Consider the following 101,941-nt stretch of genomic DNA (forward strand, 5'->3'; position numbering starts at 1 on the left):
GAGAGGAGGCTCAGGGTAGGCACGTGGCCTGTGCTTCCCCGGTCAAGGCAGCCTTTATTGATTGGTTCAGAGATGAGCACTTGATTCAAGTCTATGTAATGAGAAGCAGACTGATTAGAGCTGCTAGCAAAAAGAAGCCCCCTTTCCCACCGGGGGTTAATAAGCTGAAAGGCTGTAAGTCCAGCACCAAGTAGTAACCATCTCGTCACCACGTAGGAAAAGCTAGTCAGGATGAGTTCACACAGAGGACTGCAGAGGCAAGCTACGGGTACAGACATAGTCATGACATCACTTGAGAATCTGGATCAAGCTGTGCCTGAATGCCTTGACTTTCCTGTTACACAATGCATAGGTTCTTCTTCCCACATAAGACAGTAAATTTGAGTTGTATTTCTGGCGCCTGCAGCAGAAAGTTCTGACTGGTTCCTACCTAGGAGAGAGACAGGACCAGGCTCCCACCCCCCACAAGCTGCTAGAGTTAAAATCCAAAATCCTTAGCAAGTCCTGCAAGATCTTCTCTGGTCTGCCCCACCCTACAGAGGTTGAGCATGATGGAATCAGACAGACCTGGAGAGATGTAGTGTCACCATCTCCTGCCACCCTAGCCTAGCGCTGCTTCCTCATCTTACAAGGTGACAGAACCGCCCCATTTGTAGAAGGGCCCCCCATCACCCTCTTCAGCTGTCACCGACGCGTGACCAACACTGATTCATTTCTTCTTCCACGTTATTTTCTTGGAATCTATTAAATGCCAAACATCACAGCATTTCAACTTAGATGCTTCAGTATTTACCTCTAATAGACAAAGACTTTTAAAACAACTCAGAGTTTTTAATAAAATTGCATTAACTTTATAGAGTAATTTGGGAAGGATATTAAGACTTCCATCCATAAATGTGTGGTTCTCTCAATATTTATGTTCTTTTATGTTCTTTAACATAATTTTATAATGTTCTCTGTTAAGGTTTTGTATAACATTAGAGTATTTTTCCTCCTAGGTATATTACAGTTTTGTAGCTGTTTTGAATGGGTTCTGTTTATTCAATTTGTAATCTTATTTTATTTTCTTTTAACATTAACTTTGTTTATATACAATAGAATACATCTTTATTTCCATACAATAAAACACTTGTTTTAAGTGCATGGTTCAGTTAGTTTTGACAAATGTACACACCCATGTAACTACCACCCTAATCACAACATGAAATATTTCTGTCACTCCTAAAAGTGCCCTCAGTCCCTTCTACAGTCAGTCCCCACCCTCAGCACCAAGGCAGCCACTGGAAGATATGCTTTCTGTCAGTATAGATTAGCTTTTCCTGTTCTAGAATGTTCCATACAAATAAAATAATACATAATGGGTCTGGCTTTTTTCACTAGCATAATGTTTTAAGATTCATCCATGTCATATTGCATGTCAGATAAGGATTTTTATTTTACCTAAGCACAATACCATTATGTAACAGATAAATACACCTACAAATCTTAGCAATGATTTCTTAACATCATCTAATACCCAAGTTATGTGCAAATGTCCATGATTGCCTAAAAAAAGTGCCCTGGCTGGTGTAGCTCAGTGGATTGAGTATGGGCCTGTGAACCAAAGGGTCGCCGGTACAACTCCCAGTCAGGGCACATGCCTGGGTTGCAGGCCAGGTCCCCAGTAGGGGACACATGAGAGGCAACCACCCACTGATGCTTCTCTCCTCCTCTTTCTCCTTCCCTTCCCCTCTCTCTAAAAATAAATAAATAAAATGTTAAAAAAAAAAGAACCCAGTGGTCAATCTTGGCATCACCAAAAGTAAGACAACCAGACGGTATGTGCCTCCAGTAAAACGATGTAGTAAGGATGCAACAGCCCTCGCAGTTGTTACCAAAATCCTGTCACAATCATCGTCTTGGCTCTGATCAAGCCTCTACATCTTACCACTAGTTTGTGTAGTAAATAAGGAGATAGAATAACAGGTTAAATAATACCACAAGGAAGCAATTACCTAAGTCTAAAGTGTGGAAAATTTTATAAGACAAATGACCTAGCTTCAACCAATAAATGGCATTAAAAGAAAGGGAAGGAAACATATTAAAAGAGTCTTAAGAAATATGTCAACCAACTGTACTCTGTGAATTTTTGGGATCCTGCTTCAAGCAAATCAACTGTAAAAGGAGAATTTAAAAATTCAAGTTGGTCCGAAGGTTGTGGGTTATTGTTAAGCTGATTAAAAATTCAGTTTGCGCCCTGGCTGGCCTAGCTCAGTGGATTGAGCGCGGGCCTGCGAACCAGGTGATCGCGGTTCGATTCCCAGCCAGGGCAGATGCCTGGATTGCAGACCGGTTCCTTGCAGGCTAACTACCAGCGGGGGACGCACAAAAGGCAACCATACATTGATGTTTCTCTCCCTCTCTCCTTCCCCTCTAAAGATATATAAATAAATAAAATCTTTAAAAAAAAATTCAGTTCGCCCACAGCTGAGTCCCGACCGCTCCGAGTAGCATCAGCTTCTGGGTGCTGCCGGAGGTATATCGTCCCTTTTTGCAGATGACAAAATCGAGGCTCAGAGGAGGCAAATGGCCTATCCAAGGTCACACAAAGTGGGACTCAAATACAGTCTACCTCGCTCGGAAACCCATGAGCCCACCGAAACTGCCCGATGACTTCTGGAAGCAGAGGTGCGCACAAAGGTGGAGAGCAAGGGAGTCAGGGGACAAACCACGGAGCGCGTGGACACTCCGTAGAGGTCAGCAGCATGGGAGGACGATGTTACATTTAAATGAGTTTTGAATAGGAGTTTGCCAAACGAAGGGAGTGGGGGGAGAGAAAAGCAATTCAGATAAAGATGAGGAAAAGACAATGACGTTTTAGGGAATGGCATACTCGTCACCTTGACCAGAGCCCTAGGTGCTTGGGATGAAGGAGGAAGTGATAAACTGGGAAGATCAGCAGGAGGCAGATCACGAAGGACCTCAACCTGTGTCTTCTAAAGGAATTTACCCTCACAGGTAAGGAGACGCCTACAAGTCTCTAAGTAAAGATGTGACAAGGCCCTGGCCAGGTGGCTCAGTTTGTTGGAATGTTGTCCTGCACACCAAAAGGTTGTGGGTTTGATTCCCAGTCAGGGCACATGCTTAGGTTGTGGGTTTGATCCCCATTTGGGGAACATATGGGAGGCAACCAATTCATTTTTCTCTCTCACACTGATCTCTCTCTCTCTCTCTACCTCTACTTCTCTTCCCCTTCTGTTCTCTCTAAAATCAATAAACATATGCTCAGGTGAGGATTTAAAAAAAAGTGACAAGCTCTTGTTGCAAGAGGGTACAGGCCTCTCACAGCTTTGGTCTCCCATCCAACCCCCCTGCAGGCTCACTCGGGAACCAATCCCAGCCTCACATGGACACACAAGGCTGCCATGTCCACAAGCTCAGGCCTAAGTCAACCTCGCAAGGCACTTCTCACTGGCCGTCTAACTCAGGCTGCCTTCCTCACCTTTAGGAGATGAGCGTTTCTTCTGTTTTATGGGGAGAAAAGGTGAGAGCTCTTTCAACCCCTCTGCTCCCACCAGCAATAGCAACTCCATCTTCTATGGACACCCATGTTGTTGTTTTTTAATTTTTTTATTATTACACACATACACTTTTATCACAGAGGAGATGTCCTCCCTGGGTCCATCTCCGATTCCTCCTTCTTGGGACACACTCCTCCCCATTTCCTGGGTGAGCTGGTTCTATCACTTAACCCCTTTCTCCTGTGTTGCTAAGTTCTCCCCTCCACAGACCCTCCCTCTGTGTGTAAAAACAAGCTCAAGTCCCCCGTGTCTTTGGGAGAATCTCTCTCACCGTGGCAACCTCAAACCACTTCCCTATTGCATTCTTACCGTTCACAATTGTTACTTGAAAGCTGTTTATGCTCACTGTCTCCACTTCCTCATTTCCTACTTACTCTTCTACCTACATGAATCTGGCTCCTGCTACTACCATTCCACACAGACTTGCCCTCACCATGGTCACCAATAACCTCCTGATCACTAATCATGCAAGCATATTTTAGTAATTATCAGAAGCTACTGCATACTGCCTCTCTCTGGAATCTTTCTTTTCTTTGGTATCTGGGCCCCCCTCTCCTGTTTCTCTTCTCTGCAGCTCTCTCTCTCTCGCTCGCTCTCTCTCTCTCTCTCTCTGTCTCCTGCAGAGTGTCCTCCCTTTGCTTAACGCAGTATGTGTAGGGTGTTCCCCAAGACTCCACCCACACTCCCCACACTATCTCATCCATGTCCCCCAGCTTTAACCATACACTTTGAAAACCCCTAATCTGTCCCTGTGGCCCAAACCTGCTCCCCCTGCTCCCTAGTTCTGAGTGCCAACCCTAGGACTTTACCTGCATGTCCCTTTAGCACCTTGTGGAGGGCCTCACGGAGAAGGAAGTCTTGACCTTGACTCTCTCCCTTTGTTGCCAGGCCCATCACCACTGCCTGGGTTGCCCTGTGGGACCCTGGCGCTAGCTCCCTGACCTTCCTCTTGTTCATCTTTTATGGCATTGCTAGGGTCACCTTCCTGGTCAGGATATGGCTATCTTACAAAACTCTACCAGCTCCTCTAGGGAAAAGTTCGAACTCCCTCAGCGTGGTGTACAAAGCCCTTCATGATCTTCCTCCTCCACCCTTCTGGCCTTGCCCCTCATCATCACCCAAGCTCAACCTGCTCCCTCATTCCTCCAGATCAGAGGCTGAGCCCTCAGATGTCTGCAGGGAAAGAGTAGAGGTGGGAGTTCCCGTGACCCGTTGTGGAGTAAACCACTCCACAACTTAGTGACTTGAAAGGACAGCCACTTCATGGCCCCTCGTTATCTCAGAGGACTAGTCAGGCAACATGAATAGTTGGTGTCGGAAGACGAAATGTAATAGGGGCTACGGCTGAGCTGGCGGTTGGTTGTCATGTGGGAACGTGAGCATTGCATAGCTCAACTTGGCCTTTCAAGACAAAGTAGAAATATAGATTTTTTAATGAAAGTTCCAAGTCTTTCAATGTTGGCAACTATAGTAATTAAAAAATTTCTAGCCCTCACTTGTTTGGAGTGTCACCTGTAAATGTAAAGGTCACAGGTTTGATTCCTGGTTGGAGTACATGTCTAGGTTGCAGGTTCAGTCCCTGGTCAGGAGCGTATGAGAGGTAACTGATCTATGTCTCTGTCCCTCTCTCTCCTTTCCTTCTCTCTCTGAAATCAATAAGCATGTTCTTGGGTGAGGATTAAAACCATTTTTTTAAAGATTTCATTTATTTATCCTTAGAGGGGAAGAGAAGGAGAGAAGGAGAGAAATATCAATGTATGGTTACCTCTCATGAGTCCCCTGCTGGGAACTGGCCTGCAACCCAGGCATGTGCCCTGACTGGGAATCGAACCGCGATCTTGTGGTTCACAGGCCCGCGCTCAATCCACTAAGCCACACCAGCCAGGGCAAAATCATTTTTTTCTGGAAGTGTTATATATGAGCAAAACTAAATATACCTTTGGTTTAGATGTGGGGTTTTTTGCCAACAATTTTTTGGACTCTGTTCTTTGCCTTTGGCACAGGCTTAAAATTTCTTACTCCTTTTGCTGCCAAACTCTTACATCCCCTATTTATCCTCTAAGATCCAGGTCAAAATTGTCCTCTCTGTGAAGTCTTCCCCAGCACCCTCCCCCTGACCCACACAGCCCATCCTTAAATGGTTTCTTTTCTCCCCTGTGCTAGTGGCCCCTGGTGCACCCCTCTCTCATGGTGGTTAGTGCACTGGCTTGTGATTGTTTACAATCCAGCTTCTCCCAGACGGAGCTTTACTTCCCCAGCACAAGGCCCAACACTTGGCATTCAATAAGCACGAGTGCTTCTTTCTTTCCCCACAACACTGCTAAGTAACCGCCAACTCTGACACATTATACCTTCACCAGTTTCTTTCCTGGCCAGTCCATCCTCTGTCCCCACTGCCATTATCCTAGTTCAGCCTCTCCTCACTTCTGCCCAGAATGACTTCAGGAGCCTACTACTGAGTCTCCCCAAGTCCAGTGTCCTCCACTGGCCCCAGTCCCTACTCCTCAGCAGACTTCCCTAAGCTTGGATCTGACCGTGTCCGCCCCATTATAAGAGTCCTCCTTTATTCCTCAGGACAGAGTCCAACTCATGGACTGTGTTACCAGATCCTTTTTGTACACCTGAATGCTGTACATCTATTTTGGATAGTATATCATGTTTGTATATTTAGGCTTTGTTTCATAGTAACCTCTCATGTTATGGAATTGACTTGTATTAAGCACAAACTGTAAATAAAAAGAAATGGCTAAAAGGGCAAAAATAGCATTAAAATAAAATAAAATAAACCAATTCACCATAGACATATGGGTTCATTTGTGGACTCTAGATTCTATTTAATTGATCTATATGTCTATCCTCATGCCACTACTGTGCTGTCTGATGACTGTAACTTGGTAGTAAGTTTTGAAATTGGAAAGTGTGAGAGAGTTGTAGCACTTGGAGAGGGTTACCTGGGGCTGACAAGGCTTTGGAATAAAATTCTGCCTGGAGACATGTGTGGCAAGCTTGGTTTATCAATTCCAAAATGGAAGGTGATCAGTGGTGAGTCCAGTGTTTGGAAAATGCAGCCTGGTGGAAATAAATGAAGCAGGGGCCTTCTTTGCTGAATGTCCTTTGTTTTACGTGCTTATCAATTCTGCTTTTAAGATCAGTCAAACCAGGCCTCTGAGACTACCCTGAGGGCTGTTGGTCTCACCATGACTCTGAGAGCTGGGAAAGCCTGCGGTGTAACTGGACTCATGCACAACTAGATGGACGGGCTCCACAAGGTAATCAGCTAGGTCTCCATCTCTCTGTCTCGGTTCCTCACTGCCCACTTGGTTCTGTTTGTTGATTTTATTCTCATAAAGGTTTTCCCCAAACAGTAACAGGAGTAGCTCCAGAAAGGCGAATTGACTGGCTCTGCTTTCACCCTGGACCAGCGTGCTGGACAGGCACGCGTCCTATTCCAGTGCCTGAGTTTCTGTGTGAGTTTTAGGATGCACTTGTCGGTTTCTAAAAAAAAAAAAAAAAGCCATTGGGATTCTGACAGAGTTGCATTTAACCTGTACAGCAGTTTAACAATATTGTGTCTGCTGATCCATGAGCATGCAGTGCCTTTCCGTCTATTTAGACTGTCCTTATTTTTATTATAAAATAAGTTTATTGATAACTCTATGTAAGTTACTCCTATATCTTTGAGATACATGGAATCCTTGTATGTAACTGGCATGAACCTCATTATTCAAGGTTTCTTAATCACTTCTGTGAGTCCTTGTTTCTTCTCCCAAAGACCTGCAACAGGCCTATGTGTGCCTCCGGTAAATGGAGAGCTAAACCAGGGCAAAAGCTATACATTCTTATAACCTACAAGCTTTCTACACAAGATACATTTTGAAAAGAGGTTCCTTATAAAGATTTTCCATTGGGATGGGTAGGTCCTCAGTGCTGGTTACCTGTCTATGTTGTGAACAGCCCCACAGCACCACGTGAGTACTGGGATTTGGGAAGCAAACAGCAGCTGTCAGGAAGGGCGTTGGCTTGTTTCTCCTTATGGGTGAAAACAGCAACCATAGCTACTGTGGGTTCCTATTGCTCCTCCTACCTTCTTCAATTATTTAAAGTTTGCAGAGCATACAGTTTGTACTTTTTTTGTTAAATTTTCTCTCAAGACTTCCAGTCAAGGTGGTAAACATGGCTCACCTGCTCGCACAACAACATCAAAATAACAACTAAAATGTAGAACAACCATCACTGAGAACCATCAGAAATCAAATTGAATGGAAGTCTGACAATTATGGAATTAAAGAAACCACATCCATCCAGACTGGGAGGAGGGGTGGAGACGTGGAACAGGCTGGTCCCACATCCACTTGTGGTGGATAAAGATTCAGGAGGGATATCTCAGGAGAGAGGAGTTCCAGCTCCACACCAGACCCTCCAGCCCAGGATTCCAGTGCCAGGAAGATAAGTCCCCAAAACTTCTGCCTGCAAAAGCTGGCAGGGATTGAGTTGATGGAAGAAACTGTTGGAGGCCCAAGCAGTTCCTCTTAAAGAATCCATGCACAGACTTATTCAGACTCACTCCCTCTGAGCTCAGCTCCACGATAGCAGCTCGAAAGGCACCAGTGGCATACAGTGAAGAACTGAAGTGTTTGGCATCAAGATGGGAGCTGGGGGAGAGCTTTTTCCAAGACAGAAAGCTGGGCAGAGGCCATTGTCCCTTTTCTGAGCTCTCCCAAAACAGAGCCACAGACACAGCAGGTCAGTGTCATATATGAGACTCCATCATCCTGGCCAACACTGTTTGCCCTGCCCTGAAGATACCCTGAGACTCTGTACCACCCAACTTACAGGCCCATCTGACCTGTTAACCCTGACTTTTCTGTATGAATGGCTGGTCTTGGCTCGTGCTTCACACCCTCCTAAATCCTATGAAACATGCAATAACCTGCCTCAGTGAGCCCCCAGCCACATTGCCAAGTGGCCACAGGCAGGTCAAAAGCCCCAACCAGCAAGGGTCCACAGCCTGGCTTCACCTGGGAATCTGCAAGCCCAGCACAAGTCTCAGCCATCTCAGATTGCTTTGTACTTCATACAGGGTGATCCTGGGCAGAACACAGGTGGGAGCTGACCTTGGCCTGCACCATTCAGAAACTCTCAAGAGTTTATGCACCCAGTGGACAGCTACAGACCACATTGGAGCACCACTACCCTGCCCCTGAATAGCTGATTCTCCATGGTGGACAGAGGTTGGCGTTCAGTGGTCACAGCCAGTCCTTGCAGCTCCCTCTAATTGACATGCCAAAAGCAATCAAGGCTCAACTACAAGAGGAGGGTGTATTCAGCTCACACAGAGGGTACACCTTGTGTACCCAGCTTGGGAGATAGAGGATACCTGCTACTTTAGGCCACATTACCAAGACAGAGAGTCATAGCAGCTCTACTTAATACATAGAAACAAACACAGGGAGGCTGCCAAAATGAGGAGACAAAGAAACATGGCCCAAATGAAAGAACAGTTCACAACTCCAGAAAAAGAACTAAACAAAAGGGAGAAAAGCAACCTATCAGATGCAGAGTTCAAAACACTGATTATAAGGATGATCAAGCAACTTTATCCTCAACAGCATAAAATAGGTCCAGTCAGAAACAAAGGATACGCTAATTGAAATAAAGAAAAATTTGTAGGGAAACAACAGTAGAGTGAATGAAGCTGAGAATCAAATCAATGATTTGGAACATAAGGAACCAAAAAAAAAAAAAAAAAACCAATCAGAACAACAAGAAGAAAGAGGAATCAGGAAAAAAAAAAGGATAGTATAAGCAGTCTCTTGGACTACTTCCAGCATTCCAATATTCACATCATAGGGGTGCCAGAAGGAGAAGAACAGAGCAAGAAATTGGAAATCTATTTGAAAAAAATAATGGAAGAAAAATCCCTTAATTTGGTGAAAGAAATAGACATGCAAGTCCAGGAAGCACAAAAAGTCCCAAACAAGATGGATACAAAGAGACCCACTCCAAGACACATAATAAGTAAAATGCTTAAGGTTAAAGATAAACAAAGAATCTTAAAAGCAGCAAGAGAAAAGCAATTAGTTACCTACAGGGAAGTTCCCATAAGACTGTCAGCTGATTTCTCCAAAGAAACTTTGCAGGCTAGAAGGGATTGTCAAGAAATATTCAAAGTCATGAATGCAGCCAAGATTGCTCTACCCAGCAAAGCTATCATTTAGAATGGAAGGGCAGATAAAGAACTTTCCAGAAAAGGTAAAACTAAAGGAGTTCATGATCACCAAACCATTATTATATGAAACGTTAAAGGTACTTATTTAAGAAAAAGAATATCGAAACTATGAACAGTAAAAATGGCAATAAATACATATCTATCAACAGTTGAATCTAAAAACAAACTAGCCCTGGCTGGTGTGGCTCAGTGGATTGAGCATAGGCCTGTGAACTGAAAGGTTGCTAGTTCAATTCCCAGGCAGAGCACATGCCTGGGTTATGGGCCAGGTCCCCAGTTCAGGGTGTGTAAGAAGCAACAAGTTGATGTTTCACACATCGATATTTCTCTCCCTCTCTCTCTCCCTCTCTCTCTCCCCCCTCTCTCCCTCCCTCCCCTCTCTCAAAAAATAAATAAATAAAATATTTTTAAAAAAAGAAGAAGAGATCCAGAATCATGGATACAAAGAGTGTTTTGGACTTCCGCCAAGATGGAGGCATAGGTGGAAACACTGTGCCTTCTCCCACAACCAAGTTTGAATACAACAAAGAGGTTTAGTAAACAAAGACACAGCCAAAGAACAGAAAACTGAACTATATGGAAGTCCCACAGCAACGAACCGTTCAACTGAACCGGTAAGAGGGGCAGAGCCAGTAGCGGAGCTGGGTCGGGCAGGAAGGATCCCGCAACCCAGGTGACCCAGGCACGCAGGCAGCCAGGGCAGCATCTCAGACCCAGTGAGGGTGCGGGGCAGGATGACCTCGGTCACACATTCGCACGCAGATAAACCAGCAGAGGTGTGAGCAGTGAGACGGACCCCACAGGCCCCAGCAGCGAACCACTCAGGCCCCAGCAGTGAACCCAGTGAGGGTGAGGGGCAGGCTGATCAAGGTCGCACATTCGCACCAGACTGGACCAGGGGGCCCCTGTGGCGGGAGGAGGTAGAGGGGACCACCATTGATTTCTTTTGACCCCGCCCCCACATACAGCATCACAACCCAGCGACTGAGTGGCCCCGCCCTGGTGAACACCTAGGGCTCCACCCCCTCATACATAACAGGTGTGAACAGACCAAACATTATGACTCAAGAACACCTCAAAACCTCAGAGCCAATAACTCTAAGTGAAAAAGAAATAGCGAACCTCTCAGATGCACAGTTCAAAATACTGGTGATCAGGATGCTCACAGAATTGGTTGATTATAGTCACAAATTAGAGGAACATATGAAGGCTAAACTAATTGAAATGAAGGGAAATGTGCAGGAAACCAATAGTGATGGAAAGGAAACTGGGACTCAAATCAATGGAATGGACCAGAAGGAAGAAAGAAACAACCAAACAGAAAAGAATGAAGAAACAAGAATTCAGTAAAATGAGGAGAGGCTTAGGAACCTCCAGAACATCTTTAAATGTTCCAACATCCAAATTATAGGGGTACCAGAAGGGGAAGAGGAACACCCATGAGTGGAAAACTTATTTGAACAAATAATAAAGGAGAACTTCCCCAGTCTGGCAAAGGACATAGACTTCCAGGAAATCCAGGAAGCCCAGAGAGTCCCAAAGAAGGTGGACCCAAGAAGGAACACACCAAGGCACATCATAATTACATTAGTCAAGATTAAAATGAAGGAGAGAATCCTAGAAGCAGCAAGAGATAAGGGGACAGTCACCTACAAAGGAGTTCCCATCAGACTGTCGGTGGATTTCTCAAAAGACACCTTACAGGCAAGAAGGAGCTGGAAAGAAGTATTCCAAGTCATGAAATCCGAAGACCTACAGCCAAGATTGCTCTATATCCTGCAAAGCTTTCATTTAGAATGGAAGGACAGATAAAGTGCTTCTCAGATAAGGTCAAATTCAAGGAGTTCATCATCACCAAGCCCTTATTATATGAAATGTTAAAGGGACTTACCTAAGAAAAAGAAGTTCACAAATATGAACAGTGAAAGAACAGCAAACTCACAGTTACTAACAACCACACCTAAAACAAAAGCAAACCTAGAGGACAGCTAGATCAGGAGCGGAACCATAGAAATGAAGAACACATGGAGGGTTAGCAACAGGAGAGTGGGAGGAGGAGAAGGAGGGAGAAGGCACAGAAAATAGCATAGACAGTAGGTAGAAAATAGGGGAAAGGGCAAGAATAGTAGGGGAAATATAGAATCTAAAGAACTTGTGACACTTGGACATGAATGAAACGGGGGGAATGGTGGGGGAGAGGTGTGAAGGGTGGAGGGGAGTGAAGTGGGGGAATGGGACAACTGTAATAGAATGATCAATAAAATATAATTAAAAAATAAAGTGAATCTCTCATAGACAGCACAAAATAAATACACTTTCTCTTAAGTGTTTTATTCTTTTTGATGTTACTGCAAATTGAATTGTTTTCTTAATTTCTTTTTTGGATTGTTCATTGCAAATGATATTATAATTTATATTTGGATATTAACCTTGTATCTTCCTGAACTTATTAATTAGTTGCAATTTTTGTTATCATGGAAATACACATGAGCTCTACTCAACAACTTGAAGTGTACAGTACAGTATTATTAACCATAAGCATGCTGTTGTACAGCAAATCTCTAGAACCTTTCCCTCTTGCATGACTGAAACTCTATATCCACTGAATAATAACTCCCCCATTTCCTTCTTTTCCCAGCCCTTGGCAACCACCATCCTAATTTCTGTTTCTATGAATTCACTACTTTCGATATCTTATATTTATCCTTTTGTGACTGGGTGACTTTACTTAGCATATTGTCCTCAAGGTTCACCCATGTTGTAGCATATAATAGAATCTTTTCATTTTATGGCTGAATAATATTCCATTATATGTGTATGCCACATTTTCCTTATTCACTCATCCATCAGTGAACATTCAGGTTGTTGCCATGTCTTGGCTACTGTGTGTAATGCTGCCGTGCACACGGATGTACCAATATCTCTTCAAGATCCCAACTTCAGTTCTTTCGGATAAATACCCAGAAGTCAGGTTGCAAAATCATACTTTTAATTTTTCAAGGAACTTCCATACCATTTCCATCGTGCCTGCACCATTTTACGTTCCACCAACACTGAGCAAGTGTTCTGATTTCATCACATCCTCATCAACACGTTTTGTTTTCTGCTTTAAAAAAAAAATCATGACCATTCTGACAGGTGTGGGATAATTCCTCATTGTGGTTTTCATTTGCATTTCCCTGATGGTTAGTGATATATTTCTAATTTTGTAGTGGATACCTTAAGATTTTCTAAATTAAAGATCATGTCATCAGTGAATAGAAGTAGTTGTACTTCTTACTTCTAATCTGGGTGCCTTTTATTTCATTTTATTGCTTAATTTCCCTGGCCAGAATCTCCAGTACTATGTTAAATAGAAGTGACAAGATTAGACTTCCTTGTCTCATTCCTGACCTTGCAAGAAACTTCACCATCATGTGTGATGTTACCTGTGGGTTTTTCATAGATGCCCTTTATGAGGTAGAGGAGGTTCCCTCAATCTCTAGTTTGTTGAATGTTTTTATCATGAAAGGGCGTTAGATTTTTTTCAAAGATTTGTTTGCATATGTTAAGATTATTATGTGTTTTCCTTTATCCTAAATAATATGTTATATTACATTGATTTATTTCTATTTTTAATATATTTTATTGATTATGCTATTACAGTAGTCCCATTTTTTTCTCCCCTTTATTACCCTCCACCCTGTACCGCCCCTCCCACCACCATTCCTCCACCATTAGTTCATGTGCCTGGGTCGTACATATAAGTTCTACGGCTTCTCCATTTCCCATACTATTCTTAACTTCCCCCTGTCTATTTTGTACCTACAATTTATGCTTCTTATTCCCTGTACCTTTTGCCCCATTCTCACATCTTCCTTCCTGGCTGGTAATGCCCCATGTGATCTTTATTTCTGTGAATCTGTTCCTGTTCTATTTGTTTGCTTAGTTTTTGTTTTTTAGTTTCAATTGTTGACAGTTGTGAGTTTATTGTCACTTTACTGTTAGTATTTTTTGTCTTCTTCTTTTTCTTAGGTAAGTGCCTTTGATATTTTATATAACAGGGGTTTGGTGACGATAAACTCCTTTAACTTGACCTTATCTGAGAAGCACTTTATCTGCCCTTCCATTCTAAATGAAAGCTTTGCTGGATAGAGCAATCTTGGATGTAGGTCCTTGCCTTTCATGACTTGGAATACTTCTTTCCAGCCCCTTCTTGCTTGCAAGGAAGGTTTCTTTTGACAAATGAGCTGATAGTCTTATGGAAACTCCTTTGTAGGTAACTGTCTCCACTTCTCTTGCTGATTTTAAGATTCCCTCCTTATCTTTCATCTTGGGTAATATAATTATGATGTGTCTTTTTGTGTCCTTCCTTGGGTCCAGCTTTTTTGGAACTCTCTGGGCTTCCTGGACTTCCTGGAAGTCTATTTCCTTAGCCAGATTGGGGAAGTTCTCCTTCATTGTGTTTCAAATAAGTTTTAAATTTCTTGCTCTTCCTTGTCTCCTTCTGGCACCACTATGACTTTGATGTTGGATAACGTTTAAAGATGTTCTGGAGGTTCCTATGCCTCTCTTCATTTGAATTCTTGTTTCTTCATTCTGTTCTGGTTGAATGTTTCTTTCTTTCCTCTACTCCAAACCATTGATTTGAGTCCCAATTTCCTTCTTGTCATTGTTGGTTTCCTGTACATTTTCCTTTATTTCACTTTTCATAGCCTTCACTTTTCCCTCTATTTTGTGACCATTCTCAACCATTTCTGTGAGCATCCTGATTACCAGTACTTTGAACTGTGCATCTGGTAGGTTGCTTATCTCTTCATCACTTCGTTGTATTTTTTCTGGAGATTCGATCTGTTCTTCCGTATGGGCCATGTTTTTTTGTTGTTGTTGTTGTTTTTGTCTCAACATGCCTGTTACACAGTTAGGGGCAGAGCCTTAGGTGTTCACCAGAGTGGGACTACCTGTCACTACATTGTGGTGCTTTATGTAGGGGAAGGGTCCAAGGGAAAATGATGCCACTTGCTCAGCTCTGGGCTTGGCTTTCAGTCACTTCCTCCTCTACCCACAAGCAAATTGGGCCCTTCTGGTGCTGATTCTTGGGTAGGTTTGTGTACATTCTAGGACCCTGTGGGTCTCTCCAATGAACTCTCCTGTGAGGCTGGGAGTTTCTATTGCCACCCCAAACCCCACAGGTTTTTGCAGTCAAAGTTTTTGAGGCTTTATTTACCCACACTGGAACCTGGGTTGTGCAATCTGTCTTGCTCATCAGTTGTTCCTCCCAGTTTATTCACATGCAAATGTGGGACCAGGCTCTCCACCAGCCACTGCCTCAGCTACCCCCATCCTCCAGCTGCTGCCTTGCTGCGAGTCCTCTTCACCACAGCTGCCCATCTCTGCCCCTCCTACCGGTCTGGATGAATGTGTCTTCTTTAACTCCTTGGTTGTCGGGCTTCCATACAGTTCAATTATCTGGCAGTTCTGGCTATTTTTTGTTTTTAAATTTTTTGTTGTCCTTATTTTGGTTTTTCAAGGAGGCAAAGTGTATCTACCTATGCTTCCATCTTAGCGGAAAGTCACATTAATTTATTTTTAGATGTTAAACCAATCTTGCGTTCCTGACTTATCTCACTCGGTCATGGTCTATTGTTCCTTTTATAGTTGCTGGATTCTGTTGCTATTATTTGTTGGGATTTTTGCCTCTAAATTCATAAGACATTTATCTATAGTTTTTTTTTCTTGTCATGTCTTTGTGTAATTTTGGTATCAGGGTAATGCTGACCTTATAGAAAGAATTGGCAAATGTTCCCTCCTATTTCTTTGAAGAGTTCATGAAGGACTGACATTCATTATTCTTTAATTATTTGGAAAAATTCAGCAGTGAAGCCATCTGGGCCTGGGCTTTTTTTTTTTTTTTTTTTTTTTTTTTTTTTTTTTTTTTTTTTTCTTTAGAGGGGAAGGAGAGAGGGAGAGAAACATCAATGTATGGTTGCCTTTCATGCGTCCCCTGCTGGGAGTTGGCCTGCAGGGAACTGGCCTGCAACCCAGGCATGTGCCCTGACTGGGAATCGAACTGCGATCCTCTGGTTTGCAGGCCCGCACTCAATCCACTGAGCTATACCAGCCAGGGCTGGCCTGGGCTTTTCTTTGTGGAAGTTTTTTGTTATTACACATTCAATCTCTTTACCTCTTCTAGGTCTATTTAAATATTCTATTTCTTCTTGAAATTTGGTAATTTTTGTCTTTCTAGGGTTTTTTCCATTCCATCTACGTTATATAATTCACTGTCATACAATTGTTCATTGTATTCTTTAAATATAACGGAACACAACAGAAATAATCCTTTTTGTTTCTGTAAGGTTGGTAGTAATGTCCCCCTGGTGTCTAATAAGAAATTGGCTTTAATTAATGGAATCTGAAATAATTTGAACCTAAAATAACTTTGGGGTGGTCAGGGACTATGTTTTGCTTTTTAAAAAATTTTTCTGCCCTGGCCGATGTGGCTCAGTAGATTGAGCACCAGCCTGTAAACCAAAAGGCCATGTGTTCAATTCCTAGACAGGTCACATGCCTGGTTTGCAGGCCAGGTCCCCAGTGTGGGGGTGGGGGACAGGTGTGTGAGAGGCAACCACACATTGATGTTTTCCCCCTCTCTTTCTCCCTCTCTTCCACTCTAAAAATAAATAAAATCTTGAAAAATTTTTCTGACAAGAAAAGCTGTCTGTAAAATAGAACCCAGAAATTAATCAGATTAAACAAAAACTTTACATGTATTCTATCCAGGATAGGCAAATCTAGAGAGACAAAAATTATATTAGTATTTCCAGGGACTTGGGGTGTGGGGAGGGAATAGAAATGACTAATGATACGGGTTTTTTTCCCTTGGGGTGATGGAAATGTTCTGGGATTAGATCATGGTGGTTTATGCACAACTCTGTGAACATATCAAAGACCAAAACCGGTAAACTATACACTTTTAAAGAGGTAAAATTTAGCCCTGCCTGCTGTGGCTCAGTTGATTGGGCATTGTCCGTGAAGTGTAAGGTTACTTATTCCATTTCCGGTCAGGGCACATGCCTAAGTTGTGGGCCTGGGCCTGGAGTTGGGGAGGGGATTGTGAGAAGCAACTGCACACTGATGTTTCTCCCCCTCTCTTTCCCCCTCCTTTCCTGTCTCTAAAAATAAAGAAAATCTTTAAAAAATAAAATAAAATATAAACATGTTTTTATAAGAATTGTGAAATATACTTTAATAATTATGAGAAATTATTAATCATGACTAGTATAGTTTAATAACACTTCATTAATTTTACTTGTTAATTGTCTCAAATGAACATGATTTACAATGAAATTTATGAGATTCCCCATTCAAAAGTCCGCTTTTATTTCTTCAAACTGCAAAAAGATTTTAATTTTTGAGATAGCCAACATACTTTTCTATCATTTGCAGAAGTTAAAAAATAAGCTTAAACTAAAACAGGGATTTCCACCCTTTCGGAGTCTCTGCACCACACTGGAAGAAAATGAGTTGTCTTGGGACACACATTAAATACACAAAAACTAACGAAAACTGATGAGCAAAAAAAAAAGGATCCATGCATTATTTTCTTGACTTCTGCCACCACAGATAAGCAAAAAAAAAAAGTCCTTATACAATAACCCTAATTATGCAGAGGGCCTCTGAATACGCTTTTAAAAGTGTCAAGCAGGTCCCAAGTTTGTGATCACTAATACAGAAAATGTTCATATCAAAGTAATAAAAGGTCATTGATTCTTTTACATTTTTTATTATAAAAGTAAAAGAAAAGAGGGCAACATCAAACTAGTGGGATGTTTGACATTGTGTTATAGAACACAGCCAAGGGGGGGTGTACGATACACTGTTACCAAAAGAACCCCCCACTAGGTTCAGTATGCCCGTCGCCAGAGGAAAGACGTCTCTCAATGCCAGAGATCTGTGAAAAGCAAAGGTTATACAGACTTAGAGTAGTGACTTAGTGTCTTCATTAAAATACTAAAGTCCTTTAGAATACCCACAAACACATACAGTCCTTCCTTTTCCCTCTGCCCTAGTCTGGGGTACCCTATCTCAGGAAAAGGAGTAAAAGTTCATGGTTCAGGCTCCTGGCACCATCAGCTGTGTCGCCGCCACAATCTCCAGTTAATCCAAAGCCATGTGAGCTACAAAGCCTGGCTGGTGTAGCTCAGTGGATTGAGTGCCAGCCTGTGAACCACACGACCGTGGTTTGATTCCCAGTCAGGGCACATGCCTGGGTTGCAGGCCAGTTCCCAGCAGGCAACACATGAGAGGCAACCCTACATTGATATTTCTCTCCTTCTCTCCTTCCTTTCCTCTCTAAAGATAAGTAAATAAAATCTTTAAAAAAATTAAAATTAAAAAAAAAAAACAAAGCCATGTGGCACCTTCTCAGGGCCCACCAGGAAGAGTCCTTTCACCCCTTTTCTTCCAGGCAAAGTCTCTCTTGCTTTCTAAGCCACATGGCAAAAGGGAGCACCCCAAAGCCCTGTGGCTCTGACTCTCACCAAAGCTGTGGGGTCCCCACTCTGCCAAAGCCATGTGGTTCTCCTCGCACATGGCTGCCGTGCCTGGGTTTAAGTCCCCAAGCCAGTCTTCCTTTGCAGCCCCATTTCCAACTCCTCCTACAATCAATTCCACCTGCCAGCACTCCCATATCTTTCCAGCTTTACTGGGCTGCCATCGTGAGTCTGGGCAGGGGTGGCCCCCTGGCATGGAGCCAGTCTTCCCCACGCTCTCACATGGCCGCTGTAACCAGGGGGAGCTGCCTCCAAGTTACATCTGGGGTGAAAGTCACTTCCATCCCCCTGGCTCAAAGCATGGCCACAGCTATTTAACATATATCTATGCAACCAGTTAAAGGTTGTAGCTATGTTAAATGACCATGCCTGAGGTCAGGTACAAAGCTGTTGCTGTACAAAACAGCTCCCAATGTCCCTGCTCCATGTGTCCCATCCCCCAGCTCAGACTTGGAGGGGTGAGGACATCCTATATATATATATTTCTAATATTTCCTGGACACCTTGAGTTCTGGACCCCATTACAAATCCCTGTTTGGGGACCCCCCTCTTGGCTGCATCCTGTTACAATTATATTTGAGAAATGAGAGCATCAATATCTGATTGGATAGAAGTAGTTACAATTCTCAGTGAGTTCTCAGGGTACTCACCAGATATTTTTGGTTCTAATTTCACTCTTAATGTGTTTTCAAAATAGTTGTTCCCAAATATAGGTGCTGCCAAATAGTAAGGACATGAATAAGGTGTGATTGTGCACACATGTGTACAAATACCAGAGCATATGTACGTTTATTTTACATGACATTGCAACACATAATCACAGAAAAACCCCTCATAATGTTTTAAATGAATTTACAATTTTGTGTTGGGCCACACAGCCATAGCCATCCGGGGCTGCATTCAGCCCGTGGGCTGTGGGTTGGACACCCCTGAACTAAAACAACAGAAACAGTACTCATGGCAGTTTCCAAACCTAAACATTCTTGGAACTTTGTTAATATTTCACAGCTACTACATTGTAATATTTTGTATTGTCCTAGCCAACAACATTGTCAATCCTGGCTTTCTCTCGAAAGCTCAAGTGAGACTATTTCAAAAACTCAACTGAGAAAACAGAAGGCATCCCGAGTCTGGCCGCCCCACTGATGCCATCACCATGGGCTGCAGACACAGGAACCACCCTCGGCGTCAGGGTGGAGACGGGAGAAGTGGGGGAATGATGGCAGCCTTGGCATCCGTCTGGGTCTGCAGGGTGCTTCAGAAGACACCCAGGTGACGCTCTTCTTCCTCGGCATTTGAAGCACTTCCTTTAATGTGCAGCCAGAGTAGTAAAGAAAGAATTTCTTTTTCTTTTCTTTTCTTTTCTTTTCTTTTCTTTTCTTTTCTTTTCTTTTCTTTTCTTTTCTTTTCTTTCTTTCCCTTTAGATGGGAAGGGGAAAGGGAGAGAAACATCAATGTATGGTTGCCTTTCATGCGTCCCCTGCTGGGAGTTGACCTGCAGGGAACTGGCCTGCAACCCAGGCATGTGCCCTGACTGGGAATCAAACCGAGATCCTCTGGTTTGCAGGCTTGTGCTCAATCCACTGAGCTGCCCCAGCCAGGGCCTCTTTTTGTTTTCATAATTAAGAATTTTATCTCAAAAGTGATAAATGTTCATTATCTAGTAAATTCTGAAAGATACATAAAGAAAAAGTTAATCATTTCCCCACTAACCGCCCATTTCATTGCCAGTGGGTAACCAATGTCAACAACTTGATGTGTAAAGAATATCATGAATAATATGGGCACTTGGCAGAGAGCCCAAGAAAGTCCTGGGCAATGCACACCTTCAAAAGGGAGATGAACCTAAAAATAAGAATCAAAAAGGCACAGCTAGTGTTCTGCAGTCAGGCCTGAGAAGTCTTGTCAGAGTGATGGAGATGGTCTAACACCAGATTGCGGTAATGGTTTCACACCGCTTAAACTTATTAAAAGTCATTAATTTGTACACATAATATGTGTGAATATAAATTATACCTCCATAAAACCATTAAAAAAATTAGTCAGGGAGTTAGAAGGAAACCAGGTGCTGGGAGCAGAGCCTAGCAGTGAGAGGGGACTCTGCTCTGTGAAGGCCGCCTAGACACCCGCAGCAAGCAGAGTAACGCCCCCCGAAGGACGTCCATACCCAACCCCCAGGGCCTGTGAATACCTTACATGGATGGGAGGACTTTGCAGATGTAAATAAGTTTATTTTTAATAAACCTTTAAAATATATTTTATTGATTACATCATTACAGTTCTTCTATTCCCCCTGCACGCCCCTCCATCCTGCACACCCCCTCCCCCACCCTTCCCCCCCCTTTAGTTTATAACCACATGTCTCAAGTTCTTTAGATTCTATATTTCCCCTACTATTCTTGCCCTTCCCCCTATCTACTTTTTACCTACCATCTATGCTACTTATTTTCTGTACCTTCTCCACCCTTCTCCTCCCACTCCCCTGTTGCTAACCCTCCATGTGTTCTTCATTTCTGTGGTTCTGCTCCTGATCTAGCTGTCCTCTTGGTTTGCTTTTGTTTTAGGTGTGGTTGTTAGTAACTGTGAGTTTGCTGTTCTTTCACTGTTCATATTTGTGCTCTTCTTTTTCTTAGTTAAGTCCCTTTAACATTTCATATAATAAGGGCTTGGTGATGATGAACTCCTTGAATTTGATCTTATCTGAGAAGCACTTTGTCTGCCCTTCCATTCTAAATGAAAGCTTTGCTGGATAGAGCAGTCTTGGATGTAGGTCTTTGGATTTCATGACTTCGAATACTTCTTTCCAGCTCCTTCTTGCCTGTAAGTTCTCTTCTGAGAAATCAGCTGACAGTCTGATGGGAACTCCTTTGTAGGTGACTGTCCCCTTATCTCTTGCTGCTTCTAGGATTCTCTTCTTCATTTTAATCTTGACTAATGTAATTATGATGTGCCTTGGTGTGTTCCTTCTTGGGTCCACCTTCTTTGGGACTCTCTGGGCTTCCTGGATTTCCTGGAAGTCTATTTCCTTTGCCAGACTGGGGAAGTTCTCCTTTATTATTTGTTCAAATAAGTTTTCCACTCATGGGTGTTCCTCTTCCCCTTCTGGTACCCCTATAATCCATATGTTGGAACATTTAAAGATGTCCTGGAGGTTCCTAAGCCTCTCCTCATTTTTTGAATTCTCATTTCTTCATTCTTTTCTGGTTGGATGTTTCGTTCTTCCTTCTGGTCCATTCCATTGATCTGAGTCCCAGTTTCTTTTCCATCACTATTGGTTTCCTGTGCATTTTCCTTCATTTCAATTAGTTTAGCCTTCATATGTTCCTCTTTATCACTTTTTGAGATAAAATTTGTGGCTAAAATCAACCAGTTCTGTGAGCATCCTGATCACCAGTGTCTTCAATTGTGCATCTGAGAGGTTCGCTATTTCCCGGTCACTTAGAATTATCAGCTCTGGAGCTTTGAGTTCTTCTTGAACCTTATTTTGGACTGTTTGTGCCTGGTACCCTGTTACGTATGAGGAGCAGAGCCCTAGGTGTTCACCAGGGCGGGGCCACTCAGTCGCTGGGTTGTGACGCTGTATGTGGGGGCGGGGCCGAAGGAAAGCAATGGCGGCCCCCTCTGCTGCCTCCCGCTGCCACCATGGGCTTCATGGTCTGTCCCACTGTGCTCGAATGTGCAACCATGGTCAGCCCGCTGCTGGGTTCACTGCTGGGAGCTGCACAGTCCGTCTCACTGCTCACTCCCCTGCTGGTTTATCTGCGCATGAATTTGTGACCGCAGCCAGCCCACCACCCTGAGCCCTCACTGGGTCAGCCCAATGCCAGGCTGCCTGGGCACCTGGCTCAGGGGATCTTTCTTGCCTGTCCCCACTTGGCTGCTGGCTCCACCCCTCTTACCGGTCCATTTGAACAGTTCGTTGTCCTCGGATTTCCGTATAGTTCAATTTTCTGTTCTTTGGCTGTGTCTTTGTTCTCCAAACCTTTGTTGTATTCAAACTTGGTTGTGGGAGAAGGCACAGTGTTTCCACCTAGGCCTCCATCTTGGCGGAAGTCTAAATAAGTTTATAGACTTTAGAATGGAGAGAGCATCCTGTCTTTTTTGGTAAGCCCAACCTAATCACATAAGCCTCTTAGGGCACTTTCTCCAGCTGGAAGCAGAAGATGTAACCGAGGGAGAAGTCAGAGGGTGGCTCATTGCTGCCAGCTCTGGGGTGGAGGGGTCTTGTGGAAGCACAGGAGTGAGGCCTCTAGGAGCCCAGGGTGGCCCCCAGTTGACAGCAGCAAGGAAATGGGGACCTCAGTTCTACCTAAAACCGGAAGGTATTAATTTCTGCCCATGATCTGAACAGTGAATTCTTCACAGAGTCTCCCCATCAAAGTCCAGCCAGGTGACACCTTGATGCCTGGTGAATCCCAGAGCAGGGAAACCAATCGGTGAAATCCGGGCTGGCCTGGACTTCTGAACTACAGAACTATGAGACAATGAACTTGTGTTGTTTTAAGTCTCTAGGTATGTTGCAACATGTTAGGGCAGCAATAGAAGACTAATACAATACCTAACTATAAATCTGATGCCAGGCCCACTTCAAACCTTTTAATGGACGACCCTCCATGACCCAACCCCTGACTCATTCATCAGCCAGAGGGCTGCACACCCTGCTGTCTCTCCCCTCCCTTCCTCTCCCTAATATGCCTTTCCTCATTCTCTTGGACTAAGGTCAGACACCACCTGTTCCAGAAAGACTTTCCTGTCTGTGTTACATAGCACACTCTGGATAATTCCATCTCTGTAATGCAATAGTGTAATTATAATAATATAGTGTCTAATTACAATGATACAGTATTACAATGAACCACTCATGTGCATGAATTCCCCCCTAAGGTGAAACTGCCTTGAGCAGGAGCAAGTTTATTCATCTTTGCTTCCTCAATGGATCCTCAAGACATATGATTTACATATGCCATTTGGAAGAAAAAGTTGCAGTAACTAATAATCTTATTAATCTACAAACAGATTAGATCCTTAAGGGCTGTTCACATGTCCATTCATTTGTAAGAAAGTAAGTGGGGGTTAGGCTTGAAACAGGACTGTGTGTTAGTCCTCAAGCCCCAAACAAGCTCCTCTCATCCTCCTTGCAAATAATGGTTTTTATTACAACACTGTTGCCCTTCCTCCACATCTCCACGTCAGTGAGAACTCCTCGCAAATAACCAGGTCTGCACTTGCCTCCTGGTTACTCATCTGGATGCTGTCTGTGTCAGAAGGGCCTTGAGAATGATACTGCCAGAGGCAGGTGACTAGAATGCCTTCACTAAGCTTCCTCAGCCTGTAAGTTTTCCTAACTGATATCAAGCTGGTGGACATGGGAGGCATTTGCCAATCTGTCATCCTCTTCTCTGAATGATTAATGTCAATGACACTTTTTTTGCAGGTTGCATAATTAGATATTTGTTCTTCCAAATGGTTTCTATTAGGGAAAAATGCATCTCAGGTGCACATGATCATTCACCATTTTCTTGTGACTTACAATTATTTATGTCTAATATCACACTTTCTAACTAGTACTAAACTCTGATGAGGGATGGAGATTTAACAATATCTGCCAAACATTCAAACTGAGCTGAAGGTTATAGTTTGAGGAGGTGTTTGCGTACAAGCACTTCATTCCATCTAGCAGAGGTGGCATATGCTGTTTTCAGGTATGGCTTGATTTTTTCCTATAAAGGTTTACAAGTTGAACAAATAGAAAAAATTGTGTGTTTTGACTTGAAATTAAAATTTCATTGTAATATTAAAGCACACATATTTACAGACAAATGCTCCAAGTGTCCACCATTAGCTTCCATAGATTGTTGAGAATAATGATCCGTGAACTGACAAGCATGTAGTTTTCTATACCTTCTCACTGATCTTCTCCCTTCAATAAACAAGTACCTAGATGAGCACTGTCTCAAATCTATCGTGTAAACTAAAGGTGGCTGCAGGTGTTGCTAAATAGTTTCACACTCATGTTCCAGCATCTGCTGAGCCCTCGGTCGGACTTTTCTTCCCCCTAATAGCCACTCATGATGCGCGAACCTCTGACATAGTCCTGACAGCCTGAACCTCTACTTTGTCACCCAAACTATAACTGGTGGAATCATATGATGTCACTAACACCAACCAGGAAACAGTACAAATTTATCACGCTTTATCTACATTTGTAAGTGTCTTCAACATTCAAATGTGTAAATGTTTTCCTGAGATACTCGGAAGCTGAGAAGCATGGTAGAACGCTCTCCTCTAAGAGAAAATCCAGGCTTCTTGTCCCAGCTTCTGCGGTTTCTATATGATCTGCCCCTCATATTCCTCTCTATACAACCCTTCTGTCTGACCCCTCCATTCATTTTCTCCCACTTTTGGTGTTTCTCATCACTCCTTTCCCTACCCAATCAAACCCAACCCATATTCCTGAAGTCCCCAATTTTTTCATGAAGCTATTTCTTCCTCCTCTGAATTTCTAAACAATTTATTAGGAATCAGAAAATGTAATCAGACTTCTGGCCAAGATAGAGGCATAGGTAGACACACTGTGCCTCCTCTCGCAATCAAAAGAAGGACAACAAAAAAAAACAACCAGAACTGACAGAAAATCAAACTGTATGGAAGTCCAACAACCAAGGAGTTAAAGAAGAAACATTCATCCAGACCAGTAGGAGGGGCGGAGACAGGCAGTCAGGTGGAGAGGACTCGTGGCAAGGTGGCAGCTGGTGGGCAAGGTGGCAGCTGGCGGGCAAGGCGGCAGCTGGCGGACCCAGGAAGGTGGCGGATTGTGGACTGGGCAGTCCCACATTCATGTGCAGATAAACCAGAAAGAACAACTGGGGAGCGAGACAGACCTTGCAACCCAGGGTTCCAGCGCCGGGAAATAAAGTCTCAAACCTATGATTGAAAACACCTGCGGGGATTGAGGCGCTAGTGGTAGAAACTCCTAGCCTCACAGGAAAGTTTGTTGGAGAGACCAGCAGGGCCCTAGACCATAAACAAAAGCACCCATCTGGGAATCAGCACCAGAACGGCCCAATTTGATTGTGAATAGCAGAGGAAGTGACTGAAAGCCAAGCCCAGAGCTGAGCAAGCTGCATTGTTTCCTCTCAGACCCCTCCCCAACATACAGTGCCACAACACAGCGAAGTGGGTTGCCCTACCCTGGAAAATACCTAAGGCTCTGCCCCTTACTGTGTACCAGGTGAGATGAGACAAAAAAAAATATGGCCCAAATGAACAGATCAAAGCTCCAGAAAAAATACAAGGAAGCAACAAAGAGATAGACAACCTATCAGATGCACAGTTCAAAACACTGGTAATCAGGATGCTCACAGAATTGGTTGAGTATGGTTGTAAATTAGATGAAAAAATGAAGTGATGCTAAGTAAAATAAAAGAAAATGTACAGGAAACCAACAGTGACGGGAAGGAAACTGGAACTCAAATCAATGGTGTGGACCAGAAGAAAGAAAGAAACATTCAACCAGAAGAGAATGAAGAAACAAGAATTGAAAAACATTCAGGAGAGGGTTAGGAACCTCCAGGACATCTTTAAACATTCCAACATTTGAATCATATGGGTGCCAGAAGGAGAAGAGGAAGAGCAAGAAATTGAAAACTTATTTGAAAAAATAATGGAGAACTTTCCCAATCTGGCAAAGGAAGTAGACTTCCAGGAAGCCCAGGAAGCTCAGAGAGTCCCAAAGAAGGTGGACCCAAGAAGGAACACACCAAGGCACATCATAATTACATTAGCCAAGATGAAAGATAAGGGGAGAATATTAAGAGCAACAAGAGAAAAGGAGACAGTTACCTACAAAGGAGTGCCCATCAGACTGTCAGCTGATTTCTCAAAAGAAACCTTGCAGGCAAGAAGGGGCTAGAAAGAAGTATTCCAAGTCGTGAAAGGCAAGGACCTACATTTAAGATTACTCTATCTAGCAAAGCTTTCAATTAGAATGGAAGGGCAGATAAAGTGCTTCCCAGATAAGGTCAAGTTAAAGGAGTTCATCATCACCAAGCCCTTATTCTATGAAATGTTAAAGAGACTTATCTAAGAAAAAGAAGGCTAAAAATATGAACAGTAAAATGACAACAAACTCACAGTTATTAACAACCACACCTAAAACAAAAACTAAGCAAACAACTAGAACAGGAACAGAATCACAGAAATGGAGATCACATGGAGGGTTATCAGTGGGGGTAGTGGGTCAGGGAGAGAGGGGGAAAAGGTACAGAGAATAAATAACATAGATGGTAGGTAAAAAACAGACAGGGGGTGATTAAGAATAATATAGGAAATGTAGAAGCCAAAGAACTTACATGTATGACACATGGACATGAACTAAAGTGGGGGAATGTGGGTGGGAGGGTGTGTGCAGGGTCGAGGTGAATAAAGGGGGGGAAATGGGACAACTGTAATAGCATAATCAATAAAATATACTTTAAAAGAAAATTTAATCATAAATAAATCAGATGTCTCTATATACATCAAGAAAAGGTTTAATTTTAAGAATTGGAACTCTTCAGATTAAAGATGGTAGGTTAAACACATGTATTTACCTTGGTTGATGCCAGAACCAAAATACAATGGCAGTAAGAAGATTTTTCTAATCCCACAAGCCCACAAGAACAATAAAAAGGGAGAGAAGACCATAAGGGGAAAACTTTTAAAGACAGGTAATAGATGGATACATGGCAACTGACTTACCAGAACTGAGAAAGCAGAATCTTGAGCTGGCAGTGGGAAAAAATGAGAAGTCAACAGATTTTCTTCACAGAAACCACAAAAGACACAGAAGTTGGCACCTTTAGGCAGGAGATTAGAAGAGCCTTCTGTAGAGAATCTAGCCAACCCAGGAAGACAGACACTGACATAAGGAGTTCCCTGATGGCCAACAGGGTCTCCCTAGAGGGAAGGCCACAAGATAGGCCTGTCCACATGTGCAGAGCTGTGTAACAGCCCACATTTAGGTATGAGCAGAAACCCGTGCTCTACCAGGCACTTGAGGAAAACATCTGCACTATGTAAAAGACAGAGGCCAGATGCATGAGTGGATAAATAAAATGTGATACAGCCTTATCCTGGTAACTCAGTTGGTTGGAACGTTGTCCCTTACCCCCCAAAAACTGAGGGTTTGATTCCCAGTCAGGGCACATACCTACGTTGCAGGTTTGATCTTTGGTTGGAGTATATACAGGAAGCAACCAATCAATGTTTCTCTCTCTCTCTCTCTTGCTCATCAATATACATGTCCTCAGCTGAGGATGAAAAAAGAAGAGAATAAAATGTGATACAAATTCTTTTTTAAACGATTTTATTTATCTTTTAGAGAGAGGGGAAGGGAGGGAGAAAAAGAGAGAGAGCGAAACATCAATGTGCAAGAGAAACATTGATCGGTTGCCTCTCTCATACCCCCAACTGGGGAGCTGGCCCACAACCCAGGCATGTGCCCTGATCAGGAATTGAACCTGATCAGGGTTTTCACGCTGACATTTAACCTAAGGAGCCACACCAGCCAGGGCAAAACAGGAAATTTTGACATAATCCCACCATGTGGATGAAACTTGATGACATTACACTAAGTGAAAATAATATTCAGTCACAAGAAAAGAAAAACTGTATGATTCCACTCCTATGAGGCACCTACAATAGTCAAACTCACAGAGACGGACGGTAGAACGGTGGGCGCCAGGGCTGGGGCACAAGGATGGGGAGCTGGTGGGTGACGGGCTCAGGGTCTCAGTTGGGAAGATGAAAGGAGCCCTGTGGACGGAAACACAACCTATGGACGTACTTAACACTCCTGAACTACTTGGAAATGGTGGAGATGGTAATGTTGTGTTATGGGCAGTCCATGTTCACAAAGTCCTAAACAGGCGGAACTGCACTGGATTGCTTAGAGACTTCGACACGCAAGAAAAACTGTCACGAAAAGTCAGGAGGATGCTGATCACCAGTCACAGCGGTCACTACGCCTCCAGAGCAGGGGCCGGCCTGGGGTGGGGCCGGGCCCTAGGAGGCTGGTGATCTTTTATTCCTTGACTTGGGTGATAATTCTTTTAATATGCATTTCTGCAGTAAAAGAGAAAAAACACTTAGGAAATGACTTTCCAGGCTGATGGGGCCCAACACAGCAAATAAGAGATCCAGACCAAGAGTCTCAAATCACTGGGGCCAGGGAAGGTCCCCACCTGCTTCCGGAGAGACGAAATGCTCTCTGAGAGTCACGCCCCAGAATGGAACTGGGTTTCTCGGGGCTGTGAGAGCCAGAGAGAAAGTGGTGCAGGCAAAACACCGTGAACAAATCACTTCCCATCTTGAGTTCTCTATCCAACCTATAAGCAGGGGTGTCCAAACTTTTGGCACCTCTGGGACACACTAGAAGAAGAGTTGTCTTAGGCCACACATTAAATTCTCAACATGTAATCACAAACAAATCCTGTAATGTTTCAAGTGAATTTACGATTTTGTGTTGGGCCACATTCATAGCCATTCTGGGACACATGCAGCCCATCAGCCACAGGTTGGACACTGCAGGTGGGACACTTTGACAGTGTAAAAGTAAAATAAAGACATTTTGTGACATAGCAAAGTCTCAGAAATGTACCTTTACTTATCACGGCACTAGAGAATGACCTGAAGCGAGGGATAAGGCAAGAAAGAAGAAGGAACAGAATCCAGGAGACTCAGGATCCAATTTGAGAGAGACGTGAGGGGGCCCCAGCAGATGGGGAAGGGGATCCTCAAGGAGGCAGCTGTGCAGCGGGCCCGGGAATAACCACTCCCAGGCGCAGGCAGGTCAGAAGGCTACACAGAGGGGTCTCTAAGAACGTTAAGCCAGGGAGAAAAAAGGGGGTGGGGGACTCGGCTTGTTATGTTGTTGTTCCAGAACCTGAGCCAGTCCAGCTGCAACAGAGCTCCTCCAGCCGCCGGACAACATCGTCTCGTTTACTGGAGCAGCCGCCACCCCTGACAGCAACAACAACTGCGATGACAGGAAGCGGCGTTTCCCCTGCCAGCCGCCTCAGCAGTTCCTGGGTGGAGCTCCCCATGAACAGCAGCAATGACAATGGTAAGAATGGCAATGGAGAAAATGAGGGGCTGGAACATGTCCCTTCCTGGTCCTCTATCCACAATGGAGACATGGAAAAGATCCTTTTGGATGCACAACATGAATCAGGACAGAGTAATTCAAGAGGCTGTTCTCCCTGAGACAGCCCTTCCCCACAAGAAGATGAGCAAATTACATTTGATGTGGAAATGCACACCAACAGGGACCATAGCTCTCCATCAGAAGAAGAAGCTGTAGAAGGAGAGAAAGAAGTTGGTACTTTGAAGAAAAGTGTACACTGGGTGTCAGGCTGGTCCAGTAGGCTGAGAACATTCCGGCACTCAAAACGATCTGTTTCTTTAAGCATGAGTAGAAGCGGTACCATGAAGAAAGGGAGTCTTCTCTGCGGAATTTCTTAAGGTGTTCATTCCATCTCTCCTCCTGTCTCGTGTTTTGGCTTTGGGGCCAGGCATCTATAACAGGAAACGACTCGGCTCGCCTTCTGCCAGCCCCTACTGAAGGAAAGAAGCCCCTGGCAAAGTGTGTGACCTGTGAACTGGTGTATTGTCACAGTAGTGTATTTGAACTTGAGACCATTGTAAGCATGACCCAACCTACAACCCTATTTTTACATATCCAAGTTCCAGTAATTCTCAAATCCAGTATTTTATTCAAACTCTGTTGAGGCATTTTACTAACCTCATTCCCTTTTTGGCCTGTAAGACACTTTAGAATTTCCTAACAGAGTTTACTGTTATTTAGAAATTTGTAAGGGCTTTTTTACTGCAAATGCTGCCAGCAGATAATAACTTTGTCAATAATGTCATTGTCTCCTTTTAGTACCACCAGACTGAGACCTGAATCACTCATGGTATAAATTTTACTCTTGCAAGATGACTCCCATCTCTCTCTAAAAACAAGATCAGGTTGGCAAATGATATAAAAGCTCTGTTGTTTTGTTTTTCAAGACAAAGGCAAACTTCCCTAAGCTTGAACTGGTTAGTTATTAAAAAGAAAGCAAGAAAAAAGACACAAGACACAAGAAAAAAAATATCCTGGGGGATAAAAAATTATTTTAAATGAGCTTTGGAGCTGCTCTTGGTCTAAGCTCCTGATGGTGCCTTTTCACTTTTAGGAGGTGATCTATGTAAATACAGCTATGAAAAGGAATAGGGACTAAAGTACATCAGCAGATTTTACTACTAATATGTTGTAATGCTGTCTTTTCTATGGTGAAGATCTCTATTTCTGATAAGGAACGTCTTGGGCCTAGAAATATATGAAATTGCTTTGGGGAGAAAAAAGGAAAAGAAAATCAAACCATTAGAAAATCTAATGTGTTTGAATGTAATAAGATATTTAAACCTCAAGGCAGAGTTTAGGCTTGAATTAATGTTATACATACAATGCAAACATAACAACAAAAACCAGACACAGTATGGGAGAGAGGGAGGAAACCAAAAGTGCAGGAAAATAGTCATAGTAACTACATTGTTCAGCTGTGAACAGTGCGCAGTGATGTGCACTCGGAACATCTATGTGACCAAAACTGTGTATGGTACAGTAACATGGGAGGAATAAAGACAGGAAGTGTATGAAAGATGAAAGAGTTAAAGCTTTGACTTCCAAAATGATAACAGATGAGGCCTTCAACCAAAAAACCAGAAAGTAGCAATATGAGCATGCAACTGAGATATCTGGAGAATAGAAAATAATTAGCGAAAGCAGTTGAATTAGTGCCTCTAGGGAACAGGAAATGATGGGGGAACCCCGGCTTTTCATAATAAGTCTCACAGATCTGAACAGCTACATATGTAACTTTGGAAATCAATCAATAAGTAAATGAACACACCTGACGGAAGAGAATGTTCCCATTTCAGTCTGTGTGCATTTTTAGAAGAAGCACATATAGAGTCCAGCACAAATAATGCCCCTTCTTATTATAAAATCATAAGCATGAAATTCTGTAGCATAACGATGTCACACTCAAAAGCACACTGTATGACATTTTAGGTGAAATGTTCACATTATATCTATAAATTATGACGCCCATATTATTACCCTACCAACCACACTCAAGCAGGTCTTCTGCCAGACATTGTATTTTATTTTTATGCAAAGATGTTTCAATGGATCAAAGGAAGAAGTTGGTTGAAAATAAATATTTCTAGTCACTTGTTTGGCAACCTTCTGGGCAGGGACATATACTTCTCCTCTATAAGTAATTATTTATAAAACTGAGGCAGTTTTAAAATATGACCATCAATTCTTTTTTAATAGCTTAAAGCAATAACCATTTTATTAAGCTTATAATTCTGTGGGTTGGCTGAGCAGTCCTTCTGAGCCATAAAGTCTTTGACACGACTCCCATCAAGAGGTGGGGTCTGTGTCCATTCTCCTTAGTCTGGCTGTGACCGCTTCAATAAAGAGAGCCATGTGAGTGATGCTATGGGACTTCTTAGGATGGGCCATTAAAGACCATGCAATTTTCATCTTGCTCTCTGGAAGTCTGGAACTCCCAAGGAAGAAGTCCAACTGCCTCGCCACGACTATGCTGATAAGGATACCTGTAGACACTATGATTGAGCCTGTTCTTCAACCATCCCAACACAAACTACCACCATATAAGTGAAGAAGCTATCCTGGAAGTGGATTCCCCAGTCCCCACTGTTCTTACCTCAGACAGTAGAGTCACTCCCAGCCGTTCAGGTCATCCGAGCAGATGACCTGGAACAGAATATAGCTTTCCTGATATGCCTTTTCCAAATTCCTGACCCACTGTGAGCAAGATGATGCCTATGGCTATTACAATGCGAAGTTAATCACTGGATGCTAAACTGATGCCTAAATTAACTACTGAATGCTAGTTAATCCTTTGTCTCTTTTAGACACTGACAAAGCAGCAACAGGAAGAGCATTTAAAGAAACAATAGAGAATAAGTAGCTTAGATGGCAGGTAGAAAATAGACAGGGGGGAGGGCAAGAATAGTATGGGAAATGTAGAAGCTAAAGAACTTGTGACACATGGACATGAACTAAAGGGGGGGAATGTGGTTGGGAGGGGTGTGCAGGGTGGAGGGGAATGAAGGGGGGGAATAGGACAACTGTAATGGCATAATCAATACAATATATTTAAATAAATAAATAAAACTCTAAAAAATAAAGAAAGAAACAAACAAACAAAGTGGCTGTTCAGGAAATCCTATAATAGAGAATGGGAGAAGAGCTCCCTAGTCAGGGATAAACACAAGACACTCATATAAACCTATAAGAATAGTGTCAGAATGGCTATAATTCCGGGTGGAACTGAGATTGTGAAACATGCTATAGACAACGAAAAGGGCTTTTATATCTATATTTGGAGCTAGAAGAAGGAAGAAACAGGCCCATTGCTTAGCATAGATGGTGTAACATTAACAGATGACCAAGAGAAAGGAGAACCTCTCCACTTTCATTTGGTTTGTGTTCTACAAAGAGAATGATGCTCAAAATTAAATTGGTCTAAAGGTATAGTTCGGAGGAAACTGAGACCCTGAAGAAGCGAAGAATGATGAGAATACTATCTCAATTAAAATGTTTAAGACCACAAATTGGGATGCAATCCATCCCCAAAGGTGGTGAAAGAAACTGGAGATAGAGTTTTGGAAATACTGTATACAAACTTTGAAAAATCTTAGAAAATAGGAAAAATACTGGGGATAGTAAAATCCCATTCTGACTTTCAATAAATGCTAAAATGGAACTTATAAAACTATTCAACAGTGACTTTGATGTCAGTCACCCTGACAAGGTTCTGGATACTATATTCTTCCGATAACTCGTGAGCACCAAGCAGAGGGAGCAGAGAGAACTACTCAGGCTAAATAAACCTCATTTGCCTTTTTGTAGTATCACAATAAAATGACAATACTGTTAGTGGAAATTTTAGAACTGTATTTGCTTTTTGCTTGATTTCAAGGAAGAAACATAGTCTTCCAGGACATCTTTTTGGATCAGATAAAGAACCCTGAGCCCAGTATAGAAATCTGGTGGGTGTACTGATGTTTGAACACTAATACTAATTAAATGTTGATTTGGGTGATGTCAGCAAAAATGGCAGACAGTAGCTATGAAAACTCACTCCTCCATAAAAGCAATTTTTAAAAGCCAGCAAAAATTGTCAGAATCAACTTTTTTGACAATTGTTTAGTTTTTATTTCATAACCATAAACTTAACTCTGCAAACCAGCTGGACTTGGAAGGGGTAGGGAAAACATGGAACCCAATGAACTGCATGGAGAACAACAAGATTATAGAACATTCCAAGCAGATGGGGGTGAAAGGGTGCCCTCCTGAGCTACAGAAGGAATGCTCAGGTGATTAAGGTAAAATGGAAGTCAAATTTCTGAGAGTTGTCCACAGTCAGTCACGGTGATCTTCTTGCTGCTCTTGTCTTTCCTGGATGCACAGCGCTCCATGGCCGTCCCAGCGTCCGTGCCGTCTTTCCCCGGCCGAAGACCACATGCTTGCCGTCCAGCCAGTGGTCTTGGCAATGCAGATGAAAAACTGGGAACCGTTTGTGTTGGGTCCAGCATTTTCCATGGACAAGATGCCAGGACCTGTGTGCTTCAGGATGAAATTCTCATCATCAAATTTCTCCCCATAGATGGACTTTCTACCTGTGCCGTTGTGGAGTGCGAAGTCACCACTCTGGCACATAAATCCCAGAATAATTCTGTGAAAGCAGGAGCCTTTACAACCAAATCCTTTCTCCCCTGTGCTCAGAGCACGAAAGTTTTCTGCCGTCTTTGGAAATTTGTCTGCAAACAGCTCAAAGGAGACACGACCCAAAGGCCCGCCCTCAGCAGCAATGTTGAAGAACATGATGGGGTTGACCATGGCTGAACCCAGGAAGGTCCCAGGGGGTGGTGGCATCTGTAAGGCCAGAATCAACTTTTTAAAGACTCTATAACTTAACCAAAGGCTTGCAGAACATTGAAGAATGCTTATTCAAGAAAGATGGCTGAAACTTGGTAGGATGAGGCAGCTCTGTGACTTTAACTTGCCCTAGTCCTGTTCCCAACTCTCCAGCTCTGTTGCAAAGCTGAGAAATAGCCCCACATTCCCATTGAAACCTGGCAGCCACTGGAGGGAATAGAATGGAGCCAGAACTCTTTCCAAGTCTTACTCCCCAAAATAGTCATTATTGGCACTGACTTTTGGTTCCTTGAAAGACCCAACATACAAGGCTGTCTGTATTTGGCTTCACCTGGAGCTTGCCAAATGCAAAAAGCCAGCTTCTCGGGTGATTTGTCAAAAGTAGTTATAGGCAAGTGTTTTAATTTTACAGCTGCCTGAGGTACTGAATAGCTTTTAAAGTAAATAACAGGCTAACCAAAAAGCTTAAAAAGAAAAACAGGGAACCCTAGCTGGTGTGGCTCAGTGGATTGAGCGCTGGCTGGTGAACATGCCTGTGTTGTGGGCCAGGTCCCCAGCAGGGGGCACACAAGAGGCAACCACAACTGATGTTTCTCTCCCTCTCTCCCTCCCTTCCTCTCTTTCTAAAAAATAAATATACAAAATCTTTTTTAAAAAAAAATGAGGAGATAAAAGCTCTGACGTGACAATGTGAAGATACCCACTCACTCCCCAGAAAATCAAAGCTGGTGGAAATGAAAAAAAAAGTCTCTGAAAATTGTTCTAATGGTAAATAGCCCATGAAGAAACATTTATTAAATAAAACCTACTAAAACTTGGTAAGAATCACAAGTGTCTGCAGCATTTGAGTCAAATCAATTCCCTTCCCCCTCACTTCCACCACCTTCCCTTTCACCAGCTCAGTTTGAAGGAGACTCCACTCTAGGAAGGTATGGGCAAGAAGATGATGTTTCCTCTCCCCACACCTCCCAGTCAAGCCTTGCTTACCATATCTTGCCAGCATTTTTCATCCCCTTTAACTACAACTTGAAGAAGCTAAATTTCCCATGAGTATGGCAGAGAAGTAGGGGCCCCCTTACCCTGTGAAGCTACTACTCATAGAATGGAGTCTTTGTCCCAGGTGTGACAGTCCCAGAGTACAGGGGCCCCAGCTGCCCTCACCCCAGATTGCCAATAGAACATGCTGGGAGGAGCAAACCAAGAAGACCAGAGGCTGCTGTCCTGCCCAGTGCCCAGAGTAGTTGCTGAGAGATTTTTTCCCAGGCAAAAGCACTCAGTAGATGAGAGACTCCAGGCTCTCCCAAAGGCAGTAACTTTATTTGAAACCTAGTATGAGAATGGTCAACCTTAAGGGCTCTCTTTTTAAAAAGCTCTTCTTAATTAAGAACCACAAAGCTAAACCATAGGTAACTTAATTAACCAGAGAGCATCAGGAAAAGAGACAGCTAAGAACCCTCCTGGGGTCAAAACATACCTCAAAGACCAGCCCAAAATCTACTCCTGTTCACATTTAATTGGATCAGACTGCCGAGCAATATATGCCCCAGGGAACTGTAAAAAGAAGAAGACAAAGAGAAGAAGGAGAGGAGAAGAAGAAGGAGAAGAAGAAGAGCCCCCCAGTAATTAGTGGAGCTTAATAAGTGATGTGTAACACCAAATGAAGCAGACAGCTTAACAGAAATTGGGGAAAGAGAGTCAAAGAGTCTGTTACAACTACTGTCATCCCAAGGTGATGGTGTGCACACCCAAGGTGATGTTCTCTGAGGAGCAACACCAAAGATTTCACACTGAGAGGAAATAGACTTAACTAAAATAGCTTAGTCAAGTCATGAAACAAGCAAACAAACAACAAAAACAGTATCTAGAGAGGAAGAAAGGGAACAGTTGCTACAATATAATACATTACCTAAAATGTCCCATTTTCAATAAAAAGAAGGAACAGATGTAGAGTTTAACAAACACCATGCTTAAAGAAATAAAAGAAGGTATGATGATAATATCTCATCAAATAGAGAATATCAATAAAAAGGTGGAAATTATTTAACAAAAAAAAACAAAACAAAAAGATCCAAAAAGAAACTCTGGAGTTGAAAAGCACATTTACCCAAAGGAAATATTATGGGGGCTCAATGGCATATTTGAACTAATAGAAGAAAGAATCAGTAAACTTGAAGATTAGTAGATATTATGGAATCCAAAAAAAAACAGAGAGAAGATAGAATAAAGAAATATAAACAAAGCCTCAGAGAAATGTGGGACACCTTTAAACACACCAATATAGGAGGACTTCCGCCAAGATGGAGGCATAGGTGGAAACACTGTGCCTTCTCCCACAACCAAGTTTGAATACAATAAAGGTTTGGAGAACAAAGACACAGCCAAAAAACAGAAAATTGAATTATACGGAAGTCGGACAACAACGAACCAAATGAACCGTTCAACGGGACGGTAACCGTTCAACGGGTGCCAGCAGCGGAGCAGGGTGGGGCAGGACAGATCCCCGACCTAGGCGCACAAGTGGCCAGGACCCAGTCAGGGTGTGGGGCAGACTGACTGAGGTCACGCATTCTCACACAGTGAGACGGACCACGCAGGCCCCAGGGGGCAAGGGCTGACAGCGGTGGCACACTCGAGTGCAGTGGGACAAAACGCCTGGACCCGGTAACAGTGGCAGCTGCCGCACCTGTGGGGGTCATGGCAGGAGACGGCAGACGGGATGCCATTGCTCCTCGTTGACCCCGTCCCCACATACAGCATCACAACCCAGCGACTGAGTTGCCCTGCTCTGGTGAAAACCTAGGGCTCTGATCCTGCTACTTAACAGGCATGAACAGCCCAAAAGATGGTGCAAGAAGAACTCAAAGTCCCAGGGCCAATAACTCTCAGTGACCGAGAAATTGCCAGCCTCTCAGATGCACAATTCAAGACACTGTTTATCAGGATGCTAACAGAACTGGTTGATTATAGTCACAAAATAGAGGAACATATGAAGGCTAAACTGATTGAAATGAAGGGAGATGTCCAGGAAACCAATAGCAATAGAAAAGAAACTGGGACTCAAATCAATGGAATGGACCAGAAGGAAGAACAAAACATCCCACCAGAAAAGAATGAAAAAATGAGAATTCAAAAAAATGAGGAGAGGCTTAGGAATCTCCATGACATCTTTAAACGTTCCAACATCCAAATTATAGGGGTACCAGAAGGTGAAAAGAAACAGCCATGAGTGGAAAACTTATTTGAACAAATAATAAAGGAGAACTTCCCCAATCTGGCAAAGGAAATAGACTTCCAGGAAGTCCAGGAAGCTCAGAGAGTCCCAAAGAAGTTGGAACCAAGGAGAAACACACCAAGGCACATCATAATTACATTAGCCAAGATTAAAATGAAGGAGAGAATCCTAGAAGCAGCAAGAGATAAGGGGACAGTCACCTACAAAGGAGTTCCCATCAGACTGTCAGCTGATTTCTCAAAAGAGACCTTACAGGCAAGAAGGGGCTGGAAAGAAGTATTCCAAGTCATGAAATCCAAAGGCCTACATCCAAGATTGCTCTATCCAGCAAAGCTTTCATTTAGAATGGAAGGGTAGATAAAGTGCTTCTCAGATAAGGTCAAGTTCAAGGAGTTCATCATCACCAAGCCCTTATTATATGAAATGTTAAAGGGACTCACCTAAGAAAAAGAAGATGAAAAATATGAACCGTGAAAGGACAGCAAACTCACAGTCATTAACAACCACACCTAAAACAAAAGCAAACCAAGAGGACAGCTAGATCAGGAGCAGAGCCATAGAAATGAAGAACACATGGAGGGTTAGCAACAGGGGAGTGGGAGGAGGAGAAGGGGGGAGAAGGTACAGAAAATAAGTAGCATAGATGGTAGGTAGAAAATAGATGGGGGAGGGCAAGAATAGTAGGGGAAATACAGAATCTAAACAACTTGAGATACATGGTCATAAACTAAAGGGGGGGAATGGTGAGGGAGGGGGTGTGCAGGATGGAGGGGAATGATGGGGGGAATAGAACAACTGTAATGGTATAATCAATAAAATATATTTTTTTAAAAAAGAAAACTCCAATAAGTAGGCAGAGATTATACCCTGGCTGGTATGGCTCAATGGATTGAGAACTGGACTGTGAACCAAAAGATTGCTGGTTCAATTCCCAGTCAAGGCACATGCCTAGGTTGTGGGCCAGGTCCCCAGTTGGGGATATGTGAGAGGCAAACAATTGATGTTTCTCTCCCTCTCTTTCTTTCTCCTTTTTCCTCTGTCTAAAAATAAATAAAATTTTCAAAGGTAGAGATTATTACATTGCACAATCTAAAAAAGACAACTTTAGTATATGTGCAGCCAAAGTGAGCACTACAAAAGACAACTTTAGACTGAAAGATACAAATAGATTGAAAGTAACAGTATGGGAAAAATATATCATGCAAAAAGCAACCCTAAGAAATTTGGAGTAGCAATACTAATATCATACAACATAGACTTTAAAACCTTTTTAAAAAGTTACTTCAGATAAAGAAGGACATTTTAAAATAAAAAAATCAAGCTAGCAGGAATATATAACAATTGTAATCATGCATGCACCTAAACAGAGCCCCAAAATATATGGAGCAAAGTCTAAAATAATTGAGGGGGGAAGAGTAAATTTAACAATAATAGTTGGGTATTTCCATACCTCATTTTCAATAATGGATAGAATGACTAGACAGACTTCTGGCCAGGATGGAAGCATAGGTAGATACACTTTGCCTTCTTGCAAAACCAAAAGGACAACAAAAAAATTAAAAATAAAACAGAACTGACAGAAATCAAACTGTATGGAAATCCAACAACCAAGGAGTTAAAGAAGAAACATTCATCCAGACTGGGAGGAAGGGCAGAGATGCGCAGCTGTGTAGAGAGGCCTTGTGGCAAGGCAGTAGCTAGAGGGCCAGGGAGTCCCACGCTTCTGTACAGATAAACTGGGAGGAACAACCAGGGAGTGAGATAGACCATGCAACCCAGGGTCCCAGTGCAGTAAATTAAAGCCCCAAAACCTATGACTGAAAAAAACTGTAGGGGTTGCCATGGCAGGAGAAACTCTCCCAGTCTCACAGGAGAGTTTGTTGGAGAGACCAGCAGGGCCCTAGACCATAAACAAAAGCACCCATCTGGGAATCAGCACCAGAATGGCCCAATTTGATTGTGGATAGCAGAGGAAGTGACTGAAAGCCAAGCCCAGAGCTGAGCAAGCTGCATTGTTCCCTCTCAGACCCCTGCCCCACATACAGTGCCACAACACAGTGAAGTGGGTTGCCCTACCCTGGAAAATACCTAAGGCTCTGCCCCTTACTGTGTACCAGGTGAGATGAGACAAAAAAAAATATGGCCCAAAAGAACAGATCAAAGCTCCAGAAAAAATACAAGGAAGCAACAAAGAGATAGACAACCTATCAGATGCACAGTTCAAAACACTGGTAATCAGGATGCTCACAGAATTGGTTGAGTATGGTTGTAAATTAGATGAAAAATGAGGCTATGCTAAGTAAAATAAAAGAAAATGTACAGGAAACCAACAGTGACGGGAAGGAAACTGGAACTCAAATCAATGGTGTGGACCAGAGGAAGAAAGAAACATTCAACCAGAACAGAATAAAGAAACAAGAATTGAAAAACATTCAGGAGAGGGTTAGAAACCTCCATGACATCTTTAAACATTCCAACATTTGAATCATAGGGGTGCCAGAGGAGAAGAGGAAAAGCAAGAAATTGAAAACTTATTTGAACAAATAATAAAGGAGAACTTCCCCAGTCTGGCAAAGGAAGTAGACTTCCAGGAAGTCCAGGAAGCTCAGAGAGTCCCAAAGAAGGTGGACCCAAGAAAGAACACACCAAGGCACATCATAATTACATTACCTCAGATTAAAGATAAGGAGAGATTATTAAGAGCAATGAGAGAAAAGGAGATAGTTACCTACAAAGGAGTGCCCATAAGACTATCAACTGATTTCTCAAAAGAAACCTTCCTTGCAAGAAAGAAGGGGTTGGAAAGAAGTATTCCAAGCCATGAAAATCAAGGACCTACATCCAAGATTACTCTATCCAGCAAAGCTATCACTTAGAATGGAAGGGCAGATAAAGTGCTTCCCAGATAAGGTCAAATTAAAGGAGTTCATCATCACCAAGCCCTTATTCTATGAAATGTTAAAGAGACTTATCTAAGAAAAAGAAGATAAAAAATATGAACAGTAAAATGACAACAAACTCACAACTATCAACAACCAAACCTAAATAAACAAAAGCAAACTAAGCAAACAACTAGAACAGGAACAGAATAACAGAAGTGGAGTTCACATGGAGGGCTATCAGCAGGGTGGGGGAGGGGGAAAGGTGCAGGAAATAAGTAGCATAAATGGTAGGTAGAAGATAGACAGGGGGAAGGCAAGAATAGTATAGGAAATGGAGAAGCCAAAGAACTTATATGGCACGACTCATGGACATGAACTAAGGGTGGAGGAAACGGGTGGGAGGGAGTATGCAGAATAGAGGGGAATAAAGGAGGGGGGGGAATGGGACAACTGTAATAGCATAATCAATAAAATATATTTTAAAACAAAAGAATGACTAGGCAGTAGAGCAACAAAGGGAGAGAAGACTTGAGCAATAGTAAATACAAAGCAGGCCTAACAGACATCTATAGAACGTGCAGTCCAACAACAGCAGAAGCACATTTTTCTCAAGTGCACATGGGACGTCCTCCAGGAAGAACTGCATGCTAGGCCACAGAACAAGCCTCGTTTAGAAGGATTGAAATCATATAAAATGTGTTCTCTGATCACTATTTAATAACAGAAAGAAATTTGGGAAATTCACAAACATGTGAAAGTTAAACAACATACTGTTTAAATGACCAATCAGTCAAAGAAGAAATCACAAGGGAAATTAGATAATGCTTTGACATGAATGAAAATGAAGATACAACATACCAAAACTATGGGATGTAGCTGAGCAATGCTTAGAGGGAAATTTATAGCTATAACAACTATAAATTTGAACTACAATAGGTATAAATTTGAGCTTGTATAAGAAATGCCCATATTAGAAAAGAAGAAAGATTTTAAATCAGCAATCAAATTGTCCATCCTATGACATTGGGAAAATAAAGGCAAGCTTAACCCAAAGCAAGCAGCAGAAAAAATAATAATAATTAGATTGACAGAACAGTATTGAGAGCCCAAAAATAAATCCATATATCTATGGTCAGTTGATTTTCAACAACAGCGCAAGACAATTCAATGGGGAAAGAATAGTCCTGTCAACGAATGGGGTGGGGATAGTAACTGGAGATCCACATGCTAACTCACACCACATACAAACTCAAAATGGAGTAACTCAAAGGCCTAAATGTGAGAGATAAAACTATAAAGCTCTTAAAAGAAAACATAGGCATAAACCCTCATGTTGGAGTAAGCAGTAGCTTCTCTCAGATAGGAAACCTAAGCACAAGTAACCAAAGAAAAATAGATAAATTGGACTTCATTGTGCTTCAAATAAGTGAAAAAGCAACCCACTGAACAGGAGAAAATATTTGCAAATCAGACCTTGATAAGGGCCTAATATCCAGAATATGCAAAGAACTTTCATAACTCCATAGCGAAAAGATCGACATCCCAATTTTAACATGGGCAATGGACTTGAATAGATATTTCTCCAAAGAAGATATACAAATGGCCAATAAGCACATAACCACCAGAAAAATGCAAATAAAAACTACAAGACACCACATCACACACACCTACTTACTAGATTGGGTATATATATATATATATATATATATATATATATATATATATTAAAAAGACAGATAATAACATAATAACAAGTGTTGGGGAGGATGTAGAGAAACTGGAACCCTCATACACTGTTGGTGGGATGTTAAATGGTGCAGACACCATGAAAAAGTCTGGAAGTTCCTCAAAAGATTAAAAACAGAGTTACCATATAAATCTATCAATTCCACTCCCAGGTATGTACTCAAGACAATAGAAGACATATGTTCACACAGAAACTTGTATTTGAGAGTTCATAGCAGCATTATTCATAATAGTCAAAAAGTAGAAACAACTCAAATGTCTACTAGCTGATAGGTGGGTATGTCCATGTGGTATCTCCACAGTCAAATATTATTCTGGCATAAAAAAGAACGAAATACTGACACACGCTATGACCTGGGTAGATCTTGAAAACATGCTAACTAAAAGAAGTCCAATGCAAAAGGCCACAAATTATATGATTTCATTTACATAAAATATCCAAAATAGGCAAATTCATAGAGGCAGAAAGCAGATTAATGGTTGCCAGGATTCAAAGGATGGGAGAATGGGGAGGGGAGTGACTGATAATGGGATTTCTTTTTAGGGTAATGAAAATTTTCTGGAATTAGTGGTGATGGTTGTACAACCTTGTGAATACACTAAAAAATCACTGAACTAAACAGTGAATTCACATATAATTCACAAAACAGTGAATTATATGTTATGTGAATTAGCCTTGGCTGGTGTGGCTCAGTGGATTGAGCTCTGGCCAGTGAACCAAGGGGTCACTGGTTCAATTCCCAGTCAGGACCCATGCCTGGGTTATGGGCCAGATCCTTGTTGGGGGTGTGCAAGAGGCAACCAGTCAATGTACCTCTCACGCATTGATGTTTCTCTTACTCTGTTTTCCCTCCCTTCTCATATAAATAAATAAAAATCTTTTTTAAAAAAGTTGCTTTCAGGGGTCAGAGCAGTTTGAGCAGAGGCCAGCCACTCCAGGTTTGCAAAGGTCCTCTGCCCCCACGGCTCTCAAGCACCCAACACGCACCCGCCCCACCACCACGATGCCCAAGAGGAAGGTCAGCTCCACTGAGGGGCCGGTGAAGGAGGAGGCCAAGAGGAGATCTGCGGGGTTGTCAGCTAAACCTGCTCCTGCAAAAGTGGAAACCAAGCCAAAAAAGGCAGCAGGAAAGGACAGATTTAGAGGCAAAAAGGTGCAAACAGAAGGGAAAAGGAGAGCAAAGGGAAAACAGGCCTAAGTGGCTAGCCAGGAACCTGAGGAAGCTCTACCTGCGGAGAACGGAGAAACTAAAAAATGAGGAGAGTCCTGCCTCTGATGAAGCAGGGGAGAAGGAAGCCATGTCTGATTAACGTCATATATCAGGTCTCACCAGTGGTCCCTGTCTCCCTTCTTGTACAATCCAGAGGAATATTTTTATCAACTATTTTGTAAATGCAACTTTTTTAGTAGCTCTAGAAACATTTTGAAGAAAAAGGGAATTCCACCTCATCCCATTTTTTAAGTGTAAGTGATTTTTTTAAGAGGTGAAATCATTTGCTGCTTGTTTACTTTTTGGTACAACCAGAAAATCGTGGGATACTGAATATGGGAGGCTTTGATTATCTTGGGTGCCAGCTAAACATCCCATAGGTGGGGGTAGTTTTTATATCCCATAATACAAAGCACACTAAATGGCAGTTTGGAGTCCGTTGTGCATTTACCATGTCTTGAACATTTTTTTTTCATGTCTCGAACATTTTAAATTACTTCTAGTCTTGTGTTTTGGGTAGAAGTGTTTCCTAAATAAAACCACTCCCTGACATTGGCTCCCTGCCATCAGAAGTTTGTGCACTATGTAACATCTTGGTAGTCCAGTTTTCCTAGTAACCTCGGTAATGTGCTGTGAAAGACTGAAAACTCAATTATGCAGTGTATATATATTAAGTTGTGAATGAGTCAGGCTTTGATGTAACAGCGTATCAACATTTGCAGATACTGGTACTTGATACTCTACTAAGGAAATTAGTCCCCAAATTTTAAGCTGGAAAGTCACTGGAATAACTTCAGAAAAGAATCACAACTATATGACTTTACATTTTGGGTACGTATGTTAAGAATTGTGTACAAATTGAAATGTCTGTGTACTTATCTTCAGAACAACCAATAAAATCTCACTTATAAAAAAAGTTAATTTCAAAGAGTAAAGTATTGATATATACAAATTAATCTCAAAATATTATACTAAGTGTAAAAAGTCAAACACTAACACCACACACTGTACAATTCTGTTTGTATGAAATCCTAGAACAGGCAAAACGAGAGTGGCTGACGTAGGTCACCACTGCCCGGGAGGCGGAGTCACTGGAAGGTGCTTTTTGGTTTGAAGAAACCTTTCTGTGTAACAACTGAGATCATTGTTACGTGACTGTATTCGGTTGCCGAAATTCATCAAGCTGTGCACTTAAAATGGATGGGTTTCATTGGTCATTAATACCTTAATTTTAAAAACAGTAAAAAGTTGATGTCAACTTAGGGAGGGGCCTCTAATGATAAGAGACACGGAACATCTGTGCATCTTTTGCAGTTTTAGGCTTGCGTGTACAAAAATCTCCAAAGCGTTACTACGCCTGTCAACTTTGTGAAGTAGACAGAATCAGTTTCATTATCACAAATTTGCACTTAATAAAACTATAGTTTAGAAAACATAGGCCACCCCCCCCCCCACCTCCTGCCAGGTTCACATATGAGAGCATTTTAATCTCAACATTCTCTTTTTCAGATGAGAAAACCAAGGAAGAAGGTAAACAAGTGATAAGTCGGGTTAGGATTCAAANCTCTAATGATAAGAGACACGGAACATCTGTGCATCTTTTGCGGTTTTAGGCTTGCGTGTACAAAAATCTCCAAAGCGTTACTACGCCTGCCAACTTTGTGAAGTAGACAGAATCAGTTTCATTATCACAAATTTGCACTTAATAAAACTATAGTTTAGAAAACATAGGCCACCCCCCCCCACCTCCTGCCAGGTTCACATATGAGAGCATTTTAATCTCAACATTCTCTTTTTCAGATGAGAAAACCAAGGAAGAAGGTAAACAAGTGATAAGTCGGGTTAGGATTCAAACTCAGGCATTCTGGTTCCAGAGCCTGTAGTTGTTTTCCTTTGCTTTTCCAAATGAGAGGGAAACAAAATGAAAGGGGCCAAACAGTATACAGCACCCCTGCCGGCTGAATGTGGCTCTGGCCCCCGTTCATACAGCCTCCACTTGAGAATCAGAGAGACATGCATGTGAGTCCCAGGCCTGACATTCATCAAGTGTGTGGTTTCTGACACATCACCCGCCCTTTCCAACCCAGCTTCCCCTTGTGTGAAAAGAGGCCAATGTCTATCTCACAAGGCTAGTGTGAAAATCAAATTAGACCATGTACCCCCAAAAACCTAGCACTTGGGAGGCACTCAGTTTCCCTGTCCAATTTCACCTTTGCCTATCTGGCACAAAGTGGTTCATAAATGTACATGGAAACAATATAATCCAAGCTCCTGCGGTTAATAGAGTATACCTCATCTCTCCAGAGTTCTACGAAGTGAATTCACAGAAGCAGAAAGTGAGGCACCTTGCAGCCCCCACACTTAGCACTCTATTACCTCACAGATGAATCTATAATGACAAATTGTGATAAATGGCATGAAAGAAAAGAAGTCCATATGAGCAGCATATATTTTAGATCGGAAGCTCAAGATCCTTATCTTGAGCTTATCAAGATCCTCTGTGTAGAGGTTATAGAACCAATAAAAGGGAAGCAATACTCGTATTATACTCCCACTGGTCAGACTACATCTAGAAAATGGCACTCTGCCCTAACTGGTGTGGCTCAGTGGGTTGGGCATCGTCCCACAAACCAAAAAGTTGCCGGTTTGATTCCCAGTTGGGGCACATGCCTGGGTTGCAGGCCAGGTCCCCAGTGAGAAGTGTGCGAGAGGCAACCAATCAAGATTTCTCTCCCTCTTTTTCTCTCTCCCTTCCCCTTCTCTAAAAATAAATCAATGAAGTTTTTTTAATGGCATTCTATTTTGATGCTGCATTTTAACAGGAACACTCTCAACACTGAGCTCATCCAGGAAAGCAGATCCCAGCTGACAAAGGCTGTGCAGACCATGCCGTATATATTCAATTCCCTCACTCAACAAATTTTATTGCATGAAAGACACTACTTGATACTGAAGAGGATTTAAAAATAAGCATACCAGCATTACGGCCTTCAAGAAACTTTGCAATCTAGTAGGGAGGGCGAGATGAGTAAATAGGTAAATATAATGCGAATTTGACATTTGCTCCAAGACATAAGAAGTACAGACATAACGCATGCAGCTGGAGGAGACCAGAAAGACGTCATGAAAGGGGGGTATTTGAGCTAACCCTGGATATGGAAAGGACTCCTTTCATTGAAAGACCCACCCCCCCCCCCCATAAGGGGCATCCCAAATAACAGAAATGGCATGAGCAGAGGTGCAGCTGCAGGAACCTGTATGGTACACAAGCTTCGGAGAAATTCAGTGTGGCTAGAGCATTTAGAAAATGAGCTTGAACAGACAGATTTGGATCAGAGGAGGTGGGCCTTGGATGTTGGTAAAGGAATTAGGACTTTATTTGGTCATTTAAAGGGAGGAATTTAGAATTTTGAAACAGAAACTTTGAAATGGGCACTGCTTTTTTGTCTGCTCAACACTTTCTGAGGAAAGCACCCCAATTTTCACCGGGAACGCGGTCCTTCCCCAGCCCCATTCATGTCATACAAGTAGAGATAACTAACCCCTCAATTCCACGCTGACGGGTTGGGGGATTTGTAGAGGCTCCAAACAGAACCAATAATCAATGGGAGCCACCTCTGGGGTTTTACTTATAAGGAGAGAAAGACACAGACAGACAGGCAGAAATGAGCTTTTTTCCCTCTGGAGAAAAAAGCTAGAAATAAAATTTGCTAGAAATAAAGCAAATGTGGCAGAGATCTTGCCACCATGAGAGAAACCACCTGAGGATGAAACTGACTGAGAAGAAAGCACAGCTCAAAGGCGGGGCCACGGTCCGGAAGAGGTTTGAGTCCCTGAGGTCAACTGTGCTTTAACACCTACCTCTAAGCTCTTCTGTAAGGAAGCCAATAAATCTGGATAAATCTCCTTTCCTGTTTAAGTCCATTTGAGCTGGGTCTTTGACCTCTTGCTTCTGTAAGATTCCTTCTTAACACAAATGTCACCAGCGATGTGTTTTAGGCCTATCTGAGGAGAGAGCAGACGGAAGAAAAGACTAGTTAGCACAGTAGTAATAGTACAATAAGAGAGTAAAAATAAAGTAAAACAAGGAATCACAAGGAAACATCAGACAAACCAAACTGAAGAATATTCTACAAAATAATTAGCCTATAATTTTCAAAAGTGTCAAGGTCATGAAAGATTAAACAAAAAAATAAGTAAGGCACTATTCCAGATTAAAGGAAATTAAGAAGTAATAATAACTAAATGCAACATGTGATCCTAAATTGCATCCTAAACCAAAAAATGGGGATTGGTAAGACGATTGGCAAAATTTGAAAAAGATCTACAGATGAACTCTATCAATGTTAACATCTTGATGTTAACAATTGTGCTGTGTTCATTTAAAACGTTAACATTTAGAGAGTGTTGATGGAGGGTATACAGAAATTCTTCAAACTTTTTTTGCAACTTTCAGGCAAGTTCCCAAATTACTTTAAAAATTTTAAAAAGTAGCCCTGGCTGGTGTAGCTCAGTGGATTGAGCGCGGGCCACGAACCAAAGGGTCGCCGGTTCAATTTCCAGTCAGGGCACATGCCTGGGGTGCAGGCCAGGTCCCCCAGTGGGGACCCCGTGAGAGGCAACCACACATTGAGGTTTCTCTCCCTTTCTCCCTCCCTTCCTCTCTCTCTCTCTCTCTCTCTCTCTCTCTAAGAATAAATAAATAAATAATTTTAAATTTTTTTTTTAAGTAAAAAATATATATATGAAATGAGCAATGGTAGAGAGGACGGCTTTGGGGAATACTAGAGTAATAAAATGTCAAGGAGTTAGCTAGCTATAGAGAGAAATTAAAAAATTAAAAAATACCAGGGTTCAGCTCCGAGAGCACGGTGGCAGCACTGAAGCAAAGAAAGCCTTGAAGAGAAACAGATCCCGGAGGAAAAGGGACGACCCCCACTGGACCTGCTGGAGTTCCCTATTGGCTGGCTCCAGGCGAGGCTGTTCAGTAAACAAGGAAACTTGGGAACTGGAGCCAGGGAGCAAGGCAAAGGCTAAGGTTAGAGATCTCACATAAAGGAAAAAGTTGTCACCACAGGAATATGGTGTGACTAGAGGTACTGTGGAGAAAGGGGGCTGGCGAAAAGGGCAGCCTAGGGAAGGAGGCTGGGTGGAAGCAGGGGCGGCGGCGCAGGCAGAACTGACCCCTGACCACAAAGATTTCAGAGAACGTGTCAGCCGAAGAATGCTTTACCAGAGGAGAGACGTTTGGTCATAGCGAGTCTCTAATATATGAAGAAGTGTCACAAGAAAACTATAACAGAGGTTTTTTGTATTTCAAAATAAAGGTCAGTGTTCTGACCCCTATTCCTACACAGTTGCTGCTTTCTCAGTTGGTGCTGGCTAGCTGAGGTAGTTGAAATGGGAATGGTCTTGACACTTTTCAAGTGTTATTGGTTTGTGTTACCCTGGGCAAATTACCCACCGGCCTCTCCTGTGACCTCAACATCACAAACAGGTAAGAACTGGCTTAAGACAGTCTAATCTAAGAGGAGAGAGTAAAGCCAAATAACGGCTGTTAAAAAAACTCAAATGGGCCCTGGCTGGTGTAGCTCAGTGGATTGAGTGCAGGGCTGCAAACCACAGGATTGCGGTTCGATTCCCAGTCAGGGCACATGCCTGGGTTGCAGGCCCGTTCCCAGCAGGGAACTCATGAGAGGCAACCATACATTGATACTTCTCTCCTTCTCTCCTTCCTTTCCTCTCTAAAGATAAATAAATAAAAACTCAAATGGCCCGGCGAGCTGTGAAGTGATGAGCTCCCTGGTGGAGAAAATGATTCTTTCAGTTTCTTCCAACTCCACAGTTCAATAAGTTTCTGCTTTTTCCCTCTTTTAAATGGTTATAGGGTTGGGGTGGGGTGAGGAGAAAATGCAGACGACTGTAATTGAACAACAAATTTTAAAAATGGACCAAAAATAAATAAATAAATAAATAGAATGGTTATAGTTTCTACTTCATGTGGCTGCTGTGAGGATGGTAGGAGATAAAATATATAAAAGTGACTGGCACAGAAGAGATGTTCAGTCTATATTAGCTGAATATGAATCTACAAAATAGAAATCCCAGTCCAATCTCCAAGGAAGTACCAACCTCCGCCACTAGAGGGGAAACTCAGTTACACACCTTTAAATGGAGTAAGACACAGCAAGAGGTGACAGGCACCCATCAGCCTTTCCTAAGCCAGGAAACTCACTGCCATTCAAGAAACCTGTCTCCATGCTGAACTCCAAGATGTTTTCTCTGAGTCACTATATTCTCCAGCAGTTGCAAAATGGCCTGGCAAAAGTCCCTCAAAAGCTCTTACTGCTTACTGAGTAACATCTAAACTTGCCAGAATCCAAGGCCTTCTTCCTCAGTCTGGCCTCACCCTACCTCTTCAGCCTGAACTTCCCTTAATCCTTTCATTCTGCAGCCACACTGCACAAGTCATGCTCCTGCCTCTACGCTGGAATTCATACTGCTCCTTCTTCCCGATCTCCATCCGAAACTCCTGAAACTCTACTTCTTTTTCAATGATGCAAATGCCACTTCCTCCATTACTCCCTCCTCACTTCTCCAGAAAGGAGATCTCACCCACCCCTGAGCGCACACACCATATATTACATCCATCTATTTTGTATTAAATTAATTCATATATCTGCATCTTTTCTCTTCAATAGATTAGAAACTCCACAAGTAAAGAGGCCAATGGGTAATCCACCCAGGGTAACACAGTGACTAATGGCAAAGACAGCACTCTAACCCAGGCAATCTGGCTTCAGAGAGCTCTTGCTCTTGACCACTAATTCACACTATACAGTAATCTTTCATCAGCCACAGTGTACACCCAGAACCTAGCTCAGAGCTTTGCACAGTACCAAGATGTACACAGTGCCATTCAACAGCTTATCAAATGAATAACTTTTTAAAATACTGATATAATTAGTATCTCTTGAACATTCACTGACTTGTGGGCTATTGGGAACCAGCAGCTTGGTCTCATTAATCTGAATTACAGTGCCTGGGCTTAGATCTAATTATGAGCAATTTCAGAATCATAATTACTGTTCCACTTTGTCTCTTGATCTATAATGCATATAAGGACCTCCTCCCAGCTTCTAAGGGAGAAAAAACCAATTTGATTACTTACTAAAGCCCAGCAAATGTGTTTTTATGAAGCTTCCAGTTCACATCTTCACTGTCAAGTGAGGGGGCTGGGCTGGATGGTCTCCGAGGGCCCTTCCTTCAGTTTTAACAATCTATGATTCTGGGAGATAGAATGGAATTAAAAAGAGTCTCTGCGTCAGATATCATTCGGAGTCTCAGCTCCCCAGCGCTCAGATCCCCCACCTGTAAAACATGATTCATCCATCCATTCAGAGTACAAGTGCTAGGCACTGTACAGTAATGAACAAGACAGGCATGGCCCCACACATCCAGCTAAGAAAATCAGATGACACCGAGATTGTGGGGTTGTCCAAAGGAAGAAACTGAAGTGGTCAAAGAATTGTATAGACTGTAAAGTCTAATACAGAATCAAAAGATGATGATCTTGATAGGATTTCAGTTTTGCCAAATTTTTGCTGTCCAGTGACAGCAAAAATGTTACCAATTTTGCTGTTTTTGATAAAAGCCTGATGATATGTTTTAACCAAACCCAGTCAACACTGCAACAGCTTTCTCACCTTTCCCTTTCGGTTCATGTAACCACAGGCTGGGGTTATCCGTCCCCTGCCCTAAGGGCACTGCACATTGGCTGGCAGAGGTCAGGTCCCTAGGCCACTCCCAAAATCCTGTTTGAGAGTCTGGACCCTGGGGCTCTCCAGCCCTCAGTCTGAGTGACCCCACGTCATCAGACCCCAGTCAGGCTCCAGTTTCCTCACATGTGAGAGGCAGGCCTCAACTGTAAGGAAGCCATCTCCCACGACTACTATGAAATACAAACGAGATCACGCAATGTTCTGGCTGATGCTGGTCAGAGAGGCCAAACTCTACAGGGATGGTGAGGATTCCCGTAAGATTCCACCTCTAGCCCCATGCCACTCCTCCGGCTGCAGCTGCTCTGCCAGGCAACACGGTCCTGGTCCCTGCTCTGCCAGGCAACATGGTCACGGTCCAGCACACACTTGCTGGGTGGCTCTGGTAAGGTCACCGGGTGGCCCTACTGACTGTTCTGCATTCAGCGAGAAGGTCTAGAGTGTAGACCTTTTTATGACGGCCCTGGGGAGCCCTGGCATTGACCGAAGCAGACTGAGCCTGCGGGTGCCAAGTGCCAGAGAACCAGCGGTGGAAAAGCCGGGCGTGCGCCAGCGCGGGTCACGTGACGGGCGCGAGGACGCGCGGGGACAGGGCCCGGCGCGCGGCTCCGCGGGTGACCAAGCGGGTGGGAAGGGGCGGGGCCTCAGGCGGGGCTGCTGGGGAAAGGCGGGCGGGCGGGAGGGGAGGAGTGGAGATGGCGGCGGCGGCAGCTCAGGGGGGCGGGGGCGGGGAGCCCGGGGGAGCAGATGGGGTCGGCCCGGGGGGCCCGGGGGAAGTGGAGATAGTGAAGGGGCAGCCGTTCGACGTGGGCCCGCGCTACACGCAGCTGCAGTACATCGGCGAGGGCGCCTATGGCATGGTCAGGTGAGGGGGCGTTGCGGGGCAGGGGGCGTCTCGGGGGGAGGAGGCTTGGGGGGGGGGGGCTGGAGGGGGGCCGGGGGCAGTGCTTTCTGGGCTGGATCATCCGAGCGTCCTGAAGAGGCAGGGGCTTAGTGAGGCTGCGGAGCGTCCCAGGGACAGGGCCTTTGAGTGCTTTCTAGGGGAGGCAGAACTCCCTGCGTTCAAAGGGGAGGGGGCTTGGAGCCTTTCAACTGACCATTCTGTAATGAAGGGAGGGGCATCAGAGTACATAGCAGGAGCCGTGGGGACCTTGAGGGCCCAGTAGACGTGGGGCGAGGTGAAGAAAATAAGTATTCTCGGGGAGGTTCTATCCTTGGTGAAGAGGGAATGAAGGACCCTTCTTTGGGGAGAGGATGCCTTAGATTCCCTCAGTGGAGCCTGTCAAGGAGTTTGAAGAAAAGGGCAGAGCTCAGGGCTGGGCAAGGTGGGGCAGTGCTTTGGGCCTGGAGGCCAGGGGCTCAGTGAGCTGTGAGGGGTCCAGGAGCACCTCCCTGCAATTTTCATGAAGGGTCTGTGAGTTCTTCCATCCCCACTGTGTGCTCTGAGCCTGTGTCCATCTGGGAACAGCTCTGCTACCCAGCTACCTCGCCCTGACTCCTGTGCCTGGCTTCTCCCTTCCCTCCAGTCCCTCTATAACTCCCTCCATCTCCCTGTATTTGCTTCTCTGTGTCCCCCACTCACCTCCCAGCCCCTGGACTTGTGTTGGGTTGAGGGAGTTCCCCATGGGAAGGGGAGGATGAGGGAGCAGGGCAACTAGAATGGTAAGGGTTGAGGAGAGGGGAAGTCAGTGAGCAGTCAGTCTCTTCCTCTCTTTGTGAAGCACTGAAGGGCTGCCTGGCTGGTCCCCAGCTTTCTCCCTGGAGATCTCAGGCCTTCACAGCAGGAAGGAACCAGCATTGTTTATGACTTGGCCAGAGCCCTCTCTTACTCCCTCCCTTCCCTGCCATGGCCTGGGTGGGGCCACCAGGCCTGGATTCCCCCTTTGTAAGACCATACCAATGACACCTCTCTGGCCCTCTCAGCTCAGCCTACGACCACATATGCAAGACACGAGTGGCCATCAAGAAAATCAGCCCCTTTGAGCATCAGACCTACTGCCAGCGCACGCTGCGGGAAATCCAGATCTTGCTGCGTTTCCGCCATGAGAATGTCATCGGCATCCGAGACATTCTTCGGGCACCGACCCTGGAAGCCATGAGGGATGTGTATCCTTCACCTTGGCCAGATGGCTGGCCAGGCACGGCCTCAGAGCTGGGCTGGGGGAACACTGGCTCTCTTTCTGCTTCATTCTTCCCTGTCACCCTCCAAAACAAACCCATTAAAATAAAGCTTCTAGCAGAAAAGAGGCCTCAGAGTGTAAGAGGACTGGGAGGCCGCAGATGAACCCTGGCCTCCTGCAGACAGACAGTGTGGCCTTGGGCAAGTCTGTTCTCTGTGCTATGCCTCTGGGGTGGGGGACTGGGCAAGATGCTCCCTATGGGGGCCTTGTCTCCTAACTTGTGTGGTTCTGTGACATGGTCCAGCCTCTGCCCGCAGTCAATTGTTGTTTAACAGATTATTCTTTCCCCTCTGGGTTCTCAGACTGGAAGGCAAGCAGGCAGGAAGAAAACTTCCCTTCTTTGAGGGCCTACTATGAGTCAGGTACAGTGCACACCCAGAGCTTTGGCATTTCTAATTCTACCTCCCAATTAATTGCCTTGTGAGATGGGTCTCCGTTCCCTTTCATAGATGAGGAAATTGAGGCTCAGAAAGCCTGAAATCAAGGCTATCTTTCTGTTGCTGCTTCCACCCCTCCCCCAAAAGAGACCAGGTTTTTTTCTCTAGGACTTCCTGCTCAGAGCCCCACCCCAGTCACCTGTGGACTTGCACCTTGCCCAGAGAGGGACAGCCCTGCCTTTGTGGCCCCTCCCCCATATCGCTTTCCTAGTGTGTTGTCCACTTCCTGCCTGGCTCTTGTAATACCCATCACCTCACCGACTCCGACTCCACCCACCCCCAGTCAGTCCCAGTTCTCCACCCAAGCATGGGGATTTGTATTGCAGCGTCTGCAGCCCCCACCACAAACTGTGGGCAGGAAGCCTCCACACTCACCCCCAGCTCACTGTATGACCTTAAACATCTTACTGCGTGGGCCTCCTCATCTATAAACAATAGGGTTGGTCCATGAGCTCTCAGAAGGCCCTCTTGAGGCTGATTCTGAAAGACAGTCCTAACTTATTCATGCAGAGACAAGCCAAGTATGTATGTATGTATGTATGTATGTATGTATAATCTTAAAATATAAAAGGACATTTACTCCTCTATCTTCTGGTGCATGGCCAAGCACTCTTTGAGTAGGAGCGTGCTGTTGGGAGTTTCTCATTTGTCTTACACAAACAGTCCCAATAAGGTAGGTGTTTATTTTTAAGCAAACACTTATTGTCCCTGGTCAGGTAGCTTAAGTTGGTTATATTGTCATCCCGATATGCCAGGGTTGCAGGTTTGAGCCCCAGTCAGGGCACATACAAGAATATACCAGTGAATGCATAAATAAGTAGAACAGCAAATCAATGTTTTTCTCTCTCTATGTCTCTCTCTATCTCTCTCTCCCCCTCTCCCTACCCCCAACTTCCTGTCTCTAAAAATCAATAAATATATTTTTTTAATTTGCCCTGGCTGATGTGGCTCAGTAGATTGAGCACTGGCCTGTGAACCAGAAGGTCACTGGTTTGATTCCCTGTGAGGGCACATGCCTGGGTTGCCGGCCAGGTCCCCAGTTGTAGGTGTGCAAGAGGCCACCCTACATTGATGTTTCTCTTGCACATCGATGTTTCTCTCCCTCCCTTCCCCTCTCTCTGGAAATAAATCAATAAAATCTTTTTTAAAATTATTGCATGCCAGATGGTATTCATACATTATCTCATTCAACCCTCTCAACAGCCATGTGGCTCAGGCATTTATAATAGCAATACTAGTTTATGTTTGCTGAACACTTAAAACGTGCCAAGCTCTAGGCTGGCTGCTTTACATGGGTCATCTCATGTCATTGTCACAACCACGCTCAAAAGAACTTTTCTTTCCCCTGCTTTTCAGATGAGGAAATAGAAGCACAGACAGGTTGAGGTCATAAAACCAATGAGCAGTGGGGTGAGGTTTCATCACCAGCAGGTTAACCCCAGAGCTTCCGCTCTTAACTATGAAGTTCTCCTGCCTTCTGCAGTTTATTGTCCCCATTTTTCCCAGTAGGGAAACCGAGCCACAGAACTGAAATGCTTTTGCTCAGGGTCACCAGCTAAGATGCAGCAGAGGCCCTGAGCCCAACTGCTGAGTATGGGCCATGCCCAGCTCATGATATGGGTTGGCAGATCTGTTGAGTCCTAGGGGTGCCAGCTGGAGGAGCTGCGAAGCCTAGTCATCAGAGCCCATTCTTCTTAACCAAGTGTCTCCTGCTACCCCCACCTGTGGGGTCTCCGATACCATCCTCAGCTACATTGTGCAGGACCTGATGGAGACAGACCTGTACAAGTTGCTCAAAAGCCAGCAGCTGAGCAATGACCACGTCTGCTACTTCCTCTACCAGATCCTGCGGGGCCTCAAGTATATCCACTCAGCCAACGTGCTCCACCGGGATTTAAAGCCCTCCAACCTGCTCATCAATACCACCTGCGACCTTAAGGTCAGAGGACTGAGTGCCTATTGCCTCCTCCCCATGGGTCTAGGGCTTCCATTTGACTAATAGTCCCTTGGAATAGGAGAGCATCACAAGCAAAGGGAACAGCATGGGCGGAGGCATGGTGATACGATTGCTTGGGCTGTGGAGACCTTGAGCACCAAGCTTAGCAGCCTGGGTTGGATTCCAGATCTGTGATTTTGGCCTGGCCCGGATCGCTGATCCTGAGCATGACCACACCGGCTTCCTGACAGAATACGTGGCCACACGCTGGTACCGGGCCCCAGAGATCATGCTTAACTCCAAGGTAGGGGGGCCACCCACCCTCAAAGGGAAGGGGTCAGACCCCAAAAAGCCCTGGAGCCACCTCTGAGCCAGGCGGTGACCCCCATGATGCCGGAAGTCTACCCACTGTGCCAAGTCATGTAGCTCTGGTCCTTGGGATCTAGAAAGAGGCTAAGCATTAGCTCCTCCAGGCCTCTGCTCTCTACTTCCTTGAAGTACTAAATCCAGGTTGGGGTGGTGGCTTGGCCCAGGCAGTAGGCACCTGTTGAGGCTGGCCCAGGAGCCCACCACTTTCTCCTCCTCCCCAGGGCTACACCAAGTCCATTGACATCTGGTCTGTGGGCTGCATTCTGGCTGAGATGCTCTCCAACCGGCCCATCTTCCCTGGCAAGCACTACCTGGACCAGCTCAACCACATTCTGGGTGAGGGGGGCCTGGCCAGCGGAGTGGAAGGGAGATTAGCATATTGGAGGTGAGATTTCTTTAGGGTCGGGGTCGGTGAGTCTGCAGGAATCCGATCCACACTTGGAGCCCCTATAGCATTTCACAGCATTTCAGTGAGATATAGGTACTACCCCATTTGGTACATGGGAAAAGCAGGGCTACACCCCACATTTAGGAAGTACTGATTTTGCAATTGGAACCTAGGGCTACCTGGATCCAGACCCCTTGCTTCACCACTATAGTATTGGCTGGGAGATAACTGTAAGGGCCTAGAATGGGTTGGTGGGAGCTCTTGTTCTTGCTTCTGGGAACAGAAGGAAGAGAAGCTCTCTCACCAAGTCACCTGCCCTACCCACAGGTATCCTGGGCTCCCCATCCCAGGAGGACCTGAATTGTATCATCAACATGAAGGCCCGAAACTACCTACAGTCCCTGCCTTCCAAGACCAAGGTGGCCTGGGCCAAGCTTTTTCCCAAATCAGACTCCAAAGGTGAGAGACACGGGGACTGATATGGGATAACATCTGGCTGGGGGCATGAGCCCAGCAGCTACCTGACTACACAGGCCCCCTGAGCACAGAGGAGCAAAACAGTGCTTCTGGGAACTTCCCTAGCCTTCCTTTTGACCTCTGACTCCTGCACTTCCCTAGCCCTTGACCTACTGGACCGGATGTTGACCTTTAACCCCAATAAACGGATCACAGTGGAAGAAGCCTTGGCTCACCCCTACCTGGAACAGTACTACGACCCAACAGATGAGGTGGGCCAGCCACTAGTAACAGGTCTGGTGGATAAGTGGGGGTAGGCGTCTCTCAGTATCTGGCCTAAGACTCACTTCTTTGCCACTCCAGCCGGTGGCCGAGGAGCCTTTCACCTTTGACATGGAGTTGGACGATCTACCCAAGGAGCGGCTGAAGGAACTCATATTCCAGGAGACGGCCCGCTTCCAGCCTGGAGTGCTAGAGGCCACCTAACCTGAACAGATGCCTCTGCTCCCTGGGGCCTAGTGAGTGCTCCCCACTGCCCACACACAAATTCACCCTGAGAACAGGGTACCCAGTGCACCATGCAGTCAAAAGCTTGCTCGTGCCCATGATCCCTGTCTTTGGGGGCAACAGAAGGACCAGAGCCTGCTCAGGCCACAGACCTGTGGTCTGCCAGTCTTCATGTCCCTCCACCTCTCCCGCACCCTGAAATGTCTCCCACCTGTCAACACCCTGCCTTCTCCAGCCCCAGTACCCATTCTGGGCCCTCAGAGGTCACTGAGGGCCCCTCTCCCTGATCCGAGGAATGGAGCCAACTTTTGCCTCTCTCTGTGGGCAGAGAGGCAGGTGGGGCAGTAACTGCTTTGGGAGGAGCTAGCAGCACTCAGCCTGACCCAGATGCCAGGCTTTCTCACACCTGCTCCCCAGGTCAGCAGTTCACACACCTTTGGAGGACTCTCCAAGGCCTGCCCAGACCCACAGAGCAAGGGAAGACCTTGGTCTTCCTCCCTTCTCCAGTCTTCTTTCTGACTTCCTTCCAGCTGTAGAATGATAGAAGGAAGGCAGACACACCTATAAGAGCTGCATGATATTGTGCAAGACACCTCACCACTGCACCTCAGCTTCCTGGGGCCAGTCCTGATAATGAGAGCAAACACGCAGCCCTAAGTATAGTTCTAAGAGGTTTATGTTGCATGAACTCATTTAATCCTGTAGCAGTGCCATGAGGTAGGGACTAATGTTATCCCCACTTACGGATAAGGAAACCAAGACACATCCTGCTCAACTGTGAGGATAAAATGAGAGAAGTTGAGTTCAGGACTCCGGCACACGCTCTCATGCATGCTAATGGTCCCTTTCCTGCCTGCTTTTTTGTTTAGGCCCTGCCTCCTGCCTGCCCTCCCCTGCTGGACTGTTAGAGAATGGATACCGCCTAGCCCCGACCCCTGCAGCCCGACCCAGGGCAGAGGGTGGGCCTGGTCACCTTCCCTCCCTTTGCTCTAGCCTCCTGCTTTAGGCAGGCCAAGGCTCCCTCTATCCCCCCACCCCCACCCCCCACCCCCGGCCAGGACCTACAGGGTGCAGGTAGCCCCAAAGCAAATTCCTCTAAGCTGCCCTGCCTTCCTCTACCCCAGCTATCCTAGTCTCTGGTAGTTTTGGAATCCAAGGGCTCTGGCTGCCCTGTGACCTACTGAGGGGCAGTGGCGGATAGGGGTCACTGAGTAGGGACTCAGGGCATCCCTGCCCCACCAGCCTCATTAAAACCTCACCCATTTTCCCGGAAGGAACATTCCTAAGGCTCAAGGGCTAGTATACCTGAGGAGCAGGGCCCTGCCTAAACTCCCTCCCCTAAGCCGCCACATGTAATGATGCTCCTGCTGCTTCTGTGTGTGGGTGAACAGAAGTGGGGGTGGGGGCACGTGGAGAGCCCGGGGCCCCTGCCCACCCCTGCACCTGTGTCTAATATATAAATACAGAGATGTGTACGTGACGGCCCTGGCTCTGTCTGTGTTTGCTCACGCCGTGTCCCTCGCCGTTGCTGTTTTGAAGACTGACACTCCAGCCCAGCTGCTTCCCAGCTGTGGCTTCACCCTGGTGACCTTTGGCTCCCCAGCTGGCCAGGGTTGTGGGTGGGAGTGTAAGAAGCTCCAGATTCCTGGACAGAGCAGGGTCAATTTTCTCCTTAGTCACTGTCCTCTCCCCTCTCTAATGTCTTCCTAACTGGCTGGGGTGATTCAGAGGTAACTCGGGCACCCTACACACCCCAGATTTTCTGGAAATGGCAAGGGAAAATGTGTTGTATCCCCTGGGCACACGCACAAGTGGTAAGGGAGGGGGAAGGTTATGGGCGACCTGGCCGGGGGAGAGACTTGACTCCCCCAGTCCGGCCAAGGAGAGAGAGGTGCTAGGGTCCGTGAAGGGTCTGGGGGTGTGAGGGCCGGAGCTGCCTGGCTTCTCCTCCTGCCTCTACTCCATCTCCAGCTGAGCTCTGCAGCCTGGCCCTGTGCCAGCAGCAGGCTCAGCAGGTCCCAGGGGCGTGGTGGTGACCAGCGGTGGAACCAGCATACATCAACCAGACAATCAGGAAGGCAGCACAGTTCACAGAGACAGCTGAGCTCGCGGCAGCCAGAGCCCAGTCAGTGTGGCCATGAGCCCTCTGTTGTACTATGCCCTGCCCGCCCTGGGCAGCTATGTCATGCTCTCCATCTTCTTCCTGCGCCGGCCTCGCCTGCTGCACACACCCTGGGCTCCTACCTTCTGCCCCCGCCTGGCGGCCCACCGCGGAGGTGAGCTGGGTGGGGGGAGGGGAGTGTCAGCTACTGAGGGTGGAATAAGGATAGCAAGCCATGTGCCACAGCGGAGAGCAGAGTAGGTCTAAGGTGCGAATGTTAGAAAGAAGGCAGAGACCGAGGTAGGAGGAGAGCAGGGCGGCAGTGCATGGTGTGGAATTAGGAAGAAGAGGCTGACTGTGGGTGATGAGCCAGGGGGTGAGGGGAGAAGGAAGGAGGCCAGGCCCCAGGCACCCACTGCTGCTGCCCCTCACAGGATCTGGAGAGAAGCTGGAGCACACCATGGCGGCCATGAAAAAGTACGTACCCCTGCCCAACCGAGATACACGATGCCAAGGGGTGACTGGAGCCCCCTGGAGGCATTGCACAGCCTGCACATCCCACGCCCCTAAACCTGCCCCACCGCGCTGTGGTCTGGCCTGTGCCTGTGCACCACAGCTCGCTGACTTTGTTCCCGTAGCTCCATGGCCCAGCACGCAGACCTCCTGGAGCTCGACTGCCAGCTGACTCGGGATGGGGTGGTGGTGGTGTCACATGACAACAACCTGCATCGCCAGTCAGGAGTGAACAGGGATGTGGACAGCCTGGCCTTTGAGGTGGGCCGTGCCCCAGCCCCCCCACCAAACCCAGAGAGCCTCCCCATAAGCCTCCAGCTCACACGCTCCTTGCTGTCCCCAGGAGCTGCCCCTCTACAAAGAGGAGCTGGAGATTTACTTCTCACCAGGTAAGACGTGCCAGGGCCTCAACCTCTGCCCTCTCTTTTCCCCTAGGACTTGCCTCTGTTCCCCTGGGTTCTTACCCCCACCCAACCAATCCTTCTCTGATCTCTCTTCCCACAACCTCCCAGGCCACTTTGCACATGGGTCAGACAGACGCATGGTGAGTCTGGAGGACTTGTTCCGGAGGTTCCCTCGGACGCCCATGACTGTGGAGATCAAAGGGGAAAATGAGAAGCTCATTCACAAGGTGGTGCTTCGGGCAGGACAGCCGGGCGGGGGGTGGGGGGGGGGCGCGGCGAACTTAAGGGAGGCCTAACTCCCCTTCTCTTCTTCTCCTTCCAGATAGCCAGCCTGGTGAGGCACTTTGACCGCAATGAAATCACCATCTGGGTCTCAGAGAAGAGCTCCATCATGAAGAAGTGCAAGGCTGCCGTGAGTCCCTTTTCCCTCCCTGTGCCACTGGCCCATCCTCCCAGCCTGGGAGGGTTTGAGAGGTTCTGCAGGGTTTAGAGAGGTGAGGTGGTAGAGAAAGTGTGTGAATAAAGTCATGCTGGAGGGCACGGGGAGGGTGCATCTAGGGCTGAGCCAAGATGTGGCTTTGATCCTGCATGGAAGTAGGGCTTCCCGAACGTCCAAAAGCTGTTCCCCTGCAGCCCAAGCCTCTCTGCTTCCCCAGGAGCAGACTGATCCCCCTCTTACCTCCCCTTCCTCCCAGAACCCCGAGATGCCATTCTCCTTCACAGTAGGACGAGGAATCTGGTTGTTACTGCTGTATTACCTGGGGCTACTGCCCTTCGTCCCTATCCCTGAGAAGTTCTGCCTCTGCTTCCTGCCCACCATCATCAACAGGTACCCACCCACAGGGCCCCCATCTCCCTTCATCCTCTCTAGGCTTCCAGCTGCTTCTGTCCTCAGAAGAACACCTCCCTATCTCAAACTCCACTTTGTAGGGTTCCCAGCTCTCAAGCTCCCCTCAGGATAGCACCCAAGGGTGCTTGGAAGACAGTGGTTCTCATCTGTGAATACTAAGGAGACCATAAACCCCCTGAAATTCAGTGCAAATGGGTGTTGATGTGGATGGAGTTTTAGGACAAAGGGTTCATCTATTCATCCATTCATCCAACAAATATTTATGGAATGCCTACTCTTCCAGGTGTAGTTACACTAGTGAAGACTAGTGTGGGTGGGGTAAGGACCTCAGCCTGGGCAGGTAGACAGATGCTAATTAATTACAGTATCACTCTCTGATTTTCAAAAGGAAAAGCAAGTGTTTTCCTGTTGGGAGACAAGGATTAACAAAGTAACATCTGGGTAAACAATCAGAAATTTGGATACTTCACCAGCTCTCAGGCCACGCTCCTCCCTTTGCTTTCAGAGAACTCTGTGGTGGCCCCAGTGCTTTCTGCTCCCCTCTGTGGTCACGAGGGAAGCTCCCAGACAGCCCCCACAATCCTTTGCTGCAAAGACATTATACTACAGAACGTTGTATACATAACTTTTCATATGGGATTTGCAAACTGTTTTCACGTCCTGCAGCGTAGTTGAGCTTTACTTTGCAGCACCCCCAGAAGGTACAGGAATCACGGCCCCACGGTGCCTATGGAGAGTCTGAGGCTCCGAGATATTCTGTAACTTGCTCGAGGTCACACAGCTACAAGTACAGAGCCTGGTCTGCCCTGGGTCTGACTCCAAAGCCTTCCCTGGGACATTGTGAAGGGCCTCTAAAGTCACCCCTGGAATGGAACAATTAGGGGCAAGTAGCCAACCCGTTAAACACCATCTGGTCTCAGGAAGCTGGTCAGACCCAACCAGGAGGATGTCTAGATTGCATGTCCAGCTTGGGAATCAAGCTGGGTTTCAGTCCTGGCCCCATCACAGACTTGCTACATGACCTCAGGCAAGTTAAAATAGCACTCCGAGACTCAGTTTCCTCTTCCATAAAATGGTGAGGACACACCCTCAAAGCATGGAATTGAGAATATAGGAGTAAGATCTCACTGAACAACAGATGAACTGCTCGTCTGGGCAACTGGAAATGTTCTTCCAGAGGCAGTAGATTTCACTAGTTAGGGATCACTGCCACCCCTACTCCCCACCCCTGTGACAGAGACCCATGGAGTGACCACGATATCGCCTCTCCACAGGACCTACTTCCCTTTCTCCAGCCCTGTGCTGAACCAGCTGGCAGCTGTGGTTTCCAAATGGTAAAGTGGGCAAGAAGGCTGGGTGGAGAGTCCTCACAGAGACCTGCCTCTGCCCTTCTCCTTAGTCCCTCTCATACTGGCCTTTGCCATCCTCCCCCCACACCAGGCTCATCATGAGGAAAAGTCTGATCCAACACTTGGAGCAACGAGGAGTGCAGGTGAGGCTTGCCCACCCCCCACCCTCAGTTCACAGTGTGTGCCCAGTACAGTGTTCCAATCACCATTCTGCTACTGACTAGCTGGGCACCTTGAGTCTTGGTTTCTTCATCTATAAATGGGCATAATGATGTATTTAACTCTTCTGGATCTGTAACTGGTACTTAGTAAGGGCTTGATAAGAGCTAGCCATTTTGACAATACAATGAACTGCCCTGATCCCTGTTGAGGGGGTCTGGGCAAAGAGAGGAGGGAGAAACCAGCCCAGCCCGCCTCCTTCTGCTCCCCTGAGCATCAGCTTTGACCAGATCATTTAATTAGCAAAACTTCGTCGAGAATATATTCCAGGCAGTATGGTACTGAGGACAGAATAGGGAGTTACCACAGGGGCAGAGGAAGGGAATGAAGCAGGCCATCACAGGGGCAAGTAGTGGACAGAGAGGAAACAGTGTGGTGGTCTGTGGGGTCGGAGAAGGCCTTCTGGAAGAAGTGAGAGGCTGGCCCATGGGGAGGGGCAAGGGAGAGCACCTCAGGCAAGAGGCTCAGCATGTGGGAAGGCCCAGAGGAGCAAGAGGCCTTGGCAGTCTGAGAGACTGGGAGGGCTTCCACCAGGCTGTAGTCTGGAGGAAGCAGCACAAGGCGAGCTAGAGAAGGTGGCAGAGGCTGAGGCAGGCACCCAAGGACCTCAATAAGGAGCCTGGACTTCAGCCCAAAGAGAAAAGAAGCTTTTGAGGAAAGAGACCTGATCCAGTTGACATTTGCTGAGTGAGAGTCACCCTGGCCACCATGTGGAGAAGTGAAAGGGACTGAGGTGGTAATGTGGGGGTGGACAGAAGAGTTAACTCACAGAGGAGCCACTGATTAGATGTGGCGGTAAGTGAAGATGACAGGGCTCTTCCAGATCAGCCCTCCCACTCCTTTGGGCTTCCCTACAACTCTAGGAGGCTGGACAACTCAGTTGTCACATGAAGAAACTGAGAGGTCCAGTGACCTCTGGCAAACAGTCCACAACCAGCTCTCCAGGAGGGAAAAAGCACCCCAATCTGACCACTAGATCATTTCCCTGGAGTATACACTTCTGCCTCAGCCAATCTCAGGCCACCAACAGAAGTCACCGAACAGAGCAGGGAAGAGATGTGAGGTAGCACGTGGTCATAGAGCATTTTCACCGTGCACATTCAAGAGGCATAACCTCCAGAGCACAGGGGATAGTAAAATGTAATGAAATTATTAGGTTGTCATGAGTTTTCAGCATTCATTACCTTTACTTTTAATATAGTTTATTGAATTGCAAGTTGATATAATTTAACATTTAATAATGGCTGTGTTCAAAACAATCTCAAAATTTCTGAAAATTGAACAATTGGCTCCCCTGCATACCACTGCTGGGTGGTATCCACAGAGGAGAGAGCTGGCCATTTGGATGCCAGGGGGACTTCCAGGTGAGGTTGGAAACTATAAGCCCCTCCCTCCCCACTCAGGTGATATTTTGGTGCCTTAATGAAGAGTCGGATTTTGAAGCGGCCTATAATCTGGGGGCCACTGGCATCATGACCGATTTTCCCACAGCCCTGAGGCGCTACCTGGACAACCGTGGGGCCCAGTGAGACCCTCACCCTCTCTTCTGTTTCTCTTCCCCAATAAAAGTTTTCTTTTCAGCCCTGCCTTTTTTTTTTTTTTTTTTTTGAGGGTAGGGGTGGGAGATCCTATTGAACAGCAATCATGGCAGCCTAGGACAGTCTAAGGCCAGAGTCTGGGCCCTGACTAGCCTGACCCACTGGTTCCACTGCATTCCAGCCCCAGAGTGATACCACACCCCGTGCCAGCCTGGCTTCCACTCTCATCAGGAAATGTCCCTTCAGAGCCACAGATAATCATTCCATTCTGAGGCCATTAGAGGGCAGGACACACAGCAAGGGGCTTGACTTGCCCTTGTGTGCCTCCTCACTGGGCTGCAGAGGATGGGCTCAGCTGGGACAGCTGGGTTCCCGGCAACGCCCAGCTACTGCCTCAGCCTTCCAACCTGCCACTCCTGTTTCCTACTCCGGAAGTTCCCTGAATTCCTCAGCCCTCTCCGGCCCTAGTATGTCATTCACTTAATAAAGCACGAATTTCACAAACGTGTATTGACTACACTAGGCCAGGCTGGATCCCGGGGTCACTGCAAGGAACAAAACAAGTTTAGCGTGGCAGACATGTTTAAACACTCAGATGAAGAAGGGAAAGGGGGAGCCCGCAGCAGACACCAACTCGGTCTGGAGGTACAGGGGCATCAGACGAGCCTACCAGGGGGAGGAGGTGAGGCTCAACCGTAGGAAGTGGCTTGTTCCCAGGCTCTGGGCCCCAGGGTCCAACACCGGTGGCCACCTTTTAGCTCTTCCATTCCAAGTCTGTCCCTGGTGTCATGGCCAAAGCGGTGGACTCAGACCAAAGTGAGAATGCCAACTTTGCCTCTTAGCTGGATAATCTCGAGCGAGCTGCCTAACCTCCTTGGACCTCAGTTTCCTTGTATAATGAGAACAATAAAGCGGAAGCTGCCTCAGGATTTGCTGCGGAGACTGAGAGAGGCACCGGCGGTTGGTAACGCAGATAATTTTGATTATCTTGTCCCCCGGGGGCGTACATCCAGACACGTCCCCCTCCTAACCCCACTCCGGTCAGGTACCTCAGATACAAGCCCCTTCCAGAACTGCCGGAGGCCAGAGGGGCAACGGGATTCGGGCTCTGCACGCCCGCTGGCCGGATCGCCGGCCGCAGCCGCATTTCCGGGCCGGCCGGAGCCGGGAGCAGGGGGAAGGGTAGCCCAGGCCTGCGCCGGCCCTGGTGTGACGCGCCCCCTCATTTGCATGTTGTGCGCCGATTGGCCACGGCCACCGCCGGGACTAGGGGCCGGCCCCCTCCCCCTCCCGCCGCAGCGACAGCAGCAGCTGGTCTCGGTGTAAACAAGTCGCGGCGACTGGGAACCCGGGCCTGGGGGGGGACGGCGCCCACCAGGAGCGCCCCCTACTCCCAGGCCAGCCACCCCGGCGGACCGGCTCCCGCGCGCCCAGGCAAGGTGAGGCCCGCATCCACAGGGCTGAGCGTTGCCCCGCGCCCCCGCCCGCCAGTGAGGACTGCCCCGTTCCCCGGCGCCCGCTCCCCACACCCGCGCCCCAGGTGAGCCCCGCGGTCTCAGGTAAGTTTCCGCGCGTGCAGTTACGAGTCCCTCGGCATAGACAAGGCCTCAGCGTCCCTAGGTAAGACACCTTCCCCTCCTCGGTGACCCTCCGACTTCAGTGAGGCCTTCAGCCTTCTCCAGGTGAGGGACCATTTCTCCAGGTGAACTCCCTGTACCTTAAGTGAAGTCGCCCCCTAACTCCACACTTGTTAGTTCAGATGAGATCCTAAAAACCAATTCCTAACCCTTCCAAGCTTCCCTAAATAGAGAACAGACAGCTCATCCACTCTAAAGCCCCTTCCTCCAGTTTCAATTGCCAGGTCACCAGGGGTGAAGCCGAAAGCAGGTGGGTGACTCATCATGGGCTCCTCCTAGCCTCAGTTTCCCCACTGATGCAACTTGAGGCCTCCTCAGTGGGTCAAAACTGAGCCAGCTCTGGCCCCTGGAGAGGCTGCTGGCTCTGGGGAGAGGAGACAGCAGCCAAGTGTGACAGAGAGAGTCCCCATGGCCCTGGGCGGGGCTGCATGTGTGTGATTGGGGTCCTGACAATCTACTCACTCCCTCCTTGACAGGCACTGGGCTCTCTTTGCTCCCCGTGGGCTGCTCCCCGAGTGGGGCCATTGCCTGCAGCCCCCGCCATGGTGCGGATTTCAAAGCCTAAGACGTTTCAGGCTTACTTGGATGATTGTCACCGGAGGTATAGCTGTGCCCACTGCCGTGCTCACCTGGCCAACCACGACGACCTCATCTCCAAGGTAGCCAGGTCACAGCTGGGGCTGGAATGAGAGGCTAGAAGGTGTGCTTGGCAGTTCTCCAACAGTAACCCTGACCCCTTCTCTCTCCCTTCTATCCTTTAGTCCTTCCAAGGCAGTCAGGGGCGTGCCTACCTCTTCAATTCTGTGTGAGTATTCAGCCTCCCTTCTTTTCTTTCCCTGACCTCTGCTGTGATCTGGGACCCATGGCATCATGCCGAGACTCCCCAAATCCCCTGGTTCAGGCAAGACGCTAAGGACAGACATTGTCGGAGACAAGCTAGAGGTGGACTTTGTGATGGGACCTGGGACTGCCCCCATATCCCCACAGGGTGAACGTGGGCTGCGGGCCAGCCGAGGAGCGGGTGCTGCTGACAGGCCTTCATGCTGTCGCTGACATCCACTGCGAGAACTGCAAGACCACTTTGGGCTGGAAATATGTGAGTCAGTGACCTCTGACCTGAGGCTAGCCTTTGACATGACCTCACATCACAAGCAGTCATCTGATAGTCTTTCAGAGTATATAGGCCCAGCTCACATAAGTCAGACAGTGTCATCCCCTGACCCATAAATTCTTCTCTCACATCCTGCAAAGGCTTTTAGAATTTTTCTCTTAACCCATCCCTCTCCTTACAGGTACAAACATCCCCATTTTAGAGATGATGATATAATCAGAGTTACCATTTAATGAAGGCTTATTGCTGTACAGTATTATGTACGGCTTGGTATATACCATTATCTCATTCAGTCACTACAACAATCCTGTAGGTGGAGTCTATCATTATCTTCACTTTACAGAAGAAAGGCCCAGAGATGTTAGGTAACTTGCCCAAGGTCACACATCCAGCAAGTAACAGAATAGGGACCAGAATCCTATTTTGTTTTGTTTTTAGCTCTAAATCCTTGACCCCAGCTTCTGTTACCATTCAGAGAATCAGAAACATTGCCCAAGACCCCACAGCAACACAGAGCTTGGGTCCATGCGCCTCCTTTTCCACTGCCCTCATTGCCACTACTGCTGTCCAGGGTCTGATTTCACTACTCTGAGTCTTGTTTCCTTATCTGGCAGTGGAGGATAAAGCCACCACCTGGCACCCAAGATTGTTATGGGGATCAGATTAGATGCAACAAAAGAAGATGCTCTTGGGAAACTGCAATTGCTTGGAGCTGTGGTGCCTTGGCGATGTGGATGCCCCAGGCAGAGACAGGCAGACGACCCTGACCTGAGTTCACCCCTGGTTCTGCCACAGATTTGTGTCCTTGTACAGATGACTTGGCTTCTCTGGACCTCTGTAAAATAAAGAGGTGGCCAGTTTAGAGGTCAAAAACCTAAATGCTTGCAGGGCCAGCACTTTTTTGCACTGTGAATCTGCAAAAAGGGTAACATAGATTGGGGAGATGAGAGGGGCAGTCTGTGCCATGCTGGAGTGATCATGGCCTGCCTATATGCTAGTATTTCAAAGTTTTGGTGCTCTTTTTTTAATTTGCTTTTAGATAGAGGGAAGGGAGGGAGAAAGAGAGGGAGAGAAACATTGATGTGCAAGAGAAATATCCACTGGTTGCCTCTCACATGCCCCCAACTGGGGACCTGGCCCACAATCCAGGCATGTGTCCTGACTGGGAATTGAACCAGCGACCTTTCCACTTCGCAGGCTGGCAGTCAATCCACTGAGCCACACCAGCCAGGGCTCAAAGTTATTTTTATTAAACTCTCTGCTGGACAAACAAAGCACATGTGTAGGCCAATATTGGCCCCCAGGCTACCAGTCTGTAATCCCTGGATCTTTAGAAATTTCTATGTCATCATTGTTGGAGCCAACATTAGTACTTAAAAAATACCCATGATTCAAAGAGTTCTAGCTATCCTGTTAATGAGAAACTTGGACCTGGCACTTTCTAGCTCTGTGTATGTGGACAGGAGGTTTGGTTTTTCTGGGTGACAATTTTTTCATATATGAAATGGGGCCAGTCATATCCCTGTGGGTAAGGCCCTTGCTCTAGGGATGACAGCCTCTCCCCTCCTTTCAGGAACAGGCCTTCGAGAGCAGCCAGAAGTACAAAGAGGGGAAGTACATCATTGAACTCAACCACATGATCAAAGACAATGGCTGGGACTGACCCCTGCTCTTTCCGCATGTGGCTCCATCCCGGCCTGGCCGCCAGGAGGCGCTACTGGCTTCCCTTCGCTGTCAGAAGGGAGCTTTGGACCCTCAGAGCCCCTGCTGAGGACGGATCCAGCTCCTGTACTTATATTTTACTGCATGCACTGTGACCTTGGGGGGAGATCAGAAGGTGGACGACACCACCACCCCCCCATACACCTCCCTGCGATCTGGCTGGCTTGGATCTCATTTTTTAACCTGCCCCGCCTATCCCATAGATACGGCTATTCTGAGCCCAGTGCACCATTTGCCCTGTGAACTCCTCCCACTGGGCCCCTCTTACCGCACGCGTGTCTGCTCCCCTTGTTCTGTAGCGTTTGTATATAATAAAACAATGGAGTGGAGACAGGCTCGTGTGGAATCGAAAAGGGGGGTCTCAAGTGCAGATTCCTGCCACTATAGACCCGTTCTTTCTCATTCTGAGCCCCAGTGAGGCAGCGGGTAGGCACCGTGGTCAAAGGTGGCCGGCCGTCTGCGCTCCTGGGGCCTGGCTGCAGTCATCTTCTATAGGACCCAGGATAGGTCGTGATTCACGAGCCCACTCTGGCTCCATAGACCTTGGTGTCAGCTGATCTGCGTCTTAGCTTTAGCATTTTTTGCTACCGCCCAGGGGCAACTCTCCCACTACAGCTTCCAGTGGCCCCAGAGGCTTCTCTGATCTCCGCACCCAAGAGGGCGCTGGGCCTGCTGGGAAGTGTAGTTCCCAGGGTTCCCCAGCACGGGACCTTCTGGGAAACTCGGGCGCCAGCCAGTCAGACTGTAGAACTGTGGGGTTCTCTAAACTTTTGAGACTTGGATGAGGGTGGAGAATGAGAACCAGGAAGGACGTCAGGGTTCGGCTTTCGGCTGCGGACTGAAGTGCCCTGTGTAGTTATAAGCTCAGGCTGCGTGCCTCCAGCCCTGCGCTTGCCCTCTAGTCATGTTTGTCCCTCCACTCCTCGTCCTCCAAGTGAATGGGGGGCGGGGGAAAGGAGGTGGGTCACCTGCCAGAAAAGTCTGAGGCGCCAAGGTCTGCCCCAGGACTCCAGGCTTCAACTCAGGGTCCAGGCCCCGCCCCTTCAGTAGCTTGTCCCTAGCTGGGCCTACCCCCCACCCCCCCGTGGGAATGGGGACCAGCTGGCCGGAAGCGCCAAACTGCGTCCCTGTCCAAGCCCCGGGGATCAATCAGGCCGAGGAGTTAATTATGTAATGAGGGGGCAGGGGGTCGAGGCTAATGTAGCCTTGGAGGGAGGGGTGAAAAGGAGGGTACCCAGGTATCCGGCCCCCTCTGGGACCCCTTCCAGGCCCCAGGGGTCTCCACCCCAGCCCAATTCCAGGGCCTCAAAGAGGGAGGGGCTGTGATGCTGCGTCTGGAGGGGGTTGAGCTGTGAGCTATAAAGCGGGGTATCTCTCAGCACCAAGGAACTCTAGGCAGCGTGTCCTGAGGCCAGACTCCATGTATCATCCAAGAGAGTTGTACCCCTCACTGGGGACCGGCTACCGTCTTGGGCTCCCCCAGGCAGTGGCTGATTCCAGCTTCCCGCCTGCCCTGGCAGAGGGTTACCGCTATCCTGGTGAGCTTTGGGGTGAGCTCCTATGTAGGGATTTGGGGGAGGTGCTGTGACCCTGGCTGGCTCCTCATTCTCTCCCCATCTCCAGATTTGGACACTCCCAAACTGGATTGCTTCCTCTCGGGTATTGAGGCTGCTTCCCGTACCCTGGCTGCTGCCCCACCGCTGCCCCCTCTGCCCCCAGCCCTGGGCACTGAACCATCTCCTCCAGCCCCAGAGGCCCTTCATTCACTCCCTGGAGTCAGCCTGAGCCTGGAGAACCAGGAGCTATGGAAAGAGTTTAATTCCGTGGGGACAGAAATGATCATCACCAAAGCTGGGAGGTGAGGTCAAACAACCCAGTATGTTTCTGGTGGAGGCCTCTTGGGAAACACAGTTTCTGGTGATGGGGCTAGATTTAAGGATTTCTAGGGGGACTAGAGCTCTGCCTAAGTTCAGAATGTGACTGTGGCCTGGGTTACTCAGTAACTGGATCAGGGGTCATGTTGTGGAGTCCATTTAGTCTGTGGCTGGTTTAGAGACCAACCTATAGCAAGGGTCATAGGTCAGTCTGGGCCATGGTCAGAAAATCTGGCTGGGTTGTAACTTAGATGGTCAGTCTGTGGCTAGAGTTGGGGGTTCAGAGTATGACTAGGGTCAAGGTCCAGCCAGTACCAAGGAAATCTGGCTAGGATCAGAGTTAGGGTTAGGGTTTGTTTGTATGTGACTAGGTCTAGGGTCACCCTGGTGGCAGAATATGGTCAGTGTGTGGCCTTGGTTGGAGTGGGGGTGTGGGGTCTTTATCTAGGCCAGGAGCTCAGGCCTAGCATATCTTCTGCCCCAATGAAAACAGGACTCCCCCCCCCCCAAACAAGTTTGTCTAGCAGCTGTAGATTCTGGTGCTGGTTATCAGGCGAGGAGGCTCCTAGCAATATTCCCAGGGAAAAAACGTGTCGCCCCTGCTTCTGCAAATGGATTTTGAGGGGCCAGGAGTCAGGAGTCTGAGCTCTAACCCCGGTCAGATCATCTAACCTGTCTTTTGTGTTTCCTGTATATAAAAGTGGAATGAAATAAGCTTCCATACCCTGCCCTTGGGTCTAACTCCAGCTTGAATGTTCTTTGACAAAACTCCGAGCCCGTGGCCCTGTCCCCTTGCTGGTGTTGTATTTGCCTCTGGCTGGTGGGTTGCTCCAGGCCTCTCCTATCTTCTCCCCCATCCAGACGTATGTTCCCTGCTTGCCGAGTATCAGTCACTGGCCTGGACCCTGAGGCCCGCTACCTGTTCCTTCTGGATGTGGTACCAGTGGACGGAGCTCGCTACCGCTGGCAGGGTCGGCGCTGGGAGCCCAGTGGCAAGGCAGAGCCCCGCCTGCCAGACCGTGTCTACATTCACCCTGATTCTCCTGCCACTGGTGCTCACTGGATGCGGCAGCCCGTGTCTTTTCATCGTGTCAAGCTCACCAACAGCACACTGGACCCTCATGGCCACGTGAGGCCCAGGCTGGGACCCCAAGGTGGGCGGTGGGCATGGGGCCCAGGGCAAGGGGTCACTCCTGTTTCTTCCCTCCTAGCTGATTTTGCACTCCATGCACAAGTATCAGCCCCGCATACACCTAGTGCGGGCCGCCCAGCTTTGCAGCCAACACTGGGCGGGTGTTGCTTCCTTCCGCTTCCCTGAGACCATGTTCATCTCTGTGACAGCCTACCAGAACCCACGGGTGAGTGACCCTGCTTTAGGGGGAGTGTTTATCTTGTGTTGGTGGTGGCCTATATATATAGCATGCCCTTAAAGAGACTTAATCAAAATCAAGGTCACACTGTAGTCACTGGCAGAGCGGGTACAGCCCAGAAAATAAGGACCCTGATGTCACCAGGGGCGGGGGGGTGGTGGCACTCTGTCCAGGCTACAGGAGCTTTGACTCTGAATGTGTGCCCCCAGATTACACAACTGAAGATTGCAGCCAACCCCTTTGCCAAGGGTTTCCGGGAGAATGGCAGAAACTGTAAGAGGTGGGCACCATTCATTCATTCACGCATTCATTCAACAAATGTTTACTAATTGCCCACTATGTGCCAGGCACTGTTTATTCACTCATTGATTCAACAAATACTTATTTACCACCCACTATATGCCAGGCACAGTTCAATAGCTACTTCAGGAAATAAGATAACCCAAATCCCTGTTCTTATGGAATACTCTGGTGGGCAAAGTAGACAACTAAACAGGAGAAATGTATATTAGGGCTAAGTTCTAAAGATAAAAGAAATAAAGCAAGGAAGACAGGAAGAACTGGAGTGAGATATTAGCGAAGATGCCTGGAAAGGACTCACTGAGAAGAGACATTCGAGAAAACACCTGATGGAAGGATGGAAGGGAGCCACGTGGATATTTAGGAACAGCGTGCCAGGGAGTGGAAGCAACATGTGCAAGGGCCCTAGGGTGGAATCACAGCTGTGCTGTGCCTGCAGTGGAGTGACAGAGTGAGGTTTAGTTAGGACCTTGGCTTTTCTTCTGAGTATGGCCCGAGCTGGCCCTTGCCCTCAAAGCAGAAGAGACAGATATTAATCAAAAGATTACCCTAACAAATTTAACAGTGCAACTTGGCAAATGTTATCGGGGAGGGTATGGTGCTGTGGGAGGACTTCTTGGGGGAAGTTATATGTAAACCGAGACAAGGATGAGTTAAGCAGGTGAAGAGGGGCCAGAAAAGGGGCCTGAAAGGCAGTGGAGATGGCCAGAGAGAGAAAGGTGGGATAAGCCTAGCTGCTTCAGGCTTCCATTGATTCTAAATGCAATAGGAAACCATCAGGAAGTTCTAAGTGTGGAGTAAGTCCCACCTCTGCTACTTTCTAGTCATTGAATTCTCTGGCCTTCAGTTCCTTCCTCTGTAAAATGGGTATAATAAAAAAACCTAATAAGGTACCTAAGAGGGTGAATGCCAGGCACCTGGTGCTATTATCATTGTATTTCCCAGGGAGCGAGATGCTCGTGTTAAGAGGAAACTGCGGGGCCCAGAGCCAGTAGCCACAGAGGCCTACGGGAGTGGAGGTGAGTACAGTCCCAATGGTGAGGGGCCAAGCCTCAGATGCTGATCCTCCTTAGCCCAACCTGTTTCTTCTGCCTCCCTAGATGCACCAGGTGGTCCCTGCGATTCCACACTGGGTGGAGATATTCGTGAGTCAGATGCAGAGCAGGCCCCAGCACTCAGGGAAGCTGCCCCTGCCCCAGCTCCTCCACATGGTAGCTCCAGTGCTGAGGCCTACCTTCTGCACCCTGCAGCTTTCCATGGGGCCCCCAGTCATCTTCCAACCAGGTGAGTGGGACAAGGGCACAGGGCTGGGTTGTTCTAGTTTGGGGGTGGGTCCCTCTCCTGTTCTGATACCTTTCTCCACTTCAGGAACCCCAGCTTTCCTCAGGCTCCAGACTCTGGGTGCCCGGCACCCTACTCAGCTGCATCCCTAGAGCTGCAGCCTGGGCCAGGAGGCTCAGGATACCCAGCAGCTGCACACTCAGCATCCTTTGCCTCCCATTTCCTCCAAGGGGGTCCCTTGCCCTTACCCTACCCTGGGCCCGGGGCCTACCTTGATGTGGGCTCCAAACCTATGTACTGAGCCATTGCTAGGCTCCTCTGCCTCCCTCCCTCAGTCTTCCACCACAAACTTCCAGTTCCCTCCCCCCAGGCCTATAGCTCCCTCACTTCCACTGGCCCTACCCCCCACACCAAATGGCTGCCTTGGGCCTCTTCCACCCCACTTCACACTTTGACTTCATTCCCACCCCCCTCTGGCTTCAAAGCTCTGGCTAAGCTGCTGGGAGTCCAGCTGGGGCCAGCTTCCCCTTCCCAACTTTCACCTCAGTGTGAACAGAGGGAGGCTCTGCTGGCCAAATGGGGCCTTAGGCCAGCATTACCCACGCCTGGGCTTCCCCCTTAGGCTCAGCTAGACGTATCTCCTGGCCCCAATGTGAGGCACACCAATCTGTTCTGAGGAATAGAGTATTTTTGTTAATAAAACTGAAAAGACACCAGTGCTCTGGAAACTTTGGGCTAATGGTGTTTGGCCCTGGGAGGGACTGGGTGAGCAAAGGTTTTGTGGGGAGACTCCCACCCCGATCTAGACCTGCCATTTCCAGCTGCTTGATCTTGTGCACACGTGCAAGTCCTCCTGTTCTGGGCCTGGTTCCTCTTCAAGAAAATGGCAGGATCAATGTCTTGAGACACTCACTGTTCTGAGAATAGGGCCATTTCTGAGAACCTGGACCTCTACCTAGAACGGTCAGCAGATGGGGACCAGGAAGCTCCGGGCAAGTGAAATGGCCTGAGCCTCACCTTCCTGTGGGGACGGAGGCTCTAGGGCAGGCAAGGTCCCAGGTGCATCCTGGTCCCAGGCCAGCATCACTACCACCCCCAATCAAGTCTGACACAAACCCAAAAACCATATTTCTTCTATTAGAATTTTTTCTTTTTCTCAAAATTTTTATCTAAAAACAAACAAAAAAAAAAAAAGAAAAGAAAAACAAAAATTATTGGAAACTTCATGGTTCAGGTGGGGAGAAAGGAGAGGAGGAGCATGGAGTGGTGGCTCCGAGCCTCTCCAGAGAAAGTCCTCACCATCGAAGTGCCCTCTGCGGGGAGAGCAGAGCTGGGGACAGCCCTCCATGCCCAGCCTCCATCTGGAGAAGAGGGTAGCGTCACAGTGGTCCAAGGGCCAGAGGGGCTGGAGGGGGAGGGCAGGGACCAAAGGGTCACAGGAAGTAGTCAGCCACAGGCTTCTTGGAGGGGATGCCCCGCGTCTCTTGGGGAGCGGCCTCGAAGATAATGAAATCTTTCTGGAGATGCTCATCCAGCTCCAGGATGGCTGCCACGTTCCCACAGCTGTGGTTGGGAAAGCAGCAGTTAGTGTGTGTCAGCTGAGGTCCCCCACCCCCACTGTGACCTCCTGACCCACGCAGCTCACCGGTAGCAGTAGTTGGGTGCCGACCACACAGTGAGCACAGTCTCATTGAAGTGCCACTTGTAACCTTCCATCACCAATTGGTGGGCACGGCAGATCATGTCAATGTCGTTGGCAGCATTGAACTGAGCCACCACGTCACTGCCAAATAGGTAGCCAGCCCCACGGGGGCTCACACCCCAGCCTGTTGTATCTGAGGTAAATGAAGGTACTGATAGAGAGACATGTCCCCCACGGCTTCTCTGACTGCCCTCTGCCCTTCGAAGAATATCCTACCCCTCTTCCCCAATCAGCCCAGTGGGGCAAGAGGACAGGGGCCTGCATGTGTTCAGGAGGCAGGGTGTCCTGAGAGACAGGAAGCAAATGTTGAAGCAGATAAGTTCCAATGAAGAAGGACTTTCCTGATAGTTGGAGCCACCTCAGAGTCACAGTGAACATGCAACTTACTGTCCAACTAGGCACAGAAGAGTGAAAGGAGGTGCTCCTAAGAACCACGCCAGCATAGCAGGCTTGAACAAGGGCTGTCTGGGAGTAGTAAGAGGGCAGCCGGGCACGGCCGTGAGAGGGAGGCTGTGTGCAGCACAGCACAAGGAGCCCTGGACTGGTTCTAGGATACTTGACTTTTAATCCCAGCTCTGCTCCATATCAGCTCAGGAACCCCCACAAATGAGGGGTTCTCAAGGTACCTGATCTCTTCAGAAGCCCCCGTACATACAGGGAGCTAACAGTTTTTTTTTAAAAATACAAACCTCTCATATGCGGCCCTAATTCCATCAGAGCTCAAAGTGCCCAGCCTCCCACATTCCTGCTCTGAGGGTGCCAGCCAGTCCCCGGGTCAAGCATGGACACTGGTGAAGACCAGCCTGCTCTACTCTTCCCACAACTTACCTGGCCTGACTGTCCCTTCAAGGTACTTGTTTTAACCAAAGGGCTTCCTTAGTCTCCTGACAAACTAAGGGTAATGCCTGGCTGTCCCTGCCCCACTTGCCCTCACCTTCAGGATCAGACCAGAGCAGGTCACACATGGGACCATCGTGAGGCACCTCTTGCTTTCGGTCAATTGTCCGGATCTGGTCAAGGGTCTGGATGGAGGGGGAGAGGCCCCCGTGCACACAGAAGATCTACAGGGGAGAACAAAGCAGGAGGGTGGGGAGGCTGAGGCCCAGCGCCCTTTTCACCCCTCCCACCTCCATGGAGCACCGTGGCCAGCCTACCTTGCCATCGATGATGGCCGACAGGCTGAGGTAGTCAAAGATCTCAGTGCAGTAGCGCCATACAGTCACCGAGCCATATTTGCGCAGGCACTCGTCATAAAAGCCATAGACCTGGGTGATCTGACGGCTCTCGTGGTTGCCCCGGATCAGGGTGATTCGGTCAGGATAGCGAACCTGGAGGATAGTGAACCTGACCCCAAGCCAGGGCTGGGGTCGAGGCTCTGCCCCTTCCTCCTTGATCTCCTCCCACCTGCCAGCCTCACTCCATCCTCACCACCACCACCCTGCCCCAGACTGATCTCTGTCATCTCTTGTATGAATGGTGTTGCACCCACCTCATAGGCTCCCAGTCCCTCCTCCAGAGAGTGACCCCCCTCCCCATCAACTACAGGCCTAATGGCTCCTCTTTTACCTACAAGATGAGACCAAGTCCTAAGCAAGACATTCAAGGTGCTTTGTCATCTGGCCCCTTACAACCTCTCCCACCAGTGGATGCTGTATCCAGATGAACTCAACCCCCTGTCACTTGCTGAACACAGAGACTTTATTCCCTCCCCCTATAATGCCACTCCTCTGACCTCATCCTCTAGGGGCCCAATCACATGGCCCCAAGTCAAGGAAAGCTTCTGTGACCACCCTGCCAAGCAGAATCTGTCATCACCAGCAGCACAGCTCAGAGTTGGGGGTGGATGAAGCAGGAGAGGAGGGCGAAAAGGATGCAGACTGGTCAGGCCTGAGGTGGCCCAGGTTTGGGCTCCAGAAGACAGCAGTTCCCACCTTAAGTGCCAGCAGCAGGAGGAACGTTTCAACACTGTAGAAACCACGATCCACAAAATCCCCCATGAAGAGGTAGTTGGTCTCAGGGACGTCGCCACCCACCTGGGGGGAGGGAGAAGGTTCTGCTTGGTCCTAAACTGTCCCCTACTCCCCACTGTGGCCCGTTTTCAGTCAAGTTGAAGCCCTTCTCCCACAAAGGGCCCACCTAACTATAGGCCTCTTGCCCCCATTCCACTCACCAAATTCAAACTCCCTCAAAGGGGCCTTCCAGTCAACCCTCCAGTTCACCCTCCCCAGTCTTTACCCACACTCACTCTGAACAGCTCCTTGAGGTCATAGAATTGTCCGTGAATGTCACCGCATACCTGGGAAGTGAGAAGGTGGATGGGACCTCAGTCTGAAAGCCTCTGCTCCTGGGTGCTATCTTCAAATTATCACTCTTGGCTAAGCCTCTATTCTCAGGGCCCAAAATCTACTCTCCCACCCCAGGTAGCCTGGTCTGGAATCAACCTCCACCCCACACCGAATGCCAACTATTCCCTGGGCAAGAGCTAGAGCCAGGTCTTTCCAGCTGGACCTCTGCTCCTGAAGGACCTGGCCCTTCTTTTCCCTACCCCCCTTAAGGTATCCGAATGAAGTTACTAATAATGAAGAACACACAGGAACATATGGCATAGAATCACTTACCAAATTAAAAGCCCTTCTGCCCTGACCAAGAGTGTCCCTCCAACAAATCAAAAGACCCTTCCCAAAACATCCATTTCTTATAGCGAGGGTTCCTTGAACATGGGGCTCCCAAGGATGAGAGAGCCCAAAAGACTACTGGGTATGTATTCGTGCCTAAAAGACCTAGCCAGGCTCTGGAGGGACAGAGAGTACTCACTGTGACTGGCGAATCGACCCTCTGCACGTTGCTCTCCTCTACCAGGATCTCTCTGGAGACAGAAGACCAGGGTCACCACAGCCAGCCCAGCCCAGCCCAATCCCTGACCTCTTTTTAGGGGGGAAGGGAAGGGTATGCAGCAGTCCCTGAACTCTACAGGGCAGGAGTGAGGTGTGCAGTTTCTCCAGGACAGGCTGACCATGGCCCCCACTGCTCACAACACCCATGGTTCCCCTGGGGGGGAACTGTCAACATGCCAAAGCCGAACACTTGTTCCAGGTTTCAAAGCCCTCCCAAGTAGCCTGGAACTTTCCCAGCCTTGACCACCCCCCAACCTCACTGCTTCCTTTCATGCACCCAGCACTCCCAGAAAACAGATCTCCTCCTCTCCCACAGAGCCCTCTGCTCCTGCTGCTCCCTCAGCCTGGAGTGCCCCGAGGCTGTGCCCCTGGACGAGCACTTGCATTCCCTCTCTGCCCACCACAGGGGGCTGTTCCAAGCCTGTCGGAACACATACAGACAATTGTCCTGGGCAGGCCCGTCATCAGAGTAATCTTCAAAGTGATACACTTTGCTACTGTTTCATTAGAGGAAGTGAGGACTTCATCCTTTCACCTCTCCTCACCTCTTCCAGTCTATTTCCACCTCAGTGAGCATGACACAAAACCACTGTCAGGTTCAGACACCCAATTTAAGTAGTGCTGTTATTTCCAGATTTTATCCTTGATGGTAACAGCAGCAGTGAACATTCTAGTTCACACCACGTGCCAGGCTGTAGTAAGAGCTTTGCATGGATGATGCACGCAATCAAACCTCCACCCTCAAAGGCGGGCACTGCGATCATTCCTACATCTCAGATGAAGAAAATGGTCAGTCATACAGGTGGCACTTGAACCAAGGCAGCCTGGCTCCAGAGTATGGAGCTCTTTCATCAGGTCACTCTGACATGGCCCAGGCACTTGCTCAGCCCTCCCTCTTTCTGCCATCTCCTCCCACTAGAGGAGGCCCCTCTCAACTCAGGGTTTCCTACCCAGCCCTGTCCCTCAGGGTACTCTTCATAACAAAGGCAGCTTCAGGGACGTATGCTTTGGCTTTCTGGGAATAGGAGAAGGCACTGGCTGTAGTCTCAGGGGCCAGGCAGCAACCAGGCTCTCCCACTTGCACTATAACTTGTGTTGAATACCCTTTATACTGTTCATAATAACCTTTCCAACTGACTTGGGAAGCTTCTTTTCACCCTCATCTGACAAATAAAGAAACTGAGGCTTAGAGGAAAAAGGGGCAGAATCAAGTTCCCAAGGCTGGAGGAGTGTCTGAATTGAAACCCAGGACCCCAACTGCATGAGAATTTATGCCAGCCCCTTCCAGACTCCGGGTCAAAACCCCACCCTAGTGCTGGTAAGGCCTCAGCATGGTCTGGAATCGGGCCCAACCTCCGACCCCATCTCTGTCACTTGCAGTAAGCAAACCACCAGCCCTCTCAGGGCTCACACCTGCTCACCTTTACTTCCACAACTAACACGACTTTCGTAAGTGCTTAACAAAGTGCCAGGGCCTGTCCCTGGATATGAAGAATGTCACTGAGTTTCATAATGGTTTCAAAGACTTGGAGAGGTAAAATTGACTTGACCAGGGTGTCACACTGTTCATAGAGATGGAATTCATATTGAGGACCCCCTGATTCAAAATCCTCTGCTCTTCAGCCCTGGCGGGGTCGCTCAGTTGGTGGGAGCAATTGTCCCATATACCACAAAGGTGCAGGTCTGATCCCCAGTCGGAGCATGTATAGAAGGCAACCCATGTTGCTCTACCACATCAATGTTTCTCTTTCCCCTCCTCTTTCTTGAAATCGATAAATACATCCTTAGGTGAATATTAAAAAAAAAAAGCCTGCCCTTCGAATATGCTGACTTTTTAGGCTCACACACACTTCAGGCCTCCGTAATTCCCAGGGTTTGCATCTGTATGCCCTCTAAGCAAGCTGAAACTCTTGACACTACCGGCCTTGGTCTGGGTCCCTAGTGGGTCCCCAGGAGGTGCCATGGCCAGGTGCTAGAAGTGGCCCTTCTTTGGACTGGGCCTGGGATGACAGTGGCCAACTCAGGCCTCAATCTAGTACCTCCTAGCTCCACCTCAGTTTCAGCTGGACAGAAACTTCCCACACCAGTTCTCTGTAGCTCCCCGCGAGCTCTCACACACCCCAAATGTCTCTGCCTGGCTGTCCATGAGCATGGAATATAGTAAAAGACCTGGATCCCAAACCAACCTCCCCTCCGACCAGCTGTGAGACTGGGGCAAGACATTATCCTCTGAGGCTTGGTTTGCTATTTGGTGAAACTGAACCCTGCCCCGCCTATTCGCTGGGCTGCAGCAAAGAACAATGGAGAAAATGTATCTCATATATATATAAAATCTTCTCTGTTAGTCTGGAAACTCCACCATGCTATACAAGCACTAGCCACCATCACCACCAAACTGACCCAGGTCCTGTAGGGGGAGATAAGACTTTTGGGAAAAAGAATGGTGCCAGGCAGCAATTGGTTTAAGTTCCTAAAAATGCCATTCAAGACAGAGGAAGCAAGCAAAACATGGAAAAGCCACAGGCAAGTATTGAAGAAGAAACTTTGCCTGTTCACCAAACCCATGCAGGGAGCTACAGGTCTGAGGCGCAGTGGGGGTGAAGGCAAGTAAAGAGCCTGATAGCCTCAGTTCTTTCATAGCTATAAGTTCAGAACACAGCTCTGTCACTTTCTTTCTGGGTGACCTTCATCAAGTCACTAGGATTCTAGGAGTCATGGCCTCCCGTTCTGTAAAATGGAGCAAACAATTCCAACCTCACAAGATTGCTGCAGGGAGAAAATGAGTAGAAGTCTTTGCCAGGACAAAGCCATGCTAATAGCTATTTGGGCCTGTAGTTCAATAAATGTAGGGTAGTTCTGCTGGCTCTTTTCTCACAATTCTCCAGCTTGTGGAAGCCAGTCGGACAGTGCCTGGGAGGAAGCAGATAACTGGTTTCCTCACTACCATCACATCTTGGGGTCTCCACTCCTACTGTCATTCTGGTTGAAATGCCTTCCTCACTGGCCCTGCTCCCATTAGCTATCCAAATTATTTTCATCTTTCAAGGCCACATTCTTCTAGAAGCCTTCCCTGATGTCTTCAGTCCATACCAGCACACCAGTATTGCACTCTTTCTACACAGTTCGGTAATAATAATTACTTCTAAGTATTGTTGTGCACTTACACTATATGAAAGCACTATGCTAACTTCATCCCAAGCACTAACTTAATTGATGATAATCATCTTATTAAGTGCTATTACTCCCACTTCGAAGATGAAAAAACTGAGTTTCAGAGACCTCAAGATCACCAATACAACTAAGTTGCAGAGCTCAGATTCTGACTGACAGCCACGACGTTCCAAAGCCTGGAATTTTTTTTAAACCTTTACCCAAGGATATGTTCACTGATTTTTTTGAGAGGAAGGGAGTGAAAGGGTGGGGGGCGGTGGGGGGAGAGGGAAGATAGATAAAAACTGTGGATTGGTTGCCTTCTGTACATACCCTGACTGGGGGCTGAAACTGCAAACTATCCTAGTATATGTGCCCTAATCAGGGATCAAACCCACCATCTTTTGGTGTTCGAGACAATACTCCAAACAACTGAGTCACCCAGCCAAGGCCAAAGCCTGGGATGTTAATCACTACATCATTCTACTTCCCACAGAACTCTTGCGGTGGGCCTCCCTCTTCATGATGCTTAACTCCACTCTGGCTTACTTTCTACCACGTCTTAGGCTCCCACATTGATCCAACCCCACCGTGCATTATGGCTTGAAAAGGGCAGAACACGGAGAACTGGCTTCGGACTCCATCCCCTATTTGCTGGTTGACTCTTAACATGAGTCCTCATCTGCAAAATGGGAACACTACTACCCAACTTTTATAAAAGTATGTTATAAAACAGAGTCTTTAGCTTTTCCGCCTTGAACTTCTGTTCTTGCTGGCACTCCCTTTTTTCATCTCATTCCTGAAGGCCTACCCCGAAGTTCAGTTCCTCCAAAAATCCTTTCCCCGATGCCCCAACCGGTAGAGTTGTTTCCCTGAGCTTAACTACTTTCTCTAACTTCACTGAAATCACATTGCCTAATACTTTAAGTGTCTTTACCCAGGTCTGTCTCCCCCCTACAGGCTGGTTGCTCTTCGAGGGAAGTGGCCCTAGTTTGTTCTTTTCTAGGAATGTTTCCAGGGTGAGCCAGGCCCGAGGGTCTCGGCTGGATACGCGCTAGGCCAGAACCCCTGGGCAGTGGAACCCCTTCCATAACGCCGGGGGACTCACCGGGCCTTGGCGCACAGGGCCTTGACTTCGCTCTCCTTGATGAGCTCGCAGCGCCGCAGCTGCTCGATCTGCCGGTCCAGGTCGCTGATCTCCGCCATGGCCCAACCCCTCCCCCGGCGCGGGTCAGAGCCGGGGCCGCCGCCCCCTCCGCACCGCACAGGGGTCTCCTGGGAAAGGCGACGACGAGCCGGGAAAAGAATGTCCCTTCAGGGTCTCAGGGTTTAGAACGGGCTGGGGGGTAGGGCAACTACTTTGAGCTGGGCCGCCCCCCTCCCCCAGCCTCTCCTCACAAGGTCCCACCGCCCTGCTTGTTCCCTGCTAACTCCCTCCTATCAAACCCCGCGGTCCCGCGCTAGGGACGGTGGCCTAGAGGGGTCTCCGACTATTACCGCCGCTGTGACTTTGGCTCCGGCTCTCCGGCTCCCTGCCTTCCTACTTCCCTCAGCTTTGCGCCGCCGCCACCCCCGCCTCTACTTCCGGCCCCGCCGCGGCAGCAAAGAAAGTGCAGTTCCGCCGCGCGTCGGATGTGGCGTCATACACACATCCCCCTCCCACGCCGCGCCCCTAACCCCACCTCTCCAGCCTAAGAATGCAAATGAGACGGAGAAGCTGGATGTCAGCCCCTTGCGGGCGCAAGTTATTATGGGCCAGGCGGATTGTCGCTCTAAGACACCTTAGCAGAGTCACCTCCAGGGTCAGGGAAACTGAAGCTTTGCCGGGGCTCTCTGCTTTGTAACTTTCTGTTCCACGTTTACCTGTTTTAGGCGGCCTCCTCCATTACAATCTCTGACGAATGGAATTTTGGTTCACCCTTGCAGCCCCACTGCTTAGAACAAGGCCTGGCACAATAGGCATACATACGTAGTTATTCAATGAATGAAGGGATGTCAGCTTAATTCTCTCTCCATTGCCACAAAAAAAAAAAAAATCTCCGCCAGGGAGGACCTCTGAAGTTAGAGGCAGAAAGGAGTGCACCAAGCTTGTACCTCAGTCAACATGGCCTCCCAGATTGAATGGTCTCCTCGATAACCCTAAATTGCTTTCTGTTGTCTTTATTTTTAAAGGAGGGAACTGGTTCAGAGAGGTTAAGTAACTTGTTCGTGTTTGCATTTGGGGTTTGAGATAAGGTTGAAATTTCAACCCAGGGAAGTTGTTTCTTAAGACTTTCTGGAACTCACTTTGTCCTAAGAAGTTCAAGACTTCCTAAATGTTATTTGACTTTCTCTGCTTCCCTAGTCCCTTTAACCTTTAAGCAAACTTCATGGTGTCTTGCACAGGTTGCCTTTTGGAATGTCCTTTTCACTATCTTCTACTGACCTTTTTTTTTAAAGATTTTATTTATTTATCTTTAGAGGGTAAGGGAAGGAGAGAGGGTAAGGGAAGGAGAAAGGGTAAGGGAAGGAGAGAAACATCAATGTGAGGTTGCCCTTCATGTGTCCCCTGCTGGGAATTGGCCTGCAACCCAGGCATGTGCCCTGACTGGGAATTGAACTGTGATCCTTTGGTTCGCAGGCCCACACTCAATCCACTGAGCTACACCAGCCAGGGCATATTGACCTTCGATTTTCATGTGCCTTATTTCAGATGTTTCAGAGTTAATGGTAGGCACAGAGGTGAGGACTAAAGTTTTGAGGGGTACTAGGAGAGGTTGGTTTTGTACATAAGGCAACAAATGGAAATGTGCAAAGAATCGAGTTCTTGAACTCCTAGAAGGTCCTAGGTACATTGGTTCCGTGCCTATCACTACATGGATTTGGTAGGTTCAGAAAAATCAGAAAGGTCAGGATGTTCTTTTCCTCCCTGCAGAGCGCTCAGACAGAAAAGCACCCATATCAGGAAATTTGGGAAGTGGCAGGAATAACAGGTCCCTGGTTATGACTAGGATGTTTTATCAACTGAGACTCTCTGGTGTGTAGGTGTGTACTGCTGCACTCCACCCTGGATCAGGGAAGGGTTTAAGGCATGGCAAGGGGTAAGTGCACGGCCCTCATTCTGGCGTCACGGAATGCAGCAGCTACAGGCTGTTCTTAACCTGGAACCTGAGTTCTGTGTTTGTGTTTGAGGTGTTGGAGAAGATTCCAGGTTCTTCGTGGGGTTCCACAGCTCAAACTGGGAATCAAACTGACAACCTTTTGGTTCACAGGCTCAAGACGACCACAGCTCAAGACGACTAAGAAGCTAGCTCTAATCCCATTTCCTATTCAGATGGGAAGATGGGCAAGCTCAACAGTGTAGATGGAGATATGCATTAATAATCTTGTTTCCACCAAGAAACAGTGCCATCTCCAGCAATGATAATGGCACCTACTCATAAAGAACACTACATTACCTGCTCATAGACTCTGGAAATCTTGACTTTCGTCAGTGGCCATTTTGTCACAAGGACCACCTGCACCCATGAGTTCTTGGCCTGGAAGTGAGACTGGCCCTGTAGCTTCACACAGCAGGGTTTTACATACACTCGCCCATTATGAGTCCTATCTGATGCTGCTGGTAGAGGGGATAAGAGACTTTGGTGGTTTGAAGAAAATTTCACAAGCTCTCCCCTTGAAGCCCTGGGCAATTATAAAACAAAAAAGGAAATGCCTACTCCACCCTTTACCTTTCTCCTGGCTAAGAAGAACATAAAACAAGGGTTCTTTCTGCCTTGACCAGTGTGGCTCAGCGGATTAAATGCCCACCTGTGAACCAAAAAGTTGTCAGTTTGATTCCCAGTCAGGGCACATGCCTGGGCTGTGGGCCAGATCCCCATTAGGGGTGTGTGTGAGAAGCAACCACACACTAATGTTTCTCTCCCTCCCCCTCTCTAAAAATAAATCAATAAACTCTAAAAAAAAAAAGGCCCCTGTCTTCTGGACTCTGCCACCCCCCTAGGCCCTCCCCTGACCCAGACACTATAGACAGGGACAACAAACTCCCCCTTAAACAGTTGTTTATTGGCAGTGGGCTGGAAAGAGCACTGGAATTAGCATACACAGACAACACCACGCACCAGTGTCACAAAGAAGGCAAGAGTGGGAGACAGCAGCCTGGAGCCCCTGATGAGGCCCCCTCTTCAAGTTTGAGTGTGGGAGGGGGCGGGGCCTGGAGTGTTGAGGGGGCAGCCTTAGAACATTTTTGTTTAGTAGGCGTGGTTAGAGATGAAGAGGGACTGGCTGGCTGCAGCCCCGGCCTGACCACTTGGGGTGTACTTTCCTTGGCAGGCGAGGCTGTTGGCCTAGGAGGAGAGAGGAGCCAGAGTAAGAAGGTCTGTTCTCAGAATCCCATCCACCCCAGCACTCTCCCCCACTCCTGTTCCATCCTCACCAGTGCTCGTTTGACATATTCCTCCTGGGCAGCCTTCAGGTTCTCCTTCTTCCCACTCCAGGCCTTCAGGGCAGAGGCCTGCAGGGCTCGGCCATAGGAGAAGGTCAGGGCCCATGGCTTCAGCAGGGGGCACTTGTTGATTGCATTGAGGTTGATGGATGCCTCCTCCTCACTCTGACCTCCAGACAGGAAGGTGATCCCTGTAAAACAAAGGGTGAAATGGCAGGAGGGATTGCAGTCAGAGACTCAGGGCACTGGCAGGAGTTCCTAGAAGCAGACCTGGAAATCACACCAATGGGCATAAGGATTGTGGGTACAATCTCTCAGAGGGCAATTTGAGAGTATGAGGCTCACCAGGGACAGCAGGGGGCACTGTGCGGCGCAGCGCGGTGACAGTTGCCATGGCAATCTCCTCGTTTGAAAATTTCTGGGTACAGGCATGGCCTGGGGTGACCATATTGGGCTTCAGCAAGGTGCCTTCCAGGTAGATGTGGTGGTCACTCAGAGCCTTGTAGACAGCAGCCAGCACCTAGGGCAGGACCAAAGTGGGGACCGGAGTCAGCCCCAGAGCCCCCGGTCCAGCTCCCTAACCCACCACACTGCCCAGGCAGGTAGGTTAACCCACCTTTTCAGTTACATACTGACAGCGCTTCAAGTCATGGTCCCCATCAGGGAGGATCTCCGGCTCCACAATGGGCACGATGCCATTCTGTGGAGTGAGGGGACAGAACAGCTATGAGACCTCCTAAACTGGAGCCCAACCTATAGCTCTCCAGAGCCACTGGCCAAGGTCTTATCTCCATGAAGACAGAGACTCAGTTTTGCAGGGTTGTAGGAAACAGGATGTCCTCAGATCCACCCACATGAGCCCTGTCCTGGCCCTGCGCTCTGGGTCCCCAGGACCAAGCCTGGTGACTAGTAAGGATGTGGAACAGTTGCTGCTTTGGGGGGTGTAGATATCCTAGCAGATAGGTGGCAGTATAGCTGACCCTGTGGAACCAAACAAGGTGGGAGGTGGCCTGCAGAGGACATGCAAGCCCACCTGCTGGCAGATGCTGGCATAACGGGCCAGAACGTTGGCATTTTCCATGATGGCAAGGGACGAAGGGGTGTGTTCCCCAATCTTCAGCACACAGCGCCACTTGGCAAAGTCAGCTCCATCCTTCTTGTACTGGGCGCAGCGCTCAGACAGCCCATCCAGCCCTGGAGAGGGAATGTAGAAGTCAGCGTGGCAGAGGGGGCAGGTGGCTCCCACTTACCCTGGGCACCCAGAGGGGCACCGACTGGGTGGGATGGCTGATAGGGCAGGATGCCAAACAGTTCTCACCTTGGGTAGTAGTCTCGCCATTTGTACCTGCCAGGGGCACCACACCCTTATCTACCTGTTAGGGTGAGACAACATAAGACAGGTAAGTGATCTCTGCTACCCTTTCCTGCTCTAGAGCCCTACTCTGCACCCCCACCTTCATCTCTCAAGTGGCGTCTCTTGGTCTGCAAATGTTTTCATGTAGTTACAGCACCTGATCCTAGGAGGCAGGATATATGGGACTGTTATTTGACAAGAGCCTGGGTTCCTGCTACTTCCTAATTCTGTGATCAAAACACTTCCCTGACTTGAGCTTCTGTTTTTCATCTGTAGAATGAGGGTAATGCCTTGCTCTTAGAACTTCAAGGGTTAAAAATACCAAGCAGGTATTTATCACACAGTTTCTATCTTTCCTTACATGGATCTGGGGCAGATTCTACCCAAGTCTCCAGGCTCCCAGCCCAATGTTTACCCCCTCTAGCCTATTACTCTGGATTTCTCTTGCCCTGGCTCATTTCAGATCTCACACCCCGAGGCCCAGCCTCCTCACCTTGATGCCCACAACACCACCCTTGGATTTGATAACTTGGGGGAAGGGACGCCCATCATCTGTCTTCTGATAGAGAGTCTCATGGAAGAGGATGACACCCCCAATGCAGGGATTCACACGGTCATCAGCAGTGAATAGCAGCTGGCGGTAGAAGCGCCGGTTCTCCTCGGTGTTCTCAGTGCCAATGGACTGCAACCGCTTGGCAATGCTCCCTGGAAGGGAGCAGCACACGGTCTTAAGGGAATCGGCCTGTTACCCCCAACCCTGGGCCCTCCCCACACTGTGTCCTGCCCGTACCAGTGGACTCATCTGCAGCCAGGATGCCCTTGCCCGGAGCCACAATGCGCTGAGCGATGTCAGACAGCTCCTTCTTTTGCTCCGGAGTCAGTGCTGGGTACTGGTAGGGCATGGTGCCAGTCGGTTTCTGGGCAGCGGAGAGAGGGGGAGCACTAGTTAGCGGGGTCTTTCTGTGGTATCCCAATGAGCAGGGCCCCTTGCCTGGATGTCAGGGCAAAGGCTCCATACCTCCCCTGCCCCATTCCCAGCAGGTTTGGGGGGACCTCCTGTCCCCAGCTCTCCCCTACACCCAACTTCCCTATATTAGGCCTGCCTCCTGTACCTTTCCTAACTCTGTATGTTGCTGGGAGTGGCCCAGCTGAGGGTGGGGTTGCACACTGGCATCTGGGGTAAAGGAATAGGCCAGAGCCATGGACAGGTGGCTCATGTAGAAGTTGGACCCTTCAGGCTTGCGACTTGCCATGGGGTCACCTTGCCTAGAAGCAAAATCGAACCTAAGTCTTTCAGAATATGGAGGTCTTACATAAGGCAGGGGGCCCAGCCCCCTCATCTGAAAGGACTCAGGGAAGAGAAAGGTCTGTATACTTCAAGTCACACAGAGATCCAAGGGCCAGATCTGAGAGTAGAACCCAGATCTCCCGACTGCCACAGGAGCGTTCCTTCCAATCCACCCAAGATCCCCCAGCTGAACAGGCACCAAGACCTCAAGGACATCCCAAGGTCAGGCTTCTCCACCCCAGGGTGGGGGAGGGCGCCCTCCCCAGGGTAGGAAAAGGGTGTTGAGAAAACAGCAGGAGGAAATCAGAGCCTAGGAAAGGGCAGCAGAGGAAGCCCAGCCCGAGGACGAGGAAAGGGGTAAGGTTTGCCGATCTCACTGCTCAGGCAGGGTAAGAGTGCGGAGGAGAGGCAAGCGCCCCACCCCTTCCCCCTGAAACATGCTCCCGTCTCCTCGCAGGGCTGCAGCTGTCCGGGCTCAGAATCAAGGTCACCCAATAAGAAAAGACAGGGAAAGTGTTAATGGGGCAAAAGGCCTTGCCAAGGGTTGTCCCCTCCTCGCCAGGGGCACCAGTCTCCCAGGACAGGAGCCAACCACCCACTTTCGGATCCCTGAAACAGTATTTGAGCTGGCCCCCACCCCTCTCTGCCTTTTAAAATCCCAGGAGAGGCAAAGGGGCCATAATCCTTTGCACCAAGGGTCCCGGCAAGAAAAGGGGATGGCCTTTCATCTCGTCCTGCTTCCTCCCCCGCCATGACTCAGCGCGCAGAGCCTCCACATTGCGCAGTAAACCGAGTGAGCTCCAGCTAGAGAGGGTTGGGGGTCTGGGCTGGGAATTTGTGTGTATGTGGAGCTGGGGGGGGGGGGGCAGGTGATGCTAGGATCCGGTTCAGGGGGCTCTCCCGACCCGCCACGGCCCCAGGATCCTTCTCCATGGTCCTTGACCCTCGCACGTGGCGAAAAGCGCTCACCTGGCACTGGAAAGGGGCGGGTTTGCGCGGTGCAGCGGTAGAGGGCGGCGGGATGGCGACTTGGACCGAGCGAACGAACGCAGCACTCGTCACTACTTCCCTGGTTCTGCGGCGCGTTCCAAGAGGAACGCAGCCTATTAAGCTACCGTGTGGGCGGTGCAAGGGGCGGGGAGGAAGGAGGAGGGAGGTGGTGCCGCGCCTTCTGTGCACACCGCTCCACCCTCCGCCGGGATGTTTTTTTTTTCCTTTTCTTTTGCTGGGGCCGGAGGCGCCCGGTCATCCAATTGCAGGCGAGGAACTGTGGGAGCCACCGCCCCCAAAGGCGAAGCCGGGAGGCGGAGAGAACAAGATCCCTCCCCCAAATCTCCACGGACGTGACTCGGGCCACATCCCGCGCGGGTCCGGACCCTCCCCTCTCCCCTTCCTCCCAGCCTGACGCACTCTGGGGCACGGTGACTCAGCCGTTATTGGGCCCCGGAGGGTATGGGGATTGGTGGGGTGGTGGGGCGGGTGCGCGGGAGAAGACTGAAGCCCAGCTTCCCCTCCCAGGCTGGGCCCAGCCCCAGCTTCAGACCGTACGCTGATGCTGAGTGCAGCGTGTGTCACGTAGTCTCTGAATCGAGAGTTAGTAGGTCTGGCGGCCTCGACTGCAGGCTAGGACACCCTTCCTGTGTCACTGGCCCAGGAGTAAGAGGCCGAGGAAAAGGCGGCGAGTGGACACAAAGTGAGCGCAAGGAGGTGGCCAGGCTGGCAGGAAGCCAGGCGGGCAGCGGTTCTGGGTGACCTGTCCCAACCGCGCCCCACTGGTGCCTGTCAGGTTCCAGGGGCCACCTGCCTGGGCCAGCCTGTTCGTGCTCCATCAGGGGCCGACCTGCCTGAAGCCCCTGCGTCACGCAAAGCCAGACCATGAGGCAAGTGGCCGGCTGGGCTCGGCCCAAGCAAGTCAGAGGCCCTGCGAAACGTCTCCCTTGGCCCTTACTTCTCACTGCCAATAAAATCGGTCTGGCTCTGGTCAGCCTCTCAGATACATTCTGAGCCCCTCTCCCATCATTCTAGGTCGCCCCTGCTAATCCCACCCCAGCTGTGTCCACCTGGGGCCCACCTGGATGGAGGAGACCGAAGAAGCGGGCAGAGCCTGGTCAGCAGCGAGTGAGCCAGGCTGAACCGGGCTGGGTTATAAAGGCAGCTCCTGCCCTCCCCCAAACTATGTCCCCAACCTTCTCCAGTGACCCCTGCCCTTTCCTCACCACGGATTCCCTGGCAGGGACCTATATTTAGGGAAACCTGAAGCTCCTGACATTCAGGCCAGCATGGGGCCCAGAGTGAGAAAAGGGGGAGGGAGCTGTGGGCCTGCCCTATTTTAAGGGTGGGGGAGGGCCCCCTACCCACTCACCAGTACTTCAGAGGAAATTTCTTCCTTGGAAATCCAGACTGAGGCCCTCAAAAGGGAAACAAATCTTTGGACAGGACAGGGATCTGTGGGGAGAGAAGGGGAAAGGGGACTCATCATGTGGCCCTCCCTGCCTCTTCCTCCGATTTCCTGCCCTTCCTACTGGGCTCTGATGGGGGCTGCTACAAATCTCTGGTGCCCACTTCTTTTTCTTTTTTTTAAAGATCTGATTTATTTTTTGAGAGACAGGAAGGAGAAAAGAGGGAGAAACATCGATGAGTTGCCTTCCAGCACCAAGCCTGCAACCCAGGCATTGTGCCCTGAACGGGAATCGAACCTAGGTGATCTTCCACTTTGTGGGCAGAGGCCCAACCCACTGATCCACACCGGTCAGGGCTGGAACCCATTTCTTTTGAGGGAGAGCAGATGCAGGCATTACACTCACACCTCAAAATTACCAAGAGCCTGTGGACTGCATACGCAAGGGTACCCTTATATCCTGATACTTAAGGCCCAAGTTCCTCCCATAATGCTGTCTATGGCTAGCAGTGACCCTCACCCTTAATCTTGGGTGCCCCCCCACCTTCAAACTTGAGCTTACTTGAGGAGGGGAAAAGGAGGGCAGGGGCATCTGCCAGACGGAGCACTAGCCCCCCTCTCTGTGGGCCCTATGAAGGGGCTGCAGTCTAGCTGGCCAAGGGCTCTGAGTCTTTCTCTGCCAGAACCAAATTCTCCATTGCTGGTTCCCAGGCCACAGAGCCAGGCAGCCCATTTGTGGTCTCAGTGGCCTGGAGTCCTGAGGCCCCTCAGGGAAGAGGGCACGTGGGCCCTGGGGGCTGGCCGCTCCCCAGGGGGCAGGGACTTTGGGTCCTCATCGGAGCTTGATCTCAAAGCAGAGGCAGTTGAGGCTCTGGCAGTCAGGAAGTTGGCACGCACAGGCACAGTCGCAGAGTGGGCAGCAAGGAGGGCAACGAGGGGCCCAACCCTGAGGGAGAGAAGAAAGGAGTGAGGGAGTTGGGCAGGAAGAAGGGGAACCAGAGGCCAAAGCTATTTCCCTCTTAGGAGAGAAGGAAGCAGAGAGTCCTAGAAAGTTGCATTTGCCCAGTGGAACAGAGAGTACCATCCACTAATCCTAGGAACAAGTCAATTCCCTGTGCTGTTGAGAAATCAGCAAGGAGGCAACAGTCCAAACAACTAAGCTTAGGAGCTGGAAGAAATTATTCAGGGGGCTCTTTCTTTCTCCGCATTTTATAAGCAAAGAGACTGAGGACCAGAGAGTAACTGGCCCTGGTTCTGCTAGAATTCAGGTGTCCCAATGTTTAGTTCAAAGATGGTTCTACACTTTTGTGGCTACGTGCAGTGGAAAGTCAGTAGCCAGGAAAGCACACACACATTTTTCTGTCTGTGATGAAGGTAACTTGTTGGTTTTGTGGATTTCTTCCTTGGCATGAGACCAAACTGCAGGATCTCATTGATCATTTCTGAGCAACTGTTCAGCACCAGGCACACACTGCATTCATGAATGAGTTTTTAAAGTCGTTCTCGTGTTCTTTAAAAATGGTATTTTGCATATTAAAAAATTGTTAACGTCTTAAAAAGTTGTACCTCTCTTCATTATCAGAACCTTGAGTAGGGTCTCTTTACAAAAGAGGGAATGGAGGCTCAGGGGGAATGACTGCCTGAAGGAACACAACTAGGGTGTGCCGCTGGGGCTCGGACTGGCCTGCCTGCTTCCGGTCCTGAGAGCCCCCTAGGCCCCACTGCCTCCCAAGGCCAGGAACATCAGCTCTTTCTGGGTCTGCAAGGGCAGGGACAGTTCATCTCATGTCTCCACTGAGCTAGCATGGGAACTCATGCTGAACAACGAATGTCAAAGGAATGGATAAACTAAAGCACATCGTTTTTCCCTCTGTAGGCAAAAAAAGAAGTCTTCTCAGTTCCCAGGGGAAACGGGTCTGTCCCCTGAGAAATAAGAACGGCATGTCCTTAAAGACAGGCAGGGAGAAGAGCCTGCTCCAACTCACTGCTCTCCTGTCCTGGGGCAGAGATGATCTGAGACTGCTTCAGGCACGACTGCAGTCAGGCCACGTGGCTGGGTGGGACATGCCCAGGATGTGTGACAGAAGATTGGCTCCTTGAGTCCTGAGGCAGAGCTAGTGACAGTCACAGTTGCACAGCTTAGACACAGGGCCAAGCCAGGAATAGGGGAATGACCTTTTGAACAGCTGCGGTTTCGGGGTGCAGTGTCAGGTGACTGGTGAGATCAGATATCACTAGGGGCTCCAGTGAGGGGAAGGGACCTACAGTCTCCAGGGAGAGGGGTCTGAATTGGGCAGGAGCTGCTGCCCGCAGAAATGGCTCTTGGGGAGGAGCTAGAAGTGTCCTGGTGGAAGGAGAGAGAAGCAAGTGGTTTCCTTGGGTTTGATGAGGGTGTGATTGGGAGTGTCTTTGGGGAGTCCCAGTTTGCAGATGAAGTTGGCTCTGTGGGGGGGCTACACTGTCATTCTGTGCACAAAACTGGTGGCTGACAGAGGTTTCCCTGCACTCAACTCAGAGAAGGGGGAATTGTAAGCATTCCCTGGCTCTGTCCATTAGATCTAGTCATTAATAACCAGCTAATGGATTTCTCAACTCTCCAGGGCAGCCAGGTGGCTTTGGGAAGGAATCTGCTGTTTAAGTACATTAAACAAGGACTCCACAAGACTGTTAACCCTTGTGTTTCTCTAGGCTCTGCAGTTCTCACCTGATTTCTTTTGCTTTGCTTTGGTGAAGCCAGCCATCTTTACCGGTTAGAGCTCAGGCCCAGGTTTGGCTAATTCAAGTTTGGAGCCTCAGTTTCCTCATCTCTGAACCCATTTCCTAAGGTGATTGTGAGGAATCAGTAGAAAAAACTAAGCACGATGGCTGGTACATAGTGAGCACTCAATAAAGGGAGCTATTCTTGTCCTCACCCCAGCCATTCTTTATGCTGGTGTGGGGTGGGATCATGTGAGAACTTGTTAAAAACTCACCAACTCCAACCAGCCCCAGAACTACTGAGTGGCGGTCCTGCATGCCTGGCTTTCTGTTTAAGCCTGAGACCGGCTTCTGATCGCACGCAGGGCTGAGACCCAAACACAGTACTACATCACATCATTCTCACACACTGTTACTACTTACCGGCATTCTCCCTGCTCTCTATCAGAGCATAAGCCCTGTGAGGGCTGGGACCAAGTCCATCCTGTTTCCACTGAGCCCCCAGGGCCCACCATTGGGCCTCAGCAATGACTCCATAAATCTTTGGTTAAGTGAATAAACAATGAATGAATTAGAAACTTGGGACATTCCCTGAAAGAAGCAGATCAGGCAGGTCCCGCTCCCAGAGAGGAAGAGGAACCTGGGTTTCTGTCCTGGCTCAAGCCTCAGGCAAGTCACTCAAGCCTCGGTGAGCTTCAGTTTCTGTATCTGTGAGGTAGGAGAGAGCTTTGTAATATCTGTATTTGTTATCATTACTAAGGAAACTGAGGAACAGAGACCTTAATGCACTGACTATAGGCAACGCAAGTCATGGATCTGCTTGGTCTTCTAGCCTCACTCTTCCCTCTCAGGGAAGGTCGCCACTTCAAGGGCAGGAGCTCTACTGTCTAAACCTCTGGGCCCCAAATAATTATTGCCTAGGAAGGTGGCCGATTACACTGAACACCTTTAAACCCACAAATGCAAAGGTGGCCTGTCCTCTGAAAGCCAGGCTTCTCCCTGAGGACTCTGTTCGAACACACTATGGAACAGTTTTCTATGTAAGACTCTACTGTGGAATATTGGAGAAGTGCCTGATTTCCCTAAGCCGATTTATTCCCCTGCAAAAGGAAGGTAGCATTACTTACCTACATACTTGCACAGGCATAGAGAGGTGACCAAGGTATGATGTCAAGTTAAAAAGGGCAAGTAGCAGTTGTAACGATATAGTATATGTGGTGTGACCCATTTTTACCAAATAATAGTAAAACTCGGCAGTGATGGTATTGTATGTTAGTATGTGAGGGTCATATACAAAACACAGCAATCTTGGTTGGAAAGCCGGCTTACAAATTGCCTTGTGTCATCTATATATTTCTACACGCACACTTTGTAATCAATACTTTCTGTGATCAGAAAAAATATATACCGGTTTTTAAAAATACCCAGCTCCCAGGGTTGTTGAGAAAATAATAATGGAACATAGTATTCCCTCAAAGAGCATGAGAAGCTCTGTGAGAGGTTCTGTGTTTCCCTTTCAACTTCCATTTTCAGAAGTGATCACATGCCCTGCACATTACACACATGGCCTTTCTCCAGCCGATGCCGTTTTCCCTTTCTCAGGTAGCTTTCATCACTGCACACTATATGTTGTTGATGTTGTTTTTGGCTGTCTCCACCTGACCCAATACGTGGAATTGCACCTGGCCTAGCATCGGTGCTGAACAGTAAATAGTGACCAATAACGACAAAAACGAATGTACAGGTAGTGCCTAGATCAGGGCTCAGGGACTCAGAGGGCAGTGTGAGAACTCACAGCTTCAGTGGGCTGGGGGCAGCAGGCATCCAGGTAGTGAGCTGGGCTGGGCAGAGGGAAGTCGCAGGCTTCTGCACAGGTCCAGCAACAGTCCTGGGGCCTGGAGGCAGCTTGCTTCCTGCAGGGGAAGCTGCAATCGGTGCAGCAGCCCTGGGCCTAGGAGACAGCAGAACTCAGAATCTGGGCCAGGTGGCAGGTAGAGACAACCAAGACGTGGTTTTGGCAAGAGGGGCAGGAGAAGGTTTGGCAGGAGACAGCAGAGGAGGAACTCTCAGGTGCCACGAAAAGAATAGATGAGGGACTAAATGGCAAAGGAATCTCAGATTAAGGGCCTGCAGATGAGGGCACAGGTTAACCCAGTTCCTCCTCCCCAGAGCCCCCCTTCAGTCCCCACCAGGCTCCTCACCAGCAGGCAGTGCCTAGTCAGCAGCACTAGGCCTAGCAGCAACAAATAGATGCCCACAGCGATGAAGACGATGGCAGGGATGGGGAGCAGCAGGGAAGGACTGCTGACGGGAGCCGGGGTGGGATTCCATGGGCTAGAGGAGGCCTGAATGAGCACAGGAGGAAGGGGTGACAAGGAGGTAGGAGGAGCTGCAGGAACACAGACGCGCCAGGAAGGACACTGGAGTGGCTGGGAAAGGGGAGGAACAGCCACCAGGCGGTGGGGAGAGAGTCAAAAGGACTACTCTCTCTTGCCACCCAAACCTGCCTATTCTCCTATCACCCCCATTTCAGCACCATAAAGGGCTTGGTGGTCATTCTAGACTTTACCAAGACTTAACAAACTTCCTTCCAGGATGTCTCTCCAAATGGACCTGTTGTCTCTCTGATTCTTTACCATCCCTCAGCCAACATTACTGCCCCTTAACTGCCTTCCAGTCTGCAGTTTTGCCCCTTTCCATCCATACTAGCGGTCCTTGTGTATACCTCCCTTGCTTCCGTGTCTCATCAATGGCTCTCAGTGACTTGGTCCAAACTTATCTCAGTGACAAACGCCCGGATCTAGTCCCACCCACCTCTCCCTAACCTCCCCCTGTTATCCAGCCATACTTACGTCCTAGCAGTCCCCCAAATGCCCTATCCTCTCTCTCTCCCTGCCCCCAAGGTCTCTGCCCATGCTGTTCCCTCTGGAATGCCCTTCTTTTCTCACTGATTACTTGGCAAACTCTTCATCTCGCAGGGAAGAGCAGGAAAGTACCCTCCCCTGGGGAGCCCCCATCCCTGGCATTCTTTCTCAAAACGCTTAATCTTAGCTGAGGGGCTTGTGTTGAGTAAACAGCGTCTTCTCCAGTGCTGCCAGAGGGCAGGCGAAGTCGGTGTGAGTTTAGGGCGCTGAGGGGGCTGCTCCAGAGAGGGTTTAGGGGCCTAGGACTCACGTCCATGGGGCAGGACAGCGCCCGTCAGTTCAGGAGCTGCAAAGGAAAGAAAGTCCGGGCCTCAGAGATTGCGAGGGACCACTGCACTGGGGTGCTCACTCCCTTCCACCCACTTCCTTTGGGGAAACTGAGGCCCAGCGTTGGCCCCTCATTCAGAGAGTGGGAATGAGGATCCCGGGATTCAAGGGCGACACCTCTCTCCCGGGCCCGCCCGCTGCTGTGGTCACAACCCGTGTCCCTCCACCCTCCCAGCCGCATCACCTGCACCTTCGGGATCGCTCTGCGTTAGGTCCAATTGGCCGTTGTGGCTGCTCAGTCCATGAACCTCCCGCGGCTTCCTGCTATTGCTATGGAGACAGGGAGTTGCTACTACGGTGGCCGCCGAAACCCAAAATTTCTTCTCCCCGCCTCGCTTTCACCGCTGAGTCCCTGTAGTCAACAGTTCCTTTTAGAAGCGGTCTGCTGGCTTTCCCGCAGTTATTGCACCGAAATGCTAAATTTCTGTCGCCACCCTCTTGGGTCGGATCCTCTTCATATGCTGTGTTCTGGGACCCCTCAAAGAGAAGACTGAACCCCTGGGCTACACCACCAACTTGCTGTGGGGCGTCGGCCAAGTCACTGAGCCTCCCTTAGTCCATTTCCACCTCTGTAAAAGGGGAGTCACCTTTCTCACAGGGACCTTGTAAAAATTAAAGCTACTTGTCAGTTGTCTGTCATTCACAACATCTTTTCAACCTGACCCCACTCATTTTTATTGTCGATGTCCTAATTTAAGGCCTCATAATCTGACCCTGCCGGGTAGTTCAGTTGGTTAGAGCATTGGACCCAATACACCAAGGTTGCGGGTTAATGCCGGGGTCAGGGTACATACAAGACTCAACCAATGAATATCTCTCTCTCCCTTCCTCTCTCTAAAATCAATACATAAAATTAAAAAAAAAAAAAACTTTGGAGAATACCATGCTAAGTGAAATAAGCCAGTCAGTGAAAAACGAGTCATACCATATGATCTCACCTGTAAGAGGAATCCTCATTCTGTAGAACAAAATTAACTAATAACAAAATAGAACTACAGGCATGGAAACATGGAAGAGACTGACAGTGACCAGAGAGGAGGGGAAGGGGGATAATGGTAAAAGAAGGGGAAGGGACTAGTCAAAGAACATGTATAAATGACCCATGGACACGGACAACAGTATGGGGACGGCCTGTGGGAGCAGAGAAGACAACAGTATGGGGACGGCCCACGGGGGTGGGCAGAGAAGAGCAAAAGAGGAAAATTGGGACAACTGTAATAGAATAACAAAGAAAGATAAATAAAAAATTTGAAAAGACTTCGAAATCTGATTTCTTCAATCATCGCACTATTGTCAAAGTGGTTTCCTCCCACCCACAGCAGATCCTGTTCCTTTTCTATTTTTAAGCCTCCGCAGGCTCCCCACTGACTCCAGGATAAGTCCCAAATGCTTTAGCTGACTGTCAGCACCTTCCTGTTGGGTCCCACCTGTCTTTGGTTGATTCGTTCCCAACATACCTCACTGGGGGCCAAGCACCGATCTGGGCTCTGGATCTCCAGCAGAGGGTAAGGCAGACAAATTTCCTCCCCTTGTGTCACTTACATTACACTGGGGGAGGGGGAATCAAACGATATGTGAACAAATGACTGTTCCCTGCCTCATCAGTTCTTCCGAGGCTCCGCCATAGGACCCGTTCAAGGTTCCAGAACCAGTGCATAGGATTTCACAGCTCCACACCTTTGCAGATGCTGTTCCCTCTGCGTAGAACAACACCCTTCCTGTGTTTCCTTTCTGAAAATTCCCTCATCTTTCAAGCCTCTGCTCAATTTTGCCTCAGGGAGTTCTTGCTGCCAACCTCAGGCCGAGGTGGCCACTTTGGGCACCATGTACAGTCCTCCCTCGCTGTATGGCGGTCCACTTATTGCGACTTCACTGTATCTCGGGTTTAACAGTGAAGCTGCAATAAGTGGACCGCGAAATTGCAAGGGACAACTGTATATTTCACTGGTGAATACCCATATAGAATTTTATATGTTGTTAAAATTACGTAGGCTTAAGAGTGTAGAAAGTGTTTAAGAGCATATCAAGTGTTTATAAGAGTGTGGGAAAGGTTAATAAGAGAGTGGGGAAGGTTTATAGGAGTGTGGGAAGGGTTTATAAAGTCTTAAAATATATATAAATAATAAAATAAATATAACGCTGCTACTTTGAGGATTTTCACCTATCGAGGGGGTCTCTGGAATGTAAGTCCCGAGAGAGGTGATGGATCACTGTACACGCTGCTGTTCTCTTTACCACAAGGTATCTGAATCTGTACTTCAGTGCCTGGCTCTCCAATTAGACTGTGAGCACTTGGGTCTGATTCATCTCCATATCCCAAGGCCTAGTACTTGGCCTGGCCTCGGGAGCACCCAGTGAGTAACCACTGACTTTATGAATGAACGAAATCCAACTGCATCTACCGATGAAGTGTTGTTATCCAGGTGCCCTAGTTCCTGTGGCTCTCAGGGAGCCAAGGCATTCAGCCCTCCTGCTTCCCTTCCTGACCTTTTCGGTTCTACACACATGCTTGCGTTTTCACCTGAAAGCTCTGCCACTGCATACCTACTTGTTCTCCACCCAGATGTACCTCACCACAACTGCTGCCCCTGGGGATTGCCTGCCCCATGAGGGAGTCACAGAAATTGCCAGGGTCTGTGTCTCTTGGTTCCGAATCTCCTCTCCCCCCTTCAACCACACTGAGAGGTCCCAGACACCTCTAATGCCCCCCCACCCTCTTAAGGGTGTTTCAAGCTCTGAGAACAGGGGTCTAGCTCCCCCTGATGTTAGCATTGTTGATCCTAAGGTAGGGTCAGATTAGCTTATTGAGTCTGTCTTCTTGTCTGCCCCTAACTTCTTTGCAGAATCCAAGGCCCAAGTTGAAACCAGCCCCAGGAAAGGCCTCAGGTGACACATCTCCCTCCCTCTTTTCAGCTCCTGCCAACACACAGACATCGTCTTGGCAAAGACTCTGATCGAGTCTGTGGCCTGCAGTGGTCAGACGCACTAGTGACGGTATTCCGTTCCTACGGTGTGCTCATACATAATGCAGGAGGGCGGACAGTGCCAAGCCAATAGGAGGGGTGATATATGCACCCCACTTTGCCAGGGCTCCACTTTTTCCAACATCACACCATTTGTCGGAGGCTAGGAGAAACTGACTGCAATAGCCGGATAACCTTCAGGCCTCCCTCTACCTATAGTTCAAAGCTGGAGATGTCAGATTTCATCACATGTAGTTTGGCACTGCTCCTGGGAAAGAGAGGAAAGGGTATGTACTCCCAGTCTTCGTGGGGTGGGTGGGAGGCCTGAGGTGAAGAAGAAGTCCAGAAGATGAAAGAAGCCTCAGCAGGCCTGGGCCTGGCTGTGGGAAAGAGACCTGGTGGCTCTGACTTGATCTCACACTTCCAGCCCCTCCTATGGACATCACACAACACTGCCTCCCAGAGTCTAAGAGGTTTGGCAGACTCCTCATTACGAAAATGAAAGTCCTGTGCTCAGATAATTACCCTGGGGGAATAGGAAGCTAAAGCAAGCATCCGGAGAGGCCTCTCCACAGACTTTGTTTTATTTAATCCTAACAGCAGACCTGAGAGGCAGAAACCTTTTTTTTCCATTTTATAGATGAAAAAGAATTATGAACCAGTTGAAAAGGAATTTTAGAACTAGGCAAGATCTAGGTTTGAATTCTAGTCCTGCCTCTGTGCGTCGGTGTGACCTTGGGCACATGAACTGAGGTCAGTAAGCCTCGGTCTTACTCATCTGGAAAGTAGGGCTCATCAGAGACCGTCAGGGCTTATTGCGATGCTTAAAGAAAATGTAGGCAGGGTATCTGGCACAGAACAAGGGCTCATTAAAAAAACATAACAACAACTCAATGAATATCACACTGAGCATTCACACCTGTCCTACTCTATCACTCCAGCAGCTCTGTGTAGAGGCGCCACCCTTGTCCCCACTCTATAGATAAGAAGGACCCAGAGGTGTTAACTCACTTGCACAAGTTCTCCTGCTCGTGAGTGACAGAACCAAGATTTGAGCCTGGGCAGTGGGACTTCGTGTGTGTACAACTGAGGCTCAGAGAGCTCGGACACTTGACCACGGTCACATAACAGGAAGAGAAAAAAGGACTAGATCCTTAGTTTTCTGGCTCGAACTGGCCTGTGGTGCCCTCAGCTTTTTCTGCTGTCCAGCTAAAGGGTGGGACCGGGCTCGTTCGGAACTGTACCTACCCTGGGACCAGTACAATTAAAGCACTAAATAATAAATGTCCTAGCCTGCTGGCCAGGACGGTCCCCAGAGCACCGTAGGGGGAATTGGACCCTTCCCTGGGTATCACGTGGGAAACAGGCCACTTCTGGCTACTTATTGTTTACTTATTCACAGCCTTTGATGATATCACACCTGCACTCCTCTGCAGGGCCGGGGCTGTGCTTCACCCAGGTTCTAAGAGGATGAACAAGACAGCATTTGGCACAAGAAGCCTGAAGTAGCAGGAAATGGTGAACTTCAGGCCCAGGGGAAACTGGATGACAGGTATGTGAGGACAGCCTGTGGGTGAGAGGCCCACCTGGGGAGCCAGGCTGAGGGAGGGGGGAGTGGGCCTATGCCATTCGCAGGGCAAGCCTGTGCCAGCTCTTGCACAGTGAGTGGCGCCTCATGCTGCCGCCTGCGGGTGCTGCCTTCAGCAGGTGGCGGGGAGGCGCTGCACCCCTCTGCCACAACTGGCCGGCCTCGTCTCCCTGCCCCCGGTTATGTTTGGACACTCCTAGAATACCCAGACACAGGACTGCGGTGTGTGGGCTGCACACCATCTCGGATTTATTTTAGGTGGTGCGCAGACCATCAAGGAAGCATGCACACACGCACAAAAGCTGTGTTTTCCAACTCTCTTTCAACACTCCTGATTATTCCAGGAGAAAGTCTCATTTTGCTGCCAGAACCCCTCTCACATGTCTCTCTCCGTACTTATCTTGTCTTTTCTTTAACCAAGAGAGATAGGCCTTCTGCTCAAAATTTGGAGGAGGCGATGGATAGTATCTAGCCAGAATGTCAGAACAAGTTGTTTCATTTTATTAATTTTTTGTTACCCTC

At 47.9% G+C, this 101,941-nt stretch overlaps 7 protein-coding genes and 3 pseudogenes across 18 annotated transcripts; 6 read left to right on the forward strand and 4 right to left on the reverse strand.

Moving 5' to 3' along the window:
• The first annotated feature begins 29,310 nt into the window (after window positions 1–29,310).
• On the forward strand, window positions 29,311–30,125 carry LOC119000465 (BCL2/adenovirus E1B 19 kDa protein-interacting protein 3-like; annotated as a pseudogene).
• A 3,568-nt stretch (window positions 30,126–33,693) lies between these two features.
• On the reverse strand, window positions 33,694–34,320 carry LOC119000466 (peptidyl-prolyl cis-trans isomerase A-like; annotated as a pseudogene).
• An 8,831-nt stretch (window positions 34,321–43,151) lies between these two features.
• On the forward strand, window positions 43,152–43,697 carry LOC119000467 (non-histone chromosomal protein HMG-14-like; annotated as a pseudogene).
• An 8,167-nt stretch (window positions 43,698–51,864) lies between these two features.
• Window positions 51,865–58,383, forward strand: MAPK3 (mitogen-activated protein kinase 3). 2 transcript variants are annotated; one of them, XM_037065365.1, is made up of 9 exons: window positions 51,865–52,034; window positions 53,093–53,275; window positions 55,536–55,725; window positions 55,910–56,026; window positions 56,313–56,427; window positions 56,807–56,938; window positions 57,098–57,207; window positions 57,299–57,453; window positions 57,860–58,383. In XM_037065365.1, exons 1-8 carry the CDS (start codon window positions 51,865–51,867, stop codon window positions 57,419–57,421), a joined length of 1,140 nt encoding a protein of 379 aa, XP_036921260.1. In that variant the 3' UTR covers window positions 57,422–57,453; window positions 57,860–58,383. The 2 variants fall into 2 exon arrangements, with proteins under 2 accessions (XP_036921260.1, XP_036921259.1); XM_037065364.1 differs by having other exon boundaries at window positions 58,312–58,383.
• A 92-nt stretch (window positions 58,384–58,475) lies between these two features.
• Window positions 58,476–64,458, forward strand: GDPD3 (glycerophosphodiester phosphodiesterase domain containing 3). Its single transcript, XM_037065366.1, has 10 exons — window positions 58,476–59,718; window positions 59,978–60,020; window positions 60,182–60,317; window positions 60,400–60,445; window positions 60,569–60,687; window positions 60,783–60,872; window positions 61,156–61,289; window positions 62,585–62,644; window positions 62,751–62,802; window positions 64,282–64,458. Exons 1-10 carry the CDS (start codon window positions 59,580–59,582, stop codon window positions 64,405–64,407), a joined length of 945 nt encoding a protein of 314 aa, XP_036921261.1. The 5' UTR covers window positions 58,476–59,579; the 3' UTR covers window positions 64,408–64,458.
• Window positions 64,459–65,689: 1,231 nt separating this feature from the next.
• YPEL3 (yippee like 3) lies at window positions 65,690–68,822 on the forward strand. Of its 3 annotated transcripts, none has more exons than XM_037065374.1 (6): window positions 65,690–65,855; window positions 66,530–66,712; window positions 66,815–66,858; window positions 67,041–67,149; window positions 67,779–67,917; window positions 68,738–68,822. In XM_037065374.1, the coding sequence occupies exons 2-6, from the start codon at window positions 66,596–66,598 to the stop codon at window positions 68,788–68,790; spliced, it is 462 nt and encodes a 153-aa protein (XP_036921269.1). In that variant the 5' UTR covers window positions 65,690–65,855; window positions 66,530–66,595; the 3' UTR covers window positions 68,791–68,822. The 3 variants fall into 3 exon arrangements, with proteins under 3 accessions (XP_036921269.1, XP_036921268.1, XP_036921267.1); XM_037065373.1 differs by lacking the exon at window positions 65,690–65,855 and adding an exon at window positions 65,862–65,956; XM_037065372.1 differs by lacking the exon at window positions 65,690–65,855 and adding an exon at window positions 65,871–65,975.
• Window positions 68,823–70,295: 1,473 nt separating this feature from the next.
• Window positions 70,296–74,415, forward strand: TBX6 (T-box transcription factor 6; the record flags this gene model as incomplete). The annotated part of the gene is made up of 7 exons (XM_037065371.1): window positions 70,296–70,744; window positions 71,622–71,889; window positions 71,972–72,118; window positions 72,340–72,410; window positions 73,376–73,449; window positions 73,531–73,714; window positions 73,799–74,415. Coding segments are annotated over 7 exons (1,407 nt in total), but the record flags the coding sequence as incomplete, so codon positions are not given.
• Window positions 74,416–74,899: 484 nt separating this feature from the next.
• PPP4C (protein phosphatase 4 catalytic subunit) lies at window positions 74,900–83,063 on the reverse strand. Of its 3 annotated transcripts, none has more exons than XM_037065368.1 (9): window positions 82,955–83,063; window positions 82,566–82,732; window positions 78,228–78,279; window positions 77,659–77,709; window positions 77,345–77,446; window positions 76,568–76,741; window positions 76,348–76,474; window positions 75,357–75,546; window positions 74,900–75,274 (listed from the first exon to the last, which is right to left on the reverse strand). In XM_037065368.1, exons 2-9 carry the CDS (start codon window positions 82,661–82,663, stop codon window positions 75,145–75,147), a joined length of 924 nt encoding a protein of 307 aa, XP_036921263.1. In that variant the 5' UTR covers window positions 82,664–82,732; window positions 82,955–83,063; the 3' UTR covers window positions 74,900–75,144. The 3 variants fall into 3 exon arrangements, with proteins under 3 accessions (XP_036921263.1, XP_036921264.1, XP_036921262.1); XM_037065369.1 differs by having other exon boundaries at window positions 82,566–82,796; window positions 82,955–83,046; XM_037065367.1 differs by having other exon boundaries at window positions 82,566–83,046.
• A 2,417-nt stretch (window positions 83,064–85,480) lies between these two features.
• On the reverse strand, window positions 85,481–90,672 carry ALDOA (aldolase, fructose-bisphosphate A). Of its 3 annotated transcripts, XM_037065376.1 has the most exons (10): window positions 89,492–89,599; window positions 88,347–88,500; window positions 88,025–88,151; window positions 87,728–87,939; window positions 87,199–87,253; window positions 86,914–87,074; window positions 86,497–86,580; window positions 86,226–86,400; window positions 85,872–86,071; window positions 85,481–85,782 (listed from the first exon to the last, which is right to left on the reverse strand). In XM_037065376.1, the coding sequence occupies exons 2-10, from the start codon at window positions 88,485–88,487 to the stop codon at window positions 85,687–85,689; spliced, it is 1,251 nt and encodes a 416-aa protein (XP_036921271.1). In that variant the 5' UTR covers window positions 88,488–88,500; window positions 89,492–89,599; the 3' UTR covers window positions 85,481–85,686. The 3 variants fall into 3 exon arrangements, with proteins under 3 accessions (XP_036921271.1, XP_036921273.1, XP_036921272.1); XM_037065378.1 differs by lacking the exons at window positions 88,347–88,500; window positions 89,492–89,599 and adding an exon at window positions 90,594–90,672; XM_037065377.1 differs by lacking the exon at window positions 88,347–88,500.
• Window positions 90,673–90,767: 95 nt separating this feature from the next.
• LOC119000429 (keratin-associated protein 10-2) lies at window positions 90,768–97,135 on the reverse strand. 5 transcript variants are annotated; one of them, XR_005069324.1, is made up of 6 exons: window positions 97,053–97,135; window positions 96,792–96,827; window positions 95,819–95,962; window positions 95,413–95,568; window positions 91,483–91,866; window positions 90,768–90,967 (listed from the first exon to the last, which is right to left on the reverse strand). XR_005069324.1 is itself a non-coding variant. In XM_037065379.1 (4 exons), exons 1-4 carry the CDS (start codon window positions 96,795–96,797, stop codon window positions 91,753–91,755), a joined length of 420 nt encoding a protein of 139 aa, XP_036921274.1. In that variant the 5' UTR covers window positions 96,798–97,008; the 3' UTR covers window positions 91,387–91,752. The 5 variants fall into 5 exon arrangements, 1 of the variants encoding a protein (XP_036921274.1); XR_005069325.1 differs by having other exon boundaries at window positions 97,059–97,126; XR_005069326.1 differs by lacking the exon at window positions 95,819–95,962.
• Between the last annotated feature and the right edge of the window lie 4,806 nt (window positions 97,136–101,941).

This window comes from Sturnira hondurensis, unplaced genomic scaffold (assembly GCF_014824575.4).
Source record: "Sturnira hondurensis isolate 20B ecotype Veracruz unplaced genomic scaffold, ASM1482457v3 Scaffold0015739, whole genome shotgun sequence".
In the NCBI taxonomy this organism is placed as follows: Eukaryota; Metazoa; Chordata; class Mammalia; order Chiroptera; family Phyllostomidae; genus Sturnira; species Sturnira hondurensis.

Bases quoted from the DNA above. Each gene is read 5' to 3' on its own strand.
- MAPK3 (XM_037065365.1), top strand. From the start codon at position 51,865: ATGGCGGCGGCGGCAGCTCAGGGGGGCGGGGGCGGGGAGCCCGGGGGA. The intron at 56,027-56,312 runs GTAGGGGGGCCA...CCTCCTCCCCAG, and splicing joins AGATCATGCTTAACTCCAAG to GGCTACACCAAGTCCATTGA. The intron at 56,428-56,806 runs GTGAGGGGGGCC...CCCTACCCACAG, and splicing joins CCAGCTCAACCACATTCTGG to GTATCCTGGGCTCCCCATCC.
- GDPD3 (XM_037065366.1), top strand. From the start codon at position 59,580: ATGAGCCCTCTGTTGTACTATGCCCTGCCCGCCCTGGGCAGCTATGTC. The intron at 60,446-60,568 runs GTAAGACGTGCC...ACAACCTCCCAG, and splicing joins GGAGATTTACTTCTCACCAG to GCCACTTTGCACATGGGTCA. The intron at 60,688-60,782 runs GTGGTGCTTCGG...TTCTCCTTCCAG, and splicing joins ATGAGAAGCTCATTCACAAG to ATAGCCAGCCTGGTGAGGCA.
- YPEL3 (XM_037065374.1), top strand. From the start codon at position 66,596: ATGGTGCGGATTTCAAAGCCTAAGACGTTTCAGGCTTACTTGGATGAT. The intron at 67,150-67,778 runs GTGAGTCAGTGA...CTTATCTGGCAG, and splicing joins CCACTTTGGGCTGGAAATAT to TGGAGGATAAAGCCACCACC. The intron at 67,918-68,737 runs GCAGACGACCCT...CCCTCCTTTCAG, and splicing joins GATGCCCCAGGCAGAGACAG to GAACAGGCCTTCGAGAGCAG.
- PPP4C (XM_037065368.1), bottom strand. From the start codon at position 82,663: ATGGCGGAGATCAGCGACCTGGACCGGCAGATCGAGCAGCTGCGGCGC. The intron at 77,447-77,658 runs GTGAGTGTGGGT...CCCTCCCCCCAG, and splicing joins ACCTCAAGGAGCTGTTCAGA to GTGGGTGGCGACGTCCCTGA. The intron at 75,547-76,347 runs GTGAGGGCAAGT...CATTTACCTCAG, and splicing joins GCTCTGGTCTGATCCTGAAG to ATACAACAGGCTGGGGTGTG.
- ALDOA (XM_037065376.1), bottom strand. From the start codon at position 88,487: ATGGCAAGTCGCAAGCCTGAAGGGTCCAACTTCTACATGAGCCACCTG. The intron at 87,254-87,727 runs GTGAGGAGGCTG...TCACCCTAACAG, and splicing joins GTGGTGTTGTGGGCATCAAG to GTAGATAAGGGTGTGGTGCC. The intron at 85,783-85,871 runs GTGAGGATGGAA...CTCTCCTCCTAG, and splicing joins AATATGTCAAACGAGCACTG to GCCAACAGCCTCGCCTGCCA.
- LOC119000429 (XM_037065379.1), bottom strand. The intron at 95,569-95,818 runs GTGAGGAGCCTG...GCTGTCTCCTAG, and splicing joins TGACTAGGCACTGCCTGCTG to GCCCAGGGCTGCTGCACCGA. The intron at 91,867-95,412 runs GTGAGTTCTCAC...TCTCTCCCTCAG, and splicing joins GCCCCCAGCCCACTGAAGCT to GGTTGGGCCCCTCGTTGCCC.